The following is a 139,081-nucleotide window of genomic DNA, read 5'->3' as shown; positions in this document are numbered from 1 at the left end:
CAGACCCGCAAAACAGGAGGGCAAAGAGGGGAAGAGAGACCCCCTGCAGCCCCCGCCCCCCCGCTTCCTCCTCCTCCTCCTCCTCCTCCTCCAGCCATCTTCTCCTCCAGCTATCCGCCCTTCCTTTTCTTCTCGTTGATGCTGCCTGGACGGCCAAGCGAGCCTCGGAGCTCCTCCCCGCCCCGAGACAGACCGGCCGGCAGGTCTCGCTGGAGCTTGGCACAGGGCAGGAGGCGACGGCCAAGCCTCCCTCCTTCACTGAAGCGCCGGGCCGGCAGGCTCGGCTCTCCTCCTCCTCCTCCTCCTCCTCCTCGGCAACGACTTCGCCCCGAGCGGCTGTGCATCTCTTGGCAGCCTATTTGAATATTAACTTCCGGGTTTCACACGGCGATGGGGGAAATCGCAGCATCTCATGGTCCCCGCAGAAGGAGGCGGGGGCGGGGGTCTCCACCAGCTCCTTTTGTTCCCCGGAGAAAGAAAGCAAGGAGCAAAAGTCCTTTTGGGGAGAAAGAGGGGCGGGGTGGAAAGGAAAGAAGTGTGGGCTGATGGAATAGTGGAGGGGGGAGGGGAGGAGGGATGTCGAAGCCTCCCACCCAGACAAGCAAGGGATCTTGGGCAGCCCCCGCTATTTTAGCCTCACAACAGCCCTGTGGAGTAGGTTAAGCAGAGGTGAGATTGTTCTGGCCCAAGAGCTTCATGACTGAGCCAGGATCTGAATGCTGCTCTCCCAGGTCTAAGGACAAAACCCTGGGGGGGGGGGGCGACTTGTGGCTGGTCTCCCTCTGCTTAAAAGTAAAGTGTGCCGTCAAGTTGATTTCGACTCCTGGAGCCCACAAAGCCCTGTGGTTTTCATTTGGTAGAATACAGGAGGGATTTACCATTGCTTCCTCTCGCGCAGTGTGAGATGATGCATTTTCCTATATCGCTGCTTGGCCATCACCCGATAGAGTACCAGGGGGGATTCGAACCGGCAACCTTCTGCTTGTTGGTCAAGTACCCCCCCCCCCCTGCGCCACTTTAGGTGGCTTTCCGTCTGCTTAGAACTGTTTAAATCCTCAAGCGAGGGGAGAAATTTCAGACACCCATCTTGAGCTTCGGCGGGAAAGAGGAGCCTTCCTCCGGGGACCAGATTCGCTTCCCTGACCCTTCCCGGCTTTTCTGCCCCTCCTCCTTCCCCCGCACCAATTTGTGCCCTGCAGACGCACCTCTGACCTCCCCACAGCCGATTTCCGAGAGAACCGAGCAGGAAGGAAGGTCAGTTGCGGTAGGGGGGGAGGTGTGCAACTGAGCTGACTCCCCAGCCCGGAGATGACCCCAGCCACTCCCAGTAGAACAATGAGTTTTAATGGTGAGTGAGTGTCCCTACAGCGACCCACACCGATCTGACACCTGGGTCTTACTGCCACTTGTGGATGAGTTTCAGTTCCGTGTCGTTAACTTCCGTAAACAGAGCATTGGCTGTGGAATAGTCTCTGAAGACTCCACCAGAAGCACGCCCAGCAGCACTCAGGTCTCTATGACTGTCATGGATGCGTATTGGGCAGTGCCTGTGACACGCAGGAGAGAGAGGCCGCTCCACGATTTTCCCAGAGGCGGTTGTTTATTAGGTGGATAGATTGGCATTCCGTGAAAACTATGCGCTTACCCGCTTATCGAAGTTCCTGGAGGTGTGTTCCTCCACTACCCCTACTGTTACCTCCACCAATACTTATATATCACCGCTTATCAATCAAAGATCTCAAAGCGCTTTACATAGATAAATAAACACATAATAATTAAAGTGGTATGGACTTTTAAAAGGGGAAAGTAAACAAGTAAACAAGTAACAAACAATCCAGTTTAGCAATTTCCCGCAACGTAGCCGGCCACCAGCCGTACTACTTCAAGATCGCTTTTTAAAATCAGGAATCTTGTGGCCGCTGATTTACTGTCGCGGAAGCTTTCATGGACTGGAGTCCAGTGCATCCGACCCAGCGCAGCATTGTGGACTTCTGAACACGGCTGTGCTGGTTCTGGCGCTCAGAGCGATCGAGAGCCGCCTCCCTCTTCCTCTTTTCCCTGTAGAGGTGACTAGATCCCGCTCCCCTTCCAAGCCAGCCTTCCTGCCGCAAAGTCCGCCCCGGTTGCGCTGATGTCCAGACTGGGTTCAGGCAGGCCCCTTGTGGAAGGTGGAGGCGGCGGGGAGGTGTCGACACCCACAACAAGCAGTCAAGGAGCAGCAGGCACCCGGCAGGCAACGGGACTGGGCCGGAAGAGGGGCGGCGGCGGTCCCTCGGAGCCCAGGAAAGTCCCGGCGTCAGGTGTCCAGGGTGGAATCAAAAAGGGCAATAAAAGCGAGACCTTGTTCCGCTGGTGGCGTGAATACCAGCCCAGAGCACAACCGCGGGCCGCGCCTCGAGGTGGAGCGAGGCAGAATCTATGATCCGCTCCGAGGGGCGGGAGGCTACCGGAGCACCTCGCCACCTGCGCCTTTTGCGCGTGAACCCACCCTGTTTAGCGTGTCCCACGGACCCGATTCTAGGTCTTAATCCTGTGCCAACAGAAGTGCTCTCAGAAAAAGAGGGCAAGAGAAGCGAGGGGCACAGGCCTGTCAAAGCCAGCAAGGCAGCTTCCACCTGCTCTCCTCTGCGGTGCCCCCCCCCCACTCCAAGGCACGAGGAAGGTCCTCCCTCCCGAGTCCCGGCTCTCTGGGGAGATGGCCTCGGCGTCACCCGGAGCAAGCTTAGAAGCCTTGAAGGTGTTTGGGACGGATAGGAACGCCTCGGGGAATCAGCTGCACCGGGAAACAGGATGGAGGAGGCTCTGCCTGTTTCCAGATTCGACTCCAGATTCTGCTGGAGACCAGAGCCATCTTCTGGGGCCTTTCATAAGGACTGAAGAACAGCCCTGCTGGATCAGGCCCAAGGAAGCCCATCTAGTCCAGCATCCTGTTCCACACAGTGGCCCACCAGATGCCACTGGGAGCCTACAGGCAGGAGTTGAGGGCATGCCCTCTCTCCTGCTGTTACTCCCCTGCAACTGGGACTCAGAGGCATCCTGCCTTTGAGGCTGGAGGTGGCCCTCTGCCTAGTAGCCATTGACAGACCTCTCCTCCATCAAGTTATCCAAGCCCCTCTTAAAGCCATCTAGGTTGTTGGCTGTCACCACATCTTGTAGCAGATAATTCCACAAGTGGATTATGCGATGTGTGAAAAAGTACTTCCCTTTGTTTGTCCTAGATTTCCCTGGCAATCAATGTCATGGGATGACCCCTGGTACTAGTGTTATGTGAGAGGGAGAAGAATTTCTCTCTCTCCACTTTCTCCACACCATGTATGACTATAGACCTCTATCCTGTCTCCCTGCAGTCTTTTTTCTACACTAAATAGCCCCAGGTGTTGTAGCCTTGCCTCATAAGGAAGGTGCTCCAGGCCCCTGATCATCTTGGTTGCCCTCTTCTGCACCTTTTCCAGTTCTACAATGTCCTTTTTTAGATGTGGTGACCAGAATTGTACACAGTATTCCAGGTGTGGCCCCACCATAGTTTTGTATAAAGGCATTATAATATTAGCCGTTTTATTTTCAATCCCCTTCCTAATGATCCCTAGCATGGAATTGGCCTTTTTCACAGCTGTCACGCACACTTTCAACGAGCTGTCCACCACGACCCCAAGACCCCTCACCTGGTCAGTCACTGATAGCTCAGATCCCATAAACATATACTTGAAGTTGGGGTTCTTCATCCCAATGTGCATCACTTTAGCTACCTAGCTAAAGTGATGCACATTTAGCCACCTAGCTGCTTACCCCTACTTCTAGATCATTGATGAATAAATTAAAAAGCACCGGGCCCAGTACAGATCCCTGGGGGACCCCTCTTTTTACTTTTTACTTCCCCCATGTGAAAAATGGGTGGGAGGGCTCTGAATATTGAATTGAAATGTGGAATTACATATCTCATGATCCTTATACCATCTTATGAAATGGATTGGACAAATTGTTTATTTTTGATATCCCCCCCCCGCCCACCAAATATCAAAAAAATCCTACAAGTGGCTTGCAAGTTTTTGAATTACAAAAACTTCTGAAGCCCCCCCACCACCATCATTCTACCCCCATGTGGAGAAATCTGCCCTTTGCCTTCATTTTAAAAAAGGGTACACCTAGCCACCCCCACTTTTTGCTCCACCAATTAGATCGCCTGTAATGACTTGACATAGGGCTTTGATACTGAGCACAGATGTAGGGCAGAGTTGGAAGGTTCTGAATATGGAAACTGAAATGGATTGGTCAATCCATTGATTTTTAATATTTTTTCCCTGCTGCAGAAAAGCTGCCAAAAAGAGTTCTCTCTCTCCATAGAGTACTTCGCAGCTAGTGAAAGTGTGGCTAACTGTAAGCAGCTGAATAAAGTTTATTTATTTTATGTGTACATGTACTATGCTCAAGTTGGTTTGCAGCCCAGAATGTCTGAGTGAGAACTGTGAAGCAAGGAGCATGTGTTGCGCTTTTAACTTTCCTCCCTTACACATGAACTATATGTTCAAGCTGGTTGGACATGTCCAAAAACCTCACTCACACACTATTTACACAGTATATCAGTCAGTATGATTTTGTAAGGGGGCCCTGTACAGGCTGATTCACCCCCAGCCCCGCAAGCCCCTAGGGATGGCCCTGCTCCAGACAACAAACCTACTGCCTCCCCATTACCTTTCTCTTGATTCAGACATACCTGATAATTTTTTCTTTGTTTGTTTTAGCATCTCTTGCAAAGCCCAGCTCATTCTCAGCTTTAGCCTTCCTGATACCATCTCCGCAGATTCTAGCTGCTCCTTTGTACTCTTCCTTGGTTCAGTCAATGTGGTAAAGAGGTTAGTGTAAGACTAGGACAGGGGAGACCCTGGGTTCAAGCATCCACTCAACCATAAAACTTGCTGGATGACCTTGGGCTGGCCATTCTCTCCCTCTCCCCCCCCCCACCACCGCCCCATTGTTGACTGGTTGAAATGGGAAGGGAAGTTACCATGAATGCCACCCTGAGTTGCTTGGAAGGAGGGTGAGATAAAAATATAATAAAGATGTCCCAGCTTTTATTTCCTATATGCATCCCTTTTGCTTCTCAGCAGTCCAAAAGGCACCCTGTGCACACGTGCAGTTTCTTCAGAATATTTCTTTCTAGGTCTCCTTCTCCTGGGAATTGTTTCCAATCTAGGAGGAGCATCATCATCTTACTGTTGTGAGTAGAGTACTTTTTCTTCTCATTGTTATTTCGCATATCCATATACTGCTAAAGTATAAACAGGAAACCTGCAAGGGAGGTGGTTGGACCATTGGAAAATGAGGGAGTGAAAGGAATTATTAAGGAGGATATGGATGTTGCAGAGAAGCTAAATGAGTTCTTTGCATCTGTCTTCGCGGTAGAGGATAATGAGCATATACCTGTTCCTGAACCAGGCTTTTTAGGGATGGAGGCTAAAGAACTGAGTCAGATAGAAGTAACAATAGATGATGCTCTAAACTGTCTGGAAAAATTAAAAACTAGCAAATAGTCAGGGCCAGACATCATACTCAGATGTGAAATTGCTGACCTCCTTGCATATATATATATATGTATATATATATATATATATATATATATATATATATATATATGCGCCTCCACACCCTCTGGGGCCCCCAAATCCTTTTTAGTCTGTTCCTGGTGGGGTGGTGGCATTAAGAATGTGTTAAAAATACTGTTTCTGTGAGTGGGCGGGGTGTCCAAAAGCCTTTAGGTACAGGCTCCAAAATTGCCTAGGTGTGTGTGTGTGTGTGTGTGTGTGTGTGTGTGTGTGTGTAAAACACCGATTTTCAAAAAGGGATTCAGGGGCGATCTGGGAATTATAGCCCGGTTAACTTAACATCTCCAGGCAAATTGATGGAAAGCATTCTCGTGGATGAAATTGTTAAGCACATAGGAGAACAGGCCCTGCTGGGAGAGGACCAGCATGGCTTCTGCAAAGGTAAATCTTGGCTCACTAACTTTCTGGAGTTATTTGGGAATGTCAACAAGTGTGTGGATAAAGGTGATCTGGTTGACATAGTATACCTGGACATCCAAAAAGCTTTTGACAAAGTTCCCCAGCAAAGGCTCTTGAGTAAACTTAGCAGTCATGGGGAAAGGGGACAAGTACATGTGTGGATTGCTAACTGGTTGAAAGACAGAAAACAGAGGTTAGGTATAAATAGAGAGTTTTTGTAAATGATCTAGAAGTTGGGGCAAACAGAGAGATGGCCAAATTTGCAGATGACACCAAACTATTTAGGGTAGTGAAATCCAAAACAGATTGTGAGGAGCTCTAAAAGGATCTCTCCAAACTGGGTGAGTGGGTGACAAAATGGCAAATGTGGTTCAATGTCAGCAAGTGTAAAGTGATGCACATTGGGACAAAAAAACCCAACTTCACATATACGCTGATGGGATCAGAGCTGTCTAACCAGGAGAGGGATCTTGGGGTCCTGGTGGATAGCTCGTTGGAAATGTTGACTCAATGTGCAGCAGCTGTGAAAAAGGCCAATAATGCCCTTATACAGAACTATGGTGGGGCCACATCTGGAGTACTGCGTAATTCTGGTCACCACATCTAAGAAAGGACATTGTAGAACTGGAAAAGGTGCAGAAGAGGGCAACCAAGATGATCAGGAACCTAGAGTATCTTACTTATGAGGCAAGACTGCAACATCTGGGGCTTTTTAGTTTAGAAAAAGAATGACTGCGGGGAGACATGACAACTCCTGCCTGTAGGCTTCCAGCAGCATCTGGTGGGCCACTGTGTGGAACAGGATGCTGGACTAGATGGGCTTCCTTGGACCTGATCCAGCAGGGCTGTTCTTATGTGCTTATGCCTTTCCAGCGCAAAAGGAATGAGAAGATATTCCCCTGTCCCAGAGAGGCTCTCCTTTTAGAACAAATGTGTCCTATTGGGCTGGAACCAATTGTGACTTGGTGTGCAAGGCAGAGGTCAATTTTCAGCATACATAATTAATTACAATTAATTATTAAAAATGTTAATGAAAGCAATTATTAGTCACCTGTGGATCTTTTTCCCCTGTCAAGGGACTCACAATTTTAACTATGGATAGTGCCAGAAACTAGGTGCTGTCGCTGTGCAGTCAGTGGGTTACCTAGTGTGCATGGCAGCCAGCCCCAAACAACTGTCAAGTAGTCTCCTCTCCCTAAATTGCTGTCGCTTTCAGGCTGCAATCCTAGACACTCTTATTTGGAAGTCTGTGCCCCAGGATGTATTGCAGAGTAACCATGCATAGCTTGGCACTGTAAGGCAGTGTCCAGAGAGGAGGACCCCCCTCTAAGAAGAGGGAACCCACTGAAATAATGACTCTCTGCTTTTCTGGGGTGCCCTTCTGATGCGTCCCTGTTCCAGCCCACTCCCACCACTCCATCCATCCATTTTTGCGAGCACCAACTGGCTCTCTTGCTCCTGGTTCATCATAGCTGTCGCAAGCATCTCAAGTGGTGATGGAGCGAAAGGCGAGGAAGCAGCAGAGGCGGTGGGTAGAGTGTGCAGGGAGGGGAAGAGGGCTGGAGTCAGGGGAAAAGACTAGTGAGGATTGATGTCAGTGGGCTTCAAGTTAGGGGCAAACCAGCAAGGTGGGGAGGGGGCATCAGGGGTCTCAAGTAGCCACTTGTATTGAGCAGCAGCTGCTGCCCCTCAGTGCTTCAGGGGCCCTTCTTATCTGTGGGTCAGCAAAAAAGACACACACCCAGGAGGCTCCACCGCAGGCCTGATGTTGTGCAGGCCTGGTTTAGAAGGAAACAGGAGGAGGAAACCACCAGCAACGGTAGCCGGGCTATTATCTTACTTTCACACCTTTGGATTTTGCTCGGAATGTCACAGACCCACCTCTCCCCTTCCATGGCCTTTTGGTCCCCCTCCTTCTGGTTTTTCTCTTTCTGTACCTGGCTGTATGGATGCATCTGCCCAATGGAGGACACTTGCATCCTGGCTCCTGGGAGTGCCTCTCCCAGTCCTGGCTTGTCCGCTGGGAGTCAGTGCCGGAATTGCATCACTCCTCGCCCACCTGGCTGGTGTGTGTGTGTGTGTGTGTGTTTGTGTGTTTTGCCTCTTGCAACGCCCCCTCTGAAACAGTGATTGGTCAATAGTGCAAGCAGGTGACAGGACGGGACGGGACACCCCCGCCCCATTTATGTTGTTTCTGGCAATAGCGCAGACGCAGCATGTCCACTTGGGTGCCACAATTTTATTTAGATTGCTATATCTTTTCATTCACACACGCGGATACATTATGAGCAGCACTTCAGTCATTGTGGTGTTAGATCACAAACAATTCCTGCGTTTTTAAAAATGGAATGATGGTGGTATGGCCTCCTCCGCGCTCCGCCCTCAACCCAACAGCTTTAATGACGGTAGCTGGAAAGGAAAGGAGCCGGGAAAGGGCCCGGTGTGCTCTCCCGCAAAAGTGAGAGGTGTGGAAGGCAGCTGGGCTCAGCCGGGTTAGGACCAAAGCACGCCGGTCTCAAAAGACTGAGCAGCAACCCTGAGAGTGCGCACAGGTGTCGTTCCTGGGCAACTGTCCTCAGGAAGGTTACCTGCGCGCCCCCCTCTTCTAGGCTATGAGAGCCGCATCGCTCTACTTTTAATAGGCCTACAGCCGAGAAGTGGCCTGAAGTCTGGGAACTGTGAAAAGCGATGGTCACCACCACCACCACCACCACCACCACCTAACGAAGAAGGTTTCCATTCAGTGCTCAGATGCAGCGCCAGGTCCTGCTAGGCGCCGGCCAGGGGTGTAGCTATAACGGAGCTGTAATTCAAAGAACCCGGCCCGAGCTTCTGAGGGCCCCCCAGCTCCACCCCCTCTATCTTCTTCATTATGCCTCCCACTCCAAGTGTCCGCTCGAGAGGGGGGTGAACACGGCCCCTTCCCTCCAGTTAGGTTCCTGCCGGCGGCTATGTGCGCGTCCCCCTCCCAGAGCTGAAGAGCCCGATCCAGAGGCAGCAGCAACAGCCCTTGCAGGAGGAGACAGTCCTGCAAGGGCTGGACAGTCCTGGAGTCTCTCTACCTGGGGTGCTTGCTTGGGCAGACCTCGCACCCCACCCTGCACTCGCGACCGCTCGCGACTCCATTAGAGCCGAAACACTCGTAGCCGCGCTCTCTGCCACTCCTGCAAATCGGCGCCTAGTGAGGGGCCCACCGCCTCTCCCTCTCCTTCGCTCTCGCCCCCCGCCCCCGCCACCTTCCGCCATGGGCCGGTGCATCGTTTGATCATGAAGGAACTGTTTTGCAAGGGAAGCTTGCAAAACACTGTAAATAATTTAGCATTGTATTTCAGGGGGAAATCGCTATCTTAAATCACCCCCCCATAAATGGCAGACTTACAGTAGGGGCTGGTAAGCCTACATTTTTAAAGTAGCCATATTCAAAGAGACATAGAGGTCTGTATTAATTATTAATCGGCTGGTGCCTTCCTTCGTTTCTAACTTATTATTAATTAGGCGCCTCCAGTCTTTTCGCAGAAAGCTCCGCCGAGTCAGTCGCAGCTTTAAATATGAATTAAAAGCAAATCCAAGTGACTGTAATGCGAAAATTATTCCGTGTCTTCCTTGGCAGAGATGAAGAGGCGAGCGGATCAATAGGTAGGACTTGGCTCCAAACGACAGGGGGTTATTGATAGCTTATATTAATGACGTTAATGATTGAAAAAGGAAAACAAAAACCCAACCAATTCATAAACTTTTTATCTGCTGAAGCTCTAGCCATCAAGCACGAATTAAAGGGGTAATCAGGGCATTATTTATGAATCCGGATAAAATTCCTATGGTCTCTTGGATGCTCGTGTCCCGCTGGGTCTCTACGCCAGACTAATGGGGTCTCGAAGGCACAACCGGTGCAGCCGGATCCCCAGCCGATCGGACTGAATTCCAAGGGAAGGGCGGGGCATGGAAGGCGCCGCCCCAGCACGGAGCACGGGAAACAGGCGGTCTGAAATCCAGAGGCGGAGAGAAGGGAAGCCTGAGCCATTTGGTCAATGCGATCGAAAAGGTAGAATAATCCGGGCGAAGGAGCGCCAGGAGCCCGAAAATACGAATTCGGTCGAGGGAGGTCCGAGGTGGCGCGAGAAAGAGCAGGAGGTCCTTCGCAGCACGACCTCTTAGCACACCAAATGTCCAACCAATCTTTAGCACCTGCCAGAGTGCATTTTTCGTTGTTTCTTAGTTTCTACACCAAGGTGTTAAGAGAAAGTTTCTCCGTCGGGAGGGATGCTGTTCCCTGTCCAGCCCAGCCGGGAAGGCGGGCTCTTTTTCGGATCAAAGTCAACGCCCCCCCGACCCCTGTCCATCAGCAAACCAAGCCCAGTACTGTTCTCGCACATCACTCCGCTGATGCGCATTTTAATTTGCTGTTGTTACTACCGGGACTTTTACACACAGCAGGCTTTACCACGAATTTACTGGTAGGCTTTACTGCCAACTCGAAGTTGTTGTCTCCAAAATAGCGACGCAAATAGTTGATTTTTTTACCCCGTTATAAATCGGGAAACATTCTAACCCACAGTGAAAACCCCCAATTGTGTGTGAACAGCTCTCCATAACTCGCAGGGACGTCGGGGTAAATCTGGCCGATATGTGAACGTACCCCCTCCATTTCGGTGGAGATGCGAGTTAAAGGGCTTTACAAGCCCTGCGTGAAAAACCTTAGTGGTGGCAACCCCGGGACCATTCGGATTTTAATGTATTTGTCTTCCGTGCTTTAATTGTTGATTTGCGAGAGACCTACAAGTTTAGCAACTCTCTTTTGAGTTAGGGGTGAGGAAAAAGCACCAACCAACCAGTTGCCTGTCCTGCGATCCAGTAACTCTGCTGAAGGATCAGATACAGCCTTGGCGCATTAGGCTGTCCGTACAGTGAGACTAAAAAGGACACACGAGCCGAACCCTGTAGGAGTGCAAGAGAGAACGGGGGGAGAGCGGGAGGGGGGGAAACATGTTTAGAGGCTGCAACTCAAACGAACTGCGGTGGGCGACCCAACCTGGGTCGGCCCCTACAGTAACTTACCCCCTTGATTTCAATCACCACATTTAAGAGTAACTCTGGGCAGGAGAGGAGCTCGCATTCACACAGTCTCCTTTTTCTGGAAAACATGGAGATGGCCAGACGACAACCATCTGAACATGCTTTGTTCCCGGAAATTCGTTCATTATGAATCATGAACCATCATTACACAGGGATGGAAAGAACAACGCCTGCCCTGCTTCCCATGGTTTCGTCGTCGTTTGTTTTTCTGCCATGCACAGAAAACAACAATCCGCCTTGCAATAAAACACAGGCGGACGGAGACTTCCTCTTGTGCTTACAAACCTCTGACCAGGCTTCCTTTTTTCCTATCTATCCCTTAAAATAGTTTTCTATCCCTTAAAATAGTTTTGCTAATATAATTATTATGTCTAGATCTTTCCTACTAACATCAACGTCATTGCTCTCCCTCCCTCTGGAAAGGATCAGGCCCTCTTGGAGCTGCTCCGGCCCCTTAAGCCCTCTCGCCCGTGGTGGAAGAAGCCCGGCTGCTGCTAACAGGGCCCTCCGAGAGGAGGAGCCGCAAAGGCACCCGGCTGGCCAGATATGAAGCTCTAGTGGTCAAATCCTCCCTTCTACAAGCCATCTCGTTCTTGGGTCTTTGCTGGAGCGACGAGGGGGCTCCCGAAGCCAACGAAGGTCCGCCCCTCGTGGCAGCGCTGCTACGCAGGTGACTACTGGGAGGAAGGCCCCGAAGGTCCTTTGCCCCTCCACTTCCGGGCTCACCTGCAGGATTCACTGGAAGGGCCCAAGAGGGGATCTGAGGCGGGATTTCTGACTCGTCGGGAGAGAGGCTTCCAGACCTGTCCCAGAGCTCGGGACTAGAGCAGCAATCTGAGCCCGCTTCTCAGAGGGGAGGAGGAAGCAGATTGGCAGGAATCAGTCTAAGGATGGAAGCAGCTGACTAGAGGAGCAGGTTTGGAGGCGCCTGCTTCCGAGGACTCAAACGTCATCAAACGCGTGAAATACCGGGACTCTCATCAGGAGGGCTCCCATCCTAAACGCCTGCAAATAAATCTGCAGTGGCACTTGCAATCCAGGTGAAAAAAACAGGGCCACCGTCTGGTTTTTGTTTTGTTTTTTCCCATCCGTAACGGGGTGTGTGTTGTGGTGTGTGTGTGTGTGTGTGTGTGTGTGTGTGTGTGTGTGTGTGTGTGTAAAATGGAAGGTGGGTCCTTCTGCTGTTGAAAATTAACGCGTAGTTTTCTTGAAATGCATAGTTAAGAGGGAACTGACTGAACTCAAGCCCTTGAAAATTCTCCCTCAATGCCTTTTGGGCTCTGGAACCGGATTAGAAGCCCCGAACAACCATTTTTTGGGTTGTGAATAGGCGAGGTTAACTACCAGGACCTGTTTACGGTGGAGTTGTTTCACCGCTGAAGTCCATGAAATTACTCTGGAGAAAATGAGTCGTACCTTGTTTATATTGTTAAGAATCTCTGCAAGGGAAACTAAAGGCTTATTTCTCGCATGTATATACATTTACAGTTATCATGTAACAAATGTCCAGAGATTGCATTACTTATACTCTTATTAAAGTGCCGGAGGGAAATCGCCTGAATGTTGAACTGGTTTTGTTTTTTTGTTTTTTGGGGGGCGCCTCGCACTATTTTTTTTGTGGGGGGAAGGAGGGACATAAATGCATTAATAAAACAGCATCAAATAAATAACATGGGTATTATTTCCATAGGCACACAGTGAGTCTGATTTACATATAAATTCTAATGACGGTATATCTGTGATATATGAAATACGCATTGCACTGCTCAAAGACAAACTTCAAATGACTTCTTTAATGTGCAAAAAGTATTGAAATAGCTTACACATTTTACACAAAACAAGTAAGCTAAAACAAATCTGAGCAAACATTTCCGTGCGATATACCATCTTCAGTGTTCCGTTTCGTATGCCTGCTGAAGGCACCTAAAAACAATGGCTGAGAACAGAAAGCAGCAAATGGATGACAGATGGCACACGAGCTCTTATCTATTTATATGTTTAGCTGGCATGCTAAATTGAGCACTGAGTATTTCTGTATCACACGGAAATGTTCGCTGGGTTTTGTTTTAGTTTATTTCTTTTGTGCAAAATTGGCACGTTAATATACATTCTATTAGCTGTAAATTTTGTTACAAAATTATTCGTAGTTTACCTGCCTCCAATTTTCAATACACATTGAAAATTGTGATTTCAATACACATTGAAAATAACGCTCCAAATATTTTAAAACAAATCTGATTTTTAAAAACCACCTTTATAAAAAACGGATTAAGGACAGATACTTCACCAATCATTGCCTTTAGAATGGCCCCTCATGCCGAGCCCGGAGGCGTAGCTATAACTGAGTGGATGGGTTCAAAGAACGCACCCACCCACCCACCCACGCACCCCAGCAGCTGCTCCTGAGGGGCCCCGGGCTCCAGCCCCTCCTTGTTGTCTTCCTGCTCTGCTCGCTCCAAGGGGCTGCTGCTGGGGAGAGAGAGGTGAACCCAGCCCGCCCCCTCTGCCCCCCTCACCAGCGGCTGGGTCCTGCGCGGCCTCTACCGAGGAACCTGCGGCTTCCAGCAGGCACTCCGGTGGCACCTGCCCGCCTTTGAAGAGGGATGGGAAGTTAAATGTAGTGGCTGGTTGTATTTTTTTAAAATATCCAACTGCCTTTATTCTTCATAAATGTGAGCCTAATTGAATAAAGACTCAAGTGGTTCCGTTGTATTTTGTGCCCTGTGCATCAAAACTCACTTTTTAAAAAGGAAGGAAGCGGGAGGGAGGCCGGGTCCAGGCGGGCTGCTTGCTTAGCTCGGTAGCTGCTGCCTCAGCGGGCAAAGGAGCCTTGGCGGGAGGGGGCTGGCGGCCTTTCCAAAGCGCTGCTCACAAATCCGGGGGGCGGGGCTGCTCCTTCTTTCCTCAGGTTTGACCCCCTTCGCAAGTCAGACAGTGGAGGGGCTCGAGAGGGCTCGCCTGCGGCCGCTTCTTGGAATCGATGCCTAGCTCGGCTGTCTCCAGAGGCAGGCCCTTTGGCCAGGGGCGTACCGAGGGGAGAGGGAGGGGGCCATGTTCACCCCTACCCTGCGGCCCCTCCGTGAGGGAAATAATGGAGGAAATGGGGAGGGGTGGAGCTGGGGGCCCACCCCAGGTTCTTTGAAGCCATCATCCGCTCGATTCTAGCTACACCCCTGCCTTCAGAGTTTCTGCGGGCTGGGGAATCAATGGGCAGTGGCCCCGGGGCCAGAGGAAGGCCCCGCAGGTCGAGTCGGCTTCAGTTCAGTCTCTGCCCTACACGATGGAGGAGCAGAAGCCAAGAAGTCCTGGCCAGTCCTAGGCATGACCACTGGCCTGCGAAGGCAGCGGATCTTGCCGGAGGCTGAGAGCCGCCCCATTCGGCGGCCACTCCCAAGGAGGAAGGCCGCGGCCGGCCCGCAGGCAACCGCCTGTCCCCTCCCCGGCCACAGAGGGCCGAGAAGTCCAGGGCAAGAGCCGGGCAGCAGCCGCAGCAGCGAGGGCCCAGGTAGCCTGGGCAGGAACCCGGCCACACCAAGGAGCTGCCCTCCCAACTGTCTGCCCGGCCTGTTACGGCCGCCTCCTGGGAGACCCTGCGACAGGGAGGCCTTTGGCATCGCGCTGCCTGCGCACCGGCTCTGGTTCGCCAGCCTGCCTGCCTGCCTGCCTGCGAGGCCCTTCGGTGGCCCGGCCGAGCTCTTCTGTCGGCGCGTCCTTGAGGCTCTCCGAACTGCTGCTTCCCGGGACCTCGAGTAGGGCTGCTGCCGGAGAGGGAGAGAGCGCGCGGGAGCGAGAGCGGGTGGCGGGTGCCCTGAGCAGCAGAGGGGGGCAGTTGAAGTCAGCTGACGCGGGGAAGAGAGGCGAGCGGGCGCCACCAAGCAGCCCCACCCTTCGAAGATCACCCCACAGGCTCACACGCTCACAAAGCTCATCCCAAGCCAGGCAGGCGGAGGAAGCGCTTCGACGACCCATATTGAGCCCTTCCCACAAGGCGGCGGCGGCAGAGGAGGAGGAGGAGTTGCCTTCCGCATCGACCCAGGGCGATGGCCCTTCTCGTCAGTATCCTTCTTTTGGGATGTTCCGACGTTCGGCCAGAACCCCTTTAAAGCCGAGGGGACCAGGAAGGAGGAAGCCTCGCTGGAGAGCAAGGAAGCCAAAGCAGAGCGCCGGCGGGCTTTCCGGCAGGTTTCGGAGAGAGACAGGGGGGGGGGCACTGAAGCCTGCTGGGCTGGGCACGCGGAAGGCCCCGGGCAGCCCTTCCAGCAAAGGCTCTCTGGGCTGGGGCTGGGGAAAGTCCTCCTGGGAGAGCTGCTGCTAGGCGCAGGCCTCGAGGGAACCTTGGGGTGGACGCTGCTGAAGAAGACCGCTTGTGGGTACCGGAGGAGGCCTGGCAAGAAGTCCCCAGCAGAAAGGCCGAAGGAGCCCCCGCCCAGCGGCGGAGCCCTGCTGGCAGCATCTCCTGAAAGGCCCCTGTCGGGAGTTCTGGCTGTGAGCTCGCTGCTGCCGCCAATCGCTGCCATCAATGGTAGGAGCAACTGCCCCGTTAAGAGATCATGCTTAAGATCCGGGCAAGAAAGCGATGAGAGGAGCCCCCCCCCACCCATGCCGAAGAGCGGCTCGATCCGGACGAAGGAACTGTCGCACCTGCTACCAGCTGGCACTAGTCCGCCCCCCCCGCCCCCCGCTCGTTTGCCCAGCGCTCGAACTGGGGTTAGAAGGTGGCCAGATTTGGCTTTTTAAAAGCCAAATTTTGGGTTACGTCCCATTTGACTCACGAGTATACCCCTTAGGTTCTGGCCACCTTAGACTCATTTCCGCTTTGGCCCAGAAATCGCAGGGCTGCCTCCAGTGCGGTCCTCCGAAGAAGGGCCCCTTTGGCACCCCACTGGAAAGGGTCATCTTGCTCCTTTCAACAGGGCACCACAAGGATGGCCGGAGCCTGAATTACGAATCTTTGCTCCGGCCCGAAAGTCGGCAGCACAAGAGGCAGCAGCAGGAGGACAACCGTGGCCCAGCTTGCCAGACAGGCGGCCGGCCCCGGCGGCACGGAGCGGCTTCCGAGGAGTCCAAGCGGGGCCACCTTTCTCCAGACATTGCTCCTCCTCGTGACGACAAGAAGGAGGGAGGGAGGGCGGGCATTCTTCTACCGGGCGGGGGGGATAAGCTCCTTGCACGCCCTGCTTCTTAACCGTCCAGCGGGAGGCGTCCTCTCCCCGCAGCAGGCGGGAGGCCGGTAGCCTCTCCAGGGCCTCTCGCAGCCTCTCTTCAGGCCTGGACGCGGCTGGCCCGTCCTTCCCTTTTACATGTCTCATCCAACTGCGCGCGCGGGGGGCGGCGGGAGGGGTGTAGCCTCCTCCTCCCTCCTGCCGGCCAGACTTTGTCCCATCTCTGACTCGAAAGGCGGACCTGGGACTCGCCCGCCAGTCCTCCCTCCAGCTGCCCAGCGAAGCGCCCTGGCGGACTCAGAGGGGGGGGGTGGGCTTGCGCAGGGGCCCGCCGCTGGCCGGAGTCGGAGCGGAGTCGGCTCCAGAGAAGTTCGGAGGAGCCAGGCTGCGCCGTCGGGCTCTGGGGCCTGACCTGACCCTCGCGCTCCCCTCCGAGCCTCTGCATCAGGGCTCCTCTGGCGGCAAGCAGGATTCCCGCCCCTCTTTGTCCCGCCCGCTCTAGACTGAGGCTTACCCTCCGTGGCCTCCGAACAGCTTGGCAGGTCTGGCGACATCCCACTCCCGAAGAGCAAGGCCCATCCGTCATCGCGCTTCAGCTGGGAAGGGGGTCGGAGGAGGCCCTCGGACGCGGGCCGGCAGCTCTGCCCGAGGTCCAAGCCAGGCCGGCCGGGCCCCTTCACGGCCTCTGGAGAGCTGCTGCCCCCGCCGGCGGCGGGGTGTTCCCTGCGGCACCTCGCAGCCAGCCAGCGGGCCAGCCGGCCATGCGGCGATCTGCGCTCCAGGCCACTCTGCCCCCGCCCAGCCCCAACCACCGCAAGCCTCCCGCGCCGGCCCGCTGGCTGGACAGCGCCGTTGGGCCGGCAGCAGCCTCCCTTCTGCTCGCCTTGCGACGTGCCTGCGAATGGCCGCCTGCCTCCTTCTGGGCCTGTCAGGCGAAGCGAGGAGGGCGATCGCGATGCAAATAGACTCGGCTGCAATCGAAGCCTTCGATCTCCCGGAGCGGAAGTGGCTGTCAGCGCGCCGCACCGCACCAGCCTGTTCCTGGGGTGGGCCTCCCCTCCCCCCCTCCCCACCGGCACCGGCCGCCTCCTCTCCTGGCGTAATTCTCTCTCTCTCTCTCTCTCTCACACACACGCCTCATGTTGCCGCTTGCGCGGGTTAGCACGCAGCAGCCCAGCACGTGTGAGCGAGTGGCGGAGGTGCCCCCAGCCCAGATCTCTGGGGAACGGGGTTGTCAAGAATCTGCAAGTCAAAAATATTGTGTGTCACCATGTGTGTAGGGGATGATGCTTAACTGGGGGGGGAGGGTGTAGCTAGAGGGGAGGGGCCATGTTCTCCCCTCTGATTTCGCTCCCAGGTTGACACCCCAGCGAAGGACACCAGTTAGAGGCCAGAGGCGACGGCGGGCGAGGCGTCCTCCCCAACCCCTCCTGGGTCAGCGACTTCCTTGCTGTGCAGGCTGCAGCCCTGCTGGCTTCCTGGGCAAGCCCTGAGTCAGCTGCACGCAAATCTCTCCTGCTGCTGTGACTCCTCCTTCCAGCAGCAGACCCGAGGCTGACCCTGGATTTCATTTTATTATTTATTTATTTTATTTAACATGTTTATATACCGCCCAAAAGAAACACAAGTCTCTGGGTGGTTTACAGGTGGATTCCCCACCGAGCCTGACGCCAAGGGCTCCCCCCTTCGCCCAAAATCACACAGCCCCGGGACCTGGCAGCATTCTCCTAGGAGCCCCTCCTCAGCCTCCAGTCTAGCCCAGACTGGACCCCGCCCACCGCATACACCCCCCAGTAAGCCCCAACAATGCATGAAGGAAAAAGAAGGCGTTGGCGCTGCTGTGGGCCCCACACTACACTAACTAGCCCTTGGGCCACCTAGGCAGGCAAGGCTGCAGCCACATGACCACCAGGAGAGAGAGAATGTCCTACCTGATGCATCAGCCTCCCTCTGGAAGAACCGAGGAGCCCAGCACTTGTTCTTCTAGAGGAAAGAGCTGGTGTGAACATAACATAAGACCATAAGAACAGCCCAGTGGGATCAGGCCCCCCAAGGAGGCCCATCTAGTCCAGCACCCTGTTTCCCACAGTGACCCACCAAAGGCCTCTGGGAAGCCCACAGGCAAGAGCTGAGGGTGTGCTCTCTCTCCAGCTGTTGCTTCTTTGCAATGGTATTTAGAGGCATTTTGCCTCTAAGCAGGGGCGTCGCAAGGTTGGAGTGGGCCCAGAGACAAGATTTTAAAATGCCCCCCCTCACTGAAGCTTTGGATGATGCAAGTCATTTAACAGTACTAGAAAAAGACATGCTGTTCTGGTAGCTCCAGGTCTTAACACTCACATCAATTTCGGAGGATGAATACAACTGAAGGAAGCTAGGGCAGGTGCGCGGCTGTGGGAGTCAGTTATGTGACTTGCCTCTGTGGGGGGCCAAGGCAGTGGGCCCCCAGACAACTGTCTCCCCTTGCCCTATTATAGTTACATCCCTGCCTCTAAGGCTGGAGGTGGAGATTACTGTATAGACTAGTAACCATTGAAAGACTTGTCCTCCATGAATTTATCTAAGCCCTTCTTAAAGCAATCCAGGCTGTTGGCTGCCACCACATCTTGTGGCAGAGCATTCCATAGGTTAATTATGTGTTGTGTGAAAAGTACTTCCTTTTGACAAGCCTAAATTTCTTGGCAATTAGTGTTTCATAGGATGACCTCTGGTTCTAATGTAATGTGTGTAAATAATACCATCTTATTTAGGTATTATTTCTCTGTGTAAAGTGCCCTGAGCCATATTGAAAGGGCGGTATAGAAATTGAATTAATAATAATAATAATAATAATAATAATAATAATAATAATGTGAGAAGGAGAAAAATTTCTCTCTCCCACTCTCTCCACACCATGCATAATTTTATAGACCTCTATCATATCTTATTTATTTATTTATTTATGTAAATAAATATGTATGCCCTTCCCCTCCAGTACACTACTGCTCAGGGGTGACTCACAACATTAATAAAACAGATACAATGCAAAATAAAAGATTAATAAATTTAAACAAGTTAAAAGACCAGGTTAAAACCACATTCACAATTATAATTTTTAAAAAAGTTTCAAATTAAAAATTATTTTAAAAAGCTAAAAACTGAGGACTATGAAAACTAAATAACCTTTCCCTTCTCTTTTTCTTCATCTTTCTTCTAAGTTTTAATTTAGAAAAAAGACAACTAAGGGGTGGAATAAAATTATGCATGATGTGGATAGAAAGAGCCCCAGTGGTTGAAGCCTTCCCTCCTAAGGAAGGAAGGACCGCCATGAGCTTGGTTGCCATCTTCTGCAGCTAATCCCTTTCTGCACCTTTGAAGTATGGTGACCAGAACTGTACACAGTACTCCAAATGTGGCCGCATAATAGATTTGTATAAGGGTATTATGATATAAGCAGTTTTATTTTCTATCCCTTTTCCTGATGATTCCAAGCACGGAATTGGTCTTTTTCACAGCTGCCGCACATTGAGTCAACACTTTCAACCAATATCCCTCTCCTGGTCAGTCGCCGACAGCTTAGACCGCATCAGCATATATGTGAAGTTGGTGGTTTTTGCCTCAATATGCATCACTTTACATTTGCTAACATTGAACCACATCTGCCATTTTATTGCCCATTCCCCCAGTTTGAAGAGATCCTTTTGGAGCTCCTCGCAATCTGTTTTGGATTTCACTACCCTAGATAGTTTGGTGTCATCTGCAAATGTGGCCAATTTGCTGCTTACCCAAACTTCTAGATCATTTATGAACAAGTTAAAGAGCACTGGTCCAAGTACCGATCCCTGGGGGACCCCACTTCCTACATACCTCCATTGTGAAAACTGTCCATTTATTTCTACCCTCTGTCTCATGTCCTTCAACCAGTTCCCAATCCACACATGAACCTGTCCCCTTATCTCATGACTGCCAAGTTGTGGAGGACTTCCTAGGTTTTCTAGCTTGTTAGATTCTATCCCTTCTTTAACATACAGTTCTGCTCCACTCCCAATTCACCCCTCCCTGTCCTTTTTATAGAGTTTATATCCAAGAATAAGAGAGTCCCCCTGGTTCTCACTGTCTCACCATGCTTCCATAATGCCCACTATATCTATGTTTTCATTATCAGCCAAGCACTTCCACTAGCCTATCTTGGCTCGGAGGCTTCTGGCATTGGCATATAAGCACGTATATGCTGAATCTTTTACCTGGTGTGTGCTATCTTTCTTATGGCCATTTGATCTCTTTGAGCAACTAGCACAACCTTCTGTCTGCTCTTTACCTGGTTCCACTCTGTCCCCTTCTAGTTTATATAAGCAGAGGTGTAGCTATAATTGAGCAGATGGGTTCAAAGAACCCAGCCCCCCAGCAGCTCCTGAGCCCCCCCAGCTCCACCCCTCCCTATTTCCTTCATTATCTCCCTCACTCTGAGGGGCCTCTGGGGAGAGGGGAGCATTTACACCCTCACACTTTAAGGGATGACATTTGTGGAACAGGATACTGCCCAATTCATGTTGGCTACCCCCACAGGCATCATTTTGATTTTAAGTGCCAGCAGTCTGTTTCCATCTTGTTTCAAGTGGAGCCTGTCCTTTCTGTACAGGGCTTCAGTTGCCCCAAAAGGATCCCAGTGCCTAACAAATAGAAACCTCTCCTCCAGGCACCAACCTCTCCTCCATGCATTGAGACCCCTCAGCTACACCTGTCTCACTGGCCCTGTGTGTAGAACAGGTAACATCTCTAAGAATGCTACCTTGAGGGTCTTGGATTTCAATATGCTATATAGCAGCTTACAGTTTGCCCTGGCCGCCGCCTCATTTAGAGCGTAGGCTTCAAATAGAGGCAACCAGGCTCAACAAGAAGGAGGCCCTCCCACCAGATGTGACTCACTTCAGCCCTAGCTAGCTTCTCCCACTGTTTCTGCCCAAGCAAAACAGAAACGAAAACTGAAAGCCATACAGCCACCAAAACAAACCCTGGCCACACACACACTTCTCCTCTAAAGAGATACCAGCCGCTCAAAATTAGGGATGTGCGAAACGTTTCGGATACAAAACGTTTTGTACCCAAAACAGCCTGTTTTGGGTGTTTTGTAGACAAAACAAAACACCCATTTTCCAGATCCAAAAGTTTTGTATACAAATCAAAACGCCCCTGTTTCGGCTACAAAACGTTTTGTTGTTTCGGACCTCCATTTTGTGGTGATCTCTGAGTCAGTCTCCATTTTGTGTTTGACATCTCTTCGAATTGGGGTGGTTGCAGAGGCGTAACTAGGGAAAACGGCGCCCGGGGCAAGCACTGAAATTGCGCCCCCCGCCCCCCCGCCGCCCCCCAACATACATCTGACTGACACACATGTTTCAGAAAACTTATTTATTTTTACATTCTATATCCCACTCTCCCTCCAAGTAGCCCAGAGTGGTGCACTGCATACTTAGGTTTTTCCTCACAACAACCCTGTGAAGTTGGCTTGTATCTCAAACATCAGAATTATGATGCAATGATGATACATACTACATTATACGCCCCCTTTTCAACATTAAAATAAAAGGGAAAAAGATCTGCTTGTTCCCCAACCCCCCACCTCCAACGCCAATGACAAACGCTTGATTCAGCTTGATTCAGCCTGTGATCGACACCCTACACCACACCAGCTCCTCCAAACTCCAGGGAAATCACTGTGTCTGAGGACTGCAAAGCGCTGGGGAGAAAAGCTCTTGTCTCACTCTCAACAGCACGCAATAGGATTCAAAAGCCCTCAGCCACAGAACACACAAGGCATGGGGAATCCTCCTTCCTCAGCCAGCTGGCTAACAGAGGGTCCCCGAAATACTGCATTTGGCGGAGTTGGGGTGTGTGTGTCACGAAAGCACCCTCCCTTTTGAAATGGGCAACAGTTTCTGGGAGCCACCAACACCCCACCAGTCACTTGATTCCAGTGTGCGTGCAGTCCCGAGGCGCCCAATAGGTGTGGGGGCGGGGGGGCTGCCTAACATATACCCACAGGCAGGTAGCCCTAGGGACAAAGGAATGGAGTGGAGCCGTTTGCAGCCAACGGGTGCTGCAGCTCTCCATCAACAAATCGGCACCCTGAGTCTTTTTCGACAGGGCGGTGCAGTTTAAACAGGACTGGAGCCGAGGAGAACTAGAAGTCCATCACAAGTTAAACGCGATCTATTCACACGTGCTCAAAAAGATGCAAGAAAACTGGGCAAGCAAAATGTTTGAAAGAATCTCATTATGCTCTGCTGTTGCGCCCCAGCCTCCACTCTGCCCCAGCAGCAGGTCTCTGTGTGCCACCCTGCTGCTTGCTCTCCCTCCCATTGCAACGCCCGCCCCCCGCCCCTTTTCGTGACCTTTGCCCATCTCCTCCACTTACTGGAGTGCGTATACTAATGCAGCCAGTGCCCAGTGGACAAAAACATGAACAAAGACAGCAACACACAGGCAGCAGCCGGCAGCAGCACACGAACAGCATGCAGTGACGATGCGAATGCCCAGCCCAGAAGTTGCTGCTCCTCTCCTGAATCCTCGTGGTCTCTGCAGGGACGTGCAGCACAGCGCTGACTGAACCGGCAGGAGCATGCTCACGCCAGCCAATGGGAGTACCTACCCGCCGCCGCACACCGCCTAGAGATCTCGCAAGTGCACTGCTGCTGCGGTGTGGTGGGTGCGGGTGCCAGGTCCGCCCACCACCCGGGCGCCCTGGAGCCAGAGGGAGATGCTGCCGCCCACACAGAATTTTTCGGGGAGGTTTTTTTAAAAACAACAACCATGCAGGCAGCGAGCTCCCAGGCCAGACACGCATGCGCGGCATGTCCTCCTCCCGACGCATGCGCGACTGGCGGCAGGGCGCACCAGGGAGTGAGCGTCAGAGAGTCGGACGCCGCGGTGCCCAGTGCCGGAGATGAGCAATGGGGGGGGAGGGGGACTGCTCCTTGTGGACTGCTGCACAAATCAATCAATCAATCAATCAATAAAAATTTCGGAAAAAGTAGGGGATCGGTGGGGGCACTTTTTGGCGCTGCCAAGTGGCGCCCGGGGCATGTGCCCCCCTGCCCCCCCTATCGTTACGCCCCTGGGGAAGGCAAATTAAAAGAGACAACTGTGCTACTATTTACATGAGTAGCAATAAAATGCTGTGTATATATTTTTAAAAAATTAAATATTTGTTTTAATAGGATGTAGAGATAGAACAGCAATAAAACTTGCATATTTATTGTTTAAAAAATAAAATGTTTTATTTTAAAGAAAATACATTTGTCTTGCTTTGAATATTCTTTGGGTAGAGTTGGGTAAAAAGATCTTTGGGTCAAACTCAGCTACAGAAAAGACTCTCTTGGCCAGTCCACTCAGGGCCAAGAGATGTTTGAGAGGTTCAAGATGTAGCTCAAGATAGACAGTTCCTTGCCAGGAGGCTCATACAGAGCTTGTCTGCCCCAACATGTATGGCTAGGAGGCTGGATTTTGGCCATGAAGAGGGATCTGCCCCATGTGGAAGAGGATGGAATGGTGATGTGGAAGAGGAAGCTTGATTTAGGGCAGGGCTGCACAACTCCAGTCCTCCAGCTGCTGTATGGCTACAGTTCCCATCAACCCTGACTATTGTCTACTGCGAACACTGGGGACTATGGGAGCTGTAATCAAACAACAGCTGGAAGGCCCAAGTTCGAGGCCAAATGTTATTCTCCAGCCCTCTTATTTTCCACCAAGAGCCAAAGCAGCAGCAGGAGGCTTAGATCCAGGCGGAGGCAAACTGAGTGACTGATTTGGCCCTGGGGAAACAGCTAGGAGGTGGCATCTCCATTTCCTTTGCAGGAAGAAAAGCCGTGGGGGTGGCTCTCTGTAGAGCATGACAGGAAAGAACCAAAAAAGGCAGCCTCCATATCAGGCCACCTCCCAAGACCTTCCAGCCTTGCTTGTACTCTGGCAGAAGAACCCAAGGAGACCACCTTTATATCATGAGAGCTCTGTATCAGACCTCCACCCAAGGCAATCCATCCCTGCTGATACTTCAGGGAAAGAGAATGAAGAGGCCCCCTACATAGCAGGCCTCTTCCCAAATGCAGGATCAGCAATGAGATTAGACCTTTAGCTTCCAGGCTGTTTTTCTGCTGGAGAAGAGAGAAGAAGGAAAGCCTGAAAGACAGCACTTGTCACTGCAGATGTTAGATTTGATAGGACAATGAAATAAGACAGCAATGCAGGGACCACTGCATTAGCTACACAACTCAGTGGTTGAATGCCTGTCCTTGACCATCTCTAACAGCCCTTAAAGATGGTCAAGTGTAAGGACAAGAATGTGTTTGCTCTTGAGGCTCATTGTGCATGCACTGAGAAGAATCATTAGAATCAATGATGGCTCAAGTTTTCAGGTTTTGATCAACAACCATGCCTAGATGGTACAGTGTTCCTTTTAACAGGGATTTCCAGATATTGTTGACTACAAGTCTCATCATTCCTGTTTGGACAGGGGCGCAATTTCAGCGCTTGCCCTAGGCGCTATTTTCCCTAGATACGCCTCTGGCCTGACCTCTGCTTTAGAGGCTGGCGGGGGATGGGTGGGGGAGGGGGGAAAGAAATATGTGGGCTGGGAATATGTTGAGTTGCTGCTGAAATGTTTCTGCTTCTGCATCTTTGCATAAACGGACCTGTTTTATATTCTTACATTCTTGTGAGTTCAGTTGCTGTTTGTGCCCTCAAGAAACCACCTGTTAAAAATACTGCATTTTTCAGTGTGTGTGTGTGTGTGTGTGTGTGTGTGTGTAGGGGGATGATGCTTAACTTGCAGTGGGGTGGGGGTGGGGGGGCTCCAAAGGCCTTTAGGTCCATGCACCTCTGCAGGGGCGTAGCAAGGTTGGAGTAGGCCCCGAGACAAGATTTTAAAATGCCGCCCCCTCACTGAAGTAAAATGCATGTATGTGAGTGTATGTATGTCTGTCTCCTATGTGCTGCAATAGAACATCATCCTAAATTATTTTTTTTAAGGTTTTGTAACTTGTGGATGATGCAAGTCATTTAATGGTCCTAGAGAAAGACATGCTGTTCTGGTAGCTGCAGGTCTTAACACTTACATCAGTTTCAGAGGATGAATACAACTGAAGGAAGCCTGGGTGGGTGCGCAGCTGGGGGAGTCAGTCATGTGACTTGCCTCTGGGGGGGCCCCAAGGCAGTGGGCCCCCAGACAACTGTCTCCCCTTGCCCTATTATAGTTACGCCCTGCACCTCTGCTTGGAGAAGCCACTGCCAGTCTGGGTAGACAACACTGAGCTAGATGAACCAACGGTTTGACTCGGTAGGAGGCAGCTTCCCATGCGATGCCGGGTCTTCCCCTGCTCATTGAAAGGAAATCCCCACTTGAACAGTGGCTGAGTTCGTGGGGGTGGACAAGAAGGGCGGAAGAAGAAGAAGAAGGCTCCCTGGCCCACGGAGAGCTCGCAAGGGGCGGGGCCTCCCCCTCCCCGTTTTTAAGGGTTCGGAAGCGGGGCGGGGCTCCCACTGCGAGGGGGCGGTCGCCGTTTCTTCTCTCCGTGACCTCAGTGGCTCCCTCCCCCGCGCCCGCTGCTGCTGCAGCTGCCGCCAGCCCCGCGATGAGTCAAGGGCGTGCGCGTGGGCGGATACACGCAGGGAGCGCGGCGCCGATGGTAGCTGCCCCACCCTCCAGCATTGCTGCGCCACTCCCACTTGCCCCCCGCCCGCCCGCCCGCTTCAAACCCCCCAGATCTGGTAATAACACGCCGATGGCTCAGAAGCGCTGGAAAGCCACTGCCGGGCAGAGATGGGGGGCTCTTGGGAGCGGGGCGAGGGCAGCCTCCCTTCAGCCTTCATAGGCAACCTAGCCCTGCCATGCTCGGGGGCGGGGGCAGTCTAGAGGCGTCTCTCCAAGGGGTGGATGATCGCGCATACGGAGCGGGGAGGCGGGGGCGCCACGGTGCCTGTCCAGCAGCCTGGCACAGCGCTGCCCCTCCCGGGGTTGCTGCTGCTGCTGCTGCTGCTGCTGCTGGTGTCTCCCTTGCGCTTGCCTCTGTGTTTAGATGTTGAGCCTCACTGGCGCAGCAGCAGGAGCCTCTCCGGCTGCGGCGGGGACCGTCCCCAACCGCTGCAAACCACCGGCTCAGAGCCGCCTTTTCCCTGCCCGGGTCCAGTCTCCCGCCGCCGCCGCCGCCACTGCTGCTTACTCAGCCCGCGAGTCACTCAGCACTCGGCGGCGCCCAACCTGCGCCGGCGGAGAGAGCCGAGCCTGCGCGACGGCGTTTTCTGCCGCTGCAGTACGCGGTGTGCTGCCCCCTGCCGGCCTGGTTGTGCTGGTGCTGCCGAGTCAGTCGCAGCTTTCCTTCCCGCCAGATCAGCCCCGCAAGAGCGCGGCAGAAACGACGGGAAAGCGCCCAACCCAGCCGAGCTCCTGCGCAGGCTGGCAGCAGTGGGATCGGGGAGGGGGAGGTCGAAGGAGCGCATCCTTGTTTGTTCCTTTTGTAAACTGCTTTCAGGACATTTGTCAGTTGAGCTATATATACAGTTAATTAAAAATTAAGTGTCAAACCCAACACCCCTAGCATGACACTTCTGGACACTGTGGTGGGTTCCTCTCACACACATTTTAATCTTGACTCTCTTCCCCCCCCCCCCAGCTCAGGGAGGGAGGTGCACAGGGGTGATGGGCCGTTGTCCCAGCTTATCCTCACAACAGCTTCCTGAGGCAGATTAGGCTGAGAGAGCATAGCATTTACATGGAGTCTTGTGGCTCAGCAGGGAAGGAAACATGCAACGAATAGTTTCCACAAACAAAGTGGATTTGTGTAATGTTGTGGTGGATTTCTGCTTGTCAGGTCTGCTTTGAAAGGGGGTGGTGTTTAGCAGCTTAGAGACAGGGCACCCTCAAGGCCAAGCAAGGTCCTAATGGGAGCCTGGCCTGGCCGGGCGCTGCTGTGCCAGAAGCGCCTTCCTTGGTCAGCAGTACTGAGGCTGCTCCATCCTTACCCAGGCCAGGACGGACACAGCCAGGCTCCTTCATAGAGGTGCTTCTGCAGCTGGGAGGAGGCAGGTGCTTGCTTGCTTCCGGTTGTGTGTCTGACTGATGTGTTCATAAAAGTCATGTGTCTTTCCAAGTCCAGCCAGAGGGCACTGGGGTCTCTGAAAGGGCTCACCAGGAGCGCAGAAGTTCCAGGCAGGGCAGTTCTGAGGAGAGAATCCAGTTGGCTTGTGACAGGCCACGTGATGCTGCTGCTGCTGGTCAAGGGGGCATCATGTGTGAGCTTGGGCCGGGCCTGGCCTGGCATAAATATGATGGGGAGTTCTATGCCACTTTTCAACAAGAGTCCCCAAAGCGGTTTACATAGATAGAGATAAATGAAATGGCTCCTTGTCCTCGGAGGGCTCACAATCAAAAAGCCAGCCAGTCATGGCTGCCAGGGTTAGAATCCAGAATCTGGATCAGTGACACGGAGCCATAGAGGATGAGAACCGTAAGGGGCCCCGGGAAGCCTTCTCATCCGACCTCCAGCTCAGCACAGGAAACTGCTCTGGCATCCCTGATGGAAGCCCCCAGGGAAGGAGCCCCAGCTCTGCAGGAGCTGTTAATGGCGAGGAAATGCTTCCTCATGTCTAGCCTAAATCGGCATCCTTATCATTTCAATCCGTTGGGTTTAGTCCCCTTCCCCACTAAGCCCTCAGTGATTCTGGAACATATGTCCCTGAGGACTGCACAGCCCTCAGGGGTGGCACAGCACAGAGGGCTTTCTGGAGAAGGGGAGGACATCCAACATTTCCACTTCTCCACTGCACCAGTGAACACAGTGAGTGGGGAAGTTCAGTCAGGCTGCATTCCTGCTGCCCTGGGCGGGGGTGGGTGGGTGCAGCCTTGCTTTGTATGTCAGCCAGGTGAAGTCTGGCCTGTGCAAAAGAGGGTTGAACAATTCCTTCTTGTGACCCAAACACTGTTGGATTCTGTTTCTGCAGCCGAAGGTGACTTTTGCTTTCTCAGCAGCTGGCTCATGTCCAGTGGGCACTGCTCCACTGAGACACCGAGATGCTTTCCGCACCATGTCAAACCAAGCGTAGCCCATTGCCTAGACTTGTCCAACCCCACTTCTAGGCTGGGTTATGAGGAGATAGCCCAGTATGGGAGGCTTTTGTTTTGCACTCCAATAGCCAGTATCACCGGACATTGTTTCATAGGCCCAGAAGGATGCTGGGATATTCTGCCTCCTATGAGACCCTGGGATTCAGTTTACTGGGGGCTTCTGCTTGCTGGTAGAGATACCAGCGAGGGGCAGGGTCTACCTTCTCTCAAGGGTGTGTTTCTGGCCCTTCCTGTTTTGTGATAGAGAGAGAGAAGATTTGTGTTACAAGCTCATTTTCCCCAAGTGATAAGATGAGAGAGTATTTCATCTTCATCTGAGGGAAAACTCCTAGAATTTACTTCCATGTCCTCAGTATGGTCTGAAAAAACCCTACCTTCTAAGAAAGAGGCACTGTAAAAGGATCAATTGAAAGAAAAGATGCAAGAAACAAATGGGATGTTATGTTAATTAGGATATTCTTTGTAAATGAAGGGTTTGGGCACTAATAATAAAAAAGTACTCTTTATCAACAAAAATGGTCTTAAATGCCAGTTTGGCTAATGGCCCCCAAGGGTGTCTTTGCTTTGAATGGGCTAAAAACCTTTAGCTGCAAAATAAGCTGGTTATCTGGATCAATATAGCCAGAGGACTCCATTGATTACAAGAATTTCATTCTTTAATTATTAACCCTGTGTGCTCTTGAGAGAAGTAAGAGCGCAGACATGTCTTAACTACTGCTAGGGACAGTAGAAGGACTCACCCCCAGATGTCCGTGTGTGTCTAGGAAGAAGTTTGAGGGGGCCCCCCCAGGGAGTCAAGGCTGGAGGGCTGGACTTGCAGGGTGAGTTGAACTGTGCAAAGTCTGGTGTGTGATCTGGAGTGGGAAGCATGGAACTGGTTGGCTTTTGGGACTCCCAGCCAGGACCCCTGGTGACTGGCAGAGCTGTGACCTCAGTAAAGCCACCAGGGAGAAGGAGCGAGGCACAGAGAAGTGATGGGCCTGGAGGTGGGGGCGGGGAGCCAAACTTAATAGATCAGAAGACAATATGAGGGAGGGAATGAAGGTGCAGTAAGAAAGAAGGCTGGTGTCCAGGAAAAGAAGTGGGCGGGGGCGGGATGTGTGTGGACAGATGGAGAAGGGGAGCAAGTGGAGAGCAGCCTGCTAGCTGAGCAAAGAGGCACCTTTTAAGTGGTGATTCTTGAGCAACTGGTCCTGTCCATCCCCATCACAGCATCCCTTCAGTGGCGGCGGCTACATTTCTTTTTTAGATTGTGAGCCCTTTGGGGACAGGGAGCCATTTCATTTGTTCTTATCTATGTAAACACTTTGGGAACTCTTGTGGAAAAGTGGTGTTTTCTTTTGGGGGCCTGAACTTCTGAGATCGTCCCATGACTGCAATCTCCTGGTTGCAGGAGCTACTCTCTGAGGAGCAGTCAGTCCAGTGGACACCCGGGAAAGTGGCTGCAGCGGTGGTAGTAACTGCCCATTGGATGGATGCCATTCTCCCCTCCTGGTGGCCCCGTCCTGGTACACTCCTGACCCCAGGGCTGATAGGGAGACCGAGCCTCCTGTGCTGCCTCCCTCACCCCAGCCTCCTTCAGCCAGCCCTGCTTGACCAGCTGCACTGTGGATAGCACACTTGCCACCCACAGCAACACACAGGCTGTTGGTGCCCTGAAGCAGGTTCAGGGAGGAGCCCTCAGGGAGGAGCAGAAAGCTGAATGCTGCTCACAGGCTCTTCATTTTCAGTAGGCACAGAGTCTGTGGAGGAGGAGGAGGAGGAGGAGGGGGTGGTGGAAACCACACTCCGTCTAGCTTGGAAGCAGCAAATGTCAGGCAAGTTCCCACACGGGTTAGTTTCTAGGCTTTCTCCAGGGAATCCCATTCAACACAGTGAAACTTGGAGGAAATGTGCCTCCGGTGGTGGCCTCTTCTCTGTGTTGGGGGCCTTTCACAATCAACTTTACCTAAGTAACAAATCCAGCCTGCTTCTTGCATTCATGTTTTCATTCTCATATCTTAGAAAGAAGTTCAGCAATTAAAGAGGTTCAGTCTATCTATCAAAAAGACTGATAGGTCTTTATCTATCTAAATAGATGTATCTCTTTATCTATTGATAGATCTTTATCAGTCTAAGAGATCTTTTGATAGATGGCTAGGACTGACGCTTCCTTTGCCTTCCTTAATTCATATAATAGAGGTTAGCATCATCATTTGTACCGTTTGCCACAGTTTTATTTATTTATTCAGTTTTGTTTTCAGTTCAGCTGCAGCAGACACTGACTTGGCCGTTTCGATGGGTTCCTGACAAGGTCTCAGCACTGGGATGAAAAGCGAGGGTCAAGGAGGGGCCTGAGGCTGCAGGGGCCCCATCCTGCCTGCCTTCCACAGGCAGGCAGGAATCAATAAATCGATTGGGAGCGTGTGTGAGCTCTAAAAGGGATAGCGAGGCCAGTTTCAAGATGGATGACTAGGTGCCTGCCTTGCTGCTGGAAGGCCAGTGAGGTCTGCCTCCTGGAAACCAGAGCCGTGGAGGAGCCTGGCGGATTCTGAACCAGTTCAGAGCATATGCGAGGAGGCTATGCCGCCTGCCAAGCCCTGTGCTGGCACTTTGCCAGCCTCTGCCCAGCCGCAGCGGCCAGCTGCCTTCTCTTCTTCTCCGCTCTTTCATGGTGTTGCTCCTCTTGATTCTTATCCAGCTTGTCAACATCCTTCTTGAAATGCAGAGCCCAGAACTGAGACGTGCAGGTCTTCAGAGTGTGGCCAGCCTCTGCCTTTCTTCCTGGGTGAGGTGGGGCGCGCAGGACAAGCCTTTCCAACAGTGGCAATGATGTGAACTTGGACTCACATCCCCGCCGGAGCATGGCCCACCCTGCTTGCCTTTGGGAGGGGACTTTGCTTCTGGGGGGGGGAGGTGTCCACTCTGGGTCCATAGAGTTGGTGGAGTGGAAGGAAGCAGGGCAGAGAGCACTCAGAAAAGGAAGGAAGCCAGGCAGTGCCCCCCTGGACAGGGATTCCCAGATGGAATGGACTACAACTCCTGTGATCGCCAAGCAAAAGCCATGGCAGCGGGGGAGTCTGGGCGTTGTAATCGGCCTCATCTGGAAACCCCTCTTAGAGGGAACACTGAAGTCAGGCTCTAGAGGGGGAGGAGCGAGTGAGGCTCTGGGTGGTTGACAGGCTGCCGCTCGGCTGTGGGGACTCCTTTGGCTTTGGGGAAACTTTAACCTTGGTATTTGCATCTTCACTTTAAAACAACAACAAAAGTATTGTATGGGAGGGAGAAATATGGGGAAGTGATAGGAGGCTGTGATGGGGAAACAGCTGGTCATCCCCTTGCTGTGGCCCCACTGCTGAAAGGGCTGGAAACTCCAGAGTCTCTATCATTGGTCAGATCCTGCCAAATCTGGTGCAAAATTCCAAAACCACAAACAGTATTTAAATGGCTTGAACGGAAAGTGTATTCATGATGGGCCACAGGATTGGAGGGGGACTACCTGGTGGCGTGCATCAGTCTTTTTGCAAAGCTGACTGCTGCTGGATGCTGGAAGCGGAGAGGTGGTTAGGAGGGAGGAGAAAGCATCCCAGACAGTGGCGTAGCTGCAAACTCGGGAGCGCATGTAGACACTCCCCATGAGAGCCCCATGGCCATGCCCACCCTGTCAGCCAGAGACCTGCAGGTGCTCCATCCCTGTGTGACACCCCCCCACACACACAACTACCCCCGTGATCTCAAAGTCACGGAGATGGAGCAAAGAAGTGGGAATAAGAGCAGCCTCCGGGTCTGGACTGAATGGGCAGGAAGGAAAGCCTTTGCAACATTAAGAACACCCAGAAACGGTCAATGTTGCCCACCATGGTGCTGGAACATGTGCAGAAGAGGGCAACCAAGATGATCAGGGACTTCCTCACGAGGAAAGGCTACAGTATCTGCAGGCTTTTAGTTTAGAAAAAAGGCAACTGAGTGGTGATGAGACTGAGACTGACAACCTGATGTCTGATGTGGAGAACGTGGATGGAGAGATTTTTTCCTCCCTCTCTCACCCCCTGAAACTGATTGGCAAGAGATTTGGGATGCAGAAAAGGAAGGGCTTCTTCACACGGTGCAAAACTAGACTATGGAACTCACTGCCACAGTCATGGCCTCTAGCCCAGCTGACTTGAAAAGGGGATAAGAAGACACATTCCTGGAAGACAAGCCTAGCACTGGCTACTAGACCGGATGGCTGTGTCCTGCTGCCTTCAGCTTCAGGGCAGGATGCCTCTGAGTTCCGGCTGCTATGGCAAGAGGAAGATCTGCCTTCATCACCTGCTGGTGATGCTGGTGCATCTAGATGCTGGTGCATCTAGTGGGCCACTGGGATCTGTGGGGTGCTAGACTAGGCAGACCTTGCTCTGATCTAGCAGGGCTGCTCTTCTGCTTTTAAGAGGAAAGTTAGACAATTCAGCACCTTGAGGCCAGGCCAACAGTGTGCATGCTTTGCGTGGTCAGAGGCACTCTTGTCTTGAGGAGGCCGTCACATCTTCCAGGAGGAACAGAGAGCACAGGCTCAGCCGGGAGCCTTCAGCCTGGCAAGCACGGCCTCTTCTGTCTCTTGATTTCTCAGCTACAGGTAGAGGAGACCATTTCAAGAGCCCACATCAATTTTCCATGCATCTTAGATTAATTTTCCTTAAATAGCTCTTGGCAAATGCTTGACATCAGTTTCCCCTAATTAATTCCAGCAGCTAGCAGGCTTCACAGTGAGTGCTGGAAGCTTTCATGGATTATAATGCCTGCCTACCCGCACTTCAGTCATGACGTCTGGTGAGGAAAACCCTCCTCTACAGAAGAAACAGGAGGAGGATGTTGAACAGGAAGAGATGCCCGATTCCCCACAGGCCCTGGGAGGGGAGGAGGCTAGGCGGTCTCTTCTGATTTGGGCCTGGCTGGCACGGAAGCTGCCTGGCCACTTGCTGCTGGGTAATCTATGCTGGGAACCAGGCACGTGTGTCTGTGTCTGTCTGTGTCTCCTAGCTCACTGCCAGATATCATTATGATCAACAGCGATGTCCCTCTGGACCACCTGGTGGGTTTGGGACTGCTGAGCAGTTCAGTGCTGGGTTGGGTCTGGTCCTGCTTCATAGGGATGAACCGAAAGCAACGTCTTTTGGGGGAGCTGCTGCTTCCCCTTTTGGGTCTGGGCTGGGCTTCTGTGTTGCTCAGTGCCCACCTTGAACTGTGGAGGGAGGTTTTCTGGAGACTTGGATCAACCCAGCTTGCTCTCAAAGTGTCGCTGGAGATTAGGGAGGTGCTGAAGAGGTGACTCGATGTGGACTAGCAAGCTGAGGTTAAACCCCCAACAAGCAGGGAGTGCTGTTGGTTAGCAGGAGAGCCGAGGGAGGGGGAGGGGTTTCCCCCCCTGTTCTGAATGGTGCTGTGTTTCCTCTGAAAGAGGTGTCAGAGCACCCATGTTCTTTGAGAGCTGGTGGGACATCTGCTGCTATGTGGTGGGAGACCCATGGGGCTGGGGCTGGGGTGGGTGAGCAGTGGAGGGCCTGCATCTCTGCTCTGCTCCTCTCTGCTGCTCCTCCTCCAAGGGGCCAAATCAGCCCCCCCACCACCACCTCCTCTTGCCTCAGCTGCCCTGCACAACCCTTTTGCATCTATTTTGGCTTCATGGCCAACCAATCCTTGCAGCTGCATACATTGTCAGTCTGTTCCCTTCTGATACAACAGTTTTCTAGGTGTTAGGATTGGTAGGTGTGAATGAAGCTCAGCCAATAACACAACATACTAATTCTATTTCTTTTCTTTCATCATTTTTTTTGGGGGGGGTGAGCTTCTTTGTTCTTGTCAAAACATATCATTCAGTTAGAGACCACAAATATTTTTCCCATTGGCTGAAGCTATTGGTTTTTAAAAGATCTGTTCTTTGGTTCTGAGAGATTGAGCGAAAGCTGACATTTCACTAGCTTAATCTGCTCTTTTACCTGGGCAACAAAGGCGTGTGTGGGCTCCTGTGAGAGTTGCTCCCTTGCTGTCCAGAGGCAACCTGTCCAAGTGCTGTATAATCTGCTGCCCATTTCATCATATGTAGACCATCTTGAAGGTTTCGCCTTCCCATTGATTTATCATCCCATTTTTTAAAGTCCATGTTTTCATTCTTATTCATATGAATGTATCAGAAATCAGATTCTTGGCAAAGCCATATTGATCCTTCCTAAGCTCTCAGAAATGTGACTGTGCAACCCTGCATGTTCCACATCATCAGGCCCCAACTAGATGCAGACGCCCGTCCGAAAGCAAGCCCAGACCAGATGACACTGAGCCATAAATCTGGGGAAACTAGCTCAGGGCAAATCTCATTGACTGAAAGGCATTTGCAGCAGGTGGGTACAAACACTGGCAGCCTCAGTGGCTGCAGGAAGGAGAATGTAACTCTGTGCTTTGGCCAAAGGGCCTCGAGGTTTCCTTCCTCATCTCTCCACCAGACAAGGCAGCACAAAAGAACCACAGCAGAGGGGCGTTTTTTCAGCTGCCTGTGGTGGTGTAGAGACAGTCAAGCAGGGGCTGGTTGCTCTCTCTCATTCACATAAGGGCACACATCAAAGAGCTTCTTTAAGGCACCAACAAAAGTCTGCTCAACAACTGTTTTTGGAGAAATGTGGATAAATAATGCACCTTGCTTGAAAGTGAGATTCAATATTTGTACAAATTGTAGAGTGGGGGAAAAAAATCAATGTCTATTGACTGCTGAGAATGATCACATTCATTTTGCCCTCTGTGGCTGAGGAAACCCATGCTGCAATTACAGGGACCGGCTGGCAGCAGAGAGATTCTGCTGGGCTCTACATTAATCCAAAGCTCACCATTTGCATGCAGATAGAGATTGCCAGCAGTCAATAGTTGCCTCCTTGAACTGCAAAGTAATCGTCCCAGGCTGGATTGGCAGGGATGGACTGCTGCTAGTTCAGAGAAGTTCTCCAGGAAAGCAAAGAGCTCAAAACAACATGGGAGCAGAGTGAAGATGCTGCTAGCCTGACTTCCTGAATGTACACCAGGCACACTTATCAAAATTAAACAACTTCAGAAGAGATTGCAGGGCTCTTACATGCTGGCAAAGATTTGCAGCAGCTAGCCAAGGTGGCTTATGGTGGCCCCTGCAGGGTGATGGTGGCCTGAGGCCAACTGGATGATTTTGCCCTGGGCAGTGCTCATCCTCTAGTTCAGATGGGAGAGAGACTCTTAGCAGGTAGATGTCCTCAGAAAGAGTGCCTCTAGAGGCCTCCAGAGAAAGGGGCCATGGACACAGACTGGGAACAAATATGCCACATAGTATTCTTGAAAGATTCTCATGGTGAGTATATGGGTGGGAGATTCCAAGAATATCCTGCTAGACTTCCAATTATTCTCAGAATGTTCTCTGGATAGCTCTCACGCTGTGGCTCCATTTGCAAATGAAAAGTTAATCTGCACCTTTTTGCAAACCAGTTGCCAGGTAATTGCAACGTCTGACAGGGCGATGGGTGTCAGAGTCCAGCCATGGCCAGCAAACCTTAGGATGGCCACTCCACCCCGACCTGAAGCATGGCTGCTCAAATCTGGTCCCCCTGCTAGTGTTGGACTCCGAATCCCATCATGCCATGTTGCAACGGATGATAGGGTGATGGGTGTCAGAGTCCAGCCACAGCTGGCAAGCCTCAGGCTCCATCCCTGACTTGGAACATGGCTGCCCAGCATTGGTCCACTTGTAGGTGTTGTACTCTGTCTCCCATCATGCCCTGCTGCGAGTGACAATAGGATGGTGGGCACTGGAGTCCAGCCACAGCTGGAGACCCACAGGGAAACAATAGACTTTCAGAGTCATGAGGTGCCTGTCTCTTTGTATAAATCTGTGCATGGCCACACCACGGTCTTCAGAGCAGTGGGGAAAGAACTCATGCCCCATTCTCTTTCTCAACCACTAAACTGAACTAACTGACCACTAAACTAACTTTTGCCAGATCCATGCTCAGATTAATCAGAAATTGAATTGATTAATTTTTAAAAATATATTCTAATCCAGAGATTCTCAACGTTGGGTCCCCAGATGTTATTGGACTTCAACTCCCATAATCCCCAACTAAAGGCCACTAGGGCTGGGGATTATGGGAACTGAAGTCCAATAACAGCTGGAGACCCAAGGTTGAGAATCTAATCGTACCTTAAAGCAAACTGCCTTTTAAGAGAAGGCATGACTACCTCTGCTGCTGAGAAACATGAATCCCTGGTGCCAGACAGGACCATCAGCAGCACCCATTGATATGAGAGTGAAGGGCAAGCTGTTGCTGCCCCAGCAGAGGCCCCTCCCTCCCTCCCTCCCTCCCTCCCTCAGGGGCCCAGGGACTTTTGCTCCACACCCCGCAGCTCAATTGTAGCTGCAGCCCTGGGCCTGGGGGCGGGCTAGGAGGCAGTTCAGCAGCAGCAGCCACAGCTTCCTTCCTTGTGCAGCTCCTGGCTTGGTAGGGTTGTGCTTGCCCGCCCCCCGCCCCCCACGCCTGCATGAGCAACTCTGAAGCTGGGGAGAGGCAAGGCAGAGGGTTTCCTGGGAGTGGGGGCTGCTCTGCTGCAGGCCTGCTTGGACAGCCATGGGAGGCGGGCATTGCTGGGACATTTCCAAGCGCCAACACCATGCCCTCCACCTTCTGGCCTTCGGGGGCCTTCCAAGCCGATCGCTCACACCACCACCTTGGAGGGAAGCAGTGTGGGCGGAGGGTGGCTGCTATTTAGGACAAGATTTTTTTAATTGAACCAACAAACTACCAAAGCATACAGTACGTTGCCAAAGCACAATTATATACAAAGTGGTTGTTTGTACATGATATATCTACAAAGATTTAGACACAAGGATTTGGAAACCCACAAGGTCATGAAGTATATGCTATTTAGGGGGCAGAGGTGGGCTTTGCTTCTTTCTCTCCTAAGCCCCACCGACCCAGGGATCTGCGGAGAGTTTTCTAGCCACCCTGCAGGGCTTTGGAAAAGTCCGGTGGCGACGGAGTTATTCTGTAAGGTTCACAGACACAGCAAGAGGTCTGCTGCGGGCAGAGGGTTTTGATAGGCTTAGGAGGGAAACTGGCAGGCAGAGTGGGGCGGGCCGGGCGGGCAGAAGTACACACACCACCCCGCCGCCGCCGCCACTCTGGCCTAGGGGCCCCTGCTGTTGCCCTTCCGTAGACCGGCTCCACTAGGCTTCCTAGGAAGGGAGTCATCTCCACCCCACACCGTTGCTCAGGCCTGCAGCAGTGCCGGCCCCCACCACGTGTGACTTCCTCGGACCTGCTGCTGTTGGTGGCTCCTCGGGTCCCGCTGCTCCCGAGGCAGTTTCCTTCTTTCTGTCTCCTGGACGGATCTCGATGTATTCTGGACGGCGTCGATCTGTGACTCGTCCGGGCTGCCCCTGCCCTGGGATTTGCAGGGCGGCCCGGAGCGGAGCAGAGCGGGGCGGGCGGCGGGCCGGAGGGCAGCAGCTGCAGTGGGCAAAGGCGGCCGCGGTGCTGAGCGACCTAGCCGGCTTTGGACAAGGCGCCGCGTCGCCCCCCCCCCCCCCTTGGCTGCTTGCTGGCCTGCCCGCCTGGAGCCAGAACCGGGGCGGCGGCGAAGGCAGTCCTCCTCCTCCCCTGCCCCCCAGGCCAGGTTGCCGCCGCCGCCGCCGCCTTTGCGAGCTGGGCGTCGGTCCGCCCCCCCCCCCCACGCCGCAGGTGCAGGCAGGGCCGGGCGGCCCCAAAGAGCTGCAGCGCGGCTGAGGCGCCTGGAGAGGAGGAGCCCCACCGGTGGAGGCCCCCAGTCAGTGGTGTCTGCCTGCTGCCAGCCTTGCGCCTGAGGCTGCTCCGCGCGTCACCCGGCAGCAGCCGCCGCCGCCCCTCGGCTTGCATACGCGGAGCGTCGCGTCCCGAGCCCTCGTGGTGGGAGCGGATGGGCGGCCCTCTTGGAGGAGAAGCCCGGCGGGGGGCGCACCCTGCTGCCGTGGGTCACTCTCGAGGCGGGCAGTTCCAGGACAGAGGGGCGCCAGGCCCATCATCTCTCGCGTGGCCATTTGGGGCGAGGCGGCTCCTCTTGGCGGAATGCGCAGCCTCCTCCGAGGGGTTGTTATGCGGACGGAGCGGGGCGGCTCTCGTCCGCCAAAGGGGCACCCGCCCCATCGCCAGGAGCAAAGCGAGCGGAGGGATGGTGCGCCTCGCCGCCCAGGAAACCTGCCCCGCAACCCGCCCTACCCAGGGACCGTCACCGGCCTGTGTGCGAGAGCGGCCTGTCGAGTTGGGCTAGGGCTGGGGAGGAAGCCCTTCTGTGCCAGCCCCCCTTGGGCGCCGCCGCTTCACCGCCCTCTCAGGAGGGTTGTGGGGGCGATCAACATCATTCATACCCACGTAGTCAGTAGACCGTCCTGGACTCGGGGCCGGATTAAGCTAGTGTGGGGGCTGTAGCATATGTTATGAAGGGGCCCCAAATTAAAAAAAAATGCACATAATTATTAAAACATAAATTATTTACTTGCATAGTAAAGTAATTCAATGTTTTCATTTGCCTAGTGCCCCCCCCACCAACCACCCCATGCCTCCACTCAGCTGAGCCAGCCAGTCAACAAACTTTGCAAAACACACCCACCCACCCCACACACACACTTTTGTGACTCCTGACCGTGGGTTCTCCTTTGGAGTTATTTTCACAAAGAGAAAGGGGGTGGGGAACAAAACTCTGAATGTTTAAATTAAAAAGTACTCAGGAATTCTGTACTTTGAGAAATTTGAACCTATTAGCAATTTTGGCACACAACAGTGGATGTTTGATTCCAATGTGTGCAGAACATATTGGATCCCAGCAGCCATCATATTAAAAGGGCTATTTGACAATATTAAGAATATATGTTTAACCTCTTGTGCAAGCCTGACAGGAAAGCAGATGTATATTTAAAATAGTTGATGCATTGCAAATGAATGTGATTATGATGAGGTGCATTAGCAACTTCCATGAAAACAGAAGTATCCAAAAGACAATCTTTTGGCAGGAGGCACAGCCTCTTTCAATCTAAATTACACTAACATGCTTAATATTAAAAGGAGGAAATGCAGAAATCATTCAGTGCAACCCTAAGCATGTTTACTCAGAAGTAAGTCCCACTGAACTCAATGAGCCTTACTCTCTAGTAAGTGTGTTTAGGTTTGCTGCCTCCGTTTATCTTTGGACAATTTCAACGGGCATCCCAACGTAAAGCTAATGAAGTTGGCAACGCAGCAGTAGTTATTTCAGTTCTAGCGGAGAGGAAAGGAGCTCACCTTAAATTTGGCAATTCCTTGAACAGCAATGACCACAAATTCCCTCCCAACAGCACTAGATACTAAAGGAGGATATAAGTGACCTTACCCAACAAGACCATAATATAATCACCCTTCAAGCTCCCCTCAATTGATCCACTAAACTTTGAGACTCCTCTTGCCGTGCATCTGAGTTACTTCCGGCTTTCTTTTTCCTCTTAAAGGTACACATTCTCATTGTTTATCTTTACCCTCTCCCAGTCAGTCGGAAAACGCTGGCAACATTCAACTAGCATCTTCTTTAACTTCCTTTCTTCCGCCCGCATTAATAGTTAGTTGTTTCTTAAACTAAACTGCTTTTATTTCTTTTACTCTCTCTGTGTATGTTTTGAAAAACTTTTACAATTTAAACAAATAAGGACCAACTCCCTGGCGATTATCTTTGAGACCCCTTTGCAAGCTTTCTGTTCCTATTGTTCTTACTACTCCCCTCCCGTGCTGCTTAACATAATAGATAACCCAATCAACACCATGGTGCCAGGAAGACCTTGCTTAAAGGCCCTCGAGCGAGGGGAGCGATGCCGGAGATGAAAATAGGCAGCAGCAGGCAATGAGGAAAGTCAGCAGAGAGCACCAAACAGAGAGCAGAAAGAAGGGGCAGACGTTCAAGCCAGGCGTGTGGGGCCCTAGAAAACGCGGGGCCCGTAGCAAATGCTACATTTGCTACTATGTTAATCCGGCCCTGCCTGGACTCCTTGGAGGGTGAGCAGCAGAGGAAGGGGGACATCGTCAGGACATGATGGGTGGCTGGCTGCTGGTGTGGCTTAGGGGCTGGATCTGGCAGACGTTCAGATGGAGAGGAGGGAACCCCCCCCCCGGCAGGTGCCACTTTTCTTCCCCTGGCATGGACAGCTGTGCCTGCTGCTGGGATCCTCTCTTCTGGGTCTCTGTGAAAGGTACTGGAGGAGGAGCTTGGGCCTCTTGGCCCCCACCTGGCTGGCCAGGCTCCAGTTCTGCATCTTGGACCCTCCTGGGTCTGCTGGTGAGGGTGACCTGGCAGTGCCGCTGGTGGTCTTGTGGCAACGCCCTCTTTGGGGTTTGTTTTGTTTTGAGGTGCCGCCCATTACTGGGAAACAAGGGGAGCCCTGCCAATAGGGATGGCCACAAACCGGTCACTGCCTTAGAAGTCCAAGACATGTCAGCAGCAGTTTATTTTCTGCTGCCACAAGCGGAGCATTGACAAGGGAGCCTGCCTCCCATTGGCTGAAGGGGGGCTGTCAGCAGCCCGTCTGTAGCAAGGCCTTATGGCCTCACCCTTCCCAAGGGGACATAAGCACGTCAGGTCAGTCCAGCTGGGGCAGGCCTCTCAAGGAGGCCCATCCAGGCCAGCATCCTGTTCCCCACAGTGGCCCGCCAGATGCCTCTGGGGAGCAGCCCACAGGCAAGAGGGGAGGGCACTGGGCAGGCCCTCTCTCCTCCCGCTGCTCCCCTGCCACTGGGATTTAAAGGCATCCTGCCTCGGAGGCTGGAGGTGGTCTGTAGCTAGCCACCAGACTAGTAGCCATGGAGAGCCCCGTCCTCCGTGGATTTATCTAAGCCCTTCGTAAAGCCATCCAGGCTGTTGGCTGTTACTCAGAGGCGTAACTAGGGAAAACGGCGCCCGGGGCAAGCACTGAAATGGTGCCCCCCCCACCGTGCCCCCACCGCCGCCCCCCAACATACTACATTATACTTAGGTTTTTCCTCACAAGCGCCCACCGCCGCCGCCAAGCCAGGCCACTGACTGGCCGCCAGGCGCCAGCAAAGCAATGGGGGGGGCGCGCGCAGGCGGCGCAGAAGGGACCACTCGTGGGGAAGGGGGCACCGACGTGCTCCCTTGACTGCTGCAGCGCTGCTGCACTGAGCAGGAAACATTTGTATTAACAAAAAATTTTGGTCATGGCGGCGCCCCCCACGTGACCAGAAAAGATTGTGCCCGGGGCACGTGCCCCCCCTGCCCCCCCTATAGTTACGCCTCTGCTGTTACTACAACTTGTGGTAAATAATTCCATAGGCTGTTTGTTTGTTACATTTATATCCCATTCTTCCTCCAAGGAGCCCAGAAGAAACATAAGAAACTTAACAACATGGTTATGTTTGTCCTCACAACAACCCTGTGGTGTCAGTTAATTATGCGTTGTACTTCCTCCTAAACGTCTTAGCAATCAGTTTCGTGGGATGATCCTTGGTTCTAGTGTTATGTGACAGGGAGAACAATTTCTCTCTCTCCATTCTCTCCACACCTCCATAAAGCTCCAGGTGTTACAAGCCTTGCCTTGTAAGGAAGGTGCTCTAGGTCCCTAATCATCTTGGTTGCCTTCTTCTGTACCTTCTCCAGTTCTATAATGTCTTTTCTGAGGTATGGTGATCAGAACTGTACACAGTGCTACAAATGTGATTGCACCATAGTTTTGTATAATATTAGCAGTTTGATTTTCAACCCCATTCCTAATGAGTCCAAGCATGTTATTGGCCTTTTTCATAGCTGTTGCAAATTGAGTTGACAGTTTCAACAAGCTGTCCACCACAACCCCAATATCCCTCTCCTGGTCAGTCACCAACAGCTCAGACCCCTTCAGCATATATGTGAAGTTGGGTTTTTTGCCCCAATATGCATCACTTTGCACTTGAGAATGCTTTCCATCAATTTGCTTGGCACAGACATTAAGCTAATTTGCCTGTAATTTCCTGAATCACTTTTTGAAAATAAGTGTTACATGGCTATTTTCCAGACTCCTGGAACAGAGCCTGATTGTAGGGATAAGTTACATATTTTTGCAAGGAGGGCAGCAATTTTTCACAGTTGAGTTCTTTAAGGACTTTCAGGCAGATGCCATCTAGCCCTGGTGATCTGTTAATTTTTAATTTTTTCACAGAGTTTAGAACATCATCGCTCATCACCTCTAACTGATTCATTTCTTTAGCCTCTGTCCTTGAGAAGCTTGGTTCAGGCACAGGTATGTTCTCAGTATCCTCCTCCGTGAAGATATAAGCTAAAAGTTAACTGCTCAAATCATTATGTTGAAAGTGCAAATGAGTAGAAAGTTCCTTTAAGAGTGGAAGCTGCAGTCCATTTTGAGTACTGATTTTAGGCTTTTTAGTGCAGAGAACCTGGGGGAAAGGAGGACACTGATGCTCAAGTGCATGTCTTTCCCCCCTGTCTTTCCGTGTCTTTTTTCTGTTTTTTTCCAACCAGAGGGGCTCCTCTGGTTGGGATGTTACATGAAAGCCGTTCCTGGAACTCTTTGGGCTTTGAGGGTGTGAAGGGATGTATGCACACATAACCTAGTGGCAAAGCCCCAGCTTCAGGCTCAACCCCTCACAGGCTGGCCCTTGCAGTTCAACAGACCCCCACAGAGTAAGAACCTTGTGTTCCCTGGGAACCTGCTGCATGATGCTGCTGCGGGATCAGGGCAGGCAGGCAGCCAAGTGCCAGCAAAGCCCCTCTTGGCTCTTTGTGAGAGGCGAGTACAGTTGCTACAGCCCTGAGTCACACACAGCCCTCCGGGCTCCTGGGAACTGTGTGGTGGCCACTGGCACACTGTGGGATAGCAGCCTGTGACTGCTGGGGTTGCAGACGGAAAAGGGCTATTGACCCGACCTGGGTGACTCTTGGCCCTGATGCACAGACTGGCCACTCACTACTGCTGCTGTTGCTGCCGTGAATATTTATATGCTGCTTTTCAACAGAAGTTCTCAATTCAATTTGCATAGAAAAATAAGAAACAAAAGGGCTCACAATCTTAAAAGAAACATAAAGTAGACACCAACAACAATTGTTGGAGGGATGCTGTGCTGGGGCTGGATGGGGCCAGTTGCTCTCCTCCTGCTAAATATAAGAGAGTTTCCACTTTAAAGGGGGCCTCTTTGCTCAGCTAGCAGGAGTACCACATTTACCAAATGGGAGCAGCGCCTCCTTGGAGCCTGTTGCTTTCCTGTCCGTGCTTTCTGGTGTGTCTCCAGCTGACCGTTGCTCTTTCCTCTTGTCCGGTTCAGAGGATGTGCACAGCACAACTCAGAGGCGTAGCGAGGGGGGTCGGGGCCGTGTTTGCCCCTCTCCTCGGCCTGAGTGAGGGAGATGATGAAGAATATAGGGAGGTGTGGAGCTGGGGGTCCTCAGGAGCTGGAGACCCCGGGTGCTTTGAACCCATCCACTCAATTATAGCTACACCCCTGGCACAATTGAAAAAAAGTAGAAAGATCTCTCTCAGTCTTTTTAGGTACAAAAAGAGATGTTGCAGCAGCAGCAGCAGCAGCAGCAGCATATAGTTCTATGTATCCTTTTTTCGTGGTTTGTCTCCTTGACCCAAAAGGTAACTGATGGATGTTAGGCCATCCTGTAGCACTATGAGAATCTCTCCACGGTTGCTCTTAAGTTCCCACATCATACAATTCAGAGAGAGCAGCCGTTCCAAGAACCTCGAGGTTGCTTCCTTTCCTCTTCTGTGGCTCAGCCTGACTCTGTACGTGGCATTAGCCACCAAAGGCCTGGCCTGTGTGGATTTGCATGGTGGTGGTGAAATCATTCTGTGCTGAGGCAGCAGAAAAGCCAGAGGGCATCAACAAACTCCTTTGTAGTTCTCCAAATGTCCACTCACCATAGGAAATTGTCCTTTGAAAAAGAAATGTAGATGAGTGTTGCCTCCATGGAGAGAATCCCCTCTTCGTTTTAATCTCTGCCTTGTGTGCAGACCTTGTGGGTGGAGTTCCCAGAATGCCAGAGTGCCTTTTTCTGTAACACTCCGAGGAGGGGGAGCATCACAGCCCCCTTGATGGCTAATGCCTGACCCTTCACACTCGCATCACTGCTCAGAGTGGCCATTTTCAAGCCCAGAGGTCACCCCCAGCCACATCCCTGTGGAGCAGCTGTTGTGCAGCAGCCCCCTAACCTTTGCCACAGAGAGGAGACAGAGAGAGGATTCTGCATGGGGAGCAGACCCTACACTGTGTGGAAGGTCAAGGGGAGGGAGGCCGTTTCCCTTCTAGCCAAGGGCCACCGCCCAGATGGTGGCTTTCTGGCATCTATGATGTCTCTCCCGAGGAGGAGGAGGAGGAGGAGGAGGAGGAGGAGGAGGAGGAGAAGCACTTGCTCTACACATCATCCAGTATGGGCAGCGGTGCACACAGGTTGTGAAAAAGCAACATTTTAAAGGAATAGTTTCTGTGGTTGTCATTTGGCCATTATAAGCCCATTTGGATATACTGGCACTTGTCTAGGCTAAGAACTGAGTGCTAGAAAGGATGGGCAGAAATGGTTCAAATTGGCTGGTTCAACCAGTTCAAATTCAAACCTAACCACCCTAAAAAAAAATGTGGCTGGTCCAAGTTCGAGTTGGCCCAGTCCGTTAAGGTCCGGTCCAATCCGCAATGCTTGTAAAGGGGAATCTGGCGAGGGCAAAGGGGAATCCTGCCTTTCAAAGGTTTCCAAGTGTGGCTGGGAGGGTTGGGGGCGGTGAGAGGGCCCCTTCCTCGCGCCTCGCGTCTCCCCAGCAGCATGGCCCATGTAGCAGCGTTTCCAGCCTCCCTGGATGCACAGAGGCCAGAAGCGCACCGCTGCCCCGTGGGCTGTGCTGCTGGGGGAGCACCAGGGCTTAGAGGAGCTGCTGCCACTGTGCTCTCACCAGCCCCCCCCCCGCCCATCAGTTGCCCTGGGAGACCCTTAAAAGGCAGAATCCTCCTTTCTCCTCACTGGAGAATGTTAATTTGCTCTGTGAAGCATTGTTGCATGGAGACTGGAGAATGCCCCTCAGCAGGACATAGGCAAGGATAATATCATGATCATCCAGGTAACCAGAAGCCACAAGGTCTTGAGGAATCGGTCACAATACAATGTGACAAAGTATCGTGACAGCACATCTTGTAAGACTTAAGTCATATTTTATCCTTACTGCCATGGTGTTAATATTTAAAGAGAAAATGTTTCTAATACTAACAGATGTGTATATTCTATTTTTCCTCTTTGTCAAGCATGAAACAATGTTGAGAATGTGCAGGAAAAGGCAGGCAATTTGAACAATTTCCTCCTGATTTGCCTAATATGACACATTTGCATCATTTAGGGGCACAGATGTTTAAAGAATATGGCTTGCCCTGGCCTGCCTTCTGCTCTTCTCCAGGCTGGCAAGTCTCCTCTCTGCACTGGGTGGGGGGTGGGAATTCCCTGCTTGGAGAAAGCAAAGGACCTTGGTGGTGTTTCTTGGGGCTTCAGGGAGGGCCTCTCTCTCCATCCCGGCTTCCTTTGACCCCAGGAGCTTCCCTTCTGCAGCTCAACAAAGGAGACCAAGAGAGAGGGGCCATCAAACTAGCAAGCCCGCGCAGGCAGCCATCGGGAGAGGAACAGCTTGCGTGTTGCTGCCTCTGGGGAGCTGGGAGGCCCAACTGCTCCTTGGATGGAGAGGCCGGCTGCCTCCTTCTCTCTCTGCTGGCCAGAAGGCTCACAATTGTTCATCCAGCTGCTCTGTGGCAACTGTTGCCTCGTTTCAGGAGAGCACTTTCTTTCCCACTGTGGGCGCACTGAGAACAACCGGGGGTGGGCGGGGTGGGCTTTGGCCAAAGCTGGATGACTGCTGGGCCTGCCTTCCCCACAGACGCCTCCTGATGTGAGCCCCAAGAAGGCTGGGCCAGGCAGAGAGGGCAGCAGAGCTCCTGCTGAGTCCCTCCTCAAGGGCAGAATCACAGGACGTCTCCTGGCTTCCTGAGACACAGGGCCTCTCCCAGTGTTGCTGCTCACAGCAGCTCTGCCCTTCTTCTCCCCCCTCCCCACAACCTCCAGAGAGGCAACCCTGGGAATCTGAACTAAGAAGAAAGTGGGGAGCTGCTTCAGCTGGACTGGCTTAGCGAAAGGAAGCTCCCCGGTTCTGGGTAACCGTACAGAGCATAGACTAAAGACTCTAGACAACTACATAGGATGGTGGCCAAATCCACACAAGTCTAACGATAACAGCACTTCTACTCTGCATGCATTCGTCATGCAACACGCTTATGCCTCCCATGGAAAGCCCCTGACAGTGGCTACATGCTGCAATCCAGCATGCACAAAAACGCTTCCAGCGCTCAACACTGCAAAAAGAGGGGGCTTCTTGTTAGCAATAGCAATAGCACTTACATTTATATACCGCTTTATAGCCGAAGCTCTCTAAGCGGTTTACAATGATTTAGCATATTGCCCCCAACATTCTGGGTACTCATTTTACCGACCTCGGAAGGATGGAAGGCTGAGTCAACCTTGAGCCCCTGGTCAGGATCGAACTTGTAACCTTCTGGTTACAGGGCAGCAGTTTTACCACTGCGCCACCAGGGGCTCAGGGGCTCTGCCTTTCCCACAGATGTGAGGGCTGTTCATGGTCGAAAAGTGTAGCATGGCATGAACATCATTTATATGGGCAGCAACCTTCCCTGTGGAAATCAGCATTGCAGCTGGTGCCATCGAGTCTCTCCGTTCCATTGGTTGTCTGGGAATGCTGCTGTGGTGTGGACCTGGGTTTCAGTGCCATCCTGGGTGACGGAGCTGGAGCCTGGAGGAGGACTGCTGCTTGGCACCAGGAGGACCCTTGTGCTATGGGGGTCCCCCAGCCCCATGCTGCTCAAGGTCTGTGTGCTGAAAGGGCTGAGTGCCACCCTGGCTGGACTGCCCTGCTCCCCTCGGGGACGTGACGCTGCCGCCGGGTGGGTTCTTGTCCGACATGCTGCTTGGAGCTGGCTTTCAGCATCTTTGCCTCTGGGAAGGTCAGCAGATGATGCAGACCAGAAAGGAGCTGTGCATTCGTGCCTTATGCCTCCTTCCGCTCACTTGTTGTGTCTGTGGGGAGAACAAGTTGTTGGCTTTCCCAAACATCTAAGGCCCTTTTCTGCTCTGGGAGATCATGGCAGGATATTGACTGCAGACCAACCCGCCCAACGTGGAGAACTATTCGCCTTGGCCCTGAGGATGAGTGGGGCTCTGCCTTTGGCCCTGTGATGCGTTTGGAGCAGAAGGCTATTGGGGAGAAGCAGCAAAACACAGTCTCAGGTGTCATAGGAACCTCCACATTTCCTGGCTTTGCCCATTTCGCATTCCCCTTGAGATGTTTTTACTGGGACTCCCTGGAATGCTCACGTCTTCCACTTCCTGTTCTGAAATGTAGAATGGTAATTGGGTTTGTGAGAAACAGAAGAGGGGCCAGGCAGGGGCCTGGGGCTGGGGCTGGGGCTGGGGCTGGGGCCGGCCAGAATGGCTCCTCGCCCATTGCTTTGCCCCAGCCTTGGGTGCTGCGAAGGACTGGGGAAGCGGCCTCTCGTGGCAGGACTCCCGCCACCGGTCTGCTCCTGCTTTGCTGACCCTGGGATTGCCCACCTCTGCCAAAGCAGCATCACCACCAACAAGCCCCAGGCCACGCTCAACCCAGCCACTGCCTCAGGGGGCCAACCAGAATATGCGAAGAAGCCGGAAGCCTGACGACTGAAAGCCTAGCGAGGACATGCATCCTGCAAATGGATCCCTGAGGGAGGCCAGACCCTCCGCTGGAACACGTCCAGCACAACCACCACCACCAACCAGCCTCCGAGAGGAAAACAAGGGGTGGCGGCTGGTGGCTCTTTGGGTTTTTTCTTGTTCTTGCTCCTGATTGAATTTTCACTTAATTTCATTTCATGGGAAACCACAGATGGTGTCATCCAGGAACTGGAGGTTAAAAGGGGCACTTTACAAACTGAAAGACAACTTATGAAGTTATAATAGCCACCCCAGCAACTGGGGACGGGGTTTTTGCTGTAACGCATGTGGTGCAGGCCTCCTTTCCTATACTCCAAGATTCTTGTGCTCACATTTTCCCACTTTAGGTTGTTTTGATGTACCTAGAAATGCAAATTCGCCAATCCCAAAAGATTAACAGTGCAAGGTAACTCCTCTGAAATAAGTCATCCAGAATGAAGAAATGAAACAGAAGGCGGGCTTCCTTTTAGTCCATGGGGAGGTTTCTTTGACAGGAAATGAGGATTTTGTCCAGCAGCTCAAAAGGGCAAGCCTTTCCCATCTATATGCGGAACTGCCTAAGCACACTTACGAGGGAGTAAGTGCCATTGAGCACAGCAGCGCTTCCTTCAGAGTAAACATGCATCAGATTGTTCTTGTCCTCTTTGTTGCTCCCCACAGAAAGAGTGCCTGTGAACATGGAGGTTCTGCAGAGCCATCCCAGACATTGGGCCTCTCCTGCTGCTCCTGCGTCTTTGAAAGCCCCCTGAACTCGTGCCCAGCATACCTCTTGGCTTGTGGCAGAAAACCCCATCATCACTGCAAGTATGTTTTGCCCAAAGGAGGCTGTTCTGTTGTCAGCCCTGAACCTCCTGCCCATCAGTCGCTTGGGTGACCCCAACTTCACTAGGGATGGACACCAGGAAAAAGGGGCTGTCCCTGGAAAATGGGGGCAGTTGGAGTGTGGGGCTGTGGGCCCTGGCCGTCCGTGTTTCTGTTAGGACCTCAGCCGCCCCACAGTACTCTGGCTCTCTGCTACTGTATTTCAGTCTTTATTTATCAGTCTGTATAATCTGATTATCCCTCATTAGTCTAAAGCTGATTATTTCATTTATCTTTGTAAATGTGACAACAAAAAGTCCAATTAAGGAGATCAGCAATTAGTGGCTTTATAGGCAGTCTTTATAAGCAGCCTCCTACCAAGAGCAGCCGCCTGATTGCAATCAGCCACTCTGGGCAGAATTGGGGATGGAGACACTTTGATTTATGGCCCCATTTAGGTTGAAGCTGCTCAGGCAAAGGATGTTCCCAAAGAAGAGACTGATGAGTGAGAGCCACACTGACAAGGCTGGAGAAAAAGCCCCATTCAGGAGAAGCCCCAAGTCACACTCAGGGCTCACCTCATCTAACTCCAAAGCCTGGGCGCTTTCCAGATTAACCCTGACCACAGGGTCACTATGGGTCTGCTGCCAAGTGTGCTTCATTCCTTCCTGTGTTGTGACATCGCAGTCCCTGCGCTGACAGCACGGTGCTGCCGTTCACATTTCCGATGCTTTCTTTCGGATTTTATCCTTGTGTTTTAGTCCTACAACGTTGCATGTGTGTCGCCAAAAAAAAAAAGCTGTGTTTTCCTGTTGTAGGAGGGTTGTGCAAGCTATTGACATTTTCAAAATGATCGTGCAAAGCCGAAACATTTTACTGCTGAACAGCGTGTAATCTGGAAAAAGGGCCCTGGAACATGTAATGGGCTAAAGCGAGTCTTCCGATACCATGATGGTGTCCCTCCAATTACAATGGAGCTGATTGATGACTTCCTGATGTTTTGAGCTGATGCCTGCCCGGTGGGCTTGTGGTAACTGGAACCCACAAAGGCTGTTGGTTGTGTGAAGCCCGGCTTGGTTATTCTTAAAATCGATACTTGCACTCTGAGCGTGGGATAATTTAGAGAACATAATTCAGATTTCTACCTTTCCGCATGTCAGTTTGATCAGAGTCAGTATGGTCTAAAAACACACAGATAAGGGGAAAAGGAAAAGGGAAGCCACGTGACGAAGGGATCTGTTTGCCAGAAGTGTCTTTGGAGTGGTGGGGGTTGTTCTTGGGTGTGGATGTCAACACGCTTTCCAATACACGCAAGCAACTGCCGTGGGCAGTCTTGAAGCAGACTCCTGTTCCCCTGTTCTCGCTGTGACCAGAGTAACATGTGGTCCCATTCTGGGGTGGTGGGCTTGGACATCCATGGGGCCAGTCCTAACCTTTGACAGGTGGGTAGGGTTTGAGAAGCAAAGCTGCCGGTGCCACCGGCCAGGGGTGTTAGGTGAGAGAGAGACTCCAGGATCATGACTGGGGAGCCTTCAGAATTTCGCTTCACCCATCGGAGGAAGAAACATGGAGATATTAAACGGGCTGGTTTATTGCCTGTTATTAGCCATGCTAGCAAAGTGGCTTCATTGCGGAGAGGGGCAGGACCCCTGAAGGACCGACAGCAGGAGAAAACCATTCCCTTCATGCCTTGCGAGTGGCTGTACACAAAACTGGTGGACTCCTAACAGACCCACAGGAAGCCAGGGTTGGGGCCTGGGCTCTTGCAGGTCTTCCGGGCCAGCCGGCCCCCAAGCACGGCCTGGAAGCCTCCAGCACAGGAGAGCAGCCACGGAGCCAGGCAGACTGGTCCACTCTCCAGCAGCAGCAGCAGCAGCAGCAGCAGCCACCAGGCCATTCTTCCTGATGTCCAGCCCCCTGAGTAGTTGAGCGGCAGCGCAGAAGGCCCCCAGCGGCATCCAGGTGGGGCTGGGAGAGACTCCTGCCTGGAACCTTGGAGAGCTGCTGCCAGTCAGAGTGGACAAGACTGAGCTAGATTGCCAAGGGCCTGACTCAGCACAAGGCAGCTTCCTACGTTGTAATCCCAACTCATTGGTTCTAGTCTCTAGACTTGTAAGGGAATATTGCCCTGCATTATATAGCACAGGGAGAATATTTCAGAGAATTATTCTACTCATCCTATTAAATGTATTAGAGAAAATTCTTGTACAAGTCTATTCTAGCCCGGCCCACAAGAACAACTGAGAACAAATCCGCTCCTCCTTGGATATGGCAGCCCTTCAGACATTCAAAGGTGGCTACTGGTGCTCCCCGGAGTCCTCTCTTACCCAGTCCATGTGCGCCACCCCAGCTCCTCCAACCCTTCCTCACAGGACTTGCTTCCCGGACCCCACACCAAAGGCACTGCCCTCCTCGGAACACATCCAAATGGATCAACGTCCTTCTTGAAATGTGGTGCCCAGAACTGGATCCCTTCTGGTGAGCAGGACACGCCCCCGCTGTTAATGCCGCTCAGGACGCAGTGCAAGCCCAGCTGCTTGGTGGCATCCAGCAAGGCACGTTCTTGGGCCAGAAACGTCAGAAGCCAGAGTCAGGTTCACCCAGAAAGCCGAGCATTAGCACACCTTCCCTCCACGTGGCCCCCACAATGGAAGCAAAGGAGGCATCCCCTGAGGGCAGATCCCCTTACAGAAGCCTTGGAGCAGCTGGCGCGGTCCTTTGGGAGGAAATGCCATCACGTGATATTGGGACTGGGCAAAATGAAGAGCTGACTGTCCTCCCCTGCCTGCAAGTATGGTCAGTTCGGGGCCTGAATTCCCCTCGCCAAGAGCCAGTGTTTGCAAATCCCTCTGACTCCAGGGAACTGACTTGCCCATATTTCTACCTTGAGCACAAGGCAGAATCAGATCGTCTGAGGAGGATTCTTAGGAGATCCGTGAAATAGCTCTGGATTCCATCATGTCCCCAGTCGAAGCCAGTGAGATTAAGACAGTCCCAGCTGAGTCTCCCCCCCAGCCCCCCACAAGGCTTTCAAGAGGACCTGGCCATGCTGCTGAATTGTGCCCAATGTGTACAGCATCAGAGACCTCCCTCCCTCCTTCCCTCCCCAAAGATCAACCACCAGAGGAAGGCTAGCTCTTCTCAGCTCGGCCTGGCAGAGTGCAGTCCGAAGAGCCATCTCTGCATTTCCTTTGGCTATCAGGGCCCTTTCTTTTCATCCACAAATTAGCCACCTGAGGCTCACGGACTCAGAGTGGTTGAAGAACAGGCTGCTGAATGCAGGGCTCTTCTCATGAGAGAGCCAGCATAGCGTAGTGGGTAGAATGTTGGACTAGGGCCGGGAAGACCTGAGTTCGAAACCCCACTCAACCATGAAACTTGCTGAGTGACTCTGGGCCAGTCATGTTTCTCTCAGCCTCAGGGTTGTTGTGAGAATAGAAATAACCATGCGCTCTACTCTGAACTCCTTGGAGGAAGAGCGAGTTATAAATGTAATAAACAAACAAATTGGCTAAAGGGCTGTTAGGCAACTGTGTGTAATGTTTGCATCCACTGCACCGTTTGTCTCCAGGAGACCCTTAACTTTTAAAAAAGTAAGATTCTAGCCCTTAGGACGATTGCCTGAAGCTGCAAAACATTTGAGCAGTGAAATATGTTTTTTATTGTGTGTTATTGTTTTATTGTGCATATGATGTTTTTATTCATCTATTGTAAGCCGCCCTGAGTATCACTGTGCTGGAGGGGCGGGACATGGCCATTTCAAATAAGTAAATGATGACACATGCAGGCGTACATCCAACCGGGGAGTGCGGGGAGCCTGTGTGCTGCAGCAAGGAAGTGGGCTTCCGTGCTGGGAGGAGCCGCGGCTGGCCCCGCCTTCTCCTCACCCGCAGCCTGCCCCAGTCCCCATCCCTGGATGTCCTTCCGCTCTCCAGCCTGTGCCAAATTCCAAGGAGAAGAGTCTCTGTCCTGGAGCAGGAGTGGGTCAAAACCGCCCCCTGCGCCCTTTGCCTGCATTGCAGCCTGGACCTGGGAAACAGACCCCACCAGGCAGAAGCATCCAGCAGGCACGCCTGCCGCCTCCTCCCAGAGCTTCCTGGTGTGTTGCTGGATGGATCGGGCCGAGACCAACACAGACCGGCTGCTGCCGCTGCCACATGACCCTGTGTGGGGCTGAGCCGGAGTCTCTCTCCCCAATGTGCTGCTGCTGCTGCTGCTGCTGGTGGTGGTTCAGCCAGGCCCTCTCCCCACGAGTTGCCTCAGGGGTGCCGGCTGGGGTAAGGCACCAAAGACCCACAGCCAGAGCTCTTGATCCAAGAGCCCCACCACCAGCACCTATCCAGGAAAACTTGCCCTGGGTTTGGGGTGGGGGGGGAGTGGGGGCTCTTCCTGCCTGTGCCAGCAGCTCCTCCAGTCATTCGGAAAGAGCTCAGCGGTGCATCCGAGGTCGTCCTCAGGCTTCTTCATGGAGAAGGGACGGGAGGTGCAGCCTGGGGCATGGGGGGGGCTAGAATGCCAAGTCCAGGGGTGAGGGTGAGGGGGCTCAGCCGCCCCAGCGAGGGGCAGCCCGTTCCATTCTGGCACCCGAGCTGGGCAGCACCTCCATCTGTTGCTTGGACAGGGAGCCAGAAAGGCCCTCGCCCGACCTGGAGACAGTTTGGCCCCCACAAGGTGCTGCAACTACTACTGAGGACAGGATCTGAGAATCTGAACTGGCTCTGAGGATTGAGTCCAATGAAGAAACTGAACCGGAGCAGAGAACGAACCTAATAAGCGCCAATGAGAACATCACAGCCTGGGAAGAAGACCAAGCAAGGATGTCCGTGTCGGGCCAGGGCGGAGTCAGCCAAGGGCCTGAGCAGCTGCTTGGACTTCTGGCTGGGCTCGGAGGAACCCCCACCGCCGCACCTCACTGGCCGGCAGCAGCAGCAGCTGGTTCTGTTGCTCTTGGGTCTGCAGTTGCTGCTCCATCATCTGCCCTCCCTTCCAGGGTAGGGAGGAAGGCCTCTGGGGTACAATGCTCTGCTGCAATTATATCCCTCCCGAGTCCTTGGTGTAGGCCAGGCCTTTGCCATTTGTACTTCCATTAATAGGACCATCACACCGGAGTCCCAGGAGGCCATGACAGCACTACTCCACTGGCCCTGGTTATTTATGGTGATGACGTCTGGGAAAGGATCCAGATGAGCTGGGGAGGAGGCACGGAGCAGCGGGAGGACAGGCGGGAAAGCTGGGCCTCTTCCACTCAAGCGGGGAGGGGAGGAGTGTGTGTGTGTCTGCGACACGTGGCTCAGGGCACAAGAAGGCTCCTCTCTGGCCCTTGGAAGGGAACCCTGAAGCCCTCAAGAGCAGTCAGGCTGCTCCCTGGAGAAACCCTGCTGCGTTGCAGGCACCTGACCACTAAGCAGGGAGGCATGTGGAGGCAGCCGGGGCCCCGTCTCTGAAGGGCAAGTGGGGGGGGGAGTCTGCTTGAGCTCAGGAGCCCTCCAGCACGGCTGGTGTGGCAGGAGGGAGGAGGCCACCTGTCCCCCTTGGTCACCCTCTGACAGACCACGGGAGGCCTGACTCACAAGACCAACCTTCTGGCTCCACAGTTCGCATCATGCCAAAGGTCACCATGGTCTCCGGCACTGGACGGAAGGGCGTTCCCCTCTGCGCGTGCATCACTGGGCCTCATCCTCAACCCAAGGACTTCACCCAGTCTCCTGACGTGCGCTCAGGAGCCTTCCGCTCCTCCTCCTGCGCCTGGCATGCCACGGGCTCTTGCCTCCGAGGGGGGCTGCCTAGTGCAGTCATGTGCTGCTTCTTTCCCGGAGGACTAGAATGCCTGGAGGAGAGAGCTGGCGGGGGTGGCAGGGCCTCTGCCCCAACCCCAATGGGTCTTGCCAAGGGCACGGCTCTGCAGAAGGCTCCCCTCTTCTTGCACTGCCTTCCACACTTGGCGCAAAAAGAGACCTCACTCTGGGCTGGTCCGTCGGGAGAAGTCTGGCTGGCCCGAAATGGAGCCTGCCCTGCTCTGTGGCCTCCTGCCCCCCCCGGCCTCTGGCGGCAGCCTTGCCAGCCCCCCTCCTCCCCGACAGGCCCGTCCCCCACACCTGCCGCCACCGCCTTGCTGCCAAGCCAGTGCCAACCCCCCTCACTTCTGGAAGGCCGTTTGGGTTCTGCCCAAAGAAGCCGGAGGAGCCTGCTTGGCCCAACCCTTGGAAGGAGGAGCCCTGTGCAGGCGGCGACTCTAGAGGTCACTGCTGCCTCTTGCAGTTGTGCAGGCAGAGGCAGCTTCCCCAGCAGGCGGAGGGAGACGTCAGGCACGCTTGGGGGGGGGGGCTTGGGGGGAGGGGTGCCGGGGTGCCACCCACCATCCCTGCCTCCTGCCCTGCTGGTGGTTGGTGGCTCTGGGCCGGAGCCCGCGTCACCCTGCCCCCCTTGCTAGTCCCACTCCTGCAAAAAGGGGCACGGCTCTCGGCAGAGTGCCTCGCTGCTGCCCGGCTTGGGCCTCCACGCTCTCCCTGCAAAGGGCTTTCTCATGGCAGCAGTGGCGGCAGCATGCGCTGACCTGCTGTTTGCTGCGGAAGGGGGCTTCCTGCAGCCCGGCCAGCCAGCCAGCCTCCCCCCCTCCAGGTGCTGCATGCGGGGGGGGGCGGGGCGGGGGGGTCCAGGGAGCTGCTCTCCATGCTGGGGCCCAAGTTCCAGAGCCCTGGATGGAGGCACGGCCGCCCCGAGTGCCTTCTCTTTCTGGTCAGGCTGCTTCTATCTGCTCCCCCGAGCCCCTCTGAAGCAGAGTCAACCCAAGAAGAGCCAAATATTCCATGTTGGGGAAATATTTCCTATTACCCCAGCAAAGAGACACCTTTCAAAGTGGCGATTCTCTCATTTTGAGCAGCGGGAGAGCAACTGGCCTTCTCCACCCCCAGCACAGCATCCCTCCAGTGGCTGTTGCTGGTGACTACCTTAGGTTTCTTTTTTAGATTGTGAGCCCTTTGGGGACAGGGAGCTGTTTGTATTTATTTATTTATGTATTTACATCTACGTAAAGCCCTTTGGGAGCTGTTGTTGAAAAGTCGTATATAAGTATTCATAGTTTGTAGTATAACCACAGCATGATATTTTATCTTCTGTTCCGGAATTGGGGGGGAACACACTCCTCCACTCCCTTTTATGAATGCAAAACAAATGGTAAGAAATCAAGTCTAAGAACCTTTCACTAGAGGTTGTTACAAGTTCACCAACAATATTACTAACTCTTCACAAGAAGAAGGAAATGCACAAGATGTCTAAGATCTGGGGGGGGGGCCTTAAAGTGTGGGTGTCTGGGCAGTTGACCAGCTTCTGGTCTACACCGTCTGAGTTGGGAATGGTTGCCAGCTGCAGCCCCGGCCTGATGCGCTCTCTCTGCAAGGGTCCTCGGAGGGAGGAGTGGGGAGGAGGGGGGGTGGGGCCAGTGGGGGGGCCACGCTGGCTCTGATCAGGCACAGAGGAGCGAGCCAGCCTCCTGGGGATGCCGCCAGTCCACCCCGCATTGCAAGACCGGCCGTCTGCTTCCTTGCGTGCGTTCCAGGTGGGGGGTGGTCCCTGCCCTTCTGGCTCCACAAGGAAGAGAGAGGGGCGTTTTGGAAGAAGTCCGTGCAGGCCAAGGCGGCCTGGGGGGACCTGTGATGGTGGGAGCCTTCCGCCTTGGCCCCCCCCCGCCCCCGAGCCTGCACTGGGCTGCCTGCTGCTGGCATCAGCCCAAGTGCCAAATGCATCCCATTGCCGTCTGGTCTGCAGGCCACCGTGATCAGGCGGACGTGGGGCAAAGTGTCTTGATAATGTGCTTAGCATGTTCTAAGCCATAATGGTCGGGAAATCAGTCGCAGGCCCCCAGGAAGGATCCCCCTGCCCATGAGTGCCACCTGCGTATGCCATGGTTTGTCTCTGTGCCCACATGCCCAAGAGTGTGCTCAGCACGCCAAGAAGGGCCGTCTGCTGCTCCCCCAGATCGCAAGCAAGAATGGCAGCGGCAGCAGCAGCAACTCAGGCAGATTCATCCCTGCCTGCCCAGCTTCCTTCATTCATTCGATTTCTAGACCGCCCTTCCAAAAATGGCTCAGGGCGGTTTACACAGAGAAATCATCAGATGGCTCCCTGTCCCCAAAGGGCTCACAGTCTAAAAGGAAACATAAGAGAGAGACCAGCCACAGTCACGGGAGGTCCTGTGCTGCTGGGGGTGGACGGGGCCAGTGACTCCCCCTGCTCAATAAAGAGAATCACCACAGTGGTGGTAAAAGGTGCCTCTGGGCCCAGTTAGCAGCTTGTGCTCTGCTGAGTTCAGGGAAGCTGTAACCGGAGCACAGCAGCAGCAGCAGCAGCAGGCCAGACAGAAGGGTTTGCCCTGGTAATGGGCCGAGGTGGGAGACTGGGAGGGGCCTTATGTGCAGCTAATAAAGTGTGTGTGTGTGTGTGTGCCTGCTCCTGCCACCTCCTCTGCTCTGAATTGTCACTCCCCTGGAAGACTCCAAGTGGCATCTAAATAGCACCCCCAAATCAAAAGACCCAAGGAAAAGGGACCAACGAGCACGATGACTGGACTTTAGCATGCCCTTGGCAGCCATGAAGGATCAGAACAGCAGTCCCTGTTTGTTTAGCAGTCCGGTTAGGAAATAATCCCGGTCAGCAGCAGCCGCGGAGCATTGTGGCTGGAAGTGTCTCTGCCTGCACATGATGGAGTCACACCACTGGATACATTTTGGGCAGGTCTGCCTCCTTGCACGTTTTGCTGGGAGGTTCACTCACTCCAGAAACCAAAAGGAGCAAAGCAGGGAGAAGCCCCTCTGGGTTTGGATAGAAGCGCCAGCCAGGCCCCGCTCACTGTCCCCAACAGGATTCCTGAGCAGCTGCTCTTCTGCTCCTGAACAGAGAGTTTGCAAAGAGCCCAAGAAGGAGCCCTTTGCTTTGTGGCAGCTGCCACCGTAGAGTCAGATTCTGAAAGGGGGGGCGGATTTTGGGAATGCTAGCCGGGGGGGGGGCGGGGGGAGACGCAGCTGCACTGACTCTGCCAGGAGCTTTCGTGCTCTGGTGCTCATTTCTGATTCCACTGAGAAATTTGGGTGGTTGTTTCCAAGCATTTGTACTGAGGTTTAAGCTGGTGGTGTTCGAGTCTTGTCTACTGCTTTTGGATACAATTGGAGAAAAGTATGCAGATCTGTCCAACACACTTGAGTGCAGGATCCTTCTGCTCTTTTGTCTCTCTGGGCTGGAGGGTTTGCTCAGCCTTTTCGCTGGAAAGAGCTAGAATCTTTCAAGGAGAGCTCTGGGCTTTCTGTGTGCAGACTGGTGGCCGCAGCTGCTGCATTCCTGTTCTGGCAAAAGGGAGACGTAAGGAAGCCGTGAAACAGAGAGGTGAAGCTTTGTGGCCTTTGCAGGCAATCTTGTGAGCATCGCAGAATTTGCAGGATGATGGAAGCCCAAGGAAGTCTCTGCTTCTCTTCCTCATTCCACTCTGAAACAACCATCCATTACCCTTATCCTCCCGGACCATCACATCCCAGTTAATTTCCAGGATGACGTTTCTTCATTGGGTGGTGGCTGCCCAATCCTCTCTCTGTCCATCATGGACTACTTTAGAGCTCTCCCCAGATTGACGGCCTGAGAGCGAATCAATAATAATTATCAGGCTGCAACAGCTGAGAGCAGAGCAGTTCTGCCACAGGGGCTCATCGGGAGCGAGCAAGAGGAGCCCACCGGGCTAGCTGCAGCTTGGAACGCGCCTTCCAGGCCTCTCCTCCGCCCAGGTGTCTGTGGGGCAGGGACGCTTCAAGCTCACACATGACAGCCAGTAAGTGGGGCACACGCCACCCTGAGTGATGGGTGGGGGCCAGGCAGCATTTCATTGGAGAGAAAGCTCCCTGCTGGCTGACACCCGATCAATCAGTGGGACCGAGAAGCAGCTCATCACCAAGGAGGAGGTTCGGGTCTCTCCTGAGGCCAAGGAGGGGCTCAGCAACCGGCCAGCCTGGCCAGCCTGGATGTTGCACAGCACGGCCCAGGAAATGCTGCGGCCAGAAGCACCGCTCTGGCATGGCTGCGTCAGGACGGGCAGGGCCCGGAGGCCCGGCCACTTCATGGTTTCCAGCCTCACCTCCGCTGGAGGTAGGAGCTGTGTGACCCACTGCTTGCTTGTGTGCCAGAGGGCCAGCCTGCCACCCAGGCCCCCCTGCCAGGGCTGCAGCTCACCTTACTGGCAGACCCTCGTCCTCAGTGGGCCCCAATTCTTTGCCATGCACCAGACACTGGTGCTTCCCTCCAAGGCAGGCAGCATTTGCCCTGAGAGCTGCCAGGCCCTGGAAAGCGGCCAAGGAGTCAGGAGGTGGTGGAGGAGGAGGAGGAGGAGGAGGAGGAGGAGGAGGAAAGGGAGGATTTGGCCAGGTTCAGGGCTAGGGCAAGAACATCTTTCTGACTGCTGAAAATCACTCAAGGGCAGTTCCAGAGACGTGGCAGGGGTGGCAAGCACCCCCCCCACACACACACATACACCTGAAAAGTGGCTTGTCCCTTTTCTGTTTCAGAAATCGAATATGTGGACCCAGCTCGCCCACCATACATGCACATAGCCCCTTCATTTCCCCCTGGTGCTGCCACTGACCTCACCTTGATCTGTGTATGTGTGCACATGCATTTATGCACCCCCCCCCCCGCCAGCACCACACCGTTTCCAGATGTCTGGAGGGGAAAGCAAGATGTGTGCGCACCATCGCTTTCTGTTGGGAAGGGGGCCAAAGGGAATGGAGCCAAGCCGAAGGTGGGCAGTCTCAATGTTGAGTGGATTAGAAGAAAGACAGAGGACAGGAAAGGGGCAGTGAAACGTTCAGAGAATCCATCACACACGGTTTGTCACGTTGGGGAAAGAAAAATCACCCTGTCTGCACAACGGCGAATCAGGGCTTTCCTCTTGTTCAGGACAGACATGGCCACGTCTCCCCTCCTTCCCTTCCATATTAGCAAGCAAGACACCCACCGAGGGCCGTGACTTTGCCGCCTCCTCCTCCTCCTCCTGCTCAAGGTAGCAATGCCCACGCACCCCATGGACCTGTGGGTGGAGGGGGAAATTGGCAAAGCAAGTACACACATTCCCAAAGGAGTTCTTAGTCCTCTGGAAGACAGGCCACATGATTCTGCTCTAGGAAATAAAGAGGAAAACCAACAGGAATATAATGAGAATCCAACAACTGATCTTCTAGGAGGAAATGAAAGGACTGTCTAGGGTGTGCCCACAGCTGCCTGCCGATCACACACACACGGCGCTTTCCGAGTGTGCCAAAGTACCACTTCCTTCTGGGAATGACCCACAGGTCTCGCAGCCTCCTGGGAGAACTGAGATGGGGCTTGCCGGCCCCTTGACAAGCCAGAGGGCACCTGGAGTTGACGGCAGCCCTGCCCCCCGCCCAGCCCAGCCCTGGCTCACATCCCACAGTTCCTCCTCCACAGAGTTCAGAGCTGTGTCGTGTGTGTGTCCCGTTTGACCTTGCAAGGGACACAGGTCTGCTGCTTCTCTCTTTGCCCTGCCTGTCTCTTCTTCATAACGTCATCTTGTGCAACACAGTGCATGATGGGAGACGGACACACAGGGCATGACTAAGCGCCCACCTCACATCATTTCACTTCTGCCCCGCTTTTCATTGGAAATAACAAAGCAGCTTCCAAAATATTAAAACAATGATAAAAATAGCAAGAAAATCAATACCAAATCAGGACCAAGCAGCAGCAGTAGCAAGTTAGAAAGTCAAAGCAGAACATCAGATCCTTGCAGGGTAGGACACCTCCGGCAATAAGAAGCGCATGCGCAGGGCGCCAGCCTCAACTCCTGGGGAAGGGAGCGCTGCAGCCATGCCCCCTCCCGCCCCAGGAGGCCCTGTGGATTTCCATTTGGAGGCAGCCGGGCCTCCGAGGCTGAGCTCAGGACCTGGGCTGGTCCCTTGGGGAGGAGACTGTCCTTGGCTCTGGTGGCTCAGGGTTTGGATGATGCAGATGAGCTAGACCCATTTCAAGCTGGCTTCCTTGTGGACTATGGGGTGGAGACTGCCTTGGTCGGCCTGATGGATGATCTCCGACTGGCTATCGACAGAGGGAGTGCGACTCTGCTGATGCTCTTGGATCTCTCTGCGGCTTTCGATACCGTCGGCCATAGTATCCTTCTGGACCACCTGAGGGAGGTGAGATTGGATGGCCCTGTTTTACAGTGTTTCTGCTCCTACCTCTCTGGCAGATTCCAGATGGTGTCACTTGGAGACTGTTGTTCTACAAAGCGAGAACTAAAGTGTGGAGTTCCACAAGGCCCCGTACTGTCTCCAGTGCTTTTTAACATCTACATGAAACGGCTGGGAGAGATTATCAGGAGGTTTGGTGCTGGATGTAATCAATATGCTTCTGTGTCAACCGTTTTCCATGTCAAGCTCATCAGGTAATGGCATGTCTTCTCTAAATGCCTGCTTGGGGGTGGGGGAGGGGTTAATGGGCTGGATGAGGGATAACAAACTGAAGTTGAATCCTAATAAGATGGAGGTACTGACTGTGGAGGGTCGGGACCCGAGAGATGGTTTAGATCTGCCTGTTCTAGATGGGGTTACACCCTCCCTGAAAGATCAGGTACGTAGCTTGGGAGTGCTCCTGGACCCAAAGACTATAATTTCTCAGGTTGAGGCAGTGGCCAAGAGCGCTTTTTATCAGCTTCGGCTGATACAACAGCTACGTCCATTTCTGGAGGTAAATGACTTTAAAAGAGTGGTACATATTATTATTATTATTATTATTATTACAACATTTATATCCCGCTCTTCCTCCAAGGAGCCCAGAGCGGTGTACTACATACTTGAGTTTCTCTTTCACAACAACCCTGTGAAGTAGGCTAGGCTGAGAGAGAAGCGACTGGCCCGGAGTCACCCAGCTAGTCTCATGGCTGAATCACGGGGATTGGAACTCGGCTCTCCCCGGTCCTAGTCCAGCACTCTAACCACTACACCACACTGGCTCTTTCATATGCTGGTAACCTCCTGGCTTGACTGCTGTAATGCACTCTACATGAGGCTGCCTTTGTATGTAGTCCAGAAACTGCAATTGGTACAGAATGCGGCAGCCAGATTGGTCTCTGGGAGAAGTCAAAGGGACATATAACACCGGTTTTAAGGGCATTGCACTGGCTGCTGATATGTTTCAGGGTGAAATACAAAGTGCTGGTTAATCTCTTAATGGCTTAGGTCAGGGCTATTTCAGGTGGCATAAAAACATGATAGATAAGTAAGTAAGCAAATAAATACATGCAATGTGGTCGTCAGCAGGTGGCCTCTTGGCCTCACAGGGAGGGAGATGCCATATCATGACCTTGCAGGGGCAGCAGCAGCCCCTGTGCCTCCTCTAGTGGCCTCCTGAGCCCCCAGACTGCTCAGGAGCCATGATGCAGCGCCTGGATCTGCTCCAGCCAGCAGATGCTCCTGGCTGGGAAGGGGAAGCAGGACAGCCGGGGCTTTGCCCGCTAATGCACCTGGATGTGCCAGCCACCTCCAGGGCTTTAAGGTCCGCGGCCAGTGATGTGGCTGCCAAGTGCAGAAGGCTCTTCTCTCCAGGATGGCCCCCATTGCGGCCGTGCCCACCCCAACAGCCAGAGACAGGGGCATAGCTACAATAGGGCAAGGGGAGACAGTTGTCTGGGGGCCCACTGCCTGGGGGGGGGCAGAGGCAAGTCACATGACTGACTCCCCCAGCCACGCAGCCGCCCGGGCTTCCTTCCACTGTATTCATCCTCCAAAACTGATGTGAGTGTTAAGACCTGGAGCTACCAGAACCGCATGTCTTTCTCTAGGACCATTAAATGACTTCCATCGTCCACAATTTACAAAACCTTTTAAAAAATAATTTAGAATGATGTTCTATTGTGGCATATAGGTGTGAGATAGATAGATAGATAGATAGATAGATAGATAGATAGATAGATAGATAGATAGATAGATATAATTTTACTCTGCTTTTTGTTACCACTATTCAGCCTCATTTAAGGTTTCTTTGCTTCATGAGCGGAGCTTCAGTGAGGGGGGGCCCATTTTAAACTCTTTTCTCTGGGCCCCCTCCAACCTTGTGACGCCCCTGGCCAGAGAAGCCAAGAAGTGCTGGTGCTCCGTCTCTGCGCCCCCCCCACTACACCCGCCCTGTCCTTGAGGCCTGGTCCAGTCTGCTCAGCTCCCCAGCCTTGAAAAGTGTCCCATCACAAATCTAAGCTGAACCCCCACTTTGGGCAGGGGGGCCCTTCTGGTCCTCCTGTCTGCATTGGAAGATGCCCCAGAGGCTCTCCCTGTGGCTGGCTTGACTTTCCTGAGGTGAAGAGGAACTCAAGGAGGGCAAGGAAAGAGCGTGTCACAGTTGGGAGCCAGGCATCACGGTTGGATCCAGGGTTCAGATGAGGACCCCCTTTTCCCAGCCTGCTTTGGAAGGGAGCGGCCAGAGCTGCCCTCAGCCAAGGCAGGCAGAGTTCAGGATCCCCAGAAACAGACCAGGTGCTTCCTCCTCGTGACACCGGACCTGCCGTCTCTCTTCTGTTTGGGTCCCCGCCCCCTTTTTAGACGCCCTCCAGAGTGCATGGGCAGTCCCGGGGCCCAGGCAAGTGGCCCAGTGCTGGCATCTGCAAGCCGTCCTCAGGCAGGACTACCAGAGCCTCTCTGTGGGCAGCAGGTGCCCATCGCATGTCAGTGGAAGGCATCTTTTGTAGCCGGGATGGTTGCACTGGCAGCAAAAGAGGCCTCTGGCATTGGTGGCCAAGGGAGCAGAGTCATGGCCTTCCTTGGGTCAGGGGCATATGCCCCACTAGCTGGGGTGGGTGCTGCGAGTTGGCCGTGGCCACCACCCGCACAGCTGCTTGCCAGCTCTTCATCCCTCCTCAGGGACAGTGGCTAGGTGGGATGGTGCCAGGCAGGCCCTCTTGGAGATGCAGTGGATCCAGGGCATCGACCTTTTGCACCAACTCTCCAGATGACCACTAGGAGCATCACTGGGAGCAGAGGTCTCCCTGACTCCTGATATCACTCTTCAGGTATTTCCTGTTGAGCCCCACAAGCCTCCCTTCCTTCTTAGAGAGCAGGTGGAAACTTTTCTCTCTCCCCCTACCTATTCTTTGTGTAGTCCTTTAGATTAGGATTAGGTCTTTCCTATCCAAGTGTACTTCACCAATAAATACTTAGTATTTAGTTCTACAAGAATCTCCATGAGTCTTCTTTAAATAGCTGCAATAACCAAGCCCTGCAAACTACTCTGCAGCTGGAGTGGGTGCTCTCTTCCCTTGAGCTCTGCGGGTTACGACTGGGGGTAAAAATTAACAACCCCTAACAGTCTCAAATGGCAACTGCCTGGAGCATTTCCACACACGGCTGTTACTGTAGATCTCCTCCGGAAGAGAGTGTGTGCATTCGCACACCAGCCAAACGTACCCCGAAGTCCATTCGAGATCTTTGGGAGCATTCCACACACAAATCGGGCTTTGTCTTCTGAATTCAGAATATCGCGATGTATTTCCAGATTTTTAAAATGATGGTTTTTATGAAAATGCCAGAGCAAATAGGGAAAGGCACTTCCATAGAATCATCAACATGATAAGAGGGAAACCCTCTTTAGGAATGCAAATCAAGCAGGCTTGCCTAGCTGCAGGAAGCAAACTCTTTTAAGTTCTAGTTACAAAGTAAAACCTCTGTGTTTGCTCAAGTTGACTTTTTTGAACAATATTTGTCTGCTTGCTTAAGGTTTCTGCTGGTTAAAACACAATGCATGTGTTGGGGAAACGGGAAGAAATCTGTTAGTGTATACAAATGCTCCCAGTCTAGGACACGAGGTTTTGAAGGCAACGTTGTGTTCCTACCCAATGAGCTCTCCCTCCCCCTCCCTCCCCAGAAGGAAAGCACAGAGGCATGCAATGTGAACCTGCAGCAAAAGGAAACCCCAGCCGAGAGGGGAGAGGCTGCTGCGCTCATGCCGCGAGTGTTTTTCGAAGTGGCTTCACTCAACAGGCAGGTACCCCTGCTAACTTGGCAAAGAGGCACCTTTTAACGTGGCGATTCTCTTCATTTAGCGGGGCGGGGGGAGTCACTGGCCCTCTCCACCCCCAGCACAGGACCTCCCGTGACTGTTGCTGGTGTCTATCTTGTGTTCTTTTAGACTGTGAGCCCTTTGGGGACACAAAGGGAGCCATCTCATTTACTTATTATTTCTCTGTGTAAACCGCCCTGAGCCATTTTTGGAAAGGCGGTCTAGAAATCGAATTCATCATCATCATCATCATCATCATCCTCATCCTCCTCATCATCACGACGACATTTACCCGCAGAGCTGTGCGTCAAAGCGCCTGGCCTCTGCACCCCCAATGGCACCTGCTGTTGTCCTGCTGCAGAAGCTCTGCCCTCAGGAATGCCTCTGCCCAAGGAAAGAAGACGAGCTCTTCCATCTCCAAGAGCTTTCCCAGACGGCGGCGGCGGCGGCGGCAGCCTTTGCTGCGGGTTTTCTGCAAGGCTTTACTGTGAGTTCAAAGCTGTCCAAAGAAACGGATGCAAAAAGTGGACCCCACCCCCGCCCCCCGCCCCCAGATAAAAACCGGGCTACTCTCTAATGGGCAGTGAAGGACCTGAATGGTGGGTGAAGTGCTCCCCAATCGCTCGCAGCAACTTGGGGGTCAAGCTGGCCCACATGTGGACACACATCCACCCTAACCCTTCCAGAGGGGAAGCGGGCTGAGCGCCAGGTGTGGAGCCCTTCCTGGCCACAGGCAGGAGGCCGGTCTTTCTGCTTCCCGAAGAGTTCCTGGACTGAAAGAGGCCAAAGTGCTGCCGCCGAACCGTCCGCTGCTGCCTGGCAGGCTCGGTGGAAGCGCTTGCTGTTGCTGATCTTGATGGTGGAAATTGGTGCCTTCATTTCCCAGAGGCCTGGGCTGCTTGTGGCTTCGGCCTCATTCCAGTTAATCACGGCACTGTCATTCCGGCTGCAGATTGCCTTGTGACATCTCCATCTCCATCAGCAAACGGCTTCTGCAGACACTCCCGCTCTGGCCCCCTCTGCTTAGGTGGCTGGAGCAGCAGCAGCAGCAGCAGGAGTGAGGCCAAGTGGTGCCAAGGAAGGCCTACGGAACCCCACGGCACAAGATGCCGGGTGCAGCCGCTGCTTGTCCTTAGAAAGATGGTGGTCTCGTTCCTATTCCTCCCCGCTGGCCCTCCTAAACCTTTCTGCCACTTCTGGCACTGCTGCCCTTGGAAACGAAGTTGGGTGTTGAATGGGCCCAGCCTCCTGCATCCTGCCAGGGTCTGCCAGCTCCCTCCTCCTCCCTGCCCTCTCCGGGCACAATCCAAGGTCCTGGCTTGCGAAGGCGCAGTGCCCTTCCTAGCAGCATGCTTGGGGAAATGTGCCCGGTGCCATTGGAGAGGCAGCCCGGCAGATGGTCCAGACCCTTCCATAGACAAAGGTGTCTTCAGCTGCTCTGCTCGCATCCTGGCCTTATCCTTATTCTTTGGGTTCTGCAAGACTGCTTGGGTTGCATTTTAAGAAGAATAGGCTGGTGGTGTTTGATTTGCTGGATCTGGGCAAGTAAGTGGACGTCTCAGGTCCAGCCCTTTGGAGGAGACCCCACCCCACCCCACCCCGGCCCCAGATGGACTAGATGGACCTATGGTCTGACTCAGTATATGGCAGCCACCTATGTGCTTATATCCACAGAAATAGAGAATACTAGACATCTTTCTCAGTAAGTGGCGGGGTTCATGTGGATCTAGGCAAGAAATCAGCAGAAGATTCCTAATCCAGGTTGATTCGCCTGAAGCTCCGCAGCTGAAGCCTTCTGCTGGGCCGTCTCTCCCAGTCCTGGTCATGCCTGCAGCCGGTCAAGGGCCCAGGCAGAAGCAAGGAGGAGGAGGAGGAAGGTCTCTGCCAGGCCAGCCTCTCAAGATCCCCTTGGCTGCTGGACCCCAGCCCTCCCCGGGGAAACTGGGGGCTGCTGGCTCCATGATGCAAGTGCCAGAGCAAGAGTCCTAATTCACATGGAGCGGAGAGCTGGTCTGGTGGTAGCAAGCCTGACTTGTCCTCTTTGCTAAGCAGGGTCTGCCCTGGTTTGCATTTGAATGGGAGAGTACATGTGTGAGGCGCTGTAAGATCTTCCCCTCAGGGGATGAAGCCGCTCTGGGAAGAGCATCTAGGTTTCAAGTTCCCTCCCTGGCAGCATCTCCAAGATCGGGCTGAGAGAGACTCCTGCCTGCAACCTTGGAGAAGCCGCTGCCAGTCTGTGAAGCCAATACTGAGCTAGATGGACCAAAGGTCTGACTCAGTATATGGCAGCTTCCTATGTCCCTGTGTTCCACATTTATCCATCCAAGCTTTTAAACTTGGATTGTAAACTTCTTTTAACTTTTAACTTTAATTTGTCTGATATTTGTTGAAAACCACCCAGAGACATGAGTTTGGGACGGTATGCAAATATACCGAACAAACGAACACACACAAGGAACTCCATCAGTTCGAGACCCAGGAGAAACAGGCCACTTGGCCCCCTCCCCCCCTTGGTGGGGGCTGGTCTGTCTCCCTCCCTCCTGCAGCCTGGGCCCCCTGGAGCCCCTCTGGGCAGCGGCTGGGTCTTGCCTGCCTTCCCTGCTCTTGTGGAACAATCCGCTTTCCCAGGCAGCAGCCGAGGCAGTGCCCAAGGAGGTCCCATGCGCCATTGGCCAGGCCGGGCCTGCTCTGGCGTGTGCCCCCCACTCCACTCCGTCTCCCCCCACTCCCCCCCTCTCTCTCGCCACCCCCAGTTTCGCTGCATGATTTATGGCAGGAAGTGAGCAGAGTCATTAACCCTCCGCAGCAGCAGCAGCAGCAGCCGCCGCCTGGCGAAGTGGCTTCTCCAGAGGGATGACACTTTCAAATAACGAGGGAGTCATTACTAATTCATGTGTATTCGTTTTAACCACTGTGATGGCGAGCGACTGATGTGACATTAGCATGGAGCTGAAAACGGTCTGAAGGAATCCAGGAGGCAGTGGAAGCTGGCAGAGCTGGGAGGCTGAGGACCCTCCCTCAGCAGGACCCTGGCAGGACAGGCCCTTTTTCCAGGCTAGAAAGGTGGCAAGGAGCCCTCATCAGGGAGGCTGGCCCTCGGGTGTGGCTCTGCGTCCACACGGGGAGGCAGGAAGCTCCCAGCTCCCTGGAGGGCCCAGAGCTGCGAAGCCCCAACAGCCGGGATGTCCTCCTTTTGGAGGAGCTGCCCTGCCAGGCTCTCCCCGCCCCCCAGGCCTGGTGGAGCCCACTGAGGGGCGGAGGCGGGAGAGGGGACTGGGTCAGGAGAGGAGCTGCCTGCAGCCTTGCAGACACGTGCGGGGGGTGGGGTGGGGGGCAGGAGGGGGGGAAGGGAAGCGGCAGGCTGCCTGGGGTCACGCCGGCATCCTTGGAAGCTGCAGGCCAGATGGGGCTAATAGTGGGTCAGTCGGCTAGTAGCCTGTGAGATGCACCTGGATTGTTCTCTGGCCAATTCGTTTCAAAGGGAATTCCCTCGCTTTCATAACTGACCTGTTGATTTCCATATTACAGCCTTACCAGCTCCCTTCTGAAAGGATACAGAATTCCATTAGAAATAAGACAGAAGCAGTTGTGAATTAAGCGAAGGGGATATGTGTGGAAAGCCAAGTGCTGAGCAAGCATTGGTGGGCTGCAGCAGGTGAGCCTCCTCCTTGCAGAGAGGAAGCAGAGGCCGCGTGGGGCCCCCTCACCCCCCCTTGGCGACAGCAGCTGTGTGAGTCCCTCTGCCCCCTGCCGCAGATGTGGCCAGGATGGCTTCCATTCAAGAGCACCCTGCCGATTAACTCATTACGTCAATAATTCATGGATTCTTTTATCTAAAGTGGCAACATCACACCATCAGTTCATAAAATAGCCACTTCTCCCAAGTGTGGGTGTGATGACAATAATGGATTTTCTAACAATACACTCTCGGAACAAGGTCACTGAACCCAGACGCAGCGGACGCAGCGACCTGACCTGGGTTGGCAAAACAAGCTGTATGATTGAACCTAATGATGAACTATCAGGATCATGTCCCCACCAAACTGTTTCCTGGGGGATTGTTTAGGAGGAGTCAGCCTTCCGAGGCTTAAATCTGCAGCAAAGATGCCGTGGAGGCTCGGAGGACAGGAGACTTTGTGAAGAACTTGGGTCAGCACTTGGTGCCTCTGGGCGCTTTCCAGGTTAGCCGCTCAACAGCAGCAAAAGGCTTCCGTTCAGGCAGATCGCTTTCCAGACGTAGACAGCAGGGGGAGCAGCAGCCTCGTGGAAACCAACAACCCCCCAAACCAGCAACTTTTCAGGGCCAGATATACAACGTCATAGCAGCATATCACAGCAATTACATTCGAAACAAGGCATTAGAAATGTGAAGGGCCCCCTGCTGTCAGCCTAGGGACTGCGGTGTCACAACACAGGAAGAGCGGAAGCACACTTCAGAGACGCCTCGTGACCCCGTTGCAGGGCGTAATCTGGCAAGCGCCCTGAGCTGGAAGGGCACAGAGAGTGTGTGTGTGGAGCTGCCCTTGTGAGATGTGGGGTGGCCCCAAAGACTTCTCTCTCCCTGCCTCATGAGCAGAAGAGGGAGGAGGACGGCTGCTCCCAGGCCTGCTTCTTCACAGGGAGAGGTGGTGGGTGCCCTATGGAGAGTGAGCCGGCGATGGGGGCACCCTTTGGGGAGGGAGTGCAGGCAGGTGTGTGTGTGTGTGTGTGTGTGCGTGTGCAGGCTTCCTACTTGCCGTTGGGCAAACAGGGTGTACGGCTCAAGCGGCAACGTCATGCATCCCTCTGCCTTGCCTCTTGGAATGGCATCTGGTTATTTGACATAATAAATAGTGAAATGCTATAAATGCAAATTCTTGGAGTCTCCATGTCACTCTCTTCGGATACCTGCGCCCATTGCCAGGAAGATGCATGACCCCCTTCCCCCCACCCCCGCCACCACTCAGCTCTTCCAGACTCACCCTGAGGGCAGGCCAAGGATTGCTTGCTCTTGGAGGGCAGCCCTAGTGCTTCAGTCAGGTGAGTTGCCGTCTCAGCAGTACTCCCTTGCGGGGTGTGTGTGTGTGTGTGTGTGTGTGTGTGTGTGTGTGTGTGACTGTCAAGCCAGCCTCCCGGGCTGCTGTGATAGGTCGGGCTTGCTTTGGCTCTGAAGAAGACTGGCTGCCTGTCGTGTGCCCGGCAGCAGCAGCTGACCCTGCGTGTTCCGCCCGTGTATCCCCCTCGCTTCATTTGGCAGGATGCCGCCCTGTGTCACATCCCAAGTTTCCATCGGAGAGCACAATGTGCACCCAAAACTTTCGACCTCAAAGCACAGAGAAGAGCTCCGTCTTGACAAGGGAAGACACCAGTTTAGTCCCCATCACCAGTCATTTCACTGGGGTCCTGATCACAAGAACAGCATCTTCCACTGCAGTCTCCTAACTTTTTATCTCCCGGTTTGTAACTGTCTATATATTCAATTCTCCTAGGCGTACCCCTCGCTAATCCCATGTGTGGCAGCTCTCACAAGAGTTCTATCTAGATAGCGACGGGAGAAAATAGCAATGCCGGCCAGAGGAAGCAGGCGGCTGCCTGGTGGGCGGGAGGAGTTGGCACCGGGGGAAGGGGGCAGACAAGGGGGGAAGTAGAAGCCAGCCCACTTGCCAGCCAGAAGCAGGCGGAGGGGAGAAATGGGCCAGCCGGCCAGAAAGCCAGGAGGGCCAGTGGGGGGGGGGGAGAAAAAGGCAGCTGCAGTGGGTGGGCCAGCCAGAGGCAGAGGCTCTGCACCAGGCCCAGCTAGTTGTGAATTATAAAGATAAGGACATGTTTTGCTTTGACTCATGTTCTCACATACTTTCCTTTTTGCTCTGAATTCTAAAGAGAAAATCCTCATTTTGCAAAAAGTGTTTCGATATAAAGTACCTTTAAGGATGCCTTTGCAATTGCAGTACTATAATCGTCAAACACTGTAGATGACACCCCTGTGCCAGAGGCCCATCAAGCCTCCAGAGGGTCCATGCATGCCGTCTCCATCCCCGTCTGTCTGGCATTTCTGGGCGGCAGCAGGATGTACAGCTATATCATAGGATCCCAGCCAGATTTGTTTGTTTCTAATCAATACCGTGTCTTCTGTGTGTGAGAAAAAAAGCTGAAACAGTTTCCTCTGCTCAAAGAAAATACCCCCGCCCCGCCAAACACACACACACACACACACACACACTCTGCCCCTCTGCTGTGATGTTCTCCCACCCTGACAGCAGTTGCTGCTTCTGGCTGTCTGTGGACTGGAGCAGACTCAGCTCCTTCTGACCTCCCAGGCTGGTTTTCTCTGACAATATCCCCACTGAATCCCACCCCCACCAACCGCACTTGACTGGCCCAGAAAGGCAGCAAGACATGAATTCCAGCCTAAGGAAAACAAGGCACCAGCCAGCAGAGCTCTTTGTGGCCTGGCCTGCCCAGACAGATCACCTCTTCCCCCACCCGCCACCCCTGCAGGCACTGCTGAGCTTCCATCATCTTGGCATACAGCCCCAGGCCCCCAAGGGTCACGGTCATGTGCTCTTTCAGCCTGACCTACCGTACAGGGTCGTTGTGAGGATTAAATGGGGGAAAGAGCCAGGTATGCAACCCTGAGCTCCTTGGAGGAATCATCATCATCATCATCATCATCATCATCATCATGGGAGTCATAAGACTCTCAACATCAGGCCACTCCTCCCACGTAGTGACACTCCCGGCAGGGTGACTGGTCCAAAGCCTCTTCTGCGCTGTCTTTCATTTCAGAATGGGATGGGGTGTTTTACCAGATTCCACACCCGAGGCAGCCCCCTGGGAAAGACGGGCCCGTCTTGTGGGTGGCCCTCTTGCCGCAGGGGCACAACTGCAGCTGCCTTCGTGGGAGCCCTGAGGCAGGTGCTGGCATCCTGGCATCGATCCTGGCATCCCAGGGCGAGGGATGTGCAAGCAGGTTCAGCAATGAACCGGTCCAAAGCCAAACTGGCTCAGTTCGGAGGCTGGCCTGGCCTGGCTTGGGTCTTGTTCGGCTTCAAACTGAGCCGGGTACACCCCTATCCAGGGCTCAGTCCCAGGGGTGCCACGGTGGGGGAGTGCTTGTCACTCGTCAGCAGACCCCGGGAGCAGAGATGGGCCACCCCTCCCCAAGTCCCTGCCTTCTTCTTGGCCTCTTCTTCCACACCCCTCCTGTCGCTAAGCTGGGCTCCAGCCCCACTGGCTGGCCTTGCTCCCATGGCTGCTGCTGCTGCTGCTGCTTCCTGGGTCATTTGGGGGTGAAATGCAGTTGAGCAACAGGAGACCCCCATCTTTCAGCCCCTCCTCCCCAAGGCATGGATGCATTCAGAACCTTTGCTCCTGGACAGGCAGACCGCTCCCTTGCGCCTGCCTTGTGCTTTCCTGCACCAAAGGGGAGCTTTTCCTTCTCTGCAATTGCCACGGTCCGTCCACACCGGCTGAAGCGGCAAGGCAGACGACTGCGCCTGGAGCGCCAGTGGAGGGAGGCTCGACTCGAATCATGGAGCACATTGGGAGATCTATACTCGGGCAATACAGCCAGCAAAGCAGCCATTCCTTTCAGCCCATGTTGCGTCCGCAAGTTCACATCCGGCGGAGTTATTCAGTGTTGTGAGGGGGCTAGTGTGCAGAGGCGTAACTATAGGGGGGGCGGGGGGGGGCACGTGCCCCGGGCGCCATCTTTTCTGGTCACATGGGGGGCGCCGCCATGACAAAAAAATTTAAAAAAAATTTTTTAAATTTTTTTGTTAATACAAATGTTTCCTGCTCAGTGCAGTAGCACTGCAGCAGTCAAGGGAGCGTGTCGGCGCCCCCTCCCCCACAAGCGGTCCCTTCCGCCCCCCCATTGTTTTGCTGGCGCCTGGCGGCCTGTCAGTGGCCTGGCTTCGCGGCGGCGGTGGGCGCTTGTGAGGAAAAACCTAAGTATAATGTAGTATGTTGGGGGGGGGGCGGGGGGCGCCATTTCAGTGCTTGCCCCAGGCGCCGTTTTCCCTAGTTACGCCTCTGCTAGTGTGTGCCCCTCCTCCCTTGAGTCGGAATCGGGAACCGCTGCTGCTGCTGCTGCGATGTGTCTCATGAGCACTTTGTGGAGAACGTCTCCTGGCTGCAGTCCAGGTCAAGCCAAGGAGCCAAACGCGGTGGGCTGGGCCCTGCTGCCTCCAGCCAGGAAACGAGGTGTTGGAAGCAGCCCGCCTGGCCTGGGAGCGCAGCAGGAACCATTGCAGCGGGACTGCTGCCGGAGCTGGGCCGTCCTGCCACCCGCCGCCAACAGGCAGCGGCTGCATTCTGGAGCCGCTGAGCTCCCAGAGACTGTCCGAAGGACGGCCCCAGGCTGCGCACGTGGCGGCAGTTGTGCAAGCAGAGCGGCCTCCTCCTTCTAGGCCTCTGCCGGGCACATCAGCCACTGCCACTGCAGAAGCCACACAGACCTTGCGCCACGGCTTTCAGCAGCAAGAGGCCCTGCACCCAGGAGGGCCTCGCTCCGTATCTGCAGGGGACAAGCCGGTCCCCGTTGACCCTGCTGCTGCTGACAGCCAGTTTGGTCCCTCATGGTGTGTGTGGGGTGGGGGCGGGGAACGGGGAGCAGACAACTCTCCTCCCATTGAAAGAGGCTGAGGGGGCCTGCCGGGTGCATCACGCCTGTGGCCCAGATGCAGCGAGCCCCATGAGAGACCTGCTCGGCGTTCCAGGACGCTTTGCCTGACCAGACGCCTGCCCCCAAGGGCGACTCGGAGGTGAGATGTGGGGCAAGCACTCACAGGCCTCCCCCTCCCCGTCTTCTTGCTTGCTTTGTGTCAATGATGCGTCCTTCAGTGCAGAGGACCATGACTGAAGAGCAGGAGAGGGAGGGAGGGAGGGAGAGCACAGGACACGCTTCGCTCGCAGCACTGAACCGGTGAGCACACCTTGCAAACATCTGCACGCAACCTCACCTCCCGGTGGCAAGTGGCCTTCTTAGCATGCAGCTGCAGTTTCTAGTCCTCACAGTGCAGCAGCTGCCAAGGCAGAAGTGCAGAAGGTGCTTCTCTCCAGGACAGCCCCCATCGTGGCCGTGGCCACCCCAACCACCAGGGAAGCCGGGAAGCGCCAGTGCTCCACCCCTGCGCGTCCTCCCTCCACTACCCGCCTCCTCCCGAGCAGTCATGTTCCAGAAGAACCCAGTAGATCGATTTCTGCAAACGTTGCCCAGGACCTACAAGGCCACACAAGCAGCATCCTCGGATCGTCATCCATGTGGGTCTAGCACTGTGGCTACTTGTGCAGAAGAAGACACACAATGTCCGTGTGTCTGCAGGGCAGGACTATGCCCAGCCCCTGGCCTGGCTGCTCAGGGCTGGATATTTCCCAAGGACCAGGTCTAGGAGCATCACGCTCTGGCCAGCACCAGCAGAGAGGCCAGTTTCCTCCAAAACTGGACATCCAGACTGGAAGGCAGGATGGCGCTGCGGCTGGCAGGCTTAGCAATTTGCGGGGGGGGGGCAGGCCTGGGGGGCTCCCTGAGGGACACACACACACACACACACATACACACACACACAGAGGCCTTGCTTTCTCTTTCTTGCTCGTGGGAAGCTTCTCAGTCCTGGCTCCTCCACAGAGAAGCTGCCCATGGAAATGCTGGGACGACTCTCTGAGCAAGACCTCTGAGAGAGCACCAAGCACTTTTGATGGGCAGCCTGATGTCAGTCTGGGCAAAGACCTGGTTTGCCCATTCAGGGCCAGGACCCGCCTCTCCCCCTGGACACGGGATCCAATCAGAAAGGTCCCTCTCTGCTCTTCTTTCCTCCAGATACATAGAAATGTCCGCCTGGAGTCGACCCCTCCCACGCCAGTGACGGTGGCGGAGTCCCCACTGGGGCAGCAGGCCCCAAAGACGCCCTCTGAGTTCCCCCCACCTCTGTCAGACACCAAAAGGATGGAGCGGCTGGGTCCTGCACAGGAGACGGATTTGGATTCCCATCTAGTCGCAGATGTTCAGCTTAATTACAATTAATGAATTACAGTTTGCCCCGGGCGGGGGGAATGGGCTTCCCTTGCCATGGAGGTGTTTAGCGAAGAGCAGCCTTCCATCCATGACCCAGACCTCGGATTAACAGGCGGCCCATTAAGAATGCATGAGCTGCTTTGAAGGCTGCCTTCATCCGTTATGGCCCTTTTAATCACTGGCAATGTGTAAAAGAAGACCCACACATGGGGAAAGACTGGGTAGTCAGTTCCTCAGCTGACTATGGCTCCAAAAAGGACATATTCTCCACTGTGCGGTGGGATTGCTGAGGGCTGCTTCAGAATGCCAGCAGGCTGCGAAAGGGGGCTGGGCAGAGAAGCCGGAGGGCCGGGCCAGCGGGTGTCCGGACCCCCCCCCGCACAGGTCACACCTCCAGAGCAGGCACCCCCCTCGGCTCTTGAGCTCACCGTCCCAAACCGGCTCCTCCTGCGGGGCCCTGCCTGGTGGCAGACGGGGTCTCCCTCGGCCCTTTGCTGGGCCCCCAGAAGCAAGGCACAGGCCACTGGGGAGAAGACGAGCTCTTTATCCAGTGCGGTTGAACTGCAGCAGTCTGACCAGGGTTGCCCCGAAATCCCTGGGTCTCGCCCCATGCTCCATGGGGCTGCTCTTCAGCAGTGCTCGCCGTGGTCCTCCTGAGAACATGGCCCTGATGAGCCCCAAGAGGCAGGGCGCTGGCGTTCCACTCCCAGGAAGGCAGGGGAGCTCTCCCCCGGGAAAGGGCTCTCCGGGTCCCTCCCCTCCCGCTCCTCCCCTTTGCCTGGCTGCTGACAGGGTCGCACTCTCCACTTGGCCAACAGAAGCTGCCAAGTCGCCCCATTCCAGTCCGAGGTCCACAGTGTGTGGTCATGGAAGGGGGAGCACTGCAGAGCCTTTGCTGGAGAGTGTGTGATGGGGCCGGGCAGGGAGGCTCTTTTCAAAGGCGACTTCTGTCCAGCACGGCGGGGGGCGGGCAGCTGGCCATCAGGCCCTGAAGCTTTTGCCCTTTGCCCTCTGCCTGGAAGACCAACACCTGCACTTTTGCTTAGGAGGAGTAAAATCCACACTCGTGGCACAATCTGCGGTTCAATGTGGGCACAAGCTTCCCACTGCCATGCTTTCCTGTGTGGGGCTGTGGTGAAGCCAGAGGGCCGTGGCTCTCCATAGACGTGAATGGCCAGCCTGCAAGGGGAAAACCATCTCCGGCCAGCGGGCAGCAGCAGAGGCAGGGTCGTGACCTTCCCTCCTATTGATCCCCCCCCCATATTCCACAGCTTGCTGAGGCTTGCCTTCCGACCTGCTGGTGTACATTAGAGCAGAAATCCATAACCCGGCCCTGTTCAGCCAAGCACAGGAAGGAACGGAATTAAATGTTCAAAAACAATCTGAGGCCAGAGTTGGAGACAATTCATCATGATCCTCGGCATCACCCAGGCAGGATGATGGCCGCAAGGTCTTCGGCCGGCAAGCCCAAAGGCGAATCTGGAGGGCCCAAGGGCCTCATTAGCCCCCCCACCACACACAGAAGGTTCATGGGACAAGTCAAAATGGCGCCTGGGCGGCAGAGAACACAAGCAGACCATTAACTGGCCTCCTATATATATGAACTGAGGTGTGAATTGGAGAGACTTAAGAAGCCTTGATCTCCTGATACAATGAGGTGGCCCAAACGGAAAGCGAATAGGATGCCAAGTGTCCAGCATTACCTGCCAAAGTCACCCTCTCCTTTAGGCCTCCAGTTGAGATGGCCAAATTCATTTCACCCTCTTGAGATGGTTTAAACAAAAGAACAATTTACTCCACAGTCCGTCTTCCCCCCACTGAGCACTTCTGGGGTGCAGGATGGGATTCAAATGCTACAGAAAAGCAGCAGCCCAAGTTGAATGTCCAACAGGTAGAGTGTAGGGTTGCCAGACCTGATATCTAAGGGGTGGGGGTTTAGCGCACCGGGGGCTGAGCCTCAAGGTGCCTGGAGAGGGCAGAGGAGGATGCCTGGTGTGGGGGGGAGCACGGGTGGTGGCGGCAAAGCCTGTCTGTGTCTGGCGGCTGGGGGGCGGGGCGGGGCGGGGGGCTGCAGCCTGGCGAGTGTCCTGTGCCTGGCCAGGCTGGCTCCTCCTTCCCTGGAAAGCATCCAGGTAGCGCGGACTGGAGGATGGGGCCCTCACTCCAGGGCAGGAGATCTGCTTTGCGGGCCAAAGGCCCCATCGCCAGGCAGGGCTGGGAGAGACTCCTGCCTGAGCCCTCGAGAGCTACTGCCGAGCGATCGGTGAAGACAGTCCGGAGCATGATGGGCCAGCGGTCTGACTCCCCGAAAGGCTGTTCCTCTGGAGGGCCCGGGCCGCTTCGGTGGGGCAGGCCTCGTGGCTTCGAGGGCCCTTGCTGGGCTCTGCAAGCCCTGGGTCTGGCCGCGCCGGGTGCTTTCCAGATTGCACGCTACGGACCACAGTGTCGGCACGTCTCCCTGCAGTGTGCCTCCGCACGGCCTGCGCTGTGCCTGTGCTGTGAGCAAGATGGTCTTCCCAGGATTTCCAAGGCCGCCTTTTGCCTTCTGTTGCTGCCTGGTAGCCCTATAACGTTGCAGGAAAAGAGCTGCATGGCTCAAGCCCAGCCCACTTCCATCCCTCCTCTCACACCTGCCCCTTTCCATTCCCTCTGCGGAGGAGCAAAAGGGCTCCATGGGGGGCTGGGGGCTCCCGTGCCTCTGGCTGCTTTCATCGAGGGAGCAGGAATCCGCTGGGGGGTGGGTGGGGGTCCCCGTGCTTGTCCTTCTGGGCTGTGAGGAGCAGACGGAGGGCCTCAGGCCAGTCTGGTGGTGCTCCCTGTCTCCTTGTAGCCAGCTCCCTTTGCCCGGATGGCCTGAATTCAGGCGGTACCACGAAGGGCAGCCAGCCAATGCTGCCCCCGCCCTCCGGTTCAACACCCCCCCCGCCCCTGGCCAAACCGGTTGTTGCTGGTTGTGGCACATGCTGCTTGAGCTCTCCTTCAAGGCCCCTGAAGGCAAGAGGGCGTCACAGTTGCTCCCCACAAGCTTAGCGGAGTTCCATGGACCCCCAGCCAAAAACCTCCCACCCCCAACAGCCACCTGGCAGCCCCCCCACCACCACCACCACTATCAGCTGCAGCCTGCCTTGCTGCTTCTCTTGGTAGATGGGGAAGAGTGTGGTGCCTGCTGCCCCCTTGAGGAGCAGCTGATGGGGAGGGAGGGCAGGGCTGGAGTCTCAAGGGGGCAGAGTCTGCCCCCAGAGTGCCCAGGTGGGAGAGGAGAGCTGGTCTGGTGGCAGCAAGCAGGACTTGTCCCCTTAGCTAAGCAGGCTCTGTCCTGGTTGCATATGAAGGGGAGACTAGAAGTGTGAGCCCTGGAAGAAACTCCCCCTCAGGGGATGGAGCCCCACTCTGGGAAGAGCAGAAGAAGCTTCCAAGTCCCCTCCCTGGCAGCATCTCCAGATAGGGCTGGGAGAGAGATTCCTGCCTGCCACCTTGGAGAAGCCGCTGCCAGTCTGTGAAGACAATACGGAGCTAGACGGACCAAGGGTCTGACTCCGTATGTGGCCGCATCCTCCTATGTTGCTATGACTCACGCCAGCAGAGCAAGGGGTACCAGCTGGGCACCCCCATCATGCCACTGTGTCGCCTGGCTCACGAGGGTGACTCTAAGCTCCTTATGTTGGAGGGAGAGAAATAAAGCCGAAGGTCACTGTGGGGCTCCTCTGTGCAAAGACCTTCCCCGTGGCTGTGCAGCACGCAGGGTCTGCCTCCAGGCCTGGTTGGAGGCGCCTGGGCCGAGCGCCGGTGGCAGGGCAGAGCCGTCATGTGACTGAGCGGTGGGCAGGGCGGCCAGAGGGGTGCCCCCCCCCCGGCTCTCTCCTCTCTGGAGTGAGGATGGCAGCGCGGCTGAGCCGGGGTGGGGGGCTCTGCTCTTTCCGATGCAAAAGGCCCCCTTTCTCTTCGCAAACCAGACGGTCTCGACAGCTCTGAAAACCGCCATCTCCACAGTCAAGCAGGCAGCATTTACCGCGGTGGCTTTTATCAAAGATTTCAATTCCCTTCACCGTAAGAAAAACAATCCTTTTATTTTGTTGTGGACATAAAATTATGGCCCTGAGAAAATTGGAAGCATTTCTGGGGGGGGGGATCAATGTTCTCCCTGCCACATGTGCTCAGGCGGATGCCGCAGCCAGCAGCCAGGAAATGACAGCCAGGTGCTCGCGGGAGGACAGCAGGGGGGGGCGCTTCGGCCCAGAGCAAGGCAGGACGCCCCACTGCCTGGCCGGCAGCTGTGCCCTTCCAGCTCTCTCTCGCTCTCTCTCAAAAATAAAATAAATGGTTGTGGCTCAAGCAAGCATTTCTGGACACCCCCCGTTTGTGGTGTTGACACAACAATACTGTGGAGAAATTGGCCACAGTGCCAGGGCACAAAAGAGAGAGGATGCCCCCCCCCCGGCCTCTAGTAGGGCTGTGGTGCCTGTAGCAGCAGCAAAATATCAGGCAGAAACCCAACAGCGGAGGGGGAGCTTTCCCACAGCACAATGCTATCCCATCGCTCTCCCAGTGCAGAAGTGTTGCATTTCTGTTTGTCTCGGAGACACCAGAAGCGTGAGCGGGGGGGGGGGGGCCTCTCTTGGCCAGCTGTGTGCCCAACCATCTCCGGACAGGAGCTTGGCCCCCTGTGGGGGCCAGCCAGGAGAAGGCCTTTGGCTGCGGCTGCTGCTTCCCCAGACCTCCTGTTGGATCCTGGCTCTCTGCTGAAATGTCAGCTCTCCCCCTCCCTCGGGCTGCGGCTTGATGGCTTTTCTGCTGGGTGGCTCTTTCAAGTCCCCTTTGCAAGCTGCTCTGAGCATCCTTTCAGGGCTGGGGAGGGGAGGGTGTCTGTCAGGCACGCACACCAAAGGCCCCAGGGGGTCCAATCCCTGCTGGAAAGCGCCGGGGCCAAGGGATGTGTCAAGGCAGACACTCCTGAGCTCGCGGGACCCCTATGGTTTGCGGGGAGCAGCCTTATGGACTCAGTATCCTGAAGCGCCTGGGTGGGTGGCAGAGATGTTTCATGTGTCAGTGGGGGGGGGGTGCGTTTGAGCCTTTGCCAGTGGAGCTTCCCTCCTGGGGTCAGTAGCAGGCAGGGGGCCAATCCGGATTGGGACTCTGACAGGCAATCCCAGTCCAGACCAGCCCCTCCTCCTCCCCCCACGGCTGCTATTGACGGCCCTGCATGTGGCCTATCCCGTGGCATGTCTCCACTCCTGCCGGAACAACTCCCCCCACCCCCAGTAGTGGCTGCTCCCAGTGAGCGGGGGGGGGTGTTCCAAAGGAACCAGTTTGGGTTGCTCCTCTCCCCCCCACCTTGCCCAAGAACCATGCTGGCTGCAGGCTGGCCATTGGTCAGGTAGAGCCCTGATGGCCAGCCTGCAGGCCATGTGTGTGGGAGGGAGGGGGCAGCTCAAGTAGCCTCCTATGCCCCCCTCCCCGGCTCCTTGGGTGGAGCCGCTTCTGGTCCCCCCTACAGCCCCAGAGTGAGTCCAGGCCCCAGGAGAGCATCTTTGAGAGGAGCAAGCAAGCGTCAGGCGAGGAGTCGCCAGCAAGAACCTCCTGCTGCTGTCGTGGTCAGACATTGGCTCCACTGGACAGGTGACTTCTGCTCTTCTCTTCAAGAGAGCAGCAAGCAAACGTCTCCTCAGCCTTTGGCCCATTGCTTTGCTCATATAAGTGAGTCATCCTTGTAAAGAAAGTATTTCCACAGGATCACAGCACGTGAAAGCTAGAAGGGACCAGTCTTCTCATCCAACGCTCTGCTCGGGGTGGCCCCTTTGCGGGCCCTCCTGTGGCTCCATCCCCCCAGCCCCCTCCGCGCATGCCACCAAGCGGCATCCTTGGCCAACTGAGCTCCCCAGTCTTGGGCTCATGGTGGTGCTTTGTACATCGGCACCTGCCCATCTTTGGTCTGGAGAAGACAGACATTGCCCACCAAGAAGGGGAACAAAGGAGAGCCTCCTCTCTCGGCCTGGAAGGAAATGCGATGGAAGTCTGGGCAGAACAAGCACTTCTTCCCCAGCCCAAATTAAGTCCCTGTCTTCTAGTCAGCTATTAATCTCTTCACTGTCAACACATTTGCTCAGATTAGGAGGAGATGACTTGCAGGGATGTTCCCTAACATGCTCCTAATGTGAGTGAGCATTAAAAGGCACCATGAATCAAGCAGGGACGAGATCTCTTTGTCAGCAGGAAGCAACAGCATGTGGCCGAGAATCACCGGGGGCAACTCTGCAGCCCTCTGGCGGTGGCAGGCTTGCTTTCCGTGTGGGGGGGGACTCATTCCAGACCATTTAGAAAGATGTCCAGGGACACACCTGAGTCCATCAATTCGCCTCCGCAGCTCCCTTGATGCCGCAGGCCGCGCCCCCGGCTTCCTCTCATGAACAGTCGGGGGGGGTGGCACGACCCACTTGGCCCTTGACCTCATCACTCTCGCGACTCTTCCCTTTGCTCAGGTGTGCTCAGGGCTTGGGCCACAATGCCAGTTGTGGTGGGGCCACTGCCAGCCCTTGGATCCATCCATGCCCCATGCTTGAGCTGCCGTGGGGGGGGGGGCAGCAGCAGAAGGACCCCCAATGCTGCCCCCCTCCCTCTAGGCTGCAGCTCACAAAGCCCTTGAAAGGAGAAGGATTTCCAGAGGCCAAGCTGGGCTGAGAAGGAAGCAAGCAAGAGGAACGGGTTTCTTTATGTTGCAGTTGTAGGAAAAACACCCTCCCGGTGCAGAAAGCAAACCCCACCCCCATCAACAGGAACAACGTGTTGGTGCTTCAGCTGGGCTACTGCCTTACAGGGCCTTTTGCAAGGATTGCTGGGAGACGCCAAGTGAGGCCATTAAGCAGAGCACAACAGCAATACGGAGTATTCATTACGATGATCACCCTCCCCATCCTCCTCCTCGCCTCCCCCATACCGTTTCTCAAGGTCGATGTGCCTTTGGGGCTCGTCCTGTTTTTATCAGTGGAAAGAAGGACTCTGTCCTGGGCACTTTCCAGATTACTCCCTACCTCAAGGTCACGACTACCAGGGCTCTGCAAAGTGCGCTTCCGTACTTCCTGTGCTGCGACACTGCAGTCCCTGCGCTGACAGCAAGGGGGCGTCCACATTTCCGATGCCTTCTTTCGGGTTTTATCTTTGCTTTATAGTGCCAAAACGTTGCAAGTCCATTGCAGAAAAATAGCTACATTTTCCCATTTGAGATTCTGGGGATCATTTTCAATATGGCCTTGCCAAGCTGAAGCATTTTACCCCTGTTGTAGCATGTAATCTGTAGCAAGGGCCCTGACAAGACAGGTGGAGGTGAGGGTTGGATGCAGAACCTGGGAAAGGGAAGCTGAAGGTAGGGAAGGTGTGTGTGTGTGTGTGTGTAGAGAAACTTTCCATGACAGAAAATCTTTTGGACGAAGCTCAGGAATGGGCTAGAGTCATCCAATGCATGATTTATTGTTTTTCCACTTTTGCCATAATTCTCCACCCTTATCTGGGCCCTTTGGAAGAGCGATGCTGCTTTCTAACACACCTTGCAGGAACACACCTTGGACATCCAAGGGTGTGGCTTCTTCTCATCTGAAAAACAAAAATATTACCTATGTTCTCACTATTCTGTTCAGTTTTGCACCATTTTAAAAGTTTAACCTAAAAAACAACAACAGTAATATCTTCAGTATAACTGGCAGTGAAGTTGAGTCACAAAAAATGTGAGGACCCAGGAGGAGCCGTGGCCGAACTAATACAGTAATACACCAATATATGTCCATGTCACAGAATACACAAGGGGGGTGGGGGTGGGAAACCACACAGAAGTCCAGCTTAGGAAGCGTATGTCCGTGGGAGGATATGCTGGCCTTGAGTTTTGGGTCGGGGTCAAACTGTATCCCCACCCAAGCAGATCCAGCCAGCCTCGCTGCTCTCGAGAAGCATCCACAAGGTGGGGCTTCCTCTGCTCCGCAGGGTGGAGGCCTCTTGGGAGTCGGGCCCATCCTCACCCCGCGACTGCTCTTCATGTGAGCCAGAAAGAACAGATTAGAAATGTGGACCCCGCCCCCTTCCGGCAAGCTGCACCCGTTCAGTGCCCACTGATGCCACCTCCCAGCCGCACCCCCCCCCCCCCGCACTCTGCCTTCTGCCAAATGCAAAGAGGTGGGCCACCTCTCTCGCCAGCGCTCCCGGCAACCAGAACCTCCAGGGCTTCTGTGGAAGCCGCTCCCGGGAGACCCCCAGCCCTGGGCTGTGGCTTCCCCAGCAGTGCAACGCATGGCAGTCCCCTTCCCCGCCTGGCGCTGTCAGCGTGCAGCTACAGTTCCCTGCAAGACAAGGATGCATCTGGCCCCGTGGACTCATGCAGCCCCCCTGGAGGTGCTGAGGGGGAGACCCGCAGCTGCTTGTTTGCTCAGGGCTGCCGGGGGGGGGCAGGCGGGAGGGGCATGAGATGCCAGGGCGGGGGGGCAAAGCCCCCCACCCCGTGGCCAGGCACAGCCCAGCGATGGAGGGCCCAGGTGCCAACGCCCGCCGTGAGCTGCCCTCGGGCCTGCTTGGCTTCCAGAGCTGTGCTAGTCTGATTCCACGCTAGCCGTGGGGGGCCAGGAGCCGCTTTCCCTCCGAGCCAGCCACCAGGAGGACTTGCCCAGCGGGCGGGGCTGCCGCTGCCCTCACCTGGCTCCCCTGCCGAGGCGGCTCCGCCCTTCCAGCCTCTCCTCGCAGGTCAGGGCTCCTGCCAGATGCACAAGCCGCCATCAAGAGTGCCTGTGGCGGATGCTTTGTTGTGGGGCCCCGAACTGGAGGCCTCGGGAAGCTGATCCGGCCTGAGGAGCGACTGCCCAGTTTCCCTCTCAGTGAAGGGGGGAGAGAGAGAGCCCCCCCCCCCATGCAAGGGGGCCCTGTCCTCCTCCAGGCCCTGGCTGTGTGCCTCGTTCCAGGCCTCGCCGGTCGCCCGTCCATTTGCGCCTGCCCCACGGATCAATGTGAGCCCTGCCTGGGGAAAGGCGATGCTGTTGCCATGACGACCCCGCCCCAACTGCTCCGTGGGAAGCCGCGAGACTTGAGCACCACCCTCCAGAGAGGCCCACAAGGCCTCAGCACCAGGCTGCCTGACAACGGAGGGATTCACGGCTTCCTGCGAAGTCAGGACTGCTGAGCCAGACGGGCTCTTCTCTGCAGCGGAGAGGCTGGGCCAGGAAACGGATTGGCCTCCTGGCAGGGCGGCAGCTTCCGCAGCACATTTCTGCCCACCCTGCGCTGGGAACCCTCCAAAGAGGGAAGAACCAGCCCTCCCCATCCCTCTGGCCCGAAGCCCAGCGACAGAAGAGACGAGGCTCCATTCCCTGCTGCTCCAGAGTGTGCTTTTCTCTCCGGGAGGGAGCAGGCCGCTTCTGGGGCTCAGGGCTGCCGCTGTCTCTTTGGGAGAGGCAAATGGAGCCACAGAGCTGGCTGGCACCCAGCCGTGCATGAGCCTCAAAACAGTGGCAGGCCTGGGAAGAGCTGGGGCTTGGGCCATCCATCCCCTGTGCTGGCCAGGCGGGCAGTGGGGACCCGGGCACAGCCGCCCCCAGCGCCTGCTCCCCCTCCTCGCGGGCTGGCGATGTCTTGGGGGACCTGCGGCTGCCCCCTTGTCCTGAGAAGGAACCCTCCGCAAGAGCTCCTGGGGGAGGGTCCAGGCCAGGGCGCTTGGCAGCCGTCCCTGTCAGCGCAGGCTGCCAGACGGGGGGAGCTCTGAACTCCCCCGGTCTCAGACCGACCACAGAGGGGATGGATAAGAAACATGCTCCGCAGAGGCAGGCAAGGAAAGGAGCCGTGGGGGCAACCAAGACTGCTGAGCTCCTCATGGATGGGAGGGCTGGGACCTGGGACGGCTTGGCCTGTGGGCAGCCCCAGATCTCTCTGGGACCGGACATGGCCCATGCGCTGCAGACACATTTGGAGGGGATGCCACCGGGTCCGTCCTCACTTTGGGACTATTTCCGTTCATAGTTCTGTGCTGATCTGAGGAGAAAATGGAGAGGCAACAAGAATGCATCCTTGCAGCAGCACCGGAGCCGACTCCGACACAGAAAGGGGCTGCCAGCCGTTCTCCCACCAGGCGCGTTTCGGTCTCAGCTGGATTCTTGTCACACACTTCTTGTGCCAGGTCTCCTTGTGCCTGCAACCTACGCGAAAGGAGACCCCCAACTCCCGCCTCTGGAGCAGCTGGGTTCATTTGGCCCAAGTCAGCACTATTGCACAGGAAGGAGCATCACCAGGACCCAAATCGCAGCCCGCTCCACCGTCACGCAGCGCCCCCCCCGCCCCCCAGCAGGCTCTCACCTGGGCCCTCCAGCTCTTCCGAGACTCGCCTCTCGGCACTGTCATCTCCTCCTGAAAAGCCTGCAGGGCTTGAGGCTCCATTGCACGTGGCTGAGCCTGCGAGAGCTGAAAAGGAGCAGGGAGGAGGAACAGCATCAAAAAACGTGGCGGGCAAATGCTGGGCCCGCTTGTTTCTGCTGCTCCTTCTACATGGAGGACGTTTGGGGGAGTGTGTGGATTTCCAGCCCTTCTGGGGGTTACAGCAAAACGGAAGGTACAGCAGCTCAACAGGCATGTGCCAAACCTTTGAGTCCCTCCTCTCTCCCAGGCCTCCCCAGCTGCAGCTCCCATCCAAGCCTGGTGCCCGCCACGGACATCCCCCCATGCAAGAGCAGCAGCAGCAGCAGCAGCAGTGACCCATCCCACCACGTGGGCGGACCCTCTGCCCCCCTCGCAGCCACATTCGTTCCCTCACTTACACAGGAAGCGAAAGGCACCCTTAGCCAAGCCCACCACCCCCAACCTCCTGACAGCTGCACCTCCCCAGCATACTTGCAAGACAGCCCCCACCTGCCCCCGGCCATCTGGTAACTTCCTCCCTTCTTGCATGGGATGCACAGCACCTCTGGGGGGGAAACACCCTTCCCTTCACGGCTGAGCACCAGAATAGGCTCAAAGCCACTCACTTCACCCCCCTCCCCGCATTGGAGGCGGGGAGGCGAACTGGCAGCCTAAACACGCTTCCCTGCAGCCCATCCATCCATCAAGGAGTGTGTGAACCTCTCCGTCTGGCCAGCTTGCACTGCCCAAGTCACAGCAGCAAGCAACGGGGCAGGGCCTCCCAAAGGGCCGGCGATCGTGGAGGGATGCCCTTCAAGGCTGCCGGGGAGGAGGGAGCCCACAGGGCGGCTCTTGGGGCAAAGGAGGGTCAGCCCCCCCCAAGGCCGCTGAGCCCGTTCGGACACTCGTCTAAGCACTGCAGGCAGCTCAGGAGCCACTCAGAAGCCAGCAAGGTGGGCAAAGGATTGTCCAGCCATCCAGCTCCAGACACAGACACCACTTGTGCATGCTGGGAGCATTTGGCCGACAGGCAAATCCCTCTGGTGGGAGGCCTGAGAAGCTCAAAGCAGCCAAGTGAATGCAGATGCAGGAGCTGGAAAGGAGGAGCAGCCGCGGTTCAGCTCCTGAGCTATAACTGAATGGAAGTTGGGCTACAAGCTCAAAAACAGGTCTTCTGAGCAGCGACCGCTGTCATTCCTCCACATCATTTTCACACACAGAGGCATGTAAGAAAACCATTAGCAAGGTCTGGGCGCTTTCCAGACTGGACCCTGCAACGGGGTCACGCCAGATCTCGCAAGTGTGCGTCCACACTTCCAGCAGGGAGCCGTTCACATTGCCAATGCTGTGTCCCAAATTTAACCGCTGCGATATAGAGCTAGGATGTCGTATGTCCGGCGTAAGGAAGTTGCTGTTTTTCCGGGTTGTTAGTTGCTGCAAGACGGCTCCCCCTGCTGTTTATGTTTCGAATGCGACTTGCCTGGACGGAGGCATTTTGCTGCTGTTGAGCAGCTAGGCTGGAAAGTGCCCTGGGATGGTGGTTTCCATTTTGACTCCTTTGTGAGGGAGCAGAATGCAAATCTTCCCAGATTACCCCCGGCTGGGGATGGTCATGGGGCTGCTTCTGAACTGAGATGCGGAGAGGTCTGGCACCATCTTCCTCTGGAATCTGCTCCAAGGGAGAGGGGCAAAGAGGGAGGAACCAAGTCGCAAGCCCAGAGGGCCGCCTTTGCCCCCCAGCAGGATGCCTTCCAGAGAAGCTACACAGCGAGGGCCACATCCAGGCATGAAGGTTAAAGCAGCCAGCCCACAAGTTCACGCCTGCACAGCAGAAGGGTGACTCTCTCGGAGGGCTGCCTCTGGTGTGCTGAGACGCCAGATTCCAGCAGCAGGGAGGGAGGGAGGGCTCTGCGGGGCCAGGGGGTGCCAGTGGAAACAAAGCACAACTTCTCTGCAGACACACCATGATCACTTGAGTTGCTCAAAGTCTTCAGGGGCTTCAGGATTTGACCCAAGGAATACAGCAGCTCTGCCTTTTCCCACCACTTGCATGAAAGGCTCCTGCAGCTGTTTCGAGGAGTGCCCTTTGCTTCCGATGAGCCCTCCCTCGGTCAAACTCACAGAGTTGAGAAGAATACAAGTACAAACAGTCCAGACAAGCCACATATGAAGAGCGTCTGTTGCCCCCACCTTATAAACAGTGCGCCATCGCAAGCTGGAGCCACCCAGCGAATGCTGCCCAAAGGGCTCACCCTGGACTTCCATGCCTGCCTTGGGCTTGAAGGCCAAGTTCCCACCCTTTGTCCTTCTGGCGGCGGAGACCCACTCCCTGCACATGGACCGGCACATCACTGGCAATACGCAGCATCTCTAGGCTCCTTTGGAGTAGTCAGAACACATGGCACACCTTTCCTCAGTCATCCTGACACCACCAACTCGGGAAGGCAGACTAGTGTGACCATCCTCCATGTGACAGACGTCAGATGGCTGAGGCGGGAGGTGTTAGCTTGCCTAAGACCCCCCTGTGGCTCCAGCACTGCTGAGACCCACTGAAATCCAAGGGGGACCAATCCATGGGAAATCCAAGGTACATCAGTCCATTGTGGAGGATTTTACCTTTCAATACTGGGCTCGATCCAGTCCTTCAAATCCCATTGATTTCAATTTGTGGGAGAAGAGGGAACTTCACCATTTTTTCCATTAGGCTCAATGGAACTTAGCAGAGCTTTACTGTGGCTGGATTGTGCCCATTGCTGGAGAAATGGTCAAAGAAACATTTTGTATTACGTGCAAAAGAGAGCAGCACAAATTGTTTCCAAATATCCAGGATTGCTACAGAGATCTAGAAGAGATGGGAAGGTTGTGCTTCCAAAGGAAGGAAAGATCTGATCCTGGTTCCTGGCCAATAAAACTGGGATTCCAGACACGATGGCTCTTGCTCTGGATGGTCCCTTCTACGGACAGAGATCTTAAGAGCCGAGTCCAAGTCATGACCAGACCTGGGTCCTTGTTGCCCCTGAAAACATCAGAGGAATGTGGAGGCAGGCGATGAAGCAGGGTCACAGGAGATGACCTGGCCGTAGAGATTCAAGAGCAAGAGTGATGGCGAACCATTTCTGGACTTCAGCCATGTTGGGAGGAGGAAGAGACCGGCCCCCGGCCCAGCCCTCGGGCCACGCAAGCCCTCGGGACTGGGCCCTTCCCTTGGTCAGCTCCTGCTTTGCTGCTCACGGATCTGATCGCTGGCCCGGCTTCCACGCCGCAGTGGTCCGACCTGAAGTACAAGCTCAGAAAACAGAGGGGTGAGCACATGGCCAAGACAAGTGAACTGTTCACAGCTGAATTGGGGGTGGCCTTTGTTTTGGCATTAGTGAGAACCGTTAGCTGATGGGAAACCAGGTCCCTGAGTTTTTAGTCACAGCCTGGTGTGGGCATCTTTAGCACTGCCCTGAAGAGGGCTGCTGTAGAGCCTCCAGTGACCAGCATCCATACTGCAACTGGTGATAGCAGAACGGTTCCAGGGCAAACACTCAGTGGGGTGTTGGCTTTTGAAGGGGGTTCCCTGAGTTGTGCAATTGCCATCTGACTGGGGGGTGGCTGTTGCTGCTGCTCCAAGGATTAAATGCCCAGGTTGTCAACAACTTCCTCATTACAAGCTGTTGAAGCAGATTAAGGAATTAATTTGGAGCGACCCTGAAATTAGAACTTGGAAGTGGATGCAGCACCAGATGGCCCCTCGGACGCTCTCTCAGCCAGGGGACGGACCGAGGGCCAGGCAGCTGCTGGTCGCTCCAACTCTCTTTCGGGGGCAGCCCCCTCCACGCCTCCTTACAAAGAGGGCAGGGAGGCCCCGTCCTTCGCCGGAAGCAACCCGCAGACAATGGTGCATCTTATGTCCTGGAGACAGGCAGGCTGGAGAAGGCTGCTTTTTCAGAGATCCACTGCAGTCCAGGGGTTAGGAAGCAACACTTGGTCCAGAGAGAACTGGGCTAGTTCACTGCATGGCCTTCACATCTGGAGCCTCAGTGGTCCCCGTCGACAAAACGGGAATCATGCGAGGCCCAAACCCCATGCCTGTTTTCTGTATAAAGAAACCAGCATGGTCATAGACACTGGAACTGGGTTCAAATTCCGACAGCCATGGGTGAGCCTGAGCTAACCACTACCTTCTGGACTAAACTACCTCACAGGACTGTTGTTGAGAGGGTGAAATGCTGGGGGTAGGCTGTATGAGCTCCTGGGAAGGGGGCAGGATGCAAATGAAATGAATCCATGAAATGGTTACAGGTGCAGCTCCGAGACCATGAAGGACCCCAAAGGCACCACTGCATCCAGAGCACTCCTGGGCCCTGCAAGATGGAGGGAGAGCCACATACACTCAGCCTGCAGCACCATCCAGATTTATTTCACCATTGGTTGAGGGAGGATCTGAACTCAGGTCTCAGTTCAGCACACCAGCACTAGCTTTGGCCTGGCTGCCCATCTGCAAAGGCCAGACCCACCCTCACCTTGGCTTACTTCTTCAAGCCAAAGAGGGACAAGGCCTCTCTGCAAAGCGGAGTATCCCCTCATGGCTCCAGACTTCCCTCAGACCACCCCCCAGCAAGTTCCAGGGACAGGAGGAGGCAGCAGCAGCATCAGGAAAACCAGCCTCACTGCAAGGCCAGGACCCCCCCCCGCCCCCCGCCCCCCCACATCTCCTTCTAGGCACTCCTTGTTGATGGGGCCGTGGAAAGAGGTTCCATTTCCATTTTTTGGCTGTGTGTTTTCAACCTTGCATTTCTCAGTGACTCAAAGTGGCTTGCAGAAAAATACAAGTCATCAGTCATAAAATGTCAATGAAGGTCATTCCTCAAACATGCCATTTAACCCAGCCACGGCAAAGTTCCTTGAACTGAACCACGAAATGCCTGTGTGAACTGAAACGTGTGCACTGTTGGCAGGGAAAGTGACCAGGACCGGGCCCCGGCAGGCCTCTTTCAGAAGGGCACACGGCAAAATCCAGAAGCCGGGGCTGCAGCAGTGGGGCAGAGGCGGCAGCTGCCGGATACCGAGTCAGACCCTTGGCCAGGGTTAGGGGGCAGCTCCCCTCCAGAGAGGAGGCCCTGGACTGTGCTGTGGAGAGAGGCTGGATTCAACTCCAGCCACATACAAAGGGGCCAGAGACAGGCCTCATCCCAAGACCCCGAAGCCCACAAACCAGTGGAAACAGCACAATTAATCCTTGTGTGCTTAAAGACTCTTCTGCAGCTCAAGCTGATGATCAGAAGCTGGGATTAAGGCCTTGGTTAGAGGGAGTCTTCGCAAGACCACCTTCTCGGTCTGTAAAGCTGCTGGGATCATCCTCTCCGAGGTCCCAGCAGCTCCCACGCCAATTAGAGGAGTCCGCACCCAGCAGGGGTCTATGCAGCCCCCTCCTCTTCATGTTTTAAATGAAACCCTGTGTAATTCTGGATCACACCACAGCTTAATCTGATTAAAAATCTGAGCTCATCCTCCGGCTGATCATGCCCTGGGCATCCAGGCTGGCAGTGTGCACAGCTTGGGGGTCGTCATTATCCTTGAGGAAGGTGCTCCTCAGTGCCCGTGATGGAATCTCGGTCCTTGGGAAGGATGGTGCCTGGATGGCGCCCGGGGATTTCTCTCCTCCAGTGCGGGGTGCTGGAGTTGCCCTCAAGGGCACGTCTCCAGTTTCTGGGTGATCTGCCGGGCGGGCTTCACCGGCTGCCATGCCCAGCAGCGGCCTGCCGGGCTCTCCCTCTCCGGGCTGGCTGCACCCCAGAGCGGCCCTTTTGCTGGCGCCGTCGCTCGCTGCTGACGCCCACAACGGGGAGGTTTCGGGATCCTGCTGTCTTCCGGAGACTGTTGTCGCCACCGACTCCCTTTTGTCCCTGCCGGGCTTCGTTCCTTTGCGTGTGTGCGCCATTGAGAAGCTGCCCTTCGGCGAGGGGCTCCCAGGTCTGTGCACTGGAATGGCCGGCAGGGAAAGGGTCTCACGTCATGGATGGTTTTAGGAAGAGTCTCCTTTTTGGAAGGGAACACCCGGGCGACCTGTTAAGAGCTCTGCACAAGAACCACGGAGACTGCTGGGAGCTCTGTTGGCCAAGACACGGAACACACAGAGTATCAGGCCAAGGAGGTGGAGAGAGAAAGGGAGGAGGGGAAAGGGCAGGGGAGGGCCACTGACCCACGTTGCGGGGGGGGGGGAGTCTGCTGCGAAGGAGCTCTCCCAACAGCCACCAGAAGGAAGACAGGAGGGCCTCAGAAGTGGTGCTCTTTGAACACAGGTGCATAGGAAGCTGCCACGTACGGAGCCAGGCCCTTCTTGGTCCATCTATGCTGACTGGCAGGCAGGAGTCTCTCCCAGCCCGGCCCAGAGATGCTGCTGCCAGGGAGGGGACCTGGGACCTTCTGCAGGGAAAGCAGACGCTCCGCCACTGAGCTCACATGGAGGGGGATACCTCACAGCGCTCACATGTAGTCACCCATCCAAATGCAAACCAAGGTGGACCCTGCTTAGCAGAATGCATGCCTTCTACCGCAAGAGCAGCTCTCCATCCCAGTGAAGAATGAGACCCACAAGGGCCCAGATGTGGAAAGTGGATTGGTCATGAAATGACGTGCAGGCAGCTGTGCAGCAGCCATTACGGCTGAGAGGTAGAGGTGATCTTGAATATTTGGTTCCCAGTGGCTATTTTTCTCTGCTACTGCCAACAATGATCAGTGAACAAGGAAATGGACCTGGAAATGAAAGCTACAAAATGGGAAGGAGAAAGAGGCGCTTCCAGAATTTTCCTACAGGTACATGGACGTACATTTTAACAGGTTTAAAAGCAATCACGACCACATCATTTGAACTGAAAGATCCCAGAGTGATCAAAAGGCTCTACAGACATGGGGCCTTCTCAGGGCCAGTGGAGAATCAAACGATCAACTCCACACCATCTGGATTTGTGCCACTGGGGCTCGATCCCTCATTGCACACACACACACACACACACACACACACAAGACCAAAAGACCAATATCATTCCCAGCCTCCCCAGCAAAATCACAGGCAAAGCGGTCCCAACAAGCCTCTCACCTGCTGGGCCATCTGGCTCCAGATACACAAATCATCACACAGCCACCTCTGGGTCTGTTTGCAGAGCTCTGCCAAAGCACCAAAGGCACTAGAAAGCAGCTGCCGTTGGCAGTCCAGCTGATGAAGGGGGAGCCCCCAGCTTCTGGCCTCGCCGAGAAAAGGTCAAGAAGCCACGTGGACTACTAAATGGGACCTGCTGACCTGTGACTCCCGTCTGGCAGGGTCAGCGGCAGCCCTTTGCACCACATGCTGACGGCAGAGCAGACAGCTCCACTAAGGAGCTCCTGGACTGAGCAGTGGCCACGCTGGGAATCATGGAGGCAGATAACGCAGCACACCAGAGCCCTTGACGGGCGGCTTCCAGGCGGCCTGCAAGTGAGAGCAACATGGCCAGGGATGGAAGCCCAAGCCAAGGCCGGCAAGGAGGCCGTGGGCGGGCCCGTGGGAGGGGACCTCCGATCCTAGCGCTCCTGGGGATTCCCTGCAAGCGATGCTGGCCTGGAAGAAACGGAGCCAGTCCCTCGGAGCGGCTTGTGCAGGGTCAGGCCACTGGCGGATGTCACCCAGCACTCTGCCAGCCAGAAGCGTTGGAGAAGCCCAGCAGCCCCCAGATCAGAAGGAGCGTGGCTCTGCATGGGGGGCTGCAGGGAGCCATTGTGGCCGAGAGCCACGGATGTGGCCATGAGTTCTGCACATGCATTGTGTGGAGAAAGAAGGGATGCTGACAGTCCAGAGCCTCGGCCATCCCACATCATCAGGGCCACCCAGGGAGCAGGGGGGGGGGGAGAGCAGTCTGCTTACTGTCTAGTCCTCCGTATAGACCTTGCTTGTCTGTTTTCCTCAGCACAAGTGCCCCCAAGGCCTAAGAAGGAAGGACAGGAGAAAGAGTTCTGGCCCAGAGAAGATGCTCCTCTCCCTTTGCCATGATTCCTGGGGCCCTTTCCTGCCCTTTCTCCAGCTCTGTGAGCTCCCGTTGAGGATGGGCCAGCCAGAACCGCACACAGGGCTCTTGACACAGCAGCAGCAGCATCTCCTGTGCAGGAAGAGGCTGTCCCTCCTCCTGTGCTCCCAGGAAGGCGCTCCAACTCCTCCAAGGGCTCGCTCAGAACTCCAGCTCCCAGGAGTCCAGGAAGAGGCTGCAGTGGCGACTGTCAAATCCCGCTGTTCTGTCTGCAGTGCAGGCCTCTGTCCTGGCTCTGCAAGTGATGTGGCTGGGAGCGGCGCCAGTTCCAAGCCCCAGCTTGACCGGGGCCTGGCAAGTTGACCCACCGGCTGCCCTCTCAGCTCTCCCCACCAGGGGCTGAGCTCTGGGTTCTGCCCAATCCTGGTCTGCTCGGCTTGACCTCTAGGATGGGCGTGTCTGGACATGTTTCTGAGTCCCCCCTCTGTAGAAATGGGGAAATCAAATGTCTGCCTGAGAAGGTGGTTTGGAAGATGGACGACGAGAGAGCAAAGCAAGGTTTGGGTGGCCCTGTCTACACACGATTGGGAATCCTGGCCCACTGTTTGAGATCTCGGGGTCAAAGGGCCAACTCCTCTTCCACAGCCCCAGGAACATCCTGTGCCAGATGGGGCGAGAGTGCGAGCCACAGGGTCCCCCGCCCATCTTCGGAATGGCCCTTTGCCTCTCCCAGACACCCCACCCTCTGCCGCCGAAGACCGGTGAGGAAGGCACTCCACCCTTTCCAGCTGGGAGCCAAGGCGTGGCCGGCAGCCATGGGGGAACACGCCGGCTGGCGGAGTCCACGTTTCTGGGGTCTCCTTCCCACTCCCTCACCGCGGCCCGATCTTTAATGGACGTGCATCCCTCCCAGGGGGCTGCTGGCCTGGGCCCGAAGACGTCCTCTTTCCTCTTCATGGTGAACCACAGAAGGTGCCGGCAACGGTGCTCTCCAGGAACAGAAGGAGAGAAGAAGAGCAGCCCTGCTGGGTCGGGCCAAGGCCCCTCCAGTCCAACGTCCTGCCTCCAGCAGTGATCAACCAGGAGCGCCCGGGAAGCCCGCAAGCGGAGTGAGAAGGGAAACTTCTCAGACTGCCAATGTCTGCCTCAAAAGCTTCTAGTTCTATTCTGGAATGCACAGAAATCACGTTGGCAACTCCCATGAAGTTACAGCCTTGGGGAGTCTTCTGAATGCAGATTTTCCACATCGATGAACCACAATGTTTGGGAAAGTCTGAAAGCAAGAAATGCCAAGAGGGCACGCTCCTCCCCGCACTGCCGCCAGCCCCGAACCCCATCCAAGCTCACTCGGGTCTCCCCGGGGTCCTGGTCCTTGGCTGGCCTCCGCATCGCTGCACCCAAAGGCAGCACTTTTGCAGGCAGCTGCCAGAGGGGCCTCCTCAGCCCTGGACTTCCACCGGAGTGGAAAGAGCGCCCGGAAGCGCCACGGGGCCGGAAGAGCCTCCTCCTCCTCCTCCTCCACAGCAGCCGCCACAGGGCCTTGGGCCCAGCTCATGGCGGGGGGGGGGGGCGGGGGCGGGGGGGCTTCTAGCACAGGACCCGGAGTGTGGAATGACAAGGGAAGCCTCTCGGGATGGATGCCTGGGAGTGCGCCAGGGAGGAGGCTCACCCAGCAGCCGCGTGGCTGCCGCCCCCCCCCGCTCCCCACTTCCTGTCCCAGAGGGGAAATCTGCACTCCTCCGGTGGGAAGGAGCGCTGGCCGGGGCGGGGGGGGGGCGGTCTGCAGGGCTGCTTCCAGCCAGGCCAGGTCTCTCCTCCTGCGCCTGCGGACGAGGGCCAAGCGGCAGCAGGCGCGGGGGGGAGAAGTGAGGCCCCGGCTGGCCCTGCAAAGTGGAGGAGACAGCTGCGGGAGAGGCACGGAGCAGTTATTGAGCTGTCTGTGGCGGACAGGAAGGCTCCCCACCGAAGGCAGCGGCTGAGCCCCTGACTGACCGAGAGAGAGGCTGCCGGCTGCCCGGTGGCCTCTCGGAGCAATCCAGCCGAGGAACTCCAGGCCCTTCCTGACCATCTCTGGCCGCAGATGAACCGCTGCTTTCTTAGGGCACAGAGCAAGGTTGCCCCTTGCGCCCGGCCCGGCCCCCTCCCGATGCACACGGTGAACTCTGCCAGCAGCCTGCCGTGTTTGACGGGTCCGCCTTCTGGACAGGGTTGTAAAGGACAGCAAAGGGCCTCGTCGCTCCGGAGAGGGGCTGGCTGGCTGGCTTCTCCCCAGCAGTCACCGCCTCCCTGGCTCCCCCTCAGTGCTGCACTGGCTGGGCCGGGGTCCCTGGGGCTCAGCCTGAGCGGCTCTCCCGGGTCCCAAGGACGAGCCTTTCCCAGCCTCCCGGGAGATGCTGCCAGGGACCGAGCCGGCAAGCCAAGCAGGGCAGCACCACCACTGAGCTACGCCCCCCCGTCTCAGCTGCTGAGCTGGCTCCAGATCTGGTGGGCTCCTCCGAGAGGCCGCAGCAGGGGCCCGGGGGCTCGGTCCCCTTTCCAGAGAGGGCCTGGCGGTCCAGGGCCCTGCCAGAGCCGGGTACAGGCCGGGGCTCAGCAGCGGGCGCCAGAGCTGCGAGGCTGGGCCCGGAGAGACGGGAGGAGGGAGACAAGGCGAATGCCAGGCTACTGCCGGGAGGGAAACCAGAAGGCTCCCAAAGCACGGGGCTGTCTGGGCGGCCCCCACACAGTCTCACCCCAACGCCCGTGGGGTGCACTGCCACTGGGGACGGGGGTCACAATGCACCCAAAGCTGCTTGGAGACATTCGGGCCCCGAGGCTAAGATCTCCCACGCGGCTGCCGCCAGCCCCCGTTACCCGCCGGCCGGGGGACGTCCAAGCAGACCCCCCCCCCCCCACAGGCCGGCAGGGAGAAGAGCAGGGCTGGGGCACGTCCCTGGCCCGGGATGGCGCCCAGCTCCTGGCTGGAGTGGGGGAGGGAGGGAGGGAGGGAGGGAGGGCTGCTTCACTGGCCACGGCCTCTCGGGGGGGGGGGAGAAGCCTCTGCCGTGCCTTTGCTGTCCGGGGGGGGGCAGCGGATGAGGCCCAACAGCGGAGTGCTGTGAAGGCCAGGCCAGCATTGCAGGGGGTGCAGAGGGGCTGTGCTCATCCCTCCGCCCTTTGAGCTCCAGGTTCTGCTTGCTTTTGCCTGGTCCTAATTTTTAGGATTTCCAGCACCACAGAGAGACAGAAGCACCTGCTGGGCCTGGCCCTTTCCAAAATGCTTCCGTGCAGCGAGCGCAGTGACTGGGATGCATACAAATCTGGACACACACACACACACCGCCCCGCCCCGCCCCGCCCCGCCCCAGAGCCGTGCACACCTCAGGCAGCGCATCCAAGCCGGGTCTGGGCCAGGCTGCAGCGAGCCTCTTCAGCACGGCCTGAGCAGACCCTGGAAGCAGCAAGTCCCGAAGTGGTCCAAAGCAGCTGGCCCTGCCGCCCTGGAGGGAGGCCGCAGGAGAGGCAGGCAGGCAGGGCGGGCCCCGAGTGCGCCCCCCACCCCACCCCGAGGGCCCCGTCACTGCTCCTCCGTGCCCAGCCCTGCCCTGCCCATCCAGGGTCTGAGCCTGAAGGGCCCGGCGGCCAGGAGCAGGCGGGAGGCGGCGACCGGCCCCTCCTGGCCCTGGGCCCCTGCTGCTGCCAGGCCCGCCATGCAGGAGAGACTGAATGCAGAGCCGCCTTGAGCAATTCTCTGCACAGCAGCTCCTGGAAAGGTCACGGGAAAGACCTCTGAGGAGGGAGGGGAGGCCGAGGGCCCCAGCATCGCCTGGGGCGGGGGGGCGAGCATGTTGGACGACGTAGAGCCTAGCAGAATCTCCCCCTCTAACCTTCTGGGTGTGCCTGGGATGGCGCCTGCACAATTGGATTTTGTGTAAAAATACACAACAAATCTGATTTCTGTTGCATTAAGGAGTTCTCCAGTAAAATAGATGAAGCAAAGGATGAAGTAAGCTGCAGTTTTACACGGTCTTCCAGTTTGCTTCCTTCAATACTTGACCACTAATATTAGAGAATATTGGATCAAGGTGCAGTTTGCAGTGAATGTCTCCAAGATGATGCAGAAGCCAAGTGAAGCCACAGGCAAAATTGAGTTGTCTTCCTTTACAGGAAAGGGCTGTAATATGAAGCAAAGGCATAATGCTCTTGACCCGACGCAGATTCCCCAGAAGAGAAGAGGCGCTGCTGGCAAGGGCCACTCTCCAAACAGCGAGCAGCAACAGGGGGCCATTTCGCCGGCGTGGCTAAAAGGCCCCCCCGAAACTGCTGAAAGCCATCTCAGCCGCTGCCCTGCGCCACATCCCGCAAGACTGACCCTGGCTCCAGGACAGGAGCTGGGCCAGTTTCCAGAGGCGGGACGGTGAGCAGGTGCCCAGACATGAGAGTCGGCCCACAGCAGAAGGCAGGCGCCCCTCTGGGCATGGACGGGCGGAGGATGCTCTGCACCAGCCTTGTGAGAACTTTGGAGAACTTCAGCACTTGGGTGAGATTCACGGAACTTATGCCTGGCGTTGGAAGGAACTGACTCGTGCCAGCTTGGCCCTCCTTGTTCCAAAACTGGACGACAGAGTTTGGGGGGATCACTGAGCCCAAGCCACCTCCTGCTGCTGCTGCTGCTACCTTCATGTGCAAGAAAGACCCCTTCCCAGATTTCTTTGAAAAGCGTCCCAAGAAGAAGGGCCTTCCAGGTGTTCTTGCTTCCTGAGGAATGGTCCCTGTGCTTAGGGAGGTTCTTCTCTTGCCTTAGCATCCCGTCTGCTCCTGTTGAGATAGTGAACCACTGAGCAGCATCCCTTTCTCCCTCAGATCCAAGTGCCTGAACCTTTCCTCCTAAGCCGCCTTCTGAACTGTGTGCAGGACAATGTCCTTCTTGAACTGCGACCCCCAGAATTAACAGTGCAGAGCAGACCATACTTTCACTTCCCGAAACTTTGAAAAATAAATAAAAGTGCAACTGTGATACACCAAGCCTGGCAAGGTCTCTCTGCGCATGCTCAGAGATCTCACAGTAATGCTGTGAGAGCACGGTGGGGCACAAGAAATGTCTCCTCCACATCCAGATGTGCCACAGCAGCCTCTCTTAAAGACAGGGACGCTCACAGCCCTTCCCTCCTGACAGTCAGACTCAGAAATAAGTACCCTTGTGAAGGAGGACGTGCATTTGGTTGCAGCCTCCCCATCCATGCCTACTTGGGAGCATTTGAGGCAAGCAAAGCCACCAGCTGCTCCCAAATAAGTGGTTTGCAACATGAATTGCCATCAAATCTTGCTAACTTCCTTCCAAGCAGTTTTGGGTAGGACTGAGGCAAAACTGAGTGAAAAAGAGGAAAATCCAGGGTAAACAAAATATAATCTCTCACACAGCATCTATTTTGGCACTGTTCCAACCATCTCGCTGATAGATGGCCGTGCTCTCTATGGCTTGAAAAATATCATCTCTTTTTAGATTCCTGGAACAAGAATTACTGGTAACAAATTTTCATGACAGACATCGCCACACCATGAGATTATAAATTAGCTATCACAGGAAAGGCTCGCTAATAAGATTGGATGTAAACTTTGGGTCACTTAATTTTAAGGCTCAGCTAATGGGCTAAAGAAAATTGGATATAACCTCATAACATAAATTCAGAAGCAGACTTTCCTGCCCATAAACATGAGCACCGTTAAAAGTTACAGCAACAAGGTCTGTTGTAAAAAGAAATGATCCAGCTCATTTCCATGGTGCGGACTCCTCTTTTGCCAAGGCAGAAAGACTCCACATTTTTGTATCATAGTTATAAAACTGAAGCAATAACATTTTTAGTGCAAGCCTGATCTCAATGAAAAAAGATAAATCTGAAAACATTGGCCCATTTCCATATCATTTGTCATTTGTCATCCACTAATGTTCTCTGTAAAATGACATGCATCAATCATTCCCATCATATTTCCAACACTGCACTTGGCATCCAATAAGGAATGAAATGTTGGAACAATTCTGAGCATTTATACACAGCGGCCAAATTCGGATGTTGTGTGAAACCAGAGTTACACAGGGCAGAGGTTGGAACTCTGTTCCATCTGAATGCGTGCAACCACAGTTTTGGAGTGAAAGCAACCCTGCCAAACAGGAACCTTCAGTTTTCCGTAAGGTTTGCCGCTTAGACCTGAGGTTTGGCCGCCAAAGCATTATGTCTGAATGCGGACGGCACCATAACTGTGGTTCCATGAGGTTTTTGAAAGTGCAGTAATAGAGAAGGCAGTGCAGAATATCCAGGGATCGTGCCCACTCCAGACCTGCGGCACTGCTTGCTGGCTGCCTCTCCGAGCAACAGCCCGCCCCTCCTGTCTCCAATGCAGAAATGCTGTTGCCTGGCAACAGGGACGCTGCCACGCCCCATCCCAAGCTTGTCAGCCTATCAAGCGGCAAAGTCCTGATAGAGGCATTCCCTCTTCCTGCTCTCTCCCTTGCTCCCCCCGCTTCCTGGCAAGCAAGAGGGAAAGGAGAGGGGATGCCAGGACGGGCACTAGGCGCTTTGCTCCCTGAGAAGGAAGCAACAATGATGTATGTTCGCAAGTGCAAACACTCCAGGTGGCAAGATCAGCAGGGCACCCCATGACAGCGCCAGGACAGGGAGATATGGTGGGGAGGGTACCTGGGGTCGGGTTTAACAGACAGCCCCCGCCAGGAGCTAGTGTACAGCCAACTTCTGGTTTTTGCACAAAAACGTGGGGGGGGGGGCAAGCCCCTTCCCCTTGAGGGTGCCTGTGCAGTCCCTAGGCTTACTCATGAGAAGGGCCTGGCAGTAGGAACAGCATTGCTAACCCTGAGAAGGGAGATCCTTCCTATGTGATGGCAACAAATGCTGATCCCAAGCAGACGGCTCATTCCTGAGCGCAGAAGGCCATGGGGACATCCTCTCACAACCCATGGGAAGAGCCACCTGCGGGGGCAGGGGTGTCGGGCAGAATCGCTAGAATCGCTAATAATGCGTGACGACAAAGCAACTCCTTCTCCCACATACAGCTCTCTCACGAGGCCATGGGGGCTCTATATCGAGCCAGGGTGTCTATGCAGGAAAGCCATGGGGATGCGTGCCATAGCAACTGCCCTCCCTGTTTTGGTGACTGCCGCCAAGTAGCTGTCAAAATGTGCCCCCTGCCAGCCCGTCTGCCCATGTGGACATGGACACCCTTGCTTATGCCCCCAAATGTGACCCCACTTTCCTGGGGTAGCTGGAAATTGGGGCTCCCATCTCTTGCCATTCCCTGCAGTGCATAGAGTGCAACACCAGCCCAAACCTGGGAATTTTGAATGGGAATAAAGACCCGTCCCTGCACCCGGTGTTCCCTCTGTCCACACACGTGGCTAGGCTCTGACACATGGAGTCTCACAATCTCCTCTGGGGTCCGTGCAAGGCTTCTCGGGGAGGAGGGGGTTGCAGTGCAAAAGTTCTATCTTTAATCAGAGAGAATGCTGGGCCTATGAAAACAGGGCCCCCTTTGTGGGGTTTGCTCAGCTCACAAGCATGCAGTCTGATGGAGAACCGAGGGTGTTTACCCCAATGGTCCTCCCCAACAGACTGGCCCTCTCAAGGTATTGCTAGTCTGCTAGCAGCAAGCTGCCAATGGAGCAGGAGTGTGGTTTAGTCTGCATGGACTGCTTTGCTGGGGTGAGCCCTCAAAAGAGCATTCTAGGTCATGGCAGGACAGACTCCCCCCCTCCTCAGGATCCTTTGCCCTCCCTCATATACATATCCCCTCCTAGGAAGTCGTCATGTCCCCTTCTCTTTCTTGAGTGAATAGGGAAATAGTGCCCCCAAGATCCACCCCCACCCCCAAGATCCACCCCCACCCCAAAAAATGCTTGCGCGGGACAGTCTTGTTGTGGGGATCTTAGGAGGTGGGCAGTCCAATTGCTGTAAAAAGAAGTGCAGGCATGGCATGGCATTTAAAGGGATTTAAATGCCCTTACCATGCTAAGGGTGGGTGGACTATTCTGAAAAGGCACGATCGTGATAGACACGCCCCCTTCAAGAGGGTGGCCAATTGCAACCACTCTGGTGATGTGCTGACACTTTGCCAGCAGCCTGGCTATGGAACTTGCTGGGATGTGGCCTCGACACACCAGGAGGTTTCAGGAGAGGGAGGGGCTCTTCTCTCCTGAAACTGGAGGTTGCCGGACCACGGATGGATGAACGTCTCCAATGTGATTTACAGTTCAAAATTGAAACCGCGGGTTCATCAACCTCCGATTCCATGTTATGTGTGAATGCAGCCAGTCGCTCCCTTTCTGGTTCATAACTCAAATATGGAGAAAGTCAACAGAGACACTGTCTGAGAATGGAGCAGTTCTCAGAAATGAAACATGGGGAAATGCAAGAAAGAGCCTCATGGAAGAGCCAGCCAACATACATTGCACTTACAGAGCAAAGGAGGACTCTTGGTCATCGCTGGCTGATCAGTCTTTGGGATCTCCCCACCGGCACTTGCTGCAGGGGCCAGCTCTTGCCTGTGACTATTGACCAATGTCTTCTGCAGATGGCTCGTGCTCCACTGAACTTCAGCCAGGAGTGCAGCTTGAATGGCTTCCATCACCTGCCACAGAACAAGATTGGCAGTGGTGGCCTTGGGCTGTCATTGGGAGTCACCTGGCCTCTTCCCCAGTGTTTGTTCTCCCCCCGCCCCATGCAGGGCCTGGGACTGTGTTTAGATGGGGAAGGTGAGCAGGGCCAGGTGAGACAGCTCTGGTCCTCTTCTCTGTCTAGGGCAGGCTGGGAGAGAGAGTGGAGACCCCGGCACTGGGTGGGCACAGGGACTGCAAGTGGGGCAGGGCTGGGCAGGGCAGGAGCCTCTCCTGCCCAGCAAGCTCAGCCAGCCAAGAGCTTCTCAGCCCCACCCCCATGCCCACTCTTCATACTTGGAGCCATCGGAAGCAACCCTTTTCAGACCCAAAATGAGCAAACAAGAGTCCAGCTGTGCCCGCCTCCTGCCTGTGCTGTTAGCTTTCCACATGCAGGGATGGCAGCAAATGTTTTCATGTTCTCTCTCTCCCCTCTCCCCAAAACATCCCTACATGTACAGCATCCATGGATGCAAAAGGGAAAGAGTTCTGTGGTCCCCTCTTCCCCGGCAGAGCAGCCGTGGATGCACAAGGCACGTGTTGCTTGAGCAGGACTCCCCTGGCCTCCGAGCTACGGAGAGGTCCTCTGGAGCATCTGCTTCGGCTCTGAGAGACGGATGGGGCAGGCTGGCTCCTGGTGCACCGGTCTGAGCCAAGGAGCTGTGGGTTCCCTCCTCGTTGCCCTGAGAGCTGGAGAAGCTTCCTCTGTCACTGGCTGCGATCCCCCCCTCAACATGCATCCCACCTTGTGCTTCTTGTGCCTGGGGTTGCCTCTGGCTAGCTGAGTGACCCAGAAGCACCAGAGGAGGTGCCCTTTCAGGCATGGCACTCAGGAGGTGGTTTGCCAGAGTCAGGTTGAAGAGAGGAGAGCAGGTCTGGTGGTAGCAAGCCTGACTTGTCCCCTTCGCTAAGCAGGGTCTGCCCTGGTTGCATATGAATGGGAGACTCGAAGTGTGAGCACTGCAAGAGATTCCCCCCTTATGGGATGGAGCCGCTCTGGGAAGAGCATCTAGGTTCCGAGTTCCCTCCCTGGCTTCTCCAAGAGAGGGCTGAGAGAGACTCCTGCCTGCAACCTTGGAGAAGCCGCTGCCAGTCTGTGAAGGCAATATTGAGCTAGATAGACCAGTGGTCTGACTCAGTATATGGCAGCTTCCTATGTTCAGCTGCCCTGCCAAGGGGCTACATGCATGCAGGAAAGGCAGCAGGGTGTGGCCAGGGCTGGGCCATCCAGGTGGGCCGTGTGGGGCTTCTCACCCATCCAAGCACCTATCCAAGCACCTGGAAGCTCCAAAGAACCCCAAACCACTGCCAAACCACCCTCAGTGTCTGCTGTGTCAGAAGCACCTCCACCTCTTACCTCTATGGATTGAGTTCTCCAAGAAGAAATAAGTTTTACAAGCGAAATAATCTCCAGATCATGCACAGGAAACCGCAATACATCTGAAAAGACACCAAGCATTCTTGGTCAGACAGTGCATTGTTCAAGTCCAACAAGGCTCCCAAACAGAGGCCCTAATCTCAAGGCCTGAAGAAAGGAGCCAGCAGGGAACTGCTATGCGACACGTGGAGCATTTGCAACTCAACCAGAAGTGGAGTTTTGGCAATGATGACATCCGAAATGTCTTGCAAGAGATCTGGCACTCGAATTTTAGCAAGGTGTTTGGCCGTGCATGTATCAAACCATTTGCTGGGAAGATCCAGACCCCTCTGGTTTGGATTCCCAGCGGTCCTCCCTTGGAGACGGCCAGCCAGTTGTATCCGGCGATCTCTACCAGGCCCCCCCACCCCACCATGCCCATTAGCCAAGTTAAACTTATGTACGTGGCATGCAGGATCCATTTCCCCTGGCTTTAAAATACCAAAGTAGCCTGTTTGCACTCTTTACTTCTGATGGCTATTTTTTCTTGTCAGTACAGAAAAAATAGTAAAGATATAGTAAAACTAATAATAGTATAATATAATATAATAATAATATAATATAATAATAATATAATAATAGTTCCAGATATAGTAAAACTAATAATAAATAGCCACACTAATTGTATAAAGCTAAATGGGGAAAGTGCATGAAGGGAGACCTCGGGAGGTATTGCAGCTTAAGTGTTGTAATCTTCAATGACCCTCCCCTAGACTGGGAAAATTCATGTTTGGGTCATGACAAAGATGCCAGATTTCTAGATTCCCTAAATGACTCTGCCTTAGAGCAGGTCATGGAACCCATCAAGGTTGCAGCCACCCTGGCCTTAAACCTAAGCAGTGCCCAGGTACTAGTACAAGTGTTGTTGAGCCAACAGGGAAAAATGACCCTCATGCTCTCCAACTCATCATATACACCGCTGGAAAATTGCCAAAGAAGCACAATACAGACATATTCAAAAGAGAAACTTCTCGGAAATGAGAGGACTTGTGAAAAGGAGACTGAAAAAGGAAGACAAGAGGGTCAGATCTCTCCAGAATGAGTAGAGATTGTTAAAAGCCACAATAATAAAAGCTGAACTAGATGTATAACTGTAGTGATCAGCCTCCTCTCCTTCTAAAGAGTTAACCAGGAGTAAACTCTTGTTTTGACTGACAGGCTGGTGAACTCCAGGGCTCAGCCAATCAGCACACCAGGTAGGTGGGACCTAGAGAGCTGCTGCCAGGAAGAAGGGAGTTCTTTGTTAAAAGAGAAGCTAGGCTGGAGGTGCGTAGGAGGACACGTGGCCATGGAGGTTGGCTGCAGGAGAATAACTCTGCAGATCCTTGAAAGACAGGAGGGCAGGAACCTTGAATTCTCATTGGGAATTTGGTGAGTTCAAGGCAAGGAGCTAGGGCTTATGGTTTAGTCTCAGGAAAAGTTTGTTTAGTCAGACTTTGCATTAGGGATGTTATATGTCTTTGGGGTGTGTGCTTTTGCATATTCCTCATACTGTTCTATTATTGTTTACCTGTGATGTAATTAAAATAAGAAACAATAGCCTATGCACATCCTACCTAGGGCATTGCAAAAGACTCTATAAACATTTAAGCGTGCATTAAGGCAACCTATTTTTGTAACCCTACTAAGTATTCTTAACTGTACCTAAAAGCTGAGAAAGCCTCAAAATGGAAGCAGTCTGTAGTAATTGAATACAACTTTTTTTTTAATTCCTTTTTTTATAAGCCTCCCCAAATCGTTTTTTAACTCAGGAAAAATGAGGTGGGCAAAGGGGAATTTTCTCTTGCAAACACGTCCTCAAATGTTCAGCAAGTATCGGCTTTCTCACCACATATAGGCTTGCACGTGGAAGATTCTTGTACTTGTACAAGAGCCAAATTAAGAGTTTTTTTCTGGGTTATCCCATCCCAAGCCCAGAGAGTTTCTGGGCTAGTTCATCCGCCCAGAGTAGCAAGTTTGTGCCCATAGGGGCTTGCCAGCAACGGAAACAAGGAGGGAGCTGTCTGGCTACTCCACCATGCAAGGTCCTCCTCCCATACAGGTAGCCTTGGGGAGGGGGGCAGTCTAGACCCGTCCCAGGGGGCCAGCTTGAGGCTCAGAGCCTGGGCAGAAGCCATCTTGGGTTGGCTGCTCCTTGCCAAGGAGCTGATCCCCCAACGGAGCCTAAATCTTGTGTGCAGGAAGAGCTAAGGAGGAAGGAGACCTGGAGGCTGCCCAGAGGGGAGAGGCAGTGTTCCCCCTCAACTGGTGGGAAGGAGAGAAGGGTGGTGGGCTGCAGGGAGGAGACCCCAGAGGAGCCCTGGCAAGGACTGAGGGCCCAACAGGGTCCAAGTCCATCAACTCAGGATGAAGAAGAAGAAGAAGAAGAGGGTGACCTCTTCATGAGAGCTGGCCTTCTTCAGCCAGGAGAGGACACTGATGGGGCAGGGCGAGGGGATCTAGATCCTTCTGAGTGTGTTGTTTGTTTAAAAGAGTTCTTGGCCACCTGTGAGCCACACCCCAAAGTGGCTTCCACCACGATGAAGACTCCAATACAGTCAAACCAGAAGCCAGGCTGAAGGAGGGCGCTTTACACCACTTCCCAAAATCTAGCCAGGAGGTTGCAGGAGGAGGCCCTTTGGGAAGCTAGATTGCCTTCCCTCAGCCCAGAGGCTGGGCAAATGCTTCAGCTCATGCAATACGTTGCACCGCCTCTCGGTACTTACGTTCAGATGGCTCTTCATATGATGTGCTTGTCCCACTAGACTGGGAAGCTCTCCCTTTGGGACGGACAGATTCCCGTTCCTGTGGACTAGAAGAAAATGCCATCATTCCCAATGAGAGCAGTGCAGGCTGGAGCCCCCAGACAGATTGGGTGGTGTCCTGGTTCAAAGGCACCTCCCACTCCAGCTCTCTTTCAGCCAGGTGGCAGCCAAGACCCTCACCAGTTTCCTGGGAGGGTGGGGCTGAAGAAGACGGGGGGCTGCCTTCTTTGGCTCCTTCAAGCTGCAAGGATTCAGCAAGGATAAATGCCCCTCCCAAGCCCAAGCCAGGAGTGGGGAAGGCATGCACTGCTTCCACTGGATTCCCAAGAGCCCTACAACTACTGGGCACCCAGCGCTGCTTGAAGAACCCGTAAGCCCACTGGGCGATGGCCACCAAAGAGCAAAACGCAAAGGGCCCTGGGTGACTGGCAAGCCCATTGCCGTGGCTGGGCCGCCTGCCTCCTCCTCCTCCTCCTCAGCCGCCAGACACACAACTGTGGGGATCAGTCTCTGCCATTGCCAGCAAGAGGAGCCCAGGGCTGGGCTTGGGGGAAAGTGGCTCAGATCCCCCAGCCGGCTCTTTCCACAAATGAGACTTGCTCTGCAGTGGCCAAGGCAGGCATGGGAGAAAGCAGCCACACCCGCCCTCTGTCATGCTGTACAACAGCAGCAGCAACTGAAGCAGATCTGACTCCGTTCAGCACTCCCTACACCAATCAATCGGAGACATACTTCTCCCTATTTTTTTGCTTGTTATTGATTCCTTTTGATGACAGATCACTGCAGGGGCTTACAAAAGAAGAACGGCATCTGCGGGACGGGTCAGTGGTCCCAACCTAGGACTTTTCTGGTCAATCAACATCTCGTTTGCACAAAACATCATTTCAATTCAAAGGCAGATTCGTAGAAAGAGTAATCCTGCATACTGGATCATTTGCAGGAAGACTCAGGCGGCATTCGCACATAACCGGAGTTGAAGGGGTTGCCAAACCCATACATCTGAATGCAGGACATCCCTTCAAAGCTCCAGTTCTACACGGAAAGTGACCAGATGTTTCACTCTCCAAACCCCAATTTGAGCCCTTGGGTTGTAGTGAGTTCACCACCACAGCCTGAGGTTAAATGCAGCCTGTGCTATGCGGATGCTGAACTGCAGGCTGCGTTCCCTCAAACCGGAGTTGAGGGAGGAAGCTCCCCCTCTCTCGGGCGGTGATGAGCTGTGTGGGCTGTCCTTCATGAAAGAAGGACGCCTGCACAGCCAGTTGTTCCTCCTCTCTGCAGTCTCACTGACTGCAGGCTCCCTGCTCTCCGTTACGTCCCAATTCAGACAGGAGAGCGAGGTGGGGGGAGGGAACACGGGTCCATTGGACCCACAGCTTCGCGTTACGTGTGAATATAGTCTCAAAGTCAGAACTCAGAATGCAAATGTGGAATTGCCCAAAGTAGGATCCAGCAAGGCCATCCTCAACCCCGATGGCCCACAGCACAGCCCACGCTTGTCTCGCATGCCTAGCCAGGCTCAAAGCTCAGCACTACAGGAAGGAGAGCTGGGAATGACCTCTGCTGCTCCAGATCATCTGGGAAGCTTCTGCCAGACCTGGGAGGCTTGTGGCCTTGAGCAGCCCATCGGAAGAGAAGGCCGTGCGGCCGTGCCCTTCAGGGCTGCCTGTGCCATCAGCACCCAGCTCCTTTCCAGCGAGAGTACCCTCTCAGCCCTCTTCCTAACCTTCAAGTCAAGTTAGTTGTCCTTGGAACACTCAACCCAACTCAACAGCCCTGAAAGTCCCTTGAAGGACAACCATCCACAATAAGTGGTCCAATTAGTGTGCTCCATTTGGCTTGGCCAAAACGTTGCACATTTTGTTTCTTCTCCCTGGACGCTAAAAGAGTAGCCAGCCAAATAAAAATGTTTCGAGTAATGGAAATGCAGCTGATGACAGACTTTCCAAAGGAAATCTGATGCTCTGAAGTCTAACGGGTATGTTTATTGGGGGACTGGATCCCTCGAAACCAGCTTCTTGGCTGGGGCTTGGGAAGAGAAAGCTCATCGGCTGCTGGAGGAGAGCCTTTGGTGTGCCAACAAGGGATGCCTCTCTTTACGCTGATGTTTGACTCATTTGTTAATAAGCTATGGGGAAATTCAAATTCCCAATTCTGGTTTTTGAAATACAAATGGAGAACTGGGAGAGGCCAAGGGCAACACTGGCAAGTCTCGAAATGTCTCTCTGCAAAGTGGGACGGCAACTCCTCCTCAGAAGCTGCCAACCAATCCTGGATGCTGTCCAAGCTAGCCTAGGATAGAGAGGCCAGGCTAGGCCTGGAGGGGAACTGGGGAGGACCCTGCTAGATCCCTCTGCGGCCCCAACCAGGAGGGGCTGATGGCACAGCTCCAAGAGGAAGGCGGGGAGGGAGGAGGAGGAGGAGGAACTCCGGCTTCTTCCCTTGACGCAGCCTTTTGTTTTCTCCTTATTCCACCAGCTGGTTATATTGGGATGCTGTGTGGCTGGTTTTGTTGGACAGAGTTTTATAATGACCATATTTTATTGTTAGTAGGAATCAGCTATTTTGAGCACCACTTTGAACTCATTTTATGCAGAAAAGCAGGACCCAGAGGGAAGAAAATCAATAAGTAAACAACAGTGGAGTCACCCTTGATGGTTCTGCTCTGTTTTTATCCAATGGAAGTAAAGGTGGCCTATGTGATGCCTTCCATAAAATAAATAAAATGTGCAAAAACACTGTTCAGTCATGGCAACGATGGCCCAGACAATGGTCTGCAGGCAGTTGTCAGGATTCAGCTGCTATGGCTGAGGGCGTCTTTCTGCCATGAGCAACGCCTGCACTGAGATTACTTGGGAACCATCTGCAAGTCCCCCAGAGCTCCATGAAGAGGGAAGGAGCATAAACGGCTTCAATAAACAAGATACATTATTGTTCCCATGAAGGGAGCACAGAACTGGAACTGGAGCAGCAGCCGGGATCCCAACGGATGGAAATCCGGGCTAAGAACATTGGCTTGGCACCCATTTGGAGAGGCCTCCAGGCCCCGGCACTGGGCTTGCCCAGGGAGAAAAGCAAAGGGACATCTGCCTGCTGCACTTACTCAGGGGAAAGAGTGAGGAAGGGAAGGGTCTTACCTGGCCTTTTCCAAAGGCGTGCTTATTATCCTCTGAACGAAACAGATTCTGTTCAATAAGTAAACCAGAGCTGATGATTCCTCCGCGGCACTGAGGTCTTTCGTGCATCTGTGGGTCTTTCCTGCATGCTCTTGGGCCACACTCAAGTACTTTGTCCGCAAATCCAGCACTTTGCTGGAAAACAAGTTGACCCTCTCGTGCTGCTGCTCAGCCCCGGCAGGATTAGCCTGGCTCCATCCTGGCAACCACAGGGAGAGATGCTTCTCTTTCGATACAAGTCCAAAGGAGACTGGCTGGAGAAGCGGCAAGATGTCAAAATGCCGAGTGTAGAGGCTGTCCGATTCCCTGTCCACGCCCCAAGGCAAGAGGCACGACAAGAGGAGCTTTGCTGTGTCCGTGGCGAAGTCCACATTGACTTTCCCTGATGGCTGCCTCCGAATCTTCTTGGAACTCTTTGGTTTTTTCAGCCTTTTGATGCCAGCCGCGCCGGGCTCCAAGGATCCAGCCCCAAAGGCTTGCTCTCCGCCAGCAGCTGCCACTTGCCCGTTCCATGGCGAGAGCGAGCCGGAAGTCCTGCTTCTCTTCAGGACCAGTGTCCGCTTCTCGGCGGTGCTTTTGGCCCTCTTGAGTGTGCTGGAGCTGTGGCAGGAGCTGGACGGCTTCAGGCCGTTGAGCGGAGAGGAATGCAGCACCTCGGCCAGCCTTGCCGGGTCAAAGAAGAGGACGTGGAAGCAGCCCCGTCTTGTCTTCACGGGCAGGAGGGCGAAAGGCCTCTGGGCATGGCAGACAGCGGCCGGCTGCAAGGGAAAGGCACAGGGCACAGTCGTTTTCTAAAAAAAAGATTGTATGGAATCAACTCTTGTCTAGTGAGAAGAAGGTAGGAGTAGAGATCGTATGGATCAAGGGTGCCCAGTGCTGGAGTTAGGCACAAGCAGAGTAAGCTTTGGCTTAAGGCCTGGGGGGCCTCCAAATGCAAAAAATGACTCCATTTCAAGTTGTATACATAAGGTATTCTCATTCAAAGGTGTTTCTAATGCAAACAGGCTTGTTGCAAGAGTTCTCTTTTTTGTCAGATTATTAGGTTTTGTTTGTTTTTTGTAACGCAGTTCTGAAAGGAAAGCTCAACAAAATCCCATGTGCTCAAAGACTTTCTTCCTTGTGCAACAGGCACCATCAAAACCTTTATGCTGAGTTTTTTGCCAACCAGAAAGATGAGATCTCCTTAAATGTCACTGTCTGCTGTCTGAAATTAGACAACAGGTACTAGTTTCCTTATAGCCAGTACAGGTTTAAACTCACTCTGTATCATGTTGGTAGATACTCTTAGGTACAGTTTTTATGCCAATTGTGCTTATTGTATTATGTTCACACACTTGTTTTGTTTTGTTCGACCTGTACTGGGGTTGTTTGCTGGTCTGTGACTGTATCAGTAAAGACTGATTGATTGACAGTTTTTTTGTTGCATCTTTGCCAAGTAAAAATACAGCTTTATTATTTCTATTTTCACTGTCCTTTTTGTTAGGGACAAACAAAATGGGAGGACAGCTGGTCTTGTGGTAATAAGCTTGGCTTGTCCCCTTTGCTAAGTAGGGTCTTCACTGGTTTGCATTTGGATGGGAGACTACATGTGTAAGCACCGGAAGGTATTCCCCTTAGGGGCCAGGGGCGCTCTGGGAAGAGCACCTGCATGCAGAAGGTTCCAAGTTCCCTCCCTGGCAGCTTCTCCAAGAGAGGGCTGAGAGAAATTCCAATCCTGCCTGCAACCTTGGAGAAGCCGCTGCCAGTCTGTGTAGACAATACTGAGCTAGATGGACCAAGGGTCTGACTTCGTAGAAGGCAGCTTCCTATGTCCCTATGTCTCTAGAATAATAATTTTAAAATGCAAGGCTATGGGGCCTTTTAAGCTTGGTGTAACTAAGGGCCTCCTCAGGGTGTCAAAATCTGGCCTTGTGTGTATCTCTGGCATAACCCACACTCCGAAAGCATTCATATCAGCGTCATTCTGTCACACCTGTATGTTTTCTTGGTCCTGTGCCCAGCCCACTGATTTTGTACCTCGTGTGAGTGTCGTGGAAGGCCCGTAACAAGGGTGTTGAGGGAAAGTCCTGCCAGATTTGCAGGGGAAAGGGATGTTAGGCAATGGCTGCGGTTGTATCTACTTAAACAGAGACCATTACAAGGCATCCTGCATAGGGAAAATGGCATTCTTGGAAGATCAGCTCAATGTCTAATGGATGGCGAGGGGTGCAACTGCTGCTGTCAAAGTATCCAGGAATGCTGCTTTTTAAAAACTGGGCATGGGAAGGAAACTGAGACAAAATCCATGCATTTGGGAGAATGGCACAAAAACGAAAACAGGAGAAAACGTGACTTGTGCTCCCTTATAGGAGATGTCCCAGACGCAACTCAACAAGAGGCAACACTTAAGCTTATCATTTCGACAAGGGTTTCCTGCAGACTCAGAAGCAGGCCGGAGAAGATTCTCCGCTAAAACTTAGCAGCAGCGGCAGCGGGGGGGTGGGGGGGAAAGGAGGCTAATCCCCCGTTTGTGGGGGTTGGGTAGGGGAGGTCAATCTTTGTTCTCTCTCATCCCCAAATACATCAATACACGCTATTAACCTTAACTTGCCTAAGTCAGGCACTCGGCATAAACATTTCATGGAAAGGGCCATGGAAATGCTATTTTGCCAGGTGACCTCTTTCTCTCCAAAGGCTCTTTCCTGCTGGGATTCACCTGCTTCTAGGAACTCTGCCTGGCTCACTTGAAATGCACACGTCCATTAGGAAGCAGCCGAGCCTCGGCAGTCTTCAGGCACTCCGGCTTCCTCCTCATGCCGAGGCATCCTGTGCTGGGATTCGTGCTAAAAAGAGAGATTGCGGCGGCGGCGGCGGCAGCTACCAAAGCTTTCACCTCCCACAGGGGACCTGAGCTAGGCAATCATGTGGTAGATCTGCCAAGAAGCCATGCCCCCCCCTCCATTAGAAGGAGAGGTCACCACCCTCCTAGCGCTCTATAAATCAAGGGCTGGATTCCCAGCGGCACTGGCACAAGCCGGGTTATTTATACCTGCAAGGAAATCCAGATGCCTTTGCACCTGCTTCTAGGGCTGGCCTCGAGAAGAGCAATGCTCGGCTCTTGATGGGCAACTCTGAAAATGCACAAGGACAGCCCTGGGGGTTGGGGCACCCTAGTGCTCTTTTGCATCGCCCCAGGAGAAGACTTCCATTCCCTCGCCTCTGGAAGCTTCTTTTACTCTGCTCATTAACCATCATGCTGTCATCCTCCCTAACCAGCCCTTGCTAGCTCTGAAACAAGTGCATGCGGGGCGGGGGAGGGAGGAGGGCAGGTTGCCAACAACAACCTGCTCTTCTCTTCCCGTGCTTCTTTCAAGCTTTGTACGGAGTGTCAGGAGAGGTGCAGAACTTGCAAGGGTCAAATCCGCCCCAAAGAGCTGCTCCAGTGACAACAGCGGGGGGCGGGGTAGCATCTCATTGCCCTGCTGGTTGCCCCCGTAAGCTGCCACCTGAGACGTCTGCCTCACCTGGCCTCATGGAAGGGTTGCCTTGGCTACCTTGGGCAGTTGGATATGTTAGAAAGCCAAATACAATGAGAACATCTATAGAGTCGGTGTTGGATGAGAACATATCAGATTCAAATCCAGGATGCACCTTTTCTATACCACAAAGATTTCTCTGTGGCTAAAAGAATTTCAGATTATACTAACTGGGAGAGAGCCGAGTGTGGAACTTTTGAAATGTTATGGAGCAACAGATGCTTTCCTGATTACTTTGAATTAAGATATAAAATAACACAAGCAGTTCTGACCCAGTTTCAGTATATGCAAGAATGCAACCTCTTAATGCAGATTTCCAGTAGGGAGGATCCGAATAAAAATAGATACAAATTTAATTTTAAAGAATTTAAAACGTGACTGGGCATGTGTGTTGAAGGGGCTCTGCCTAGAATATACAAAACCTTGGTGAAAAAGCGGTATATAAATATTTGTCGTATTTGTAAAATGCTATATTTTAGAGAGCGTCTTCTTCGCTACGAACCCCACCGCCCATTGAGGTCATCTGAGGAGGTACGTCTCCAGTTACCACCAACTCATTCTCGGTTGCTGCCCCGAGATTGTGGAATGCGCTCTCTGCTGAGTTACTATCCTCTCCATCCCTGGCAATTTTTAAAAACATTTGAAAACCCATTTTTTACCCAAGCTTTCTCAGGTTTGTTTGTTTTTTTAAAAAAATACTGTTTGTTTAATTTTATGTTTTTTAAATTATTGTATTGTTTTAACTTTTATATGTATTGTTATATGTTGAACTGTTTAAACTTTTATATGTGTTTTAATTGTTGTTAGCCGCCCAGAGATGCAAGTTTGGGTGGGGTATAAATTTGATAAATAAATAAATAAGATAAATATATGAAAAAGCTAAGGATTATGATCACTTATGCAGGCAGAAATGAAAGAAAAAGTTAAATACTGTAGATGACACATATTGGACCAGTAGAAATAGATTTGCCAGTCTGGAGTTGAAATTCCAACTAATGCAGCAATTAAGAGACGTATATTAAAATGCTGCCAAAAACGATCCCCTGTGCCAGGCTCAAAGGTGTGCATTCAGCAGCATCAGAGTAAGGCTGGAGGCCTCTGGGCACTTTGTGCCGGCATCCCACACGCCAGGACTCTGCTCCAAAGACAGGTCCTACTCCGACCCCCGCCCCCCCGCAAAAAACACTGCTTGAAGGTGGGGGCAGCCAGAGAGGGTGGTCTGCGAAGGCAGCCTTTCGGCTCATACCCTTCCGAAGCGCGGATGCACAGGAACCCTCGTCTCCCCAAGAGAGGCCTTTGCAATGCAGACGGGCCTTCTGGCCAGGGCTGGCTTTGCACCCGGTGAAGCAAGAGGGGCCGTTGCCAAGGAGGGCAATGTCCCTCCCAGCGACTCGCCCTGCCTGACGTCTACAGTCCTCTTGGGGAATCATTTGGCCAAACCAGCATCCAAACAGACCAGCAAGCGGACGGGTCCATTCTAACGACGACGACTCACACCTCTGGCTTGCCAGCCGTGGAAAACAAAAGCGACACCCTCCCCCCCAAGCAAGCCCCCCCCCGCCCCAGCTCCTTGAACTGTGCCCGTTGGAGAGCAGCCTGATGATTGGCAGCACAGACTGGAGGCCAAGGAGCCAGCCTGCAATTTCAGCAGATGCGCAGCGGCGGCAGGGAAGGAGGACGGGGCGGGATGCCGTGCCTGCAAGAGCAAACCCATTATCCCGCTAATCGCGGAGGCAATCTTGGGGCCGGCAGCAGCAGGTCCTCCATTGTGCATTCAGTGCAAGAGCTGAGCTGGGCTTTCTCTGGTAAAACAACAGCGGGGGGGGGGAGGCAGCCCACTGACGAGGAGGAAGGTAACACTGGGCAGGTAAAATATGAGCAAGTGAGAAATGGTGGTGGTGTCTGTTGACAGGGCTTTCTGGACTATGAATGCGTACTAAGGCTGGAACGGCCTCCAGTTTACTGAAGAGAAGGTCTGGTTGCACAGAGCCCTAAAAAGGCAGAGGATGGTCCCAAGCAGAAGGCTTTCAACCCTAACCCTGTCCACACACATCACCTTCATGATCCCATTTCTTCTCACCAGCTACGTCCACTGAACTGGCGCAGCAGGGAAATGCTTGACTAACAAGCAGAAGGTTGCCGGTTCAGATCCCCGCTGGTAGTAGGTGCTTGATGCTGCTGCCCTCGCCTCCCCTCCTTCCAGGGCGTCCAGTCCCCACGGAGCCAGCATCCTTCCTATTGCAGAGCCAGCGTGGCGTGGTGGTTAGCGTGCTGGACGAGGACCGGGGAGACCCGAGTTCAAATCCCCATTCAGCCAGGAGACTTGCTGGGTCACGTCTCTCTCAGCCTCACCTACTTCACAGGGTTGTTGTGAGGAGAAACTTAAGTATGGAGTACACCGCTCTGGGCTCCTTGGAGGAAGAGCCGGATAGAAAATGTAAATAATAATAATAATACTATTGCGAGTCCAGCCGGCGGCGGGGGGGGGGTGTCTTCCCGGTGAGGCTGGGGCAGGAGTGGCACCTGCCGGGTGTGTCAAGGAGGCAGGGGGGGCAAGGGGGGAGGATGCCCTAACTCGGCGCACAGGACCCTTGCCACCAGCCTCGGCGCTGAGAGGAGGGGCGAGCCCTTCTGGCCTACTCACGCAACGTGAAGCCTTTTCCCGATGAGTCGGGCTGCTGTAGGTCTGGGCAGCCACTTTGTGAGAGCTGGAGGACTGGCTGCCAAGAGTTCTCCGCTGGCGAAGGTCTCCTTCCAAGGCTGGGAGCAGAGAATCCGCACTGGAGTCTTCACAGCACGCCAGGACCGCCTTGGCCCTTTCCCCCGTCTCGTGGCGTTCTAGGGTTCCTAGGCCAAGGGCAAAAAGCAGTTGCTGCAGGAAGGCACACAGCAGCAGGATCAGCCCCCTCGCCCTGGCCAGGGTTAGGGTTAGGGTTAGCCCGTCAGCCCAGCCACAAGGGTTGGGACGCTTATAGCCCTTCCTTCCTGACAGAAATGGGATGGAGACTCCGCTTTCTCAGTCACGGCGGGGGGACCCCAAGCCAGAGTGGGAGGAGAGCAACCCTGCCTTCATGGGCTTTTGCGGCCAGCCACGCTTCACGGAGACCAGCCAGGCCAACCAAGGTTGACCCACTAGCCTGACCCCTCATGCCCCTAGTGGCCAGAGGAGATGGCTGCTCACTTCTAGCACCACCTTAACTGCAGGAGGAGAGGAGGCGGTAAGGCCGAGGCTCCGTGGGTGGAGGCACACTCCCACTCGTGGGCCGCCCGCCTTCTGAGTGGCATTGATCCCTGTCAGTGCCTTGCCACTGTGCAGGGCTCACTCCTTTGCTTGCCAAGTACCTTTTGGACAGCATTTCCAGAGCAAGCCCTCCTGCTCTCCAGCAGGGAATGGGGATTTAGGGAATCACAGCTTCCCAGCACCGAAAGCACGACACAGAATTGCTGGGAGCATGCGATTTTCCTCGGAGCAAACACTGCAGCTGCATTTGTGGCTGCCACTGTGTGAAGTGTCTGTGCGAGGGGGATGAGGAGCCTCTGAGCATGTTTCTGCAGAGCACTCTCCCTGGCGCGCCATCGCAAGAGCCCATTACAGGAAAAGGGGGTGAACACCTGCCAGTTTCATGCTGGGAAAATGGGGGAGGGAGGAGGGTGTCTCCTGGCATGCCAAATGTGCCCCACCCAGCCTCGGCTCTTCCGCCCAGAGCAGGCCATGCATGCCAGGCCACCGGCACTCTGCATCAGCGCAGGAGCACTGCTCTGTGCCAAACAGCCCCGTTCCCAGGAAGAACATGCTGCCCTTCTGCACCAGCAGACACCAGTGAAGAGACTCTGCCATCCTGTTCAGGGCATCCAGAGAGTCGGGGTGTTGACAGGCCTGTTCCAGGATCCTGTTTGATTTTTCCGGCACATGCTGCATGCCCATCTTCTTGCCACAAGTCTCTTTGTGGAATGGCTTCTTAGTTTATACTTCAGTGCACACGGAGAAATCAATGGTCCGCCTTTTCTACAACATGTGAATGCTGTCCTCTAGCATTCTGGGTCCCAGCGAACTGGAGGAGGCACTAAATCTCCCCGCTGTTGCCTTGCTCCTCAGTCACTAGCTGTCCCGGATCTGCAAATGCTTTGTGTTTGCATGAACCACAGAAGGACGAGGAGTGGGAGTGGGGAGGACAAAGAGGCTCCCTCCGCGTGCCTGAGGGGAGCACCCCTCCCTCCCTCCCTCCCTCCCATTTTTCCTTTTGTGTCATACTGTGTTTCTCCTCTACATCTTTCCTCCATTAGATATTCCCATAGACCACTCGTCAACAAAAAGGCTCCGCTACAGCATTTCCAGCCCAACTCGAAACAATCTCCTGCAGCACAAAATGCATATGTGAGAGATCAAGGCACCCACCTCACAGCCCGGTACAATTAACAGGCCTCCATTTCTAAACAAAAAGAGAGTTGGGAGGGTGGAATGAAGAAACAGCACAGGGAATCTCTACGTTATCTATGTTTTCAGTAGGACACTGCTTGGTTTCCCCAAAGACCCTCTTCTGTTAAGGCAATGAAGGGGCATATAATTGATTCCAGCTCATCTGGCAGCGACTCAGGTCCGGGCTTTCTCTGTGGCTGCCCCGGGGCTTTGGAATATGCTCCCTGCTGAAATAAGAGCATCTCCTTCTCTGTTTGTTTTCAGGAAGACCCTCAAGACTTTCCTGTTCTTGCAAGCTTTTAATTAGAATTTAAATAATTTGTTTTATGTTGTTTTTATTGTGTTTTAACGTGTGATTTGTAATATTAAAATTTGTACACTACCTAGAGATTTACATATCAAGCAGTATAAAAATATGATAGATGGATAGATAGATAGATGGACAGATAGATAGACAGAATTGATTCACACATGCAAATTAGCAAGAGGTGTTCTTTGGCTCCCATGAAAACTGCTTCATGGTAGAGACCGCAACCCCTTGAATTTGCATAGTGGTGGGACATTCATAGGTCTCCCAATCCATTTACGGACAGGGGAAGGGGATACTGCCCAGTGAATACCCTCTTGCTGTTATTTACCACACTCAATGCCTGGAAGGGGAAACACACGGGCACGGAAAAGTCCACAGTCTGCACAGCAGTGGCATCAAAGCACAGAGCATCCTGCAATGCAGGGAGTTTGCTCCAAATCAGGCCGATCGTGGGAAGAAGCCCTCAGCGGATTCTGCCTCCGTGCCGCTTGCAGAGCATCCCAGCAAAGACCTAATGGCTTCCTAATTGGATTTTGCACCTCTTGCAACAAATGTCAGCTTTTCCATGGGGCAAAGTTTGTTAATTCCGTAGGCTGTGCGGGGGGGAGGGGGGATCAGGCATGTTTCCAGCTTCTAAAGGAATCTGCTGCGCACACACCCTGGGCATTGTTTTGAATCCATTTCAGGGCCAGGTCCCAGCCCTAAAGCAAAATAATCTGCCTCTGAGCAGGTGCAGAGCGTCACCCCTTCACTGCTGATGACCAGCCACCCATTCCTGCATCCCTGAGTTCAGAGCCCCAGAGCTGCCCCCAGTGCCCAGTGCCCAGGGGGGCCTCGCCAGGCAGGCAGGGGGCAGGAAGAGGAAGGCCCCACCTGAGGCCTCCCGTGAGAGGCCCCATCCTTGCACCCAGAGAACAACTCAGAGGAGCTCAGGGGCCTTGTCTTTGGCGGGGGGGTGGGAGGAATGTTCCCATATTGGCAGCAAATGGAAAATGTTAAATAGCACACAAGTCTTCTCCTAAGAAGGCATTTCATTTCTGAATTTTAAATGTTTAAATTCTTCTCAAAATTAAATAATTTCTCTCAGTAGCAAAATCCTCCAGAATTTTTCTGGTCACTCACTTATGTACAATTCTATTGACTCAGCCAGGAAACAAAACCCCAAACCCTGCAAAGGAACAAGCTGCTGAAGGCCCCAATCCATGGCTCCTCGTGTGCTGCCGCAGCAAAGCCAACGGCCGTGACACACGCTGCCTTCCTGATGGCCTGTGTGCGGTCCCACAGCCAGAGGGGGCCCGGAAGGCCCAGAGCGCCCCCCCTTGCCCCCCAGGAGGTGACCGGCTTGCCAAGGCAGGCTGGTGTGCAGGCCTTTGGTCTATGCACCGCCTGAGCCACTCAGGAGCGTCACACAAAGAGCCCTGGGCTGGGGCTGGGCGGGTGTGTGTGTGTGTGTGTGAGATATCACACACACACACACACACACACACACAGAGAGGGGCCCCTTTTTGCATGCAGGTCACAGCAAAGAAGCTGGCCCGGGCGTGTGGCTTGCTCTTCCCGGCTCAGGGAGATTCACTGCAGCAGCAATCCACTCTGCAGGACTTCTCTTTCAGACGGCAGCTTCACCACGACTTTCCTTGGGTGGCTGGGTGTGCAGCCACATCTCGGCCAGACCGACCCTGGTGGTGTTTCAGAGAGAGCACTTCACACACGGTCGGGGCTTCCCCCTCCATACTGGAACCCAGCCCGATTTATGTCGGGGGGGGGTCCTCTTTTTGTGTCGGAGCATCCGTTAGGCCCCCAACTCACAGTCAAGCCTCGGGGTCAACCCACGGGAAAGCGTGCTGTCTGGAAAACCTCCGGCAGACAGTATGCAATGCTGCCCCCCCCCATGTGCAGCAAAGGGCTTTCTGTGCGCCTCAGATCCCGAAGCAGCAGTTCGGTAGGCCCAGCTTTGCCCTGGCAGCATGGCCAGGGGTCTGTGATGAATAGACCCTAACTGAGTAAGAGGAGGGCAAATGCACCATCAATGCGGAGGAGCACCGCGCTCCTGCAGGACGCAGCGTGCTGGACTCACTGGGGCTCTGCGTTGCACCCGGGATGAAGGCGCTGGGGGTGGGGGTGGGGGGGGGGCTGCCGGCAGATGCCGCTTCTCCCGCCCATCTGGCTGGAAGACCTAGCCGGGGGGGCAGGGGGGGCGTCACTGTGCTGCAAGGCTGGGGCAGGCGGCCCCGAGGGTCCTCACCAGGCAGCGGCATCCCCCGTGGAAGGGCAGAGCCGCAGGGACAGAGCTGCTTCGTGCAGATGCGAGTGTCCGGGGCCAGGCTCCGCGCCCCGGGAGCCGGGCTGGGAGAGAGGAGTCTCCTCCGAGTTACCTGTCTCAACGTCCCAAATGTAAGCGGAGCCGTCTTCACAGCCCACCACCAGCAGGTCTTCCAGCGGGCGCCAGCGCAGCGTCTCCACGGGGAAAGGGTGGCTCCGGGCGTGGAGGAGGCAGCTCCGCTCCTGCAGGTGCAGCAGGGCCACCGAGTGGTCACCGCACAGGCAACAGACAACCCTCTGGCTCTGGAACTGCAAAGACAGAGCAGCGGCATCACCCCAAAGAGCCTCCTCCGCCAGCTCGCCACCGCTCCTCAGGGGCCCAGTGGAGGAGCCACCCTGCGAAGCGCATCCGGGCAGAGATGGGGGCCCGGCTCCATGCCGTTGCCTCCCTGGAGGGAAGAGAGCCTCCTCTCTGGAGGAGCAGCCGCCAAGACGGAGGAGGATCCAGAGGGGTGTGGGGCTGGAGTGAAAGGGGGCTGGGGCCCCGGAGGGGCAGAGCTCCCGGGCCTTGAGCCTGGCTGCCTTCCTCGGCGGCGGCGGCTGCCCCTTTTCCTGCCCCTCAACCTCACCTCTGCAGGGAAAACCAAAGAGAAAGCCCTAACCCTGCCTGTAGCTGGGGGAGAAGCTGAATACGGCTGGAAGACGGGCCCCCCGTCAGTGGGGGATATTCCTGGCCCAAAGGAAGCCCATTCAGTGGTGGGTTCGCGGAGAGGCAGAGGAGGCATTTGCCTAACGGCAGCAGATTTTGCCCCTCCTCAGCTTTGGCCACCCCTCTCTGTGGGCAAGGAGAAAGCCCCCCTCCCCTTCACCTTATTTTTTAAAAAATCAGGGAAACCTTTTTAGTTTAAAGGCAAAGGGCGGCAAAAAGCTGAATCCGCCCCTGAACCATTTCCGTACATTTAACTGCTTCACCTGATTTATGCTGAGCGCAGGTATTTTTGAGGTGCTGCCAATGAGAGGGTCTCTCTGGGTGCTGAGACGCAGGCCCCTACAGGGCCACTGCTGTGCCCATCCCACCCACCCCTCACCAGATCCCTGCCCTCCTTTGCTTGCAAGATCCAAGCGGGGCGGGGCGGGGCGGGGGTCCAACTCCTCAGTTCCCGGCCCCTGGACTGGCAATCAGCCAGCAGCAGCAGCAGGACAGCAGACAGCCCTCGCCTCCTGACCCCCTTGGTGGGATCTTCATTCAAAGTATTAAAAGGGCCGGTGGTTCTGTGCAAGGCATGCAAAACACCCCGGCATCAGATCAGCACCGCTGCAGAGAGCAACCCCTTTGCACAGGGTCCCGGACGTTTGCTACACCAGAAGTGTGCGGCCACAGAATGCAAAGATCGGGAAAAGGCTATTTTGGTGGCCAGGTGCTTGGCACAGACCACCAACTGGCAACGGCTGCCTCTGCCACTGCTGCCACCGCCGCTGCGTGGGGAGGCTCTCTTGCTCTTCTGCATGCCGTTTAGTCTGGAAAGCCACAGAAAGATGTGCAGAAGAGGAGCCTCGAAGGGCCCTGCCTGGGGCGGGGGAATGCGTGCATTTCATTTTCTTTATGTATTCAGTTTATTGTTTAATGTACACACCACCTTTCATTAAAATAATCCCAAGGCAGACGCAATTGAAAGTACAAATACATTTGAAAGGAGGGAGTGAGAAAGTCAAGCAGCCCACCCCGCTCTGCCCTCAGAAGGAGGCAAGCTGGGATGCTCCTCCCTTCTACTCACTCTGTAGTTCTCCGAAGAGAGCAGCAGGTCTGTGATGGGACCGGCTTGCAGAGAAAACTGATGCAAAATCTCCCCGGTAAAGAGGTCCCACCAGATCACACAAGAATCCTGGCTCCCCGAAACCAGCCAGCTGCGGTCAAACCGGGTGGACTGGCCGTGCAGGTAAAGCAAGGCGGTGACGCTGCTGCTGTGACCCCGGAGGACCCCGTGGGGCAGGGCGTCTGCGTGAGAAAGAGAGGGGAGCGGGGAGGGTCACGCGGGCCTGTGCATCCGCCTCTGGGCACAAGAGAGGGCCTGAGGTGCCTCGTCTGAAGCAAGGGGGGCTGCTGCCCTCACACCTTGTGTGACCCCTTCTCTCTCTCTCTCTCTCTCTCTCTCTGGATGGGTTTGTGGGTTTTTTGCCGTCCCCTCCATGTTGTCTTGGCTGCTCCCCTGAGAGGACAGAGAGGGAGTCCCTCCAGGGCCGTCTTTGCTTTCCCTCCACGGGTGGAACTGGCAGCCACCTTGCCACAGGACTGGGCTGCATTGGATAGCTGACGCCCCACAAATCAGGCGGGGAGGCCAGAGGGGTGCTCGGCTGGCGGCATGTGCAGGTCCCACAGAGGGAGGAGGGTCGCATCAGTCTCACGCGCAATCCCGCTTGCAGCCCTGCTTTGTGCAGACCCACACCTCACCGAGGAGGAGGGCAACGCCCCTGAGGAGGGGGTCATCCAAGCCCCAGCCGGGATCTGGGGGGCGGGCATGGGCATGGCCGTGGCCTCCACCGGAAGCACCTCGGGAGAGCGGCCTTGGCTCCCAAACTGGGGCAACTGCCAGGAAGAGGGGCTGCCCAAGGGTGCTCCCGCCCCCTCCCTGCCCCACCAGTCTGAGGCAGCTCTGGGGACCGGCCAGACTCACGGCGGAGGGCTGGTGCCTGCGCAGAGACCCCCGCTCGGGCCCTGCCTTACCTCCCGGGGAGGAGCCGCCTGCCAGCAGCCGGGCCTTAGCGGTGGGCAAGACCAGCACCACCAAGATCTGGCCATCCTCGCAGCCGCACACCAGCCTGTCGCAACTGGGGATGTACACAGAGGACCAGATGGTGGCGCTTCCGTCCCCCACGTCGGCCCCCCAGAGAGGCCCGAGGAGGCTTGGGGCCAGAGAACTGTGGGCGCCAAAGTGGTCCTGAAGAGTCGAGGAGGCTGCGGTGGGGATCTCTAGGGAGGAAAGCCAGAGAGACGAGAGGAAGGGAGCCGGGCGGCTTGCAGCTCTGGCAGGGCGAAGGCACGGCCGGCCTCCGAGGCTCACCCTGCTGCAGGCAGCCCCGAGGCAGGCGTGGGGGGGAGGCCTCGTCCTCTCCTGGTCCGGCCCTGGAGGCAGGGCTGTCCTGAGAGAGCCCCGGAGCGGGGCAGGGCCTGGGGCAGATCAGCCGGCGGGTGGGGCTCCCAGTCACTGTTGGTGGCCGTGGCCGCCCTGCCCGCCCTGCCCTAAGGACAGCCCTCGTCTTGAGTTGTGACAGGCAGGCCCTTCACCCAGCACCACAGCTATTGCGTGGCAGCCTGCGATGTCCGGGCCAGGCACCCCTACAGACCCCCACACTGGGCAGCAAAAACACCCCCGACTAAGATACGCCAAGGAAGCAGGAGGTCTGTTCTGTGCTCACAGGGGGTCTTGGGGTACGCAGGGCGGGATTTCAGAGGCCAGTCGCATGGGCTCAGAAAGAGGTTCTTCCTGCCACCCCTTCAGTCAAAGCAGGAAGAGTGTGGCTCGGGCCCCTCTAGGGCAGGCCCTCCTCCTAGAGACCGCCAGGCCCTCTTGGCCACTTGGTTTTTAGCAGCGCAGCCTCAGAAGACGGGGAGGATGTCCTCACCTCTTGGAGAGCCGTCCAGGGTTGAGACGGGAACGTCGGGAATATGCCAGAGAGTGATTCTCCCAGAGGCATCTCCAGAATACAGGATCTTATAAAAAGGTTCCTTCCTTTCATTCAAGAAGCCCATCATGTGAGAGAAGCTCTGTTAAAAGAGGACCCCAGAGGGCCGGCCGCGTCGGTCAGGCTGCTGCCACGAAAACCAGCACCCTGTGTGAGGGAGGGGAGCTCAAGGGCGCCAGCATCCCGGGGGGGCTCACCAGTGGCACTCAGCACACCTCTCAGCCCGGGAAGTGTCTTGACTGGGAGGCAGGTGGGGCTGCTGCGTGTGGGTCTCGGGGCAGTGACTTTCTCAGGGGCTTTGTGAGAAGGCCCCCGGGAGGCAGGCAGTGGCCGGGTTTCATCGCCTTTGCTGGCCACCCAAAATGCAGCAAGCAGCGACGAGGACCCCGACCGGACCACTCCGGTTACCTCGTTCTCTTCCACATCCGTCAAACAGAGTAAGAGCGGGGGGTGCACAGTTTCTCGAAGGGCTCTTCCACTGGAGGGCTGGATGCCACGTGAAAGACCGCTACAGAAATGCGGAGGGGTCAGCGCGCTGGGAAGGGAAGCCGGGTGCCCACGGATCCCTTTCTGCTCAGAGGGCCAGGGCCAGCTGCCCGTGCTGGACATGGCTGCCGATCTCTCCCCGGGCCGGGCCCAGGCAGGCGGCTGTCAGAACCTGGGCAAAGCCGCCCACACCCACCACCTGATCCCTGGCAAGACAGAGAGGCGGTCCATCGCAAGCCCCCCCCCCTCACGCTCAAGGGGTGTGCCCCCCCCCGAGCCCACCTGTTCGGCAGCTGGTAGATGAAGCCTCGTCCATCTTCTGTCCAAACGATCAGCCGGTGAGCAGCCAGGATGTCGCCCCCAGCAAAGCTCTGCCCGCGGGGGCTGGATTCCGTCCCCAGCAAGGAGAAGTCACAGTAATCGTATACCTAAGACACAGAGGAAGAGGGTGCCGGCGTGGGGCTGCCCCCCCCCACTACTGAAATGCACCAACTGGGGGGTGCTTCAAGCCGGGGGGGGTGGCCTCATGCAGGACTCTCTGGCCAGAGGAAGGCAGATGCAGCCACGGTTGCTGGCCACGTGGGGCTCCTTGGAAAAGGGGGCGGAAACTTCAACTGCACACAGCAGGGTCGCCAGAGAACTGCCTGCCCTGTGGGCAGCCCTGAGAGCCGAGGCTTCCAGGGTGACTCCTCCCACCTCCTGCGCTGGCCTCCCGGTGGCCTCCCGGCTCAAGTCCGAGAGCAACTTCTTGCCGAGAAGGGGGCCGAGTTCTCCAGAGGAGGCCTTTCTCGTGCACAAGCCGGCCCATCCATTGTGGCCACCACCAGAGGCCTGCTGGGCTTGCGGGGGCCGGGCCGGGCCTGTGGAACTCCCTGGCATGCTGGGGAGTGGCCTGTGGGTGGGTAGCCCAGCGTTTCCCACCCACCAAGCCTTCCACTTGCATCTTCAGCAGGCTGGCCCCGGGTTTCCGAGGGCCTGCCCAGGGCAACCGCCCTCCACAAGCCTCCTCCTGCCTGGGGGGACCCGGAGAGGGCTGCGCTCCTGCCGCCCCCGCAAGAAGGTGATGGGCACGGGGTGGCCTCAGGGACCACCAGCGGCAGCCCTGCTGAAGGCCCCGGGGGCCAGCCCGGACGACCCCTCGGCTCTTGGCTGCTGCAGCTGCTGCTGGGGCCTGGAGAGCTCCTTCCCATCGCTCCCTGCGAGTCTGGCCTTTGCTTCCGGGCAGCCTTGGGGGGCCGCTCTGTGGGGGAGGGGTGTCCGCCTGCCTGGTGGCCATCTGGGGCGCCACTCCCTCTCTGTGGGGAGGAGTGAAGATCCCCTCTGCAAGGAGGGAGCTGGTACCTTCCAGCAGCTGGAAAACACCACGAGGAGGAGCCGCCCGGTATAGCTGCAAAACCGGAGAGCGAGGCAGGGGGCACAGCCGAGAGGCCTGGCTTCCCGTTCGTGGACACCTTCCTTCTCCTGCAGAGAAAAGAGGAAGCACGGGGGGAGCATCGCCAGGCTAGGCCCAAGAAGCCTCTCGGCCACCATCAGGAACGGGGCCTTGCGTGCACAGAAACCTTGGGTTTGGAACAGGAGTCCAGGAGAGCCCCACTCCGATAAAGGAGGAGCCTGCTTCACGAGGAGACCGTTTCTGTGCCCTGCCGGCTTCCACTCCCTTCTGGGGGCCCAGTGCCCTCCTCGTGTCACTCCGCACGGAGCCGTCCCCTTTGGCGCCCCCCTGGCTTGTGGGAATGGGCCGCCACTCCTCCTCCCGCCGGGGGCCCACCTCCTCCTCCTCCCTTCGCCAGCTTGCTGCCCAAACCTCCCCAGCTCCGGAGGTGCTGCAGGTGCCGGACTCCGCACGCATCCCAGACGCCCAGCCACGGAGTGCCCACACCTGCCCAGGACGGCTCAGGTGAGCCCAGCCCGGGGGAGCAGCTGCGTCTCCTGCAGGGAGTACCCACAACTTCTCCAGCCCTGCCGCTCTCCAGGCGAAGGTCTCACTGGCCTGGCCACTCGCCCCAGCCGGCCCAGTCCTCGTACCTGGATCCTGCTCACGGAGGAGGACAGGTCCCAGACTTTCAGGTCTCCTGCCACGGAGACGGCTATCAAGGAGTCCTCTGGGGAGAAGCAACACAGAGAGGTGAGGGCGAGGGGGGCAGTGGGGGGCAGACGGACCTGGGCCCGTCCTGGTTGCCTGGGCAGAGCAGAGGTGGCCGGGGGCCGTGCCCAGGGCGGTGGCTGGTGCAGCGGCGGCAGCGGAGACTCTGGGCCGCCATCTGCCCCCCCCGGCCCCGGACTCTTGACGATGGCTGTGCCTGATGCTGCCCTGGGGCTGCTGCTGCGGTGGTGGTGGCGGCAGGAGCCGGGCCGGCTGGCTCTGTCCCTGCGCTTGGGTCGGCTTCTTCCGGCCGGGGCTCCCCGAGCAGAGAGGCCCGGATGCTGCTGGCTCCCACAAGCCCCAGCCAAAGGCCACAGCAGCAGGGAATGCTGGGAGTTGCCGGCAGCCACATCTGGGAAGCCCATTTGTGGCAGGGAGCCTGCCGGCCCCCCTCCCTTGAGCCCCTTCTGCAGCCCAGGCAGGAGAGGACCGAGGAAGGCCAAGGAGCCAGGCCGGATCGGGTCCCTCCGGATAGAACCTAACTAGAGGGGAGAGTCAGCATAGCGTAGTGGTTAGAGTGCTGGACCGGGAAGACCCGAGTTCGAATCCCCATTCAGCCATGAAACTCACTGGGTGACTCTGGGCCAATCATGTTTCTCTCAGCCCAACCTACCTCACAGGGTTGTTGTGAGGATAAACATAACCATGTACACCGCTCTGAGCTCCTCAGAGGAAAAGCAGGATATCAGTTTAAATCACAACAACAACAACAACCACCACCTGCCACCCAGGAGCAGCGGCTTCTGCCTCTTTGCAGCAGCTGGGATGGCTTGCTCCTCCCTCCCTCCCCGCCCAGAGCCACCGCACTGCCTGCAGGCTGGCCATCCGTCAGCGAGAGCTGTGGGGCTCTACCTGATGAATGGCCAGCCTGCAGGTGCTCCAGCTCTCAGGCAGGGCGGGTGAGAGGAGCAAGCAGTCCCCGCGGCCCCCTTGGGCACCTGCCGGGCTCATCAGAACGAGCCGCCACCTCTGCTCCCCCCACCACAGATACAGATTTCCACCAATGGCTGCCCCCCCGCAGCCAACCGGGGAACGAAAGCTGCAGTTGTGTCTGGTGTGGCCAAGCAGGACGCGCCAACCGCACCTCTTGCTCTTGGGACGGGGCGGCTAAAAGCAGCAGAATCGCCAGGCTGGGCACAGGCGGCCTCCTCCTCCGGGCCAGCTCAAGGCCAGAGCGGCCGGGGGGGGCGCGAAGCAGGCCCCTCAAAGCACAACTTGGCCTGGCAGCCCGCCTAGAGCCAGCCCAAGGGAATGGGGCACCCCTGAGGGGGGGCCAGGGGCCTGGGGAGGCAGGCAGAGCCCGCTCAGGGCCTGAAGGGGGGGGGCTGGCCCCAGAGGGGCAAGGGGGTCCCTGGAGGAGGAGGAGGAAGGTGGGCTGGAGGGCTGGGAGGAGCGAGGGGCCACAGGGCCAGCAGAGAGGGAAGCGGCCAGAGGCCTAGCCTGGTGCCATGCTTTGTGGGCAGGTGACCCAGGCTGGACGACAGACGGTGGCCCTGGGTTGACCCTCTGATGTCCCCCGACTCCTCAGACCAGGAGGATTCTGGGATATCGTGTGGCTGTAGCCGGCGGAACTGCCTGCAGTTCTCGATAAGCCAGGGAGTCAGTGCCTGAGCCCTCAGGACTCTCCAGGAAGAGAGCTGGTCTGGTGGGAGCAAGCCTGACTTGCCCCCTTAGCTAAGCAGGGTCCACCCTGGTTGCATATGAAGGGGAGACTAGAAGTGTGTGAGCAGCACTGGAAGATCTTCCCCTCGGGGGATGGAGCCCCACTCTGGGGAGAGCATCTAGGTTCAAGTCCCCTCCCTGGCGGCAGCATCTCCAAGAGAGGGCGGAGAGAGACTCCTGCCTGCAACCTGGGAGAAGCCGCCGCTGCCAGTCTGTGAAGGCAAGACTGAGCTAGGTGGACCGGGGTCTGACTCCGTGTGTGGCAGCTCCCTCGGTCCCTAATGGGCCTCCTGCCCGGGCTGTGTGTGGTGCGGTGGCCCGGCAGGGGCGACTCTCCCGCAGAGCAGCGGCCACAGCAGTACCTTGGATCCTGGGGGAGTGCACCAGGCACATGCAGCGGACCCAGTCGGAGGCCCGCGACGACTCCAAGCGGTGGAGCAGGGCCAGCGTTCCGGCGTCCACGACCAGGACATCGTTGTACTGCCCACAGCAGAGGAGCCAGCCGTCCCCCATCATGCGGAAGGAGCTGTGGTAATACTGGGCGGCGGGGAGAAGGCGCAGCGGTTAACCCTCCCCACCCCACCCCACACACACCCACGCCCTGGCGAAGACGGCTTCCCACTACAGGCCTCCTGGCTCCCCTGAGAGATGGAGACGGGCGGGGCGGGGCGGGGCGGGGGGGGGCTCGTGGCTGGCTGTAAAGCCGCTGGCCGGCCCCTTCCGTGCCACGGAGGCAAGCGAGGGCAACACCAGCGGAGGGCTTAGCCCGCAGGGCCACTCGGCTGCACCCAGAGCAGAGGCGGGCCGCCCCTGGCCACTGCTCACACCTCCCCAGAGCGATGCCCCGCAGGCGCACCCCAGCCCTGTGTGGGCCGGGGGCCACAGGCACCAGCGGGGGCGCCGTGCGTGCGAGGAGGAGTGGCTGGGAGCAGCCACGGGGTGCAGCAGCCCTGCGGCCCCCACCGGCCTCCCCAGCCCAGGGCTTAGACCCCACAGCACCCCCGGGAGGCGGCCCCGGCAGCCTCCCAGCAAGAGAAGCCCGCGTGAGGGATGCTGGCCGAGGGCGTCCGCCAGGACCGGGAGCCCCCCTGGCACGGCTGCTGGGGAGGCCAGGGCGGCCCAGGGCTTGGCCTCCGGCGTGCCCCCCCCGTCCTCCGAGGAGCTCCGGCGTGGGTCCCTCCGGGCGGCTTGGCCAGCGGCTCCTGTCGCTCGCAGCCCCCGCCGCAGGCCCCTCCCCTCCCCTCCCCTCCCCTGGGCTGCCTGCTGAGGCTGAAGGCCGAAGGGGTGAGGGCGGGGCTGGAGGGGGGGCTGCCGCGGAGCTGCCCCCTCCCCGGCAGCAGCCTGAAGGCCAGGAGGCAGGCGGCGGGGGCCAAGAGCCGGCCCAGGCTGAGGCTGCCCCCCGGGGCCCCCCGTGGGGCCTGGCGCCTCTGCGATGGGAAGGGCTGGCCGTGCGCATCCCGCCCCCAAGACCCCCTCGGGGCTCCTCCTCCTGACCCAGGTGTGGCCCTCCAAGCTCCCCTCGCTGGGCAGGCCGCTGTGCGGAGAAGCCCCTTGGCCAGGCGGGCAGCAGAGGCGGCGGCGGGGGGGGGGGACTTACGCAGATGGCCGTGTGCCGAAAGGGGAGGGTGGTGTGCTCCACGCACTGCCCACAGGCGACACTCCAGAGGCACATCTCCCTGCCAAGAGAGGGCGCGGCGTTACGCTCTGCTCAAGCGGCTGCAGCCGGGCCCGGGGTTTCCCCAGGGCAGGCTGCCGGGCGGGGGCGGGGGGGGGGGGGTGGCTGGCTGCTGCTGCTGCCCACTGCACCGCTGTCTCCGTAGTCGGGGCAATTCTGCCCTCCCCTCCTCCGCGGCCGCGCAGCCCAGCTCACTCCAAGGGCAGGACAGGCCTCCAACCCAAGGGGCCATTGTGGCTCCTGTTACCGCTGGTCCACGTGTCAGCACAGCAGCCCTCAGCGGCTGGAAGAGAGGAAAGTGGTTCTCTTTCCGCCAGGTCTGGCAAAGCAGAGAGCATCTGGCTGCTCTGCTCCCCCCTTCAAAAAGCAAAGAGCCCCCCCCCCGGAGGCCAGAGGCAGGAAGGGCCAGCGAGCCACACAAGCCCCCAGACCTCCACACCAAAGGAACGAATGAGACTCAAGGAAGTGCGAATTAACCGAGGCGCGACCCTGTGGCGCTGTGGCAACGACTTCAACGGCAGCAAGCGGGCCTTTTAGTGTCATGCCTTCAGTGAGGCTGTACAGGAAGCTCTTCGGTGTAGAAACCCATTTCCTGCGGCTCATTGTGGAACCACACAAGCCAAGCCTGGTCCGCATTTTAGAGTACAAGGAGGAGAAACGCAGCCCCCCCACCCCCACCCCCACCCCCGCCGCTGTTTAAGAGGCTTCCAGTTCAGCCGCCAAGGATGGTTTGTGGAGGGGCAGCGTGAGGAGCGCGCACACACACACACACACACACACACGCTCCCCTTTCCGTGGCAACCCTACCCAATCTCTGTTGGGGGCGAGATGGGGGAAAGTCTTGTTTAGAGAGCCCCCATCTCTGCTCTTCCTTCCCTTGAAATATTATTTTGAGTAGTAAGGTTGGGAAGAAACAGAAATAATGGAAATTCGGATGAAATCTGGTCATGTGCCAACAGCACTCCTCGGTTGGTCTTGACTGTTAACCAGTCACTGTGTTTGTTTATTTCATGCCTTGCTTTAACCCACTTTTCTGCATCAAGATGCATTCAAAGCAGTACACAAAATAAACCAAGTGCATTAAACAAAGACAAAACCAAGAGCAGCAGCAGCACCACAAGACCCCCTGTAGCAAACACAGAGTCCCACCTCTCTGCTCCTTGCTGTCCGCTCTCTCCAGATCTGAAGGATTCTTGGCCGGTGCCAATATCATACTAGAGCAAATACAGCTGCCATCCGCTGGGATCCCATGTGGAGACCGAGCACCACTGACTGGATCTCATCTGCTCCAGAACCAGCTCAAAGGGACACAGATTCAGAGGCCAGCTGCTGGCTACTCCGGTGTTTGGAGGGCGGCTGCTTAAGCAAGCGTGGGCGGGCGGGTGCTTAGAGAATAGTCAGGCATCCCTCTGTGCATTTGAATGAGATACTCAGGAAAGCAGGTTTTCACCAGGGTGCGGGGGGGGGAGGGGAGAGGGGAGGGGTGTGCAGTGAGTGGACACAAGAGGGGAAACACAGCTCTGCAGTTGGGAAGAGCAGAGGAAAGGTGAGTTGTCTGGAGGGCAAAACAACCTTGGGATTGCAGGCAGGTGCTCTCTCTCGCGCTCTCCATCTGGTGTGCGGTGGCAACAGGGCTGTTGCCACAGAGAGGCAAAGGGCCATTGCCTTCCCAAATGAAAATGCTGCCTCCCCATCTGAAATATTCTTTCAGTCCTCAAATTCCTGACGTTTCAGTAATTTAAAACCTCAGCTATGAGAAATACACCTTAGGCATCCAAAGGGGGGTTGGGTGGGGTAAAGTTATTGGAAATATTGTGCACACAGAGAATACAGAAAATGCAAATCCAAGCACAGCACCATGTCCCTCCAGGGACTGTTGCTGCGGTCTACCTTATGTTTCTTTCTCGACTGCCAGGGAGGCATCTTCGTTATTTCATATTTATTTTTCTGTGTACACTGCTTTGAGAAGATTTGTTGAAAAGCTATACACACATACACACACATGTGCGCATGCACACACACCCCTATAATAGCTGCAGTTGTTGGAATGATCTTAAATTTTTCTCTTTGAATTCAAAGGAATTCCCGGACATGCTCAGTGCCCTGAACAAACCAGGAAGCGCTGCCAAGATTTGTAAATTGCCATCAAAATACTGCAGCCTCCTCCCCATTGTTACTGATTGGGGTGTGTGTGTGTGTGTGTGTGTGTGTGTGTGTGTGTGTGTGAGTGCTTGTTAAGCCCCTTGAGCACCCTCTTCAGCACACCTCTGACAACAATAAAAGGCAGGGGCAAGGTAAGACACACCTGGCATCCGCATGAAATGGTCTTTGCAACTCAATAGGATGAGATCTACATGTGAAAATGTTTGGAGAAGTGGGAGGAGACATAAAGCACCTTTCATTCTGAAAGGGATGTACTACAGATCTGTGCTTAGTGAGTGTTCTGTAGTGGTGATTATGTTTGCTGGAGTACATAAATATGTGATGGAATTCCTTACACCAGTCATATTATGTTAGTTGGCAGAATTTTGCAAACTAAGACAAGTTTGCCAAAAAGCACATCTGGTGATCCTGTTTTTTTTAAATAACCTTTTTAAAAGGGATTGCAAATGAAAGTCCCTCACAAGTTTGCAGAGAAAGCATGGCAGGATAACGTGTGTGCACAATATGCTTCCACTTGCTGTTATGTAGTTTACATACAATTATTTCTTATGTAGAAAACACTGAGGTGGTGGTTCTCCTGCACAGCCTAACCCAGGCTAGGGAAGCCCAGAACCGCCAGGATCAGACCCGACCCTGGCAGGGCAGCTCTGCTTAGCCCGGCTTTGAGCTGGAGTCAAATGCGCCAGCATCCCCGGCTCCCGGACCACGTGCGAGCTCGGGCTGCTTCCAGCCTGGCCTCCCATAGAGAAGGGCGCCTAGAGTGCCCGTCTCCTTGGGGAATCTCTCAACGCACCACGGTGCACGGGGCATTGTGGGATGCCTTGAGGGACGCATCGTCCCAGCCTCCAGAGCTGCACACTGCTCGGCAAAGTGCTGCTTGTCTGGGAGCACACAGTCTGCAGTGTGCTCACCTGGGAGGAAGGTAAGATTTGCACAGCCGTCACTGAAAGCAAGAGCATGGGAGTGTCAGAGAAAAGCCATGCCACTGACCCGTCCTCGGCTGCGCTGACCACGTAGGGCTGCTTCTCAAAGTCCCTCGCCTTGGCCAAGCACGTCACTGATGCAGAGTGACCCAGGAGGATTTGCTTCGGGGAAATCTGGAGGAGCAAAGAGCAAGGGGGCGGGGTGTGTGTGGCCGCATCAGGTGAGAGCAGCTCCCTTCCCTGACCACCTCATGCCTAGAGGAGGGGGAGCAGGAGCTGGTGGGGGAGGCAGGCGTGGAGACCCCGGCAGTGGTCAGGAGCCCCTCCCCCCCGCAAGAAGGAGGAGAAACCAAAGTCTCCAGCAGGAAGAAAGGGGCCTTCCAAGGGCGTAGCTATAATTGAACGAAAGGTTCAAAGAACACGGGCCCCCAGCTCCTGAGGGCCCTCCAGGTCCTTCCCTCCCTATTTTCTTCATTCTCTCCCTCACTCTGGGGGGCCGCCCGAGAGAGGGATGAACACGGGCCCCCTCTCCCCTAGCTACGCCCCTGGGGCCTTCCCAGCTAGGGCTGCTGCTGAGCAGTTCCCAGAGGCTGAACCCCATGATCAGGGGACGGGCCGCTCAGTAGGCACCCCGGCGGCAGGGAGGGGATAAGGACCCCGCAAGGCATCCGACCAGCCAGGCAGCCACCTGGCCTCACCCACCTGCAGTTCTGGAGAGAGAGTCCAGAGACAGAGTTGTCCCTCCTGGCTGCCCGTCACGATGGTCCTCTGGTCCTCCGTGATCAGGATGGCAGTGATGCTGTGAGTGGGGGCTTGGCTCCCCCACAATGTCACCACCTGAGCTGAAGACCTCATGCTGTGCTCACCTGGAAACCAAGCAGATGCGAGCCCTGAAGGACAGCCAAGCTGAACTGGGGGGCAGCAGTCCCCTCCTGGCCTGGGCGGGGTGGGGCGGAGCCACCCCTCCCCAGGGCCGGCCCACAAAGGGGGCCTTGAGGTAGGTGTGGCCTGCCCAGGGGGGGCACTTTGCCCAGCCCCCCCCCCGCCAGCCCTACAGCTTTCTCTGACAGGGAGCTGCTGCAGTCCAGAAGCATCCATGGACCACTCTGGCCCAATCACCAGGCATGATCTGCCTAACATCCCAAGGTCAGCTGTTTGCACTGCCAGGCGCTTGGAGCAAAGGCACCAAGGCCGTTTCCCCAGACGCGGCGCGGCACCCCTTCTCTAAAAAAAGACCTCCCCTTTCCAAAGCAAGAGGGCAATCAGCAGACACAGCCATGCGCCAATGAGTGCGGTCTCTTCTGCCAATTGACAGACTCCGCTAGTTTGCTGTGTGCTTCCTGTTCCGAGACCCTTTTGTGGGGAAGCAAGTTGGGGGCATCAAGAGTAATTAGCTGGGTTGCATGGTTTTGTCTGAGGTGCTGGTGGTGGGGGATTTGGATGCATCTGAAGCAGAACTTCTGATATTTGATCCACAGGTTTTGATCAGACTCTCTTGGGAGAGGCCAACTCCTTTCCTGCAAAGTCAGCTCTTGCCCTGGGCTCTCCACGCTGCCTGTCGCTTCTCAGCTGCCCGCTCCAGCCTGCTGTGCTCACACAGTCCAATCCAGTCCCCCCCCCCCGCTGGGAAATGCTGCTCAACGCAGGTTGCCAATTCATTTTCCAACGTTGGGGATGCAGTCGGTGATCTCACATACAGTGTTCTACGTTTGCCCATCTGCCTGTCCACACAGTCTTTCCTGAACTGTTGCACAGGAACACAGGAAGCTGCCATATTCCAAGTCAGACCCTTGGTCCATCATGCTCAATATTGTCTCTACACAGGCTGGCAGCGGCTTCTCCCAGGTTGCAGGCAAGAGTCTCTCTCAGCCCTACCTTGGAGATGCCGCCAGGGCGAGAACTTGGAACCCAGATGCTCTTCCCAGAGCGGCTCCATCATCCCCTGAGGGGAATATCTCGCAGTGCTCACACATCAAGTCTCCCATTCATATGCAACCAGGGCAGAGCCTGCTTAGCAAAGGGGACCAGTCCTGCTTCCTGCTACCACAAGACCAGCTCTCAGAGGCCTGGGTGGGAGGGGGTTGGCACCACAGTCCCAATCCTACCCAGCGGGCGTGGCTGGCTGCTCTTACTAGCTTGTATTTGGAGAGCCTGCCCCCTTCCCTGGGGAGGAAGCCCCCACCCCACCCAAATGGCCCTGGTGTTCTCTTCCTGCTCATTGTTTGACTTGGCCCTGTCCCACCAGCCCCACAAGTCTCTTAGAACAAAATCACAGGGCTTCCGTCCTCAAGGCAGGCCAAGGGAACCCCTCCATGGGGCCCTAGTATATTGCCTTCCATCTTTTATGGGCGGGGGGCGGGGAGAAGGCAGGGGGCAGCCAGTCAGTAGGGGAAAGCATCCCTGGAAAGGATTCTCAGCCAGAGGAAAGACCCCTGCAGACTGTTGCGGAGGCTAGAAAAAGAAGACAAAAGCCGGGTCGGAAGATCCCCCAGCTTGGCGCTGGGCAAGAGTGGGGAGAGGTAGGCGGAGCTCCGGGATGCCTTCCCAACTGAGGGAGAGGAAGGGCTGTGGCAGAGGGGCCTCCTGCTTGGCCCACCCTTCCTCCCAGGCCGGTGGGGCCTCCACGGCCTGCCTGCCGCTCCACCTGGAGGCCAGCCTGGTCAGGGCTGCCTCCTGTTCTGCCTCCACGGTCCCTGCCAGCTCCAGGGGGGGCCACCCTGCCTCCCACCCACCCTTGACCACTGGAGGCCTCCTGTTCACCAGAGGAGTCCCTGCTGAGTGACAGCCATCTCCCCCCCCCCCGCCCGTGCCGGGGCTCAGCACGGGGCCTCCCGAGGCCCAGGCTGAGAATCAATACAGGCCATTTCAGCGAGGGGGGGCGGGGGGCGAGGCGGCAGCAATCTCTCGTTTGTATTTCTCGGATGAGAGGCCCAAGGAACACGTCTTCCATTCCCCGGCAGCACCATCCAAAGGAGCACAGGGAGGGCAAGTCCGTCCTCCAGCTGCTGGTTACATCAAATTCAATTTTATGATGTTAATCTCAGCCTGCCACTCAGAAATTTTCTCAGAGGGATATGATTTTTCTCTGGATTTCATTTAAGAATGATTTTCTTCTTCACCAATCAATAAAGAGATGTTTTCATCAAAATACTCGATCTTGGGAGAATTCAGTTGGCCAAACCCTTTCCGTGACCCGATATTAATTAAAATAGTTTATGTTGCGCCTAAGCGAGGAAGCAGCCGCCGCCTCTCCATGCTGGGGGGCAGCGCCCTCTGGCGGCCTCACTGGACTCTGGCACCTCAGACAGACAGCGCTCTGGCAGGCAGGGGCACCGGGGGGGGCTTGTGGGGGCCTCATCGGCTGCCTGCCAGGCTTCGCCACCACCGGCTGCTGCTGCTGCTGGAGGCAAAGGCTGGGAGAGGGGCTGCCACGGAGCAGGAGGGGCGCCTCCCCCAGGCCAAGGCCCTTTCCAGACATGCTCATCTGAGCAGGCCGGATTTGGGAAGCAGGTCTTACGGGGCTGGCTTGCCAAATTCCACGGGAAGGAAAGCTTGAGGATGGAGGCGTCACCCGTCACCTCCCCTCCACATTCACGGGCTGCCACACTGGAAGAGCTTGCAAGCCAACCAGGCTAGTCCGGGGTGGGGGTGTCCTGTCCTCCTCCTCACATCATGAGTGGCAGGAGCGGGGTCCCTTTCCAGGCTGCGGGGGGGGGGGGGAGAACCGCTGGAGGCCAGCCCGGTGGTGGTGTGCCCCAAACTGCCACCCCGCCGTGTCAGGAGGGAGGCTGGGCCTCCCGGTGCGGCTGGCCCCGAGCTCTTGCAAGAGGGGAGGGGAGAGCAGAGATTCCCAAGGGCCAGAGGAGCAGGGGCCTGTGGCCAAGGAGAGGCGCGTGCACGCGCGCGCGCACAGACACACACACACACGGGGCGGGGGGGCCGCTCCCACCAGGCGCCCCGGCCTCTTGATCCCCGTCCCTGGGGTGGTGTGTGGAGGCCGCCGCGTCCGGCTGAGCGGCTCTCTCGGGCGAATTCCAGCTGCTGCCAGCAGCGCACAACGGGCGGCGGGGCTCCAGAAGGCCCCTGCTGCACGTCCGTGGCGGCCCAGCGAGCAACCCACGGCCAGACCCACATCCTCCCCACCGGCCGCCGCCGCCCTTAAACGAGCCAAAGTGGGAGGGCGGCAAGCGGGAGGCTGGAAGGAGCAGGCCCCGCCATCCATGCAAGCGGAGCCGATCCTGCCTGCCCCGAAGCGGGGAGGGAGAGGCAAGAGGCCCCGCCCCTCCCGGAGCAAAGCGGGGCGGCAGCGGCAGCAGCAGGACAGCAGGCGAGCGAGGGCTGGAGACGCGCCGCGCTGCTGCTGCTGCTGCTCCTCTGCTGGGGGCGCCCCCCCGCCGCCGCTTCCCGCGACCCTCGGCGGACTGCCGGTCTCCGGGCGGCCGTGCCTTGCGTCCGGGGGCTGCCGGCAGCCGCGTGGCTACAGGGGCGGCCGGGCGGGAGGAGCCGCTGCTGGCACAGCCCCCACCCGCCAGGCGGAGGAGCCGGGGAGCGAAGGCCGGCTCGGCCCGGCGGGGAGGGACGGCGCGGTGCCGCCGCGACCCCTCCCTCGCCCAGCTTGTTTGCGGGTAAACACTCGCCCGCCGCGCCTGAGGCGGGCGTCGCAGCCGAGCAGGGCCGGAGGAGGCTGCTTGCCGTCTCTGGGCGAAGGTGACCGCTGGGTCGCCCACGTGTGTCGGAGCAAAGCCGGAGCAGGACACGAGCGGCGGACTGCCCAAATGCAGGCTCAGGGTGCCGCCGCCCCCCCCCCCCCCGCCAGCACTGCCAAAACTGGGGCTTAACTAACGATGCTAGGGAAGAGGTGGCCTCTGCACATACACAGAGTGCCTTGGGGAAAGCAGGGGCAGGGAGAAAAGAGCGGTCTGCCGGCCCAGCGGGGCGTCCCACAGGGACCCTGGCAGGAGATGGGCACGTGCGGAGGGAAGGCGGCCCCTTGACACGGGGCGGGTTGGGGGCCTCGCCCCGCTACCCCCGAGAAAGGAGGAGGAGGAGGACCAGCGCCCCGCGTCTTCCTGGAGCGGCCGGGCCGGGCCAGCCCAGAACTCGGCCGGAAAAGAATCGGCAAACAGAACCGGGGAGCCGAAAGAGTTGCCGCCGCTGCTCGAAGGAGGACTCAGAGGGCCGTCCTAGGAGCCCCCTCCCCGCCCCGCGCAAGGGCTCCTTCCTCCACCCGGCCTGCGACTCCCTCCCGCCCCGGCCAAGCGGAGGAGGAGCTGGGCCCAGAGGCAGCCGGGGGCGGGGGGGGCACAGGCAGCCCCCAGCCCGACCGCCCCCCCACTCCGCTTCCTCTCCCCCGGGCCTGTGCGGTGGGGGGGCTGAGGGTGCCGGGGGGGGGGCGCCTCGCGCTCTCACTCACCCGCCCTCGTGAAGGGCTCGCGCGGCTGCGGAGGGGCTCGTCCTTCGGCTTCCCCAGAGGCCACGTCTGGGGCCTGCTCCGCCCGAGAGGAGCGCGCCGAGTTCCCACCTCTGGCTTCTCCGGCCCCGACTGCTGCCGCTGCCGCGCCGCCCTCCGCCCGCCCTGCTGCCGCCGCCGCCGCCGCCGCCGGCCTCACCTGCGTGCGCTGCCCCACCTCTGCTGGGGCCGGAGCGGGCGCTGGCTGGAGCAGGTGCTGGCCGGGCTGGGCCGCTCCCCGCCTGGAGCGCCTCTTCGGGCTCTCCGTCTGGGGATGCTCCAGCTGCCCAGAGAGGGGCGGGGGGGGCAATCCTCCTGCGGCCCCCCCCCGCCCAGTTGCCGAAGATGGGAGCATCCTTTGGATTCCGAAAGATGAGTCCAGTTCCCTCCTGCTGCTTGAGGAGGAGGCCTTGGCCCCCCACCCCACCCCGGGCTTCCTCCAGCCTTGGACAGAGCTTGGGCTGCAGCCAGGAGGCAGGTGGCCGGACCCTCCCCGGACCCCCCTCAAGATATGTCCTCCTCTGTCTGCTGGTGGGGCAGCAGCTTCTCCTTTGCCTACTTCCCCAGGTGCCCCACACGGCCCTTGGTGGGGGGGCAGCAGCAGCAGGCTCCTGGGCCTGGGTCGCCTGTATGTTGCTTTTGGGGAGCCCCCCCCCCACGGAGGATGTGTCCGCTGCTGCTGCTCCCCATTGGGCAATCAGGGGAGCCTCCCCAGGGCCGGCCAGTCTCCCCCCTTGTGGAGCGCCCCCCCCCGCAGGCCCTCCCCGGGGCTGCTGGGTGGGGCTGTGCTCTCCTTCCTGACTCTGGCCTGATGAGGCAGGTGTGGCTAGAGGAGACTCCGGGCTCTCCTGCCTGCTCCGGGCTCCCCTTGGATGGCGAGGACCGGAGGGACTAGGCGGGCTGAGCACCCTCCCTCTGGCTGCCCTCTGCCCAGGAGCTGCCTCCAGACCCCCAAGCGGTCGGAGGGGGGAGCGTGGATCAGTCCTCCTTAGCACAGCTCTCTGGAGCCCCCCAGGCACCCTTTGCTGGGTCCGGGGAGCAGCTGGCCCCACACACGGCTACAGCAGTCGGCTGCCATGGTTGGGGGGGTGCTTGGCGAGTACCCCCCACTCACTCGAGGGGCTCTGCTGCTGAGCTTCCCTTGCTGGCCTCTCCCG

At 55.7% G+C, this 139,081-nt stretch overlaps 2 protein-coding genes across 6 annotated transcripts; both read right to left on the bottom strand.

Annotated features, from left to right (window-relative positions):
* Positions 1-9,819: 9,819 nt before the first annotated feature.
* Positions 9,820-26,701, bottom strand: LOC128334939 (uncharacterized). Its single transcript, XM_053272517.1, has 3 exons — positions 26,463-26,701; positions 16,749-17,218; positions 9,820-10,934 (listed from the first exon to the last, which is right to left on the bottom strand). Exons 1-3 carry the CDS (start codon positions 26,699-26,701, stop codon positions 10,888-10,890), a joined length of 756 nt encoding a protein of 251 aa, XP_053128492.1. The 3' UTR covers positions 9,820-10,887.
* Positions 26,702-82,361: 55,660 nt separating this feature from the next.
* On the bottom strand, positions 82,362-138,017 carry WDR72 (WD repeat domain 72). 5 transcript variants are annotated; one of them, XM_053272773.1, is made up of 21 exons: positions 137,889-138,017; positions 133,178-133,341; positions 132,543-132,649; positions 129,312-129,390; positions 128,077-128,251; positions 125,935-126,011; positions 125,251-125,370; positions 124,192-124,337; positions 123,832-123,931; positions 123,364-123,505; positions 122,465-122,710; positions 121,518-121,738; positions 119,856-120,051; positions 115,398-115,600; positions 109,200-109,996; positions 106,024-106,109; positions 103,259-103,341; positions 101,705-101,876; positions 85,237-85,341; positions 83,590-84,915; positions 82,362-82,503 (listed from the first exon to the last, which is right to left on the bottom strand). In XM_053272773.1, the coding sequence occupies exons 2-20, from the start codon at positions 133,328-133,330 to the stop codon at positions 84,755-84,757; spliced, it is 3,369 nt and encodes a 1,122-aa protein (XP_053128748.1). In that variant the 5' UTR covers positions 133,331-133,341; positions 137,889-138,017; the 3' UTR covers positions 82,362-82,503; positions 83,590-84,754. The 5 variants fall into 5 exon arrangements, with proteins under 5 accessions (XP_053128748.1, XP_053128749.1, XP_053128750.1 ...); XM_053272774.1 differs by lacking the exon at positions 83,590-84,915 and having other exon boundaries at positions 109,200-110,029; XM_053272775.1 differs by lacking the exons at positions 83,590-84,915; positions 85,237-85,341 and having other exon boundaries at positions 109,200-110,029.
* Between the last annotated feature and the right edge of the window lie 1,064 nt (positions 138,018-139,081).

The sequence above is a fragment of the Hemicordylus capensis genome, chromosome 10, assembly GCF_027244095.1.
Source record: "Hemicordylus capensis ecotype Gifberg chromosome 10, rHemCap1.1.pri, whole genome shotgun sequence".
NCBI lineage: Eukaryota > Metazoa > Chordata > Lepidosauria > Squamata > Cordylidae > Hemicordylus > Hemicordylus capensis.
The sequence above is the reverse complement of the archived record's forward strand: the minus strand, read 5'-3'. Positions and strand labels throughout refer to the sequence as shown.

Coding starts and splice junctions, on each gene's coding strand:
- LOC128334939 (XM_053272517.1), bottom strand. CDS start 26,701: ATGCGCTCCTTCGACCTCCCCCTCCCCGATCCCACTGCTGCCAGCCTG. Junction 17,219..26,462: donor GGCTCTCTCCGCCGGCGCAG/GTTGGGCGCCGC, acceptor GGGAGATCGAAG/GCTTCGATTGCAGCCGAGTC. Junction 10,935..16,748: donor CTGTTCGGAGGCCACGGAGG/GTAAGCCTCAGT, acceptor GCACTCCTACAG/GGTTCGGCTCGTGTGTCCTT.
- WDR72 (XM_053272773.1), bottom strand. CDS start 133,330: ATGAGGTCTTCAGCTCAGGTGGTGACATTGTGGGGGAGCCAAGCCCCC. Junction 126,012..128,076: donor GCACTCCCCCAGGATCCAAG/GTACTGCTGTGG, acceptor GCTTCTCCCCAG/AGGACTCCTTGATAGCCGTC. Junction 123,506..123,831: donor CGGATGTGGAAGAGAACGAG/GTAACCGGAGTG, acceptor CTCTTTTAACAG/AGCTTCTCTCACATGATGGG.